Source organism: Anastrepha ludens, chromosome X (assembly GCF_028408465.1).
Source record: "Anastrepha ludens isolate Willacy chromosome X, idAnaLude1.1, whole genome shotgun sequence".
NCBI lineage: Eukaryota > Metazoa > Arthropoda > Insecta > Diptera > Tephritidae > Anastrepha > Anastrepha ludens.
In genome coordinates this window covers 47,715,600-47,859,778 of record NC_071503.1, presented here as the reverse complement: position 1 = coordinate 47,859,778, position 144,179 = coordinate 47,715,600, and the positions used below count along the sequence as shown (strand labels likewise).

General features: G+C 41.6%; 1 protein-coding gene across 4 annotated transcripts; it reads right to left on the bottom strand.

The window, feature by feature from the left end:
* Positions 1–28,162: 28,162 nt before the first annotated feature.
* Positions 28,163–103,100, bottom strand: LOC128869663 (uncharacterized). 4 transcript variants are annotated; one of them, XM_054112243.1, is made up of 5 exons: positions 102,943–103,100; positions 68,651–68,824; positions 56,582–56,865; positions 55,802–56,515; positions 28,163–30,614 (listed from the first exon to the last, which is right to left on the bottom strand). In XM_054112243.1, the coding sequence occupies exons 4-5, from the start codon at positions 56,469–56,471 to the stop codon at positions 28,858–28,860; spliced, it is 2,427 nt and encodes an 808-aa protein (XP_053968218.1). In that variant the 5' UTR covers positions 56,472–56,515; positions 56,582–56,865; positions 68,651–68,824; positions 102,943–103,100; the 3' UTR covers positions 28,163–28,857. The 4 variants fall into 4 exon arrangements, with proteins under 4 accessions (XP_053968218.1, XP_053968220.1, XP_053968219.1 ...); XM_054112245.1 differs by having other exon boundaries at positions 56,582–56,798; XM_054112244.1 differs by lacking the exon at positions 102,943–103,100 and adding an exon at positions 102,836–102,854.
* Positions 103,101–144,179: the final 41,079 nt, after the last annotated feature.

The window sequence follows — 144,179 nt, the reverse complement described above, 5'->3', positions numbered from 1 at the left end:
TGTGCGAAGTAGGTCATCTACGAAATGCTACATTGTGTTATTTTTTTTGCAAAACGATTCACTTGCTTTCGTAGGCAACCTGTGATTATCTGGACAGATAATGTCACCAAATTTGTTGGCACGAGAAACGAGCTGAAAGAAGATCGTGCGCTGTTCCTCAGTGAACAACATATTAACGAAGTTCACAAACAATATCTTGGCGATGGAATTGACTAACATTTCATACTACCGCGATCCCGGAAATTGGGGGGCTGTTGGAAGCCGCGATTAAGACCGCAAAATATCACCTTCGTACAGCGATTGGATCTATTGTTCTCTGCATTGAAGAGCTTCGGACACTAGTGTGTGCCATTATAAATTCGAGCCCTTTCTGTCCCATTTCAGAAAGCCCAGATGACTTGGAAGTTTTGACTCCTGCTCATTTTCTTTCTGGTGGAGCACTCACAGAAAGGACAGAGGCGAATTTGTCAAATATCGAATGCAGTCGTTTAAGTCAGTGACAGAAGACTTGCCGTATACAACAATCCGTTTGCACTGCTTACTATTGCAAGAACGCGAAAGTGGCGTACGAAAACACTGAACATTCAACCTAATGCATTGATCCTAATTCGGGATGATAATCTTCCACCCATGAAGTGGCAAATGGTTCGAAACATCGAAACAGTCAAGGGAAAGGAAGATGTGGTTCGTGTTTCAATTATCAAAAATAGTACAGGTGTCACTCGACCAGCAATCACAAAGCTATGCATGCCGCCAGTAGAAGAAGTTGTAAGTGCTGAAGGCTCTCAACGGCGGGAGCATGTCCAAGGGTTAACATAGAAATGATGCTGCGTCCACCTAAAGGTTGCAGGTTCCCGCTAGGTCTGCGCTTTGTAATTTGCCGTTGCATTCCATTGGGGATGAAAACGGAAACATGATAACGGACGTACAGACCATGCTGATGATATGGGAGAGTCACTTCTCAACACTACTAAATGGTGATGACGTGAACACCCCCACCAATGGAGAAGTCGATCCGAGTAGTGCAGCTTCAGATGACGGTGTCGACGTTCCACCGTCCGACTATAACAAGGTCTTGAGAGCTATTGCCCGGCTTAAGAACAACAATGCTACGGGTGCGGATGTCCTGCAAATTCTCAAAGGCAAAATATGGTCGGATGAAAGCATGCCCTGCGACTGGCATCTCAGCGTTCTCTGTCCAAACCACAAGAAATGGGACCCCACGAACTGCACCAACTACCGTGGGATAAGCCTCCTCAGTATCGCATACAATGTTGTATCAAGCGTGTTTTGTGAAAGCCTGAAACCCCTCGTCAACAAACTGATTGGGCCTTATCCGTGTGGTTTCAAGGCCTGGCAAATCCAGCATCAACCAGACCCACGAGAAGCAGTTCGACACCCACCACCTTTTCGTTGATTACAAAGCTGCATTTAACACCTGTATGTCGCCATGTCCGAATTTGGCATTCCCGCAAAGCTCATCCGGCTTGTTGTGATAGCCAATTATGAGGTCGGCGTTGTCAAAGACTTTGTATACCTAGTATCCAGCATTAACAGCAACAACAACGTTAGCCAAGAGACCCAGCGAGGAATAACTCTTGCCAACAAGCAAGAATACGATGGAACCACGAGCTGCACATTAAGCGCATTAAAATTCAGCGGCTGCGCTGACTAGGTCACGTTGAGCGAATGGACAATAACGCTCCAGCAAATAAGGTGCTCTTTTCGAAATGCACTGGTGGAACTCGTATATAGGACATCCTCATCTACGTTGTAAATACCAAGTCGACGACGTCCTGATTGCCCTTGGTGTTTCTAACTGGCGTCAACGAACGCAATGCAAATGCGATTGGCGCTACATTTCGGTAGCGGCCAAGACCGACCATCGGTTGCAGTTGCCAGCAAATAAGTAAATAAGTTGCGTTCCATTCGTTCCAGCTTACTCATTTCACTTAGTCTTTATCGTTCTCTATTCGCTCACCTATATATTATAATTAGCTTTCCCTATTTAATAAGTGAACCGATATGCGGCAAAATATGCTGAAATAACAATTAATGAACATTCAGTAATGCCTAAATAAAAACGTCACTTCGAAAACTGTAGACGAATAGTCGCGTCCTTTTTAATTTTGCGCATAACAGGTGGCAAAGACGATTGCCATCTTCAAACACTACTGTATACCCTGTAGCGGAAGTCAATGTTTATTTTATTGATTTGTTTGGATTTTTTCACATGAGTCCAACCAACCATATGATTACATTATAGAAAATTCATTTGCACATGCCCCACAAAGTCTGCGTTCACCCTACAATAACTTTTTAGTGAATGAAACACACAACCTGATTTTATAATTTTTATAAATTTGTATATATTTATATGTTTATTATATGTTTAAGTTTCAAAAACAGAATTAAATTTCAAGATTCCTCACATAAGTTTTTAGATAACGGTGAATAATGGCTGTAACAAGTAAATAAAGCGACCATAAAGTCTGCGTTCAGTCTTAAAGTCTAATACAAAAACATGATATGCTATATGCAAAAATTAAATCTAATATTTAGTTGGATATCCACGTTGCTTCAGGACTTCACTCAGCCTATTTGGCATTGAACTTACTAGTTTCTTTGTTTCCCCTGCTGTTATCTTCCTCTATTCTGCCTGCATGACACTCCGCAAAACCTCTTTACTAGTAATCATTTGCTGACGAATTCTTTTTTCCAATAGATCCCACAGATGCTCGATGGGGTTAAGATCTGGGGACTGTGGCGGTGTTTTAGGCTGTTTTGGGTCGTTGTACAAGAACCAAAGCTTAACGATCTCGGCTGTGTGCTTCGGGTCGTTATCTTATTGAAACCAAAATGTTCTTGATAAGCCGAGATTTTCTGCAGTTTGCTTTAAATTCCGTTTTAGTATGATCAAGTATCCCCATTTATACATCGTCGAATCAATAAAATCTAAGGGCATGTTCAACAATGCATTATAATGCGCAACATACCATTTCAAAGTGAGCAGTGCGTTCAAAAATGCAAATATGGCAGTACTGCAAATGCAACGCGCTCTTAAACGTCATTTTTGTAACAAAAGTCGTGCATTATTTGCAGCAAAAATTTTCACACTCCCAATAAATACGCTAGTACAATGTCTGATGAAAAGTGGGTATTTCATTATTTATTTTAGCTTTTAATACAAAAATTGATGAAAAATACGATATTTAAACTTTATTTTATTATACTTTTCTTGGTTTTAGTGATTACGTTAGTACACGGGAAACGATTTTATTGTTTCAAAAAAAGACTTATTTTTGGGTATTTTCTGTTTTTATACTAAACTTTTGACAAGATATGTCCTTCTTTTAAGCTTTACACGGTTGTTTTTTTCTTAAATTTAATAAAAGACTATCGGTTTTTTTCTCACATACATCGTCCATGACCAAACTTAGTAACAATTCCATTTTACTGCACAGCGCGTTCATAAATGCAACAAATCTATTTGCAATTTTTCAACAAATCTATCAGTTGCATGAATTGTCACATTGACAGTGCTGCCAGCGCTGCAAGTACTGCGCTTTATAATGCGTTTCTGAACATAGCCTAACTGACCCACCCCATTTGCCGCCATGCAGCCCCAAACCATAACCCCGCCACCTCCGTGCTTAACCGTGCCAACAAGATTTTGCTTTTCAAGAGCAGTTCCAGGTTTTCGCCAAACAATTTGACGCCCTTTTATTCCGAATATACAAAATTTACTTTCGTCTGAAAATATTACTTTTTTCCAGAACTCGGGAGGCTTATTTATATACTCATTAGCAAACTGAATGCGTTTACGTCTGTTCACAAGAGAAATGAAAGGCTTTCTTCGGACGACTCTACCATGGTATCCAGCTTGACGTAGAACTTTTCTGGCAGTTTCAGCGCAAATACTTTTTTTAAATGTTTGATTTATGTTTTCAACTAATTTCGAGGATGTAATCCGGGGGTTAACCTTTGCCAAGTTGATTATAGAACGCTCTTCCCGGGTCGATAATTTTTTCGGACGCCCTGACCTGGGCTTAGTTGTAAAAATTCCAGTTTGCCGAAAATTTGTTACAACTCGCTGAATAGAGGAATATGTTCTCCCAATAGATTTTCTAATATTTCGGAAACTTTTTCCGTCTTTCCACATTTTTATAATTATTTTCCTCTAAGAAACGCTTATTTCTTTTCCCTTTCCTTCCATGTTCTTTAATTATCTCCAGTTATAAATAAAATGCTATAAGCTTTGTTGACATTCAGTTGAAGTAATGCGCAATCAAAAATTAATATGAACAAGGAAAAATATATTAAAATTAGCGGTATCATTAAAATAAAAAGTGGGGAATCTTGTTTTTTTTTTGCCCTTGAAAGTAAAGATTTCAATTTAATCATAATATTCTATTTTGTTTTTAATAAATTTAAGAAGGCTATTCGGGTGAACGCAGACTTTGTGGGGCATGTGTACGTTTAGCAGGCAGAGACTTTTCATTACAAAAAATCGTCTCGATTCTGCAATTTGATTTGCTAAATGATTAAATAAATGCTAAATGATTTTTCAAACTCTGTTTTTATTCCAAACTCAATTATTTTGTTATATTATATAAATCTATATAGGTATATAAAAATGAATGCCATTTTTCGTTGTGACTTTATAACTCAAGAACGGGCTCACCTATCCAAACCAAATTCTTAGGCTTTGTTTGGCTATTCAGTAGATGGTTTGTGTTTTGAAATTTTAAGAATCGGATACCAGGGTCTCGAGAAATAGGCCAAAACGGGGGCCCGGGTAACCCTAGGATGTGTTTGTACAATATGGGTAGCAAATGGAAGCTGTTGATGATTTCTATAGTATAGAGTATTTTTCATACCGTTACGTGACTAGGGTCTCGAGATATAGGCCAAAACGTGGACCCGGGTAACCCTAGGATGTGTTTGTACAATATGGGTAGCAAATGGAAGCTGCTGATGGTTGCTATAGTATATAGTATTTTTGACTAGGGTCTCGAGATATCGGCCAAAATGTGGACCCCGATAACTTAAGGATGTGCTTGTACACTATGGGTAGCAAATGGGAGCTGTTGATGACTGCTATAGTTGATGACTGCTCCGTGACTAGGGTCTCGAGATATCGGCCAAAATGTGCACCCCGATAACTTCAGGATGTGTTTGTACAATATGGGTAGCAAATGGGAACTGTTGATGACTGCTATAGTATAGAGTATTTTTAATGCCCCTCCGTAACTAGGGTCTCGAGATATAGGATAAAACGTGGACCTGGATAACCCTTGGATGTGTTTGAACCACATGAGTATCCATTGTAAGTTGTTGATAAATGCTAATGAAAAGGGGACTTTTCTTTTCGCTGGGTAACTAAGGACTCCAGATATACACCAATTGGGAGCTCGCCGTCAGGTTAAGAGATTGCATTCTTATGTACTACAACCAGTTAAAATGGTATATTCAATCACATAACAATATAATCTTTTTACCTGAAGGCGAGTTCCCAATTGCAAAATCAGAAACAGAGAATCAGTCGTTGGAATGTATCAAACAACTTTTTTATTGTACTTACCTTTCTACTACCACTCATTTCGATGTAAGAATAAGCACAAAGTATTTTTATTTTAGAATGGCACATTTTGTTCGTGCTTACATTTTGTGTGAAGAGATATTTGCACGTAGACAAGAATATTAATCAGCATGTGAAAAACAAATCAAAACAAACACCTCATTACTTATTTCCTTCATGGTAAACCTTTCAAAAATTTCACCACACATATGTTACATATTTTTTTATTTAACTCGTACCTACTTGAAAAGCTGAAAAGCGCTCGATGTATGGTGAAATTATTTAAAAAAACACACCAAAAACCCATTTGTTTGGTCAGATTCACCCCACTTAGCCAGCGGATTATACGTTTTCATATTAACATACATACATCAATAATAGTTTAATCATTTACTAAACGATTTGTTACCTACTTAGCTACGCTCTTTCGCTCTCAAAATTTATGAACTTTCGTCTTAACTAGCATACTTATTATTCCCACCTACAAACTTACTTGCATTATATTTATATCAACATGTAGGTATGTATGTAGCAGGCAGATCGACAAACAAAGTAGGCTTTGAAAAGACATCGAACTATATTACGGTGCATTTATTTTGTATAGAGAAATACATTAATGTTTTGTATAGATAGGTATATAGAGCTTTGACTCTTAGCATTAAGAAAATTCAAATTAGGAGAATATATGACATTGGAGTGTAAACATCGCTGGAGCGTTTTCTTTGGTACGTTCAGTAGTGTCCGAAATTACCGCGGTGCAAAATTATTAGTTATTATAGTGTTTTTTTTTAATAATTATTGAAGTTTGTGTGAATTTGTGAAAAGAAGAAATATAGGGCAAAGCGAATTTCCGAGCAAAAAACGGTAAGTTTTGAACTGTTGAAGTGAATTACACGAATGCATGTGTTTCATTATTTGAAAAAACATATGGTGTACCACTATTAACGTAGGCATTTTTTTAAATTTAATTTATTCTTTTTTAATTGAAAGAAAAATGCCACGACCCACACGAGGAAATATAGGTCGACGAACGCGTCATGCAAATGCTACGGCATTACTAAGGCGATCACAGACTCCAGATGAACGAGCACAAGCTAATGCATCGCAGCGTGAACGTAATGCACGAAATAGATCTGTTGTACCTGAAATTATGCGTGCTGCTTTTAACTACAACAGTCAGATTAATTACAGTATGTACGGATATACTGGAATAATGGACGCAATATGTCCACATTGGGATGCGGCTAAATTTCCAGGTGAAACGCGCGGCATGTGTTGTGCTAATGGCAAAGTGAGATTGAGATTAGAAACTCCACCCGAACCATTGTCTTCATTAATTTTTGAGACTTCTGAAAATTCGAAGCACTTTTTGAGTCATATTCAACAATACAATTCGGCATTTCAAATGACTTCTTTTGGTGCTACTAACATTATTAGAGATAATTTTATGCCGACGTTTAAGGTAAATACTTAAACAGGATTGTCCCAATCAATCTGAATCATAAAATTATTCTATAGTTTTAAAAATTATTATGCAACATATACCTAAAATTGCATACATGTTGCAGATTCAGGGCCAAATTTATCATCAAGCTGGTTCGTTATTGCCATACCCCGACGCTGATCAATTTTTGCAAATTTATTTTATTGGTGATGAAAATCGTGAATTGGATCAACGTTGTGCAATTGCTTTAAATACAAGACGAGAGCTACAAAGGTTTTTCCATCAGCATAACACATTAGTTCAATTGTTCAAATTTGCTCTCGATCGTATGCCATCTGATAATCACAAAATCGTAATAAGGGCTGATAGAACACCTTTTGGAGAGCATGAAAGGCGATTCAATGCACCGACAATTGATGAGGTTGCAATTGTAATTCGTGGTGATTAGTTTCAATCGCGTGATATTATACTTCATCGTAGAAATGAGCAATTGCAACGTGTTTTGGAACTTCATCGTAGTTACGACGCATTACAATACCCAATATAGCATTGGAAAGGTGACGATGGCAACCATATCAATATACCAATGATTGATCCACGAACAGGTAAATAATATTTTCAGTGTGTTGACATTTCATCATTTGTAGAAATTTCTTAGGTCACATTTTCCACTTATTTTCAGGTCTACATGTACAGAAAAAAGTTAGTGCCATGAATTTTTATTCTTATCGATTGATAGTTCGTCCACAAGAACAAAATTATATCTTGAGATGTCGTAAACTATATCATCAGTACATCGTTGATATGTATGCCAAAATAGAAACAGAACGTCTTAATTTTATTTGTTTCAACCAAGCAAAATTAAGATCTGAACAATATATTCATTTGCAAGATGCGATAGCGAATGATGCTAATATTAATGACATCGGACGTTTAACTATATTGCCATCTTCGTATATTGGTAGCCCACGGAATATGAACGAATATGCACAAGACGCAATGTGTTATGTACGAAAATACTGTCGACCGGATCTGTTCATTACATTTACATGTAATCCGCAGAGGGATGACATCAAAAACAATTTATTTGCAGGACAGTCGACAACCGATCGTCATGACATTACTGCCCGTGTTTTCGGCAAAAATGTAAAGCACTTATGGATTTAATTGTGAAATTATATGTATTTGGGGAGGTGCGTTGCCATATGTACTCCATCGAATGGCAGAAAAGGGGATTGCCGCACTCACATATACTAATTTGGCTGGTACATAAAATAACTCCGGATCAAATCGATAACCTTATATCAGCTGAAATTCCTAATCACATTGCTGATCCTAAGTTGTCGTTAAAAACATGATACAAGGACCGTGCGGTGAACTAAATTTGAATTCACCATGTATGAAAAGTGTTCGAAACGATACCCAAGGCAATTTACTTCAGACACAATAACGGGCAATGACGGATATCCGTTGTATCGACGTAGATCACCTAATGATAATGGCAAAACGGCAACCATTAGAATGCATAACCAGGAAGTTGAAGTTGATAATCATTGGGTGGTTCCGTATTGTCCATTATTATCGAAAATATTCAACGCTCATATAAATGTGGAGTGGAATATTGTAATTCTGTCAAATCCATTAAATATATTTGCAAGTATGTAAGCTATTTTCGGTGTTGCTGGTGATAATAGAAATGATGAAATTACTCAGTATCAAATGGGTCGCTATATTAGTAGCAATAAAGCTGTCTGGAAGATTATGTCGTTTCCAATGCATGAAAGACATCCTGCGGTTGTTCACTTGGCTGTACATCTTGAGAATGGCCAACGTGTTTATTTTAATGTAGCAAATTTATTGAAAAGAGCAGCGCAACCACCAGCAACTACGTTAACAGCTTTTTTCAAATTATGCGAAACTGATACATTTGCGATAACTTTGTTATATTCTGAAGTGCCTCAGTATTAAACATGGAATGTGTCTTCGAAAAAATTTCAAAGACGTAAACAAGGAACAGCAGTTCATGGGCATCCTGACATTTTCCAAACAGATGCAATTGGCAGAATATATACAGTACATCCAAACAATGTTGTGTGTTTTTATTTGAGATTGTTATTAGTTAACGTGAATGGCCTAAAATCATTTCAAGAATTGAGAACAGTCAACGGTCATTTGTGAGAAACATACCGTGAAGCATGCCAACTTTTGCATTTGTTGGAGGATGATGCACATCGGGATTCAACACTTCATGATCCATCTTTTTCTGCTCATCCTCAACGAGTACGAAAGCTGTTTGCCGTTATATTATCAACATGTATGCCATCAAATCCACTTGAATTATGGAACAAATATAAACATAATATTGCAGAAGATATTTTAATTCGTATCCGTCATCATGCAAGAAATCCTGATTTGTTGATAACTTTGGAAATGTACAACGAAGCTTTGATAATAATTGAAGATATGTGTCTACGGATTGCAAATAAAACATTAGTACAATTGGGTATGACCGCACCAAATCGTGACATGCATGATCTGTTTGATCGTGAATTGCAACGTGAGCAGGAATTTAATTCTAATGATTTGCGTTTATTTGTACAATGGAATATAACCAAAATGAATATTCAGCAAAAACATGTATATGACACAATCATGAAAAGCCATTTCCAATAATGCAGGTGGGTTATATTTCTTGGATGCACCTGGTGGTACAGGCAAAACGTTCGTTATATCACTGATTTTAGCCACTATTCGATCGGGACAGAAAATTGCATTGGCACTTGCATCTTCGGATATTGCTGCTACATTATTAGAAGGTGGTCGGACAGCACACTCTGCATTAAAATTGCCATTGAATGTACAGGTGGTTGAAACTCCAACTTGCAATATTTCAAGAAATTCTGCTATGGCAAAAGTTCTGCGATTAACGTCAATTATTTTATGGGATGAGTGTACAATGGCGAATAAAAAATTACTAGAAGCATTTAATCGAACAATGCAAGATTTACGTGGTAACCAACAGCTTTTTGGTGGTGCTTTGATATTACTGTCAGGGGATTTTCGACAAACATTGCCTGTCATTCCTCGGTCAACTCCTGCTGATGAAATAAATGCCTGTTTGAAGTCATCAGTTCTTTGGAGATATGTACAAAAATTGACACTGAACATTAACATGCGTATTCACCTATAAAATGATCCAGCTGCCCATGAGTTTTCAAAACAATTGTTACAAATTGGTGATAGCAAAATACAAATCGACAGAACCAACGGATTGATCACTGTACCGAGCAATTTTTGTACAATTACGAAATCGATAAATGAATTGATTGAATGTGTTTTTCCAAATATTCTTCAGAATTACAGAAATCATGATTGGTTGAGAGAACGCGCTATTTTAGCACCGAAGAACATTCATATCAATGTCATTAATTTTCAAATTCAAGCAAAACTCCCAGGTGTAGTCACGACATAAAAATCAATTGACAGTGCTATGAATCAAGATGAGGCAATGAATTATCCAACTGAATTTTTAATTTCATTAGAACCGGCTGGTATGCCCCCGCATTGCTTGAATCTGAAAGTGGGTTCTTTGATTATATTATTGCGAAATATTAATCCACCGAAACTGTGTAATGGCACCAGATTGGCAGTGAAAAATTTATTGCCAAATTTGATTGAAGCTACGATCTTAACTGGTAAATCAAAAGGAGAAGTTTGTTTAATACCGCGTATCCCTATGATTCCAACTGATATGCCAGTTGAATTCAAACGATTACAATATCCTGTGCGTTTATCATTTGCGATGTCCATCAACACAGCTCAAGGGCAAACACTTAACGTTTGTGGTGTGAATTTGCAGGAATCATGTTTTTCACATGGCCATCTTTATGTTGCCTGTTCCAGAGTCGGTACCCCCCGCCGGATGTTTATTCATGCTCAAAATGGAAAACCAAAAAATATTGTTTATCCAAATGTTTTGGATTAAGTTTTAAAATAGCTAGCAAATAATTAAATATATTTTTTTTTTTATAAATGAGTTTGATTTAATATTTCACTTTATACGTAGCGAAGCACGTACCGGGCCGCTAGTCCTTAATATACATATTTTAATATTATTACATATATAATTTGCTACAAAGGTCCAAAATACAGGACGTGACTTTATTTCACTTTTTATAATTATCTATATATATAAATGTGAAAATCTGTCCCTATATTCGCTTAAAACTCGAGAACGGCTGAACGGATTTATCTTATCTTGGTCTTGAATTATTCGTGGAGGTCTAGGGAAGGTTTAAAAGGTGAGAAAAATTCGAATAATTGCCGGGAAAATGGTCAAAACGTGGACCCGGGTAACCTTTGGTTGTGTATGTACAATATGGGTATCAAATGAAAGCTGTTGATAAGTGCTTTGATACGGGGTAATTTTCATACCTATTGATGACTAGGGTCTCGAAATATATGCCAAAACGTGGACCCGTCGTGTCTTTAAACCGAATTAAACCAAACTTACACACATTGTTAAGGAGGTATTGAAGATGGTTTCCGTATAGTTTGGATACCTATTGGTAGATACGGTCTCGAGATATAGGTCAAAACGTGGACCCGGGTAACCTGGGGATGTGTATGTACAATATGGGTATCAAATGGAAGCTGTTGGTGAATGCTTTAGTTCAGAGTATTTCCATCCGCTCCGTGACTAGGGTCTCGAGATATAGCTCAAAACGTGGACCCGGGTAACCTTTGGTTGTGTATGTACAATATGGGTATCAAATGAAAGCTGTTGATAAGTACTTTAATACGGGGTCCTTTTCATACCTATTGATCACTATGGTCTCTAAATATATGCCAAAACGTGGACCCGCCGTGTCTTATCACCGAATTAAACCAAACTTACACACATTGTTAAATAAGTATTGAAAATGGGTTTCGTAAAGTTTGGTTGTAATTCGGAACACCGGCAACGCGTACAGCGTTCTTTGAACCAGCCATAATGTCGTTTACTTTTTTAACGCTTGGGACGGAACTGAACTGTCAAATTGACAGTGTGAGTTACAATGTGACAATATTTCTTTCAGATTTGGACGCCATAAGGAGAAGACGTAAGTGCAAAGTGTAAACATTTTTTGTGAATTTTTTTGGAGTGGATTTTGGAACAGTGAGTAATTTCTTACGAAATTTGAGAGTTTAATGTGAAATCCGAATGTTCAAATGAAATTATGTTTTGTGGATTTATTTTTTCGGTTCATTTGCGATAAGCTACGATACACCATGAGTGAAAAAAAGGTAAAAAAAAAATGAAAAAACAAAAGAAATTGTTAAAGGATGCAAGAGAAGAGCACGAAAAAAGCGTAACTTTGATGAAAAAATCAATAGTCTTATCATGCAAATTGTCACCAATTTTCAGAAGCAAAGAGATGATTTAAGAAAATCACAACAAAATAAAATAATCCTGACCATGTGGACTTGGGCTTTTAAACACATATGCATCGAAAATATAATCCACAAAATTGAAAAAAAACATGTTTTAAAATCTCAGAATACCATAATTACAATCATGTTTATTACAGTACAAATGCCAAGACAATCACGTAATCATATTGGTCGTTCGACAAATAATAATAGGCGCATGAGAAATGCCCGGAATAACGCGACATCAGAAGAACGTCAAGAACAAAATGAAGTAGTCAAACGATTGATGAATAATGCTATCCAAGCAACTATTTTAATTGGCAAATTTAAGAATGAAGACGTTCTAATACCCAGAATTCCTATGATTCCACCTGAATTGCCATTTGAATTCAAGCGTTTGCAACTGCCCATTCGTTTAGCATTTGCAATAACTATCAATAAATCACAAGGGTGAACTTTAGAAATATGCGGGATGAATTTACAAGAACCAGTATTCACTCATGGTCAACTATACGTTGGCTGTTCACGTGTTGGGAAGCCAACAACATTATATATTTACTCAAAAGCAAATAGAAAAACAAAAAATATTGTTTATGCCAAAGCGCTTGAATAAAGAATAAAGAAATAAATAATATGAAAACCATATCTTTTCTGTTCTAAACCATATCTATTCTATTTTAGTGTGCCCAGCGAAGCGGGCCAGGTTTGCTAGTGTGTTATATTTTTAGTACTCTAAATGTTAAAGTGTTTGGTTTGAAATTCCTTCTTTTTGTGTTTGCTATGGTATGAAATGCATTTTGCAATTCTGTACTGAAAAATTTATATATCTGTTTCATTAATAATTTAATATGTGAGTTTTCATTTATATTTCTAATGGTCTCTGTTAATCGAGTAATCTTCTTCTTCTTAGTTGGCGCGATAACCGCTTACGCGATTTTGGCCGAGTTTAACAAAGCGCGCCAGTCGTTTCTGTCTCGTGCTAACCGGCGCCAATTGGACACACCAAGTGAAGCCAAGTCCTTCTCCACCTGATCTTTCCAACGCAGAGGAGGCCGCCCTCTTCCTCTGCTACCACCAGCTGGTACCGCATCAAATACTTTCAAAGCCAGAGCGTTTGTATCCATTCGGACGACATGACCCAGCCAACGTAGCCGCTGGATCTTTATTCGCTGCGCTATGTCTATGTAGTCGTAAAGCTCGTACAGCTCATCGTTCCATCGTCTGCGATATTCGCCGTTGCCAACGTGCAAAGGTCCAAAAATCTTCCGCAGAATCTTTCCCTCAAACACTCTAAGGGTCGCTTCATCGGATGTTGTCATCGTCCAAGCTTCTGCGCCATACGTTAGGATGGGCATGGTGAGAGTCTTGTAGAGTGTTCGTTTTGTTTGTCGAGAGAGGACTTTACTGCTCAGTTGCCTACTTAGTCCAAAGTAGCACTTGTTGGCAAGAGAGATTCTACGTTGGATTTCAAGGCTGACAATGTTATCGGTGTTAATGCTGGTTCCTAAATAAACGAAGTTTTTTACAACCTCGAAATTATAACTGTCAACAGTGACGTGGGTGCCGATAAGCGAGTGCGCCGACTGTTTGTTTAAAGACAGAAGGTACTTCGTTTTGTCCTCGTTCACCACCAGACCCATTCGCTTTGCCTCCTTATCCAGTTTGGAGAAGGCAGTACTAAGAGCGCGCTTGTATGTCAATATCATCGGCATACGCCAACAATTGTGCGCTCTTATAAAATATTGTGCCAGAGCGATTAAGTTCTGCGGCTCGCACGATGCTCTCCAACACCTGATTAAAGAAGTCACACGACAGTGAGTCACCCTGTCTGAAACCTCGTTTGGTATCAAACGGCTCGGCGCTGCTGGTGTTGAGCAACGTCATCTTACATAGCCGTATTAGTTTTGCGGGGATACCAAATTCAGACATAGCGGCATACAGGTAACTCCTTTCCGTACTGTCGAATGCAGCTTTGAAGTCGACGAAAAGATGGTTTGTGTCAATTCTCCTTTCATGGGTCTTTTCCAAGATTTGGCGTATTGTGAATATTTGGTCGATGGTAGACTTTCCAGGTCTGAAGCCACACTGATAAGGCCCAATCAGTTGGTTGACGGTGGGTTTCAGCCTTTCACACAATACGCTCGCTAGAACCTTATAGGCGATATTTAGAAGACTAATCCCGCGGTAAATGGCACAGATTGCAGGATCGCCCTTCTTATGGATTGGGCAGAGCACACTTAAATTCCAACGGCAGTCATGCTTTCACCTGACCATATTTTGCATAGGAGCTGATGCATGCACTTTACCAGCTCCTCACCGCCATGTTTGAATAGCTCAACCGGCAGTCCGTCGGCGCCCGCGGCTTTGTTATTCTTTAGCCGTGATATTGCTATTCTCACCTAGTCATGGTCGGATAGCGGAACGACAATTCCGTCGTCAACGATTGGGGTATCGGGATCTTCACATTCTCTATGACATGCGCAGCTATCACTGTTTAACAGAATCGAGAAGTCTTCACTCCATAATTTAAGATTGCTCTGGATGTCAGTCACCAGTTCGCCGTCTCTGTTCTTATAGGAAAACGCCCCGGTCTTAAAATCTTCTGTAAGCCGCCGAACTTTCTGGTAGAATTTTCGGGCGTTGTTCCTGTTGGCCAGCATCTCAAGCTCTTCACACTCACGTATTTCGGCCTCTCGTTTCTTCTTTCGAATAATACGTCTCTCTTCCTTTTTTAGCTCTCTGTAGCGATCCCACGTGGCTCGCGTTGCGCCCGATCGCAGCGTGGCTCTATAGGCGGAATCCTTTCTTTCTGCGACAGCATGACATTCCTCGTCGTACCAATTGTTTTTTCGGACTCGCCGGAATCCCATTTCTTCTTCGGCGGCGGTACGTAGGGAACGAGAAATGTTGCTTCATTGTTCATGCATGCCGGTTTGTTGGGCAGTACTCTCTGAGAGCAGGAGTGAGGGTCGAGTTGCGAATCTTCTGGCTGTCTGTTGTGACTGCAGCTTTTCGATGTTGAACATTCTTTGCGTAGGTAGATGTACGTTTTTTGCTGCACCGAGGCGTGTGGGCAGTTTGGCTGCAACAAGGTGGTGATCCCTCCTTGCCCACCCTGGCGTTGAAGACGCCAAGCACGATTTTTATGTCGTGGTGGTGGCAGCGCTCATAGGAACGTTCCAAGCGCTCATAGAAGGAATCTTTGGTCGCATCGTCCTTCTCTTCCGCCGGGGCGTGGGCGCAAATTAGCGAGATGTTAAAAAATCGCGCTTTGATGCGTGTTATGGCGAGACGCTCGACACCGGAGTGAACCACAGTACTTGGCGACGAAGTCTCTCTCCCACAACAAATTCGACACCGAATTTGCGCTCCTTTACATGGCAGCTGTAGTAGACGTCGCAAGGTCCTATGGTTTTCTTGCCTTGCCTCGTCCATCGCATCTCTCATTAAAGCGGAGGCTCCGCAGAAGCACAGCGTGTCGTTCCTTCTTCAAATCTCAGAAGAGAGCATTGAACCGCTGCAAAAAGGTGTAAAATAAACTTCGGTTCGGCATACGGAAGGCCCAGCTGAAGATATTCCGTTCTGCGAGTCCGGAAGAGGAGCAGGATGAGGTCGACAGTACCAGCGAGCTGCTGACTCGCATGCAATTACATGACACCGAACCTGGAAAAACAAACCAATAAAAAATGGTCTTAAAGGTTGTCCAAATTAACTTGCAGTATTTATAGACTGCAATGGAAAACCTAACCATTCTCCTAGGGAAGGAGAACGTTGACATAGCCTTAATCCAGGAACCCTGGGTGCGGAGCAACGAGGTGAAGGGATTCTCGGGAAGAAACTACAATCTGTACTATGAGCGATCTCAAGGTAATCTCAGATCATGCATTGTAGCCCAAAAACATTTAAACATATTTTTAATCTCATCACACAGTTCCCCGCATGAGACGGCTGCTGAGGTAGAAGCCGCTGACGGCGTCAGCATCTATCTATATGGCACATAATCGGCCAGCATAATGCATGGGTAATATCAACCTAACCAAGAAGGTCCACAGGCGGGAGTATTATCTCCACTTCTTTGGCTATGTGTGATCACACAAGATGTGGCCTAAGTTTAAACCCGCGTAAAACAGCACTTATGCTTTTTACCACCAGATACAAGGTACCAACTTTTACCCTACCAAATATCAACCAACAGTCTTTCACTTTCACCCAGTGGAAAGTACTTAGGGGTAATTCCGGACTCAAAACTTAGCAGGCAATTAAATGTCGGAAATTAAGAACGGGTAAGGAAAGCAGAAATTGCTTTATATCCCTATAAACGTGTGCTTGGATGAAGATGGGGTCTACAACCTGATCATACATTATGGTTGCATAAGGCGGTTGTACGAACAATTTTATTGTATGGTTCGGTAGTTTGGTGGAAAACTCAAGGAAGAGATTACAATACCAAATTACTCAGCAGAATACAAAGATCAGCCTGTGCAATAATGGTCGGTGCAATCAGAGCATGTCCTAGGGAGGCTCTCAATGTAATGACACACGTTATTCCAATAGACGTACATATAATTGAATTGGAATCTGTGCGTCTCCCTAATACCAGCAAGTACTGGCAATTGGGGAAGCTTGTAGGCTACTAATCATATATTTCTCTTTTGAGGGCAATGTCGCTATTCTCTCGGATAGCCAAGCTGCAATCCAGGCACTGGATTCGGCTACAACAACATCTAAAGGGGTGGAACAAAGTAGTAATAGCCTTACCACCTTGAGTGGCAGCTGTGACGCATCGGCGCCCCGCGCGGGGTTACGCTCAAGAAGACGACCTGTGTACTGGTGGACGTCAGAGATCGCAGAGCTCAGAAGAACCTGCCTCAGTAATAGAAGAAGGTACACCAGAGCCAGAGGAAACAGAGAAGCTGAGGCGGAAGCTGCTGATTTCAGACAATCCCGAAAAGTGCTGACTCAAGCAATCATCGCCAGTAAGAAGGCAAAATAGGAGGAACTTCGAAGGGATCTAAATAGCAACCCTTGGGGTCTGGGCTATAAAATTGTAATGGGGAAGCTAAACGTCAACCCCACAGCCGTACATCTAGACAGTGACGCTATCAGCAAAATAGTGGCAGACTGTTCCCAACGCACCCTATGCTGTGCGGGGACCGATACCCCCAAGGCGACGAGATGCTCGTACCCTTCTACCCAGCTGAAGCACTTGTGGTTGAAAGCCGACCAAATGTGATGCTCGACGTTTACAATGCATGCATTACTCAAAGCATCTTCCCTAAGCTGTGGAAAATACAGAAACTGATGCTGATCAGTAAGGGTAGGGGTGACCCAGCGTAACCGTCAGCTTGGCGTCCGCTTTGCATGCTGGACAGCGCCGGGAAATTGTTTGAGAAACTCATAGAGCGTAGACTTGCAGAGTCTGGTGAGAGAGCAGGAGGATTGTCAGCAAGGCAATACGGTTTCCGGCGCGGAAAATCTACCCTTCGCGCAATAGAAGAGGTAGTAAGCAGCGCTCAATGCAGACGCCACTACCCGAACCGCATCACCGTCCTGGCAACGCTTCATGTACGAAACGCCTTTAACAGCCTACGATGGGCATACATTATAAAGGCACTACGAGAAAGGTTTCGAATACCTGCATACCTGCTAAGGATTCTCGGGAGCTACCTGAGCGAGCGCGAACTGCTGTACGACATACCAGATGGTCAGAAAACCAAATCGGACCGTCTGGCGCAGCTCAAGGATCTATTCTCGGCCCCGATCACTGAAATCTGGGCTACGATAAGATATTGAGCATAGAAATGCCAGAAGATACATATTTAGTGTGATACGCGGACGATATAGTGGAGGCCATACCAGCTCGAGACACTGAGGTCGCTAGAAGGAAAACAAAGTCATGATAAGGGCACACGTATGCTAAGTAGATTAATGGCAAACATCGGTGGGCCAACACGGAGCAAAAGAAAGCTAATTATGGCGGCCACAAACTGAATTCCTTTGTACGGCAGTATGGAAAATTGTGCTAATTTGCAAAGCCAAGGCTGTGCAACGAACAGCGGCACTCAGAGTTGACTCAGCCTACCGCACTGTCTCAGGCGCTACGATTTTCGTGATCAGCGGTCAGATACCCATTGACCTCATGGTCCGGGAACGAATGGATGCGTGGGACTCCAAGAAGAAACACATCATCACTAGCTTCCCAGAACGGAGACGCCAAATCATGGCAGATGCACGGCGAAACTTATTCCAACAATTGACAAACGGGTCCAAAGGAACTTCGGAGAATTGAACTACTTCTTAACTCAGTCCCGCTCGGGCTGCGGATACTTCCGGAGTTACCTATACCGTATGGGCAACGTAACCGATTCCAAGTGCATATATTGTGAAGCACCAAGCGATGACGCTGAACACACTCGCGGAAAGAAATGCTCTGAGGGAGCAGATTGGCGACATCGCACCGAGCAACATAATCAGCAAAATGCTCGAACGTGGGGACAGCTGAAACGCGGTAAAGAAATACATCGAGAACGTACTACGAAAAAAAATATTGACCTCGACACAGTGTAACAAAGTGAAGCCGCACAGATAGAGACACAAAAAGACGAGCCTGTAGCATGAAAGCTGGCTACAAATATGGTGGACCCAGACGTGGGTGAATAGAATTGGTCCTTTATGGATGCCGTTCTGGGCCCTCCCAAAGTAATATAGAAAGCAGTTCAGGAAAGGGTGTCTCCCCAGAAGGAGATTAGGGAGGGATCGTTTTAGTGGTCACACCACACAACGCAGTAGACGACGGTCGCTGTAAGTGCAAAGGCATTTTGAACCCTACCTCACCCAGCAAAAACAAAAAACCAACTTTGACTGATAATCATAAAGTAACCTTAATACGTGTGCTGGGACACCGGAACATTGAAGGTAACGAAAAAGCAGATGAACTGGCAAGAGAGAGATCTGTCATGAATAACGTTCTTGCAGTACCGGCATTCACACCATTAGGTGCAGTTAAGAATGCAAATTCCCTAAAATACCTTCGAATCGCGGATTATAGATGGAGAGACCAGACGAACTTACAACGTCAAGCAATCGTCGACATTGATAAACATGAAATGACGGGACGCCTGTAGAATAACGGCAGTCATAGCTGGCTTTTGGTCTATCGGAGACCAAGCCGCCAAACCGTCATAGAAGGACAGAATGTTAACCCTGGGCAAACACTGTTCGAGAGTCTCGAACAGCTGTCTGGCTTAGACGTCAACAGCCTAATAAGGTTCCTAAACCGCACAGACTGGATATAGTCTTGCTGTAAATAACTGTTAAGCAAGTTGGTAACGATGATGTGGCAACAAAATGATGCGGAAGCGCGTAATTGGATTCTGGATGAATCACCACTCTAACCAACCAACAACCAATATAACTGCACAGTGAATGGAGCACAGAGAACACTATTGAAAACAAGACCGTTTGCCACGAATCTTCGTCTATGACGGAGCATATATTTTATTTAAGCTCTAACCCTGTTAACTTGTTATGAACAATTATTTTAATTTATTAATTACAAAATAGAGAAATGCAAAGAATAAACGTTCTTAAATGATCTAATTTAACCAGTTTTCTGAATAGAATGATGTCGAATTGATGGCAGATTCAATTCTTCGATATGTCATTAGACAAAAAGATTTGGATCCAGTCATAAATAAAAACAACATGTAGCGGTTTATTATGATACTAATTTGTATACCAACATTTTTATTACTATATATTTTTTGTCTATTATAAATATGTATGCGTATCATTTTTACGATTACTTTTCTCATGTTTATCTCACTCATTGTATCTTACTGGTATTCGGTACAAATAAAAATGAAACTGAATATAATAGAACCTTTATATAATACCAGCTAAAAATATTAGAATTCATAAATTCGATTGCAAAAACTATTCAACCCAGTTTGATAATGTGTTTAACTGAAAGTAATAACTGGTGATCATAAAATAATAGTATTTCACACATGGAATATTCTTTGAGAGCTGGATATGGTTTTGTATAAGCCTGGGATGAATATTAAAAACTAAAATAGTAATTGAATTAGCCCGGTGTTTGTCTTTTAATTCTGTATATAAATTATTTCGAACACTCAGAATTATTACAAATACTCTTATTATATAATATAATATAGACTGTCTTATGAATTTGATAATTGATTTCTAACGCTTCGTATATACAATTCACTTTTTCCTTTTCTGGGAGTAATGAGTTATAATTACTTATATTCGAATTGTAGTTTAATAAATGCTTTACTTTCAAGAGATATATTTCGATGTTTTTCCTTTATTAATTGGGTTTAATGGTATTCTATGTTTAAATTTGTTAAGGACTTATAAACCATTGCTACCTTCAAATATCTTTTTCTGATATAAATAAAAGTGCTCTTTTTGCCATTCTTAAACCAAATGAACAAAAAACGATCGATTCTAATGTTCATAAAACCTACAAATAAATTTTGATAACAGAGAAATAATATCTTCATACGTATGCGTGTATAAGTATATTATACTTTGGAATTTATATAAAAATATAAAAGGGGATATCTCTGACGATTTTCGAATTCTAAAAAATTCTATATATAGGTAAATGGTCACAAAAAATTTAACTAAATACGAATGTTGTTTTCAGCACCGAATTGTGTCCGTCATCTTACAAATTTAGTAAAATTTCGTTATTTTGGAATGTAAAGATTTTAAAGATTTCAGAATTAAACAACATTATTTTTTGAGAACGTTTATTTGTAGACGTATACATATGTACATACATTCCCGAGTTATTGGTCAGGTGTTTTGTTCGCTCTACTATATGGGGCAATAAAATCGGCATGCCAGAATATATGATTAGAATGATCGGTTCAATCGCTTTGGATTATTTTCAAAACTGTCTGAATTTAATATAGTTAATTTTGAAATAAATATCATAATCATATTATATTCATATATTCTTCTGATGTAGAGGAAGTGTTTTTACATGGCCAATTTCACAAATTTAGAAAACTAATAAAGAACTCGATGCTTTTATGTATGCAAATACTCATGTGTGATGAACAGTTTATCTTTTATTTACATTTTTGGTGCCTTTTGTTTTTCATGAACTGTTAACCTCTTGAAATCGGCAAAGTGATGTATGAATTTCTTGTGCAATACGGTAATAAAATTGGGTCATTTAAGTCTTTAGGGTGTATTACGTAAGTATTAATATTATATGTATAAAGATATAAAGATATTTATTAATTTAGATGTATGTATATATTTCATTCAATATTCAATATATTTTATAATAATAAAAAAATTCTTAGTTCAAACATGCTTTACATTTATATATATTATTTTCTTTTTTCTATTAGATCAGTCATCAATTGTTTACTCATGTTTTTAGTAATTTGTATTTTCTTTGATTTAATATTATCGTCCGTACCCCGAACAAAAAAGAAGCATGTTGATTTGGTAGTCCATAAAAAATCTACTTATCTCACTAAGTTCGGGTTTGCGTTTTAATTTTATTATTAGGTATTGAAACCTACTTTTCTGTTTACAGTGACAAAATTTGGTTTATATGCTTTGCACTAAAATTAAGTAATTTATTATTTATATAAAATAATTCTTTATACAGCTTAGACTTATAATTAAGGAGAAATACAGGTTTTCAAATACAGAATTTTTTTAAAGTTTACGTGATAGAAACAACAATGTATACTTAAGAACACATATTATAACCACTTATAACCGGTGACCGCCGCAACCAAATGGTTTGGTGCGCGACTAATATTTGGTAGAGCACAAATTCGAAACCTTGGTCATGAAACCCCAAAGGATAGAAAAATTATAGGCCCCCCTCCATTTATGGTAAAACATCAAGTCTTAACCCATTAACGACCATGGTAGTCAAATGACGACTTTTCGGTTTATATTTTTTATTTATTTCAATAATTTTTAGTAATGAAATTACCTAGTACAACCATTGCATTGGCATGTGCTGCGTACACAAAAAATGTTTTTATAAGAGTCGAGCTTGTATGCAAGGTACCAAGACCCTTAATGCATGTCATGATTTTTAAATTTTTTATTATTGGTTCAGTTTGGATATCGTTCCTGTACAGTGAACATAATTTTATTCTAAATTTTTGTCTATAACGTGTTGTAATACTCTTTCTGTTACCTAATGCACAATATTTGATGCACTATTTGCATTAGTGTTAGATTTATAAAGAAAAACATAGTGATAGTCAATTGACGACCTGGGGAGGATTAACTATATTTGGTAAGTTCAAATATTTTATAAATTAAAGTTATTTTTCATAACTATACGTTTGTAATTAATATTTTTGGATACCCAAAATGGCCCCTAATAGGTTTTTGAGCTTGAAAGAAATAGAGGATGAAGAATTTTGGTCCGACTTGGAAGAGGGGCAGATAGATATAGTCGAACTGCCACCGGATAATGTCGATAGGATTTCTAATTGTGAAGACATTGACGAAAATATTTTAGAAGACACAACGACGAAAGCTGTTCCCGGCCAGTTTGAAATTCCTTTACCCAAATCTGAACGAAAAAGGGCTAAAAATCTGCAGTCGGATTGGAAGAAAGTCGATGCAGATTTTGAACAAGAGTCTTTTCAATCAAATCATGATCATCTACATCTTTAAAAATATGTAAGAAAATTTAAAAGATAAATCGGCTGTTCAAGTTTTAGAAGAGCTTGTAAGTATAGATATTTTTAATTTATTGTAACTCAAAGTAAGTTATATGCCTCGCAAGAAAATCTTCATGAACTCAATTTGACTCAAAACTGTGTAAAGAAATTTATTGGCACATTATTGCTATCGGGATATCATCCGATGCCACAAGAAAAATTATATTGGTGTGAAGATGAAGATATCAATGTTCAATGTGTAAGAAATTGTATTGCGAGAAACAGGTTTATGGCGATAAAACGAAGTTTACATTTTAACGATAATTCTCTGTTATCATCCATGGAGAAAGGAGACAAAATTTTTAAAATTCGTCCTCTACCGGATAAAATGAATTATAACTTTAAGAAATTTGGGATTTTCTCCAGGGAACTTGATGTAGACGAACAAATGGTGCGTTACTATGAGCACCATTTTCTCAAGCAGTTCATAAAAGGAAAACCCATCAGGTTTGGATTCAAGCAGTGGGCATTGTGCTCTTCACTCACTAGATTTTTTTTTTTCATATGAATTTGTATGAAGCCAAAAATGACGAAATTTCGTTTTATCTTTGGCGTCTCACTTAAAACATCCTAAAGAACATTCATTATATTTTGATAATTTTTTCACAAGTTTCAATTTGATGTGCAAATTAAATGAAACTGGTATAAAAGGCACCGGAACTGTAAGAATAAATAGAATAAATAACTGCCCTATAAAAAACGGCACTATAATGAAAAAAGAAAAGCGAGGACCGTATGATTACCGATTTGACAAGAGAAACAAAATTCTGGCGATAACATGGAACGACAATAAGTGTGTGAAAATGTTAACCAACAATTTAGGAATAATGCCACTTGAAAATGTGAGAAGATGGTCCAAATCGGAAATGAAGGAAGTTTATGTGGATCGTCCATATATTTTATCGCAGTATAACAAATTTATGAGAGGTGTAGACAAATTGGACTAGAACGTTCAAAAATATCAAATAAGGTTTCGAGGGAAAAAATGGTATTTCCCGTTATTTATAAACGCAATTGATGTTGCGCTTTACAATGCGTTTGTACTGTATATTTCTGCTAATAATCCAATGATTATTAGACTTTCGAAGATGGATTGCTAGGGCATTTTTACAACAGGATTCGACTTCCAATCCAAAGATGTCAGGAAGACCTCCTGTTATAAGGTATTCAAGAGTTATATCGGAGGTCCGATTTGACCCAATAGGACACGGTTTAGAAAGAGCCAATGAAACAAAACAAAGAAAACGTTCGTATTGTAAGCGTACAGTGCGTAAGCAATATAAGAAGTGCCACGTTGGTTTGCATTTAGAATGTTTCCCTAAATGGCATTGTAAATGATTTTATAGATTTTTTCTATTTTGTCATAAAAAGATTATTTGTAAAATATAGTAAAACAAATTAACTTTCTTTTCACAATGACAATAATATTAATTGGTTTTAGTTACTTTTAATAGCCACGGTCGTCACTTGACTACCACTGACATTATTAATGGGTTAATAGACAATAACAAAACCTCCTAGAGAAAAAATGATCTGGTATCCTTTGTCGAACCTTATTACGTACTTACCAATTGCCCAATGCACGCTTGCTTTGTTTCGACAACTGTCAAAAATGATTAGAAATAATCTGTAATGTATGAAAGTTGGTCAACTCGCTCAATCGCTTTCAAGTTTCGAGTAGCCCAATGTTCCATTTCACAGCCGGCAAAGTGGCCTTATCCTTTGAATTTCATGAGTCGCTTGTGCTTTGTTTTGTTTTATTATTCTGATAGCGTTTAAAGCTACAATTTGCCTATAGAAGCTATCAAAGCTTCTAAAGCAAAGCCAAGCAATGCAAGCTTGTATTGCGCCAGGGTAAGTTCGTAAACGCAGTGCTTCACTGCAAGATCGCCAGAAGTATCCAGTTAATTCTTTTTTTTTTTTAAACATCTTATTTTGGAAGGAATGGAAGAGATAAAATATGTATTTGTTTAGAAAGAAAAATACTCGTATATACTATTTTGCATTTTCTTGTCTCTCTAAAAAAAAGTGTACAAGAGAAAAAGGATTAACGATAAAATAAAAAGTTTTAATCCATTACTTTAAAGGGCGATAATTGACTGATTTTAACAAATCTAAGTCTGGTTTTTAATTCTTACAAGTGCCATATTTTTCATTCAATCTTTTTTTATGTCTGTGAGCAAATCCTAAGAGTATTTACCGAAGTAATACATTTCTATGAGCCACTTTTTTTAGAAGCGTAGTGCATATATTATATTTTCTTCAATGTATAAGTGATATACATAGGCAGGTGCATACATTCTAGAAAGGATTCTCCTTGAAATTGTGATGAGCGTTTTAGGGTTTTTCTATAAACGGAGTGACCCAGGAATGTATGCTGCCAGATGACTCTTATGGCAGAAACCCGTTGTGACGATTGCAACAGCCAAGGAAAAACTGCAGCGAGAAAACAAATTTTGGAGATTTAATGTCCCCATTGCGATTTATACCCTGTGTTTTACGCACAAACATATAAGTTTGAACCTAAGTTATTTTATCTATATTATAAAATCTAAATTATATTTCAAATCAAATTGGTACGAAATAAAAAGAATTTTTCCAAATGAAAATATGTGCGCAGGATATAAAAAAAGGTAGCCAACATTTTTTTAAAACCTGCAACGGGATGCAACACTTGGAGACAGGGCATGGCAAACATGTTTCCGGATGGCTTGAAGTTGGGCGGAAGGGTTGGCAAATTTAGGCTTCCGGACTATTTTAGTGTTTTCCAAGCTCAAGTAGCCGCAATTAAGGAAGCGGTGGATTGGTTGCTTACTTCTGTAATTACTGTAAAGGACGTAAGTACCTATTCTGCCAGTCAAGCGGCAATTAAGGCCTTGGGCTCGTTATTTATACGTTTGAAATTAGTCGAGGAATGCCTGACTTCTCTCTCGACTGCATCCAAATACTTCGATATTAGGCTCATATGGTTCCCGGCCACAGCGGCACAGAATGAAACTGCTGGGCTGATAAGCTGGCTAGATATGGGATCCTGGAACGATTTCATCGCGAAAGGAGAAGATTCCCTTTAGTACCTGTAGTTTACTTCTGAAAAGATGGGCCTCGCGTGAACTCAGCGGGAGCTGGACTAGCGCGCAAACGTGTAAAGTCGCGAGATCCTTTTGGCCACGGGTAGATCGGGGGCACTCGAGCTTACAAAGCCGCAGCTCTCGAATTTGGTGGGTATCCTTACCGGACATTGTCCGTTAGATGTTCATGCGGTGACACTTGGGAGTGCTTCAAGTCCTTTCTGCAGAAGCTGTCTGGAGGATGAGGTTGAATCATCTCAGCACCTTCTTCTTAGCTGCGCTGCGCTCGTCGGGCAAAGATTTAGTCATCTGGTCTCTTTTTTTCCTACCCTTCGAATGATGCAGGTTTAAATATCATATCAATCATATCATATCAATACCTGCTGAATTTCATCAGTAGCTTGAAGCGGTTAATACAAATGTAATTAGCCACTGTTTGTCGTTATCCTCAAAATCCAAAGCCCCTTCTTTCCTTTCGTTTGGTTCTTTACCCTCTGTATGGTATCACAATGGACGAACTGTGATTCTTTGTCCAAGTGGGTCGCTCGCGTGGGCAGCCATACATATATCCTAACCTAGTAGCATTGAATGTTAGCAATTTTTAAGCATATTGTGTATTGTTGTATTTACGAAAAAATGATGCTTTTCCACGGTACTCGAATTGTTCATTGTTGCCCTCAACCCAGTAAAAGGCATGTTTTTTGCTTACTCAGAAAAGAGCCCAAAACACTGCGATGGGTATATATCTACTTTTGTCTGGCACGTGGATTTCTTATGTAGTCAGCAACCAACTCCCCTGACAAAGCGTTTGAAGAGAGAAAATTTGCTTCTTTATCTTCGTTGTGTGTGACATCTTTAGAATCGAAAAAATTGTACCACCGAATCGCACTTAATTTAGAATCGAACACGAAAAAGTAGATAGCAATGAAAGGGAACATTTTTTGGGCGAAATGAAATCGTCATAAGACCATTGTAAGAAGTAGCTTTGACAATTATATGGTGCAGTTTTTAGTATGCAACTGCAATGGTACCCACCAACAACAATGCAAAGTACCCACCAATAACGCATAATAGAAGAGTCTTAGAAATGCCCAATTTCTAAGCGACATCCATACTTCTATGAATGATTTATAATTGTAGCTAAAAAACCTCATAACCACGAATAAATACAAAATAGTAACATAAAAAGAACACTTAATAGTGAACAAAAGAGAGGAAATTTTAAGACATTTCAGTAAGATTTTGAATGCTTAATAAAATACTATTTTAAAAGAACTTAATTTTTATTCATTTTTGGAGCAAGCTCTCATGGCACGGTTTATGTTGATATATGAATACATTTTTAATACAAAAAACTTTAAAATTTTCGTGCTGCATTACCACCTTTAATTTTAAGTTTTGTGCAATTTTCGAACCACATGTCTTAATCACCCGGCTTATACACATTTCAATCTGCATTTATATATATATATATATACAATACATATATAGTTTATACATGTACGTATACTTGTAAATGATCTATTTATTTATCAATTCCAAATAAATAAACAACCGTTTGATATTCAAACGAATTTTCAAAAGATAGCTTTCTAAAAGTAAAATTCAAAATCATAGGTAATTGCGATATTTTTTTAACAAAACCGAAATAAATACATTTTTCCTGCTAATTCCTTGTAAAAGATATTATGGAATCTATTAACTTATTTTTAATAAATAAAAGCAATAAAAAATAACAATAAATATTTAATTTCCCCTACCATCTAATATATTTTGGAGATCGTTATTTCAGCAAGTTCCCTTTGATATATGCATGCAACTATCTCTATAACATAAATATCAGTTTCAAGTTGTATGATTCTTCGTTTCTAACTTCATCGAAATGCCGAATAAGTTTTAACATAAGTACGCGAATAAATTCAGAAAAAAGAGTTTATATATTTATCTTGTTTTAGTTACATTTTGTATAGATAATGAACTTATGCAATGGATAAATTCAAAAATATTTATTGGCTTGCTTTTCACCTTTATATTTATAGACTTAAAAAACATTATGTAGGCAATCATTCTTGTATGAAAAGTAGTTTCGTTATTGAAAATTTATTGCCGGAATTGCTTGCATTTATGTATATTAGCCCTAGTAGGATATATGTATATATTTATTTTTTCCTATATTACGTTTCAATGACTTTTAATCATAGTTGAACAGTTTTATTTTCTTTTTGAATAAACTTTATATATAAAAATATAATTTAAAAATAAATATATATCTTTACCACGCGTGTTAAGATTCATTATGAAAATTTTCGATAACTCGCAAACGAAAATTTAAATTTCATATTTTATAATTTACACATTAATGTAGAACCTTTTACGTTTTAATTACTTTTTATTGTGTTGCAAATAGTTTTGGATAATGATAGGTATGTACGTGTGCAACTTTATATATGTCAAAGGTAAAAATCTATGCATGTAAATGTTTATTTGTATATATTTCGCTTGAACTTTCGCGATTCGTAAAAAGAATCACACTTAACTATTTCGTTTTGCAATAATTTATGTAAAATTTTAATAAATACGGGAGTTACTTACTGTTTTAATGCGTGCAAATTCTTATGCCAATATACGCATAGCATGATACACGCTTAAATTGCAAACGGGACAAACTGCATCACCTAATTCGCAAATACGATTAGCACAATCCATACAGAACATATTATGACCACATGGAACTAAAACAGCTGTTATTTCTTTATTATTACAAACCAAACAATCACGTCGTTGAATCATAGAACTATTAACAAGTGATTGTACCGCATCCACATTTTTTAAATGATTTTGCTGCAGTACATTTTTCTGACTATTCGATTCAGGATTTATTAAGCTATTCAAACCAACTTTGGTGTTGTGAGCATGTGCAGAAATTTCACCCAAAAGTGAATCAGTCGGACTAATAGAAGTTGATGGCGAGCAATGAGATCCTGTTAATGTCGTCAATGGCGTAGGCAAAGTCCAAATGTTTGGCGAATCCCCTATCCCCTCATCAGCATCAAGAGAGTCGCCCAAATTTTTCCAGATGTTCATGAGTTCTGGCCGACTGCTACTACCACTACCACTGTTATTAGCGCTTTTTGATGACGCAGTGGAGGAAGCCGATGAACAGGAACGTGCCATACCATTACTGATATTGCCGCTATGAGTAATATTCCTTATATGTGGAAAACCACCTGTAGCTGGGTTGCTTGAACCTGTAGTACTTTGAGTCTTGTTAGCAAAACTTAATGCTTGCGTATAAGAACCAACAAATGGTTCATGATCTTGTAAAGGGTTAAGTGATGATATTGACGATGATTGCAATTGAGTATTCAAACTGACTGGTGACTGTGATGGAAGATATAGGTGCTGCTGAAGTTGATGAGTAGGGTCTAAATCAGTAAGGAAGTCGGAGTCATGATTACTATTCGCTTTTTTCAGATTAAAAATGTTGCTTAAATCACGCACATAGTCATTACTTTGATGTGATGCATTTATATTTTGCAACTGAGAGTTGTCGGAATGTAGAAGGGCCATATAAGGTTTCATCTGAACAGAATTATTTCCCAAATAGCCAATATTTAAATTTATTTTATTAGTGTTATTAGGTGATTCGAAACTTGGCATATTAGCATATTTAGTGCCAACTTCACAAGTTTCATCAGCGTAATCAAAAGCAGATCTCATGCTATCGGCTCTGTAAAATGATACAAGTAAATCGGAATCTATTGAGGGGTCATTTAGGATTTGACTTAAAACATTTAAGCTATGAAGCGCTAATGGATCATTCGGTGAGCCTGATGGAATTACCACACTTTCATTATTGGCTCCGATAGGAGGTAAATTACCAGTACGTAGAGCAATATGAGCCTCAATTTGCTTACGCGCAGACTGAACGTTGTCTGGTAAACCTGTTACTTCAAATATGGGTTCTCTTTCACGTGACGGTGTAACAATATACGTCTGCGTTTGATGCTGAATATGTTTAATGGTTGCCCCTTTAGGGCCTACTACCAAACCAACTACTCGATATGGCACCCGTACTTGTATAGTCACCTGTCCCGGTACGGATGGTGGTCCAGGCGGTGATTTAATGGAATTATTGGAACAATTGTTTCCATCAAGACTACTACTAACCGCTGCACTCAAATTACTGTCAATTGATGGTTTCCTTGTTGCACGTATCAAACTAAAATGCTCTGCTGCAGAGAGAATCTCGCGTTTCGCTTTGGCTACGTCCTCTTTGCGACCAGTCACTACAAAAACAGGCTCTTCTCCACGCACGGGTGTCTTGATATATGTATTTGTTTTTGCACGAAGAGCTTTAATTTTACATCCTGAAAAAAAAAATTAAAAATAGGAGCTATTAAACAGGCACCATGAGTCGGGCAAATATAGTTCATTCTTTCAATAGTGTCATAACTCAAAAAAACCAAAATCTCGAAAAACGGGTGCAAAGTTTTGAATTTACTATGCCCCCGTGAGTCATAGTAAGTACTTTTTTTTCATCTAATGAGGTAATGTTAATCGATATCCCCATGCTTTCTTCACACAGCATAAAAAAGTGGTTGTGGTCATTTCTACATACTTATCTAAAAACCATTTGCTTTTTTGGATTATTACCCTAATGAAGTCAATGAGCGATATGTTTGGAGAAATGTTTTATCAAAAAAAAAAAGTTTATAAGATACGCAGTCATACACTTCTGCCAATTTTATTTCATATAGTTTTGCATAAATCTAGCTTTAGTGTTAATTTTTCCATCGAAACCTGGTGTCATTTGACGACCTTACTAAGCGCCACTTATGTCGTTTTTGTATTGAGTATTGATAATTGCCGCCGTAGCCGAATGCATTGGTAAGTGACTACCATTAGAAAGTGTGTAGATTCGAGTCTCCGTGCATGAAACCTTTGAGATCAAATTATAAGTGTCGCCAAGCAGATGCAGTAACATAGTGCTCGTATTTGATGCGGTGGCGATAAAATCCAAAGCGTTTAAGCTGGTACGGTACAGTACACTACAGTATAACCCAAAGAGTGATGGGTTGCTAAACAAGATATCTCACGCTTTGTTGGTTGGCAACATTTTTGATAATAATTAATCCTTTTTTAAATGTAATATAGTTAAAACTGTTTAATTTCGTTATAGATTTAAATTACCGTATGAAGCAATATTTATTTTTACAGGGTAATATCTTTCTAATAGCGGTCGCCCCTCGGCAGGCAATGGCAAACCTCCGAGTGTATTTCTGCCATGATAAAGCTCCTCATAAAAATATCTGTCGTTCGGAGTCGGCATGAAACTGTAGGTCCCTCCATTTGTGGAACAACATCAAGACGCACACCACAAATAAGAGGAGGAGCTCGGTCAAACACCCAAAAAAAGGGTGTACGCGCCAATTATATATATAGGGTGGGCCATGTGAAATTTGCTTTTTGAATCGGCTATAAAAAAAAAACTAATCAATATTTTTTCAAATTTTTTTTTTATTTTGAAGATTGAACATTGTCATTTATGAATGAAAAATAATATCGTTTAAATGACTGGCAAGACTGGCTTTACAGTAGGCCATTCGATCAACTCAATTTTTAAGCACATTTTCGATTGTTTGGGCTCCAATTTCATGAATGGAAACTTCGATTTCGTATTTTAAAGCATCAATCGTCTCTGGATGGTTCGCATAGCATTTGTCCTTAAAGGCTCCCCACAATAAACGGGCTTAAATCACAGCTCCCAGGCGGCCAATTGATATCGGAATTCAAAAACGGTAGCCAAAAGTTCGAATGTAACTTTGGCAGTGTGACAAGTTGCACCGTCCTGTTGAAACCATATGTCGTCCATGTCATACTCTTCAATTTTTGGAAACAAAAACTCGTTGAGCATGTCACGGTAACGCTCGCCATTTACTGTAACCGCGGAAGAAGAAGACTCACCACTTTGGAAATAGGTTTTCAATATTTCCCAATTTTGTTCAAGCGTATAGCGTCCCATTTCGTAAATGTCAAACCTTTAAGTAAATTAGGAACACATTTGACATGTCATTTGTGTTACCATTCTCAAAAAAATAGGTGGTTCAAAAAGCAAACGCTATTTGGCCCACCCTGTATATGTATACATATATAATATCTTTCATGTTGAATTAAAAATGACATATCTCTGAATTTGTATTTTGACAGTCGTGGTCGTCACTAATCGACATACAATGAAAAACTAACTCTTACTGTGCAGTTAATTGTACTTGTTTAGTTAGTTAGTTTTTTACCGCAACTTACCCCATTGGTAGTACTGTATATAGTTGAGCGCTTCCATATACCGCTACCGATAGTAGCGCATCTGTTTGAGGATATCTTAGCTTACGGAATTAAGCCACTTCATCACTTGAAATGCCGATACTTCTCCAATTGGGCGCTGCCAAAGTTCTCTCCCATAGAAAACCCCTAATCTATACTTGATCTATACTAAGTTCTGGTACAACTTCAATTTAAAGTAACAATTTAAACGACGAGACTTTAACTTTCGCCAACTATCCAACATTTCAATTTCATTTCGCTGTTTCCACCTTCGGCTTGGACTTGGGATCGTTGTCTTTCTATAAAATCCAAGATTCGCTAGTTCTTCCAAATATATTCACAGCTGACGGTAATAATGCAAAAAGGCATCCATATTGGCGGTACACACAAATAAACGGATGTTTAACAATTCGTTGAAGTTGTCGGTTATCAGCAGTACACCAGGATCGCCTATACAACTATTCCCGCAAAGGGAAGATTCATCCGCGAATATTACATTAGTCCAATTCCGTTCTCAATTTTCCTTAGCCCAGGAAAATACTTTTTCAATGTGTGACAATGAGAGCTTTCAATGTGCTTCGGAATTTGAGGCCTTCTGCATATAAACGTCCTCGAATCGTGTCTTTGGATACATTAACACTACTTTTCCTTAAAACCATTTCAGTTTCACGCAACGATAAGTTCGGCTTTGTCACAAACAAATCAATGATCTTCTGATTTTGCTTTGCATACGAGTTTTCTTTTTTGGCCTCGTCACGGGAAATTTAAAATGTTTTTAACTTCGGTATATCGTTGCACTCATTTTTTTATGAACATTACGCATGTAACATTTTTGCACGTATAGGATGTGTACATAGGAGCACTGCCTTAAATCATTTTCATATGTGAAACTTTTCCTGCTTCCTTCCAGGCGAACTGTTAGCTTAGTGCAGTTCTTCTTCTTCATTAGTGCGTTAATCACTTAAGCTATTTAGACCGAGTGTAACAAAGCGAGCCAGTCGTTTATTTCTTGTGCTTACCAGCGCCAGCTGGAAACACCAAGTGAAGCTAAGTCCTTCTCCACCTGATTTTTTCAACGCAGAGGAGCCCTTACCACCAGCTGGTACCGCATCGAATACAGTGAATGGATCTGAATCTTTATTCGTTGCACTATGTCTATGTCGTCGTAAAGTTCACACAGCTTATTGTTTCATAGCCTACGATACTCGCCGTCGCCAACGTGCAAAAGTAAGATTTGTGAATCCCCAGAATTTTTCTCTCAAACACTCCAAGGGACGCTTCAACGGATGTTGTCATCGTCCAAGCTTCTTCGTTGATGGGGTATGATGAGAGCCTTGCAGCCATTGGTATCGGTGTTAAGTCTGGTTCCTAGATAAACGTAGTCTCTTACAACTTCAAAATCACAACTGTCAGCAGTGACATGCTGATACGGGAGTGCGCCTATTTGTTTGATGACAGGAGGTACTTCGTTTTTTCCTTGTTCACCACCACACCAATTCGCTTTGCTTCTTTATCCAGCGCGGTTGTTAAGGCCGATGATGTCAATATCAGTGCAGTTAGAAGCTTTTATAGGCAAAGCTAACGACTATTGCAATTTTATTCCGATTTTGTCTCAATTCGCAACACTTCTTAACCAGATACGTAGAAAACATGCATTATTCACTGAACAAAAAGTCATTTACAGCTCTTATGTCAAACATTACCAACGCTACGCAATTACTCGTAGCACATTTCGATGAAGAGCTACCACTAACTCTCACAGCTGATGCATCATCTTTCGAAACCGGTGTAGTTTTGCCTCATTACAAGCATGGTAGGAGCGAGCGTCCCATTGCTTTACATCTAAAACGTTAGACAAATATCAATTTAAATATAGTCAGATTGAGAAAGAAGCTGTCGGAATCGTGGTTGGAGTTCAAAAGTTTCACCAGTACTTATATGGAAGAAAATCATACACCCGACACCGACCACATGTCGCTCGTACTTACTTTTAATCCAGGTAAGTATCTATCATAAACGACGTCTCGAATTCAACGTAATAATACTTATGACATACCAATTCGATACAAAGTATCGTAGCACGCATTGCACACGGGATTGCTGACGCACTTTCCTGTATGACCAATTGATTTAGATATAAAATTTTCAGCAGTCAACGATGAGACTATTCGCAAGCATACAGAAAAATAAGTTCTTAACTTTTAATGAAAAAGTTTTGCCTGAAAATATCACCTTTTTTTTGGTCTGGCGGAGGTTCAATTCATAAAACAAATACCCATATGAATCAACACCTTTATCAATCCATCATAACAAATGTAATGATACCATATGGACTTACGATGGCGTTTCATGCATAAAAATTTTCCAAAACCCAATTCACGCCAAGTGAAGGGTTGCTTGGAAGAATATAGTATTGATGCTTTAAAGGAACTTCTCAATCACCGGATTCTAATCCCATTGAGAACCTCTGGTGTGATATTGAGCAGCACATCAGAAGGGACACAAACAGAAAATACCGGGTATACAATGCCTGAGGACAGACGAGTTGCTCTTGAGAAGAGTTTGTCGCGGTGAAGTGATACTGCCATGGACAATAAGGGGTTCCCACTAAACATTGAGTTTTTTCCTCTGTAAATTGCTTCGATCAGTTAAACATATGATACTTTTGAAAGTGTCATATTCGTGTTTAACTATGGGTACGTTCGCGAAAATGTATAACTGCAGCAATACAGCAACCCTGTTGCTTATTTTGCACTACACTGCTGATACTCAGCATTAAATACATAACAATTACGCTTACCTTTCTTTTTCCATTGCATTTGTGTTAAGCTTGCAGACAAAAATTTTGTGTTGCCGGTTATTGAGGTTATTTGCGCGCGTGATGAGTAAATAGAACGTTTGACTTTTGCAAGTGTTGCTACAGATTCAAGAAGAACGTGATACTTTGCAAAATTTGCAACACTGCTGTTCTAATTGCCATCGCGAACGTACCCTATATTTGATACTACTTGCATGGGGATCGGCGATGCAAACGCAATATACAAATACTTTCTTAACGTTGGTTCGAATCTCGGTGAAGCCAAAATTAATAAAAACATTTTTTTAGTAGCGGTCGCCCCTCGGCAGGTAATGGCAAACCTCCGAGTGTATTTCTGACATGCAGGAGCATTTACACACAAGCATTTGCGTGAACGTGCAAACGTACAAAATGGTACAGTATTGAAATTAAATAAAGAAAGCAAGTTTTATTTTGCAATCCAGTAATCGAAATCAGATCCATCAGCATGCCTTCTTTCATGCTGAAAAGTTTCGAACGCCTGGTACAATTGCGCATACGTCAGAAGTCGCCTCTGTCTCCATTTCTGCATTCCTGGAGTCTGGAGGACCTTATCAAGACTACAACGCACTTTGGCCATCTGTTGCGTCGGAGCTTTTCCGACTACTACAGGCTCGGCATACTCTGATTAGCCTACCACCACTCGCTGCTTTCATCCAAGGAGAGGCCTTGAAGGCCATCTGCAGACTGAAACGCAATGGGTATTGGGTCGGCCCCTGTACGGCATCGGACAACAGAGTAGGCATACAGCTCGATCCAACTATCCCTGCCATGCCCATTAGAGTCGTGCCATCAAGAGTCGTGCTCGACAAGAGATATAGTGTGGTGCTACCAGAGGCTCAACTGTGGTCAAACCCAGAAAAAGAGTCCGGCAAACACTGTGTTCGGCCATCTGCAGACTGAAACGCAATGGGTATTGGGTCGGCCCCTGTACGGCATCGGACAACAGAGTAGGCATACAGCTCGATCCAACTATCCCTGCCATGCCCATTAGAGTCGTGCCATCAAGAGTCGTGCTCGACAAGAGATATAGTGTGGTGCTACCAGAGGCTCAACTGTGGTCAAACCCAGAAAAAGAGTCCGGCAAACACTGTGTTCGCACTTTAACGGATGACTTCAGGACCGAGCACGTTTTCAGCTCTGGGGTCTATGTGGAATCCAGCGGGACAAAACTGTACCTTACTTTTGGAATGCATGCAACTGTGGTTCAAGCGGAGGTGTATGCCGTTCAATAAGTGATGAATTTTGTTGTGGAAAACCGATGGAGGGGCAGATCTATATGTGTGTACAGCGACAACCAAGCTGCGCTCGTGGCCTTAGGCAACCCCCCAACTACTTCATGGGTAGTCGAGTCCTGCAAATCCAGGCTGAACTATATCGGTAGACATAATAGCCCATAGGTCCCGGGACACGTGGGTATCGTCGTGGGTAACGAGATCTCTGACTCTTTAGCCACAATGGGCTCTGAGGCCAACTTTCTTGGCCCGGAGATCGTTCTGCCACTCCATTCTGCAGCCATCAAAGCCACAGTTAGCAAATGGGCTACTATAAGCCATAAGCGAGCGTGGTAGGCTGAGGGAGGCTGCAGATGGACAATATTGATATTACCTGTCATTCCCGACCGACTGTCGCACTTCCTTCTGTCACTAAGCAGAAGGGACTGTAAATCGCTGGTTGGACTGATGACGGGCCACTTTCTATCGGCGAAGTACATGGCAAAGGTTGGCATCTCAGACAGTGAACTGTGCCCAGCATTTGGAGAGGAGGATGAGACGGCGGACCACATTCTGTGCGTCTGCCCCGCCTTCGCTCGAATCAGGCTTGAGGGCTTTGGTACTGATGTGTTAAGAAGCGACCACCTTGGCTCCTTGGCACCACAAGATCTGCTCAGATTTCTTCGGAGGCCGAGTAAATTTAAAGAAAAGTAAAAAGGGAATCAATGGATTTAATTGTTCCTGAGTGCTGTAACTCCTAGTCTGTCGAGCTCAGATGAATTATATAACCGGTTTATTTGAGCAAAACGTATTAGTACATTGGTAACATTGGTACCAATATAAAGAAAAACAACTCTAGTTTAACAAAATATCTAAATTCCTTGTGAAAATATGCAGTTTGTCTTATAATTCTTTTCGCAATTTAATATTGTATAGCATCATTACTTTCCAAGTAAGTTCGATTACGGCATATTACTTTGAATCCCTTTTCTTGTAGCAGAACACTTTGCAGGCGCCTTCTCTTTGTTCCTGTAAACAAAATTTGCTATTTGAACGTTTAACGAAAACCAAAATATGTAATATTTTGCGTTGTCTCAAAATTGTTTTCACAACTCGATGAAACATAAACAAACACCAGAAAAATAACGGTATACATACTATGTATCTTTCTTTTTTGCATATCTTGCCTGCTGCTGCACGTGAGGTTGATGAGTCAGGTAGCACAAGTGATTCGTGCTGTTGATTACATAGCATCAATAAAACAAAAACGTATTTGCAATAATTCCGGGTTATCGTGCGAGTGAATATAAATCGTAATATTAAGAATATAAATCGTAATAATCGTAAAACTTAAGAACGTATTTCGATCGTTCTCCGCACTCTGGTTATTACGAAGCCAAGCGCTTGCAATGATTTTTTATATGCCATCGTACTTACAGTGGCCGACAGAAGACTACATACATCCCTCTCTTTCATTGATTACAAAGTATGATACAAACAGTTTGCTTAAAAATGGGTTTATGCAATTTCATTTGAAATCTTTTTCTAATCGACTTAACTAAAACAAATCCATTCTCACATAAAACAACACAGTAATGCTAAAAAAACGCAAAAACAGCGTTGACAAAAGTGTACATACAGAACCGGTTTCCTAGCTTGTACTCTGATATCCTATGTTTTGATAACGATAAAATACCGTTTGTCTATTTCTTTCCTTTTCTTGTTTGTTGCTTTCCTAATATTGATTTTAGTTGCAATTTGAATACTTAAGCATCTACAATGGCTCCTCGAAAAGAAATATCAGTTGACGTTAGAAATTTAGTTATTCAGCACAGGAAAGAAAAAAATCATATGGCGAAATTTCAAAAATCTTTAACTTAAGTCGTGCAACAGTCCAGACCATTGAAAAAAACTTTAAAATTAGTGGTTTCAACGAAAATAAGTCTGACAGAGACGTTAGCTTAATTCTAAAAGTGGACAAAAATCCAAAAGTTTATGCTCCGAAATTAGCCGAGAATATAGCAAGCTCAACCAACAAATGTGTTCATCCAAGAACAATTCAAAGAGCTCTGAACAGAAACGGCTTTCATAGTAGAACACCACGAAAAAAGCCTAATTTCTGAAAAAAAAAACACCGTAAACTTCGCCTGGAGGGAAAAGGCGATGGATTTTTGGCATAAAGTTTTGTTTACAGATGAGTCGAAGTTTTATATATTTGGTAGCGGTGGAAGAGCAAAAGTGTGGAGGAAAAAAATACTGCACTGAGTCCGAAGAATTTGGTATCAACAGTGAAGCATGGTGGCGGCAATGTAATGGTTTGGGGTGCTGTTGCTGCATCTGGAGTTGGAAGATTAATATTTATTGAAGGTAATATGGATCGTTATATAGGATGGGACATGTAAAATTTGCTTTTTGAATCGGCTATAAAAAAAAACTAATCAATATATTTTCAAACTTTTTTTATTTTGAAGATTGAACATCGTCATTTATAAATAAAAAATAATATCGTTCAAATGACTGGCACGACTGCCTTTACAGTAGGCCATTCGATCAACTCAATTTTTAGGCACATTTTTGATTGTTTGGGCTCCAATTTCATGAATGGAAACTTCGATTTCGTGTTTTAAAGTATCAATCGTCTCTGGATGGTTCGCATAGCATTTGTCCTTAAAGGCTCCCCACAAAAAATAGTCCAACGGGTTTAATCACAGCTCCGAGGCGGCCAATTGATATCGGAATTCAAAAACGGTAGCCAAAACATCGAGTGTAACTTTGGCAGTGTGACAAGTTGCACCGTCCTGTTGTAACCATATGTCGTCCATGTCATCCTCTTCAATTTTTGGAAACAAAAACTCGTTGAGCATGTCACGGTAACGCTCGTCATTTACTGTAACCGCGGAAGAAGAAGACTCACCACTTTGGAAATAGGTTTTCAATATTTCCCAATTTTGTTCAAGCGTATAGCGTCCCATTTAGTAAATGTCACACCTTTAAGTAAATTATGAACACATTTGACATTTCATTTGTGTTACCATTCTCAAAAAAATAGGTGGTTCAAAAAGCAAACGCTATATAGCCCACCCTGTAAATACAAATCTCTATTGGAAGTCAATCTGAAATCGTCGGTGGATGATTTGGAGTACTCAAAGAACGACTAATAGAAGCTTGGAACAATATAATTTCTGCAGAGTTAATAAATTTAGTCACCTCGATGCCACGACGCCTTCAAGCTGTAATTGATGCTAATGGTGGACCAACTAAATACTAAGAAGCAATATTACTTAGAGCTAAGTGAAGTTTTTCACACTGGAGTAAGATATTTGTATACTGTATGCAGACATTTGTCAACGTTGGTTTTAGGTTTTTTTGCAATAGCTTTGCTATTTTATGTTAATGTATGGAAGTTTTTAAGTTTATAATGATTGGAAAAAGGTTTCAAATAAAACTGTGTAAACACATTTTTCAGTAAAGTTTTTAAACTTTCACTCCAGTGGAAATGGGAGGTGTATGTAGACTTTTGTCGGTCACTGTATGTATACATCCCAAATAATGATTTTGCCATTTTGCAGTGTTTTTCCCATTCCAATGCTTTTGTCCACACAACATGTGCTCAGTTGTACAGTGGTCACATAATTTATTCGTACACCCTACGTAGTACGTAAAAAGTTTTAGCTTTTCGCAAAATATTTGCTGTGACAATACGAGGGGTGCTTTTATATTTCGGGATTAGAGAACAAAAACAAATTTTAATCATCGAAAATCACTTAATTGTTTTTCAAAATATTCTCCATGAAGATCTATACATTTTTGATTAATTCGATGTTTTGGGTGCTCAAAAATGCAGTTGTTTGAGCCGATGTGTGAGAGCTCGCATTGTCCTGGTGAAGAGTGATCCGTCTTTGGCGATTGGTTTTCCTAATTTCTTGGAAGACAACTGGCAAACAAATGGTTGTGTACCACTCAGAATTTACTGTTCTGCGTTGTTCTAGTGGTACGGTTGCGACATGTCCAGTTTTTCCGAAAAAACAGGCGACCATTTGCTTGGAAGTGCTTCGTGCGCGAATAACTTTTGTTGGATTTGGCTCATCTTGAAACACCCATACAGACAGCCAGAAGATTCGCCACTCGACTCTCACTCGTGCTCTCAGAGACTACTGCCTAACAAACCGGCATGCATGAACAACAGAGCAACATTTCTCGTTCCCTACGTACCGCCGCCGAAGAAGAAATCGGATTCCGGTGAGCCCGAAAAAACAATTGGTACGACGAGGAATGTCATGCTGCCGCAGAAAGAAAAGATGCTGCCTATAGAGCCACGCTGCGATCGGGCGCAACACGAGCCATGTGGGATCGCTACCGAGAGCTAAGAAAGGAAGAGAGACGTATTATCCGACAGAAGCAACGAGAGGCCGAAACACGTGAGTGTGAGGAGCTTGAGATGTTGGCCAATAGGAACAACGCCCGAAAATTCTACCAGAAAGTTCAGAGGCTTACAGAAGGTTTCAAGACCGGGGCGTTTTCCAGTCTCGCGGGATTAGTCTTCTAAATATCGCATATAAGGCTCTAGCGAGCGCATTGTGTGAAAGGCTGAAGCCTACCATCAACCAACTGGACCTTATCAGTGTGGCTTTAGACCTGGAAAGTCTACCACTGGCCAAATACTTGCAATACGCCAAATCTTGGAAAAGACCCATGAAAGGGTCTTTTCGTCGACTTCAAAGCTGCATTCGACATTACGAAAAGGAGTTCCCTGCATGCCGTGATGTTGGAATTTGGTATCCCCGCAAAACTAAACAAACGACTGTGCAAGATGACGTTGATGAATACCAGCAGTCCCGTCAGAATTGGGAAGAACCTCTCCGAGCCGTTTGATACCAATCGAGGTTTCAGACACAATATTTTATAAGAACGTACAATTATATATTATATATATATCATATATATTATATATATATCATATATACAATTATATATTATATATATATCATATATATTATATATAATTGTTGGCGTATGCCGATGATATTGACTTAACAGCCGCGCTGTTAGTTCTGCCTTCTCCAAACTGGATAAAGAGGCAAAGCGAATTTGTCTAGAAAGTCCACCATTGGCCAGATATTCACAATGCGCCAAGTCTTGGAAAAGACCCATGAAAGGATAATCGACACACACTATTTTTTTATCGACTTCAAAGCTGCATTCGACAGTACGAAAAGTATATGCCGCGATGTTTGAATTTTGTAGCCCCGCAAAGCTAAACAAACGCCTGTGCAAGATGACGTTGCTGAATACCAGCAGCCCCGTCAGAATTGGGAAGGACCTCTACGAGCCGTTTGATACCAAACGAGGTTTCAGACAGGGTGACTCTCTGTCATGTGACTTCTTTAACTTGATGTTAGAAAGGATCGTACGAGCGGCAGAACTTAATAGCTCAGGCATAATTTTTTATAAGAACGTACAATTGTTGACGTATGCCGATGATATTGATACCATCGGCCTTAACAACGCTGTTAGTTCTGCCTTTTCTAAACTGTAAAAAAAAGCAAAGAGAATGGATTTCGTGGTGAACGAGGACAAAACGGCCCCCAAAACTTGAATGTCCGTAAAAAAGTACAAGCCTATAGCCCGAACTTCTAATCTAATTGCGCTACAGTAGGAGTGGTTCAAGGCAACCCACTGATTCTAATTGAGTAGACTATTGAACTCTCGCAAGCCTCTTCACCGACATCGTTTTATTTATTTATTCACCAGCAAGATCCACCAGAGAGGAACACCGTACAACAGAATTGGATTTATAGTATACATAGTATACTTCGCCAAGTGTTAGCAAGCGACGAATATGTGAAGCAACTGTTGTAAATAAAGATATCTTGGCAGCGCTGGAATAAAGCTGCCTAAAATTACAATACATTTGTTTGTTTGTTACAATACATTTGTTTTAAAATAGTGAGTTATATCAGTTTTATGAGGTATAACCATACTCGCTAGTTTCGAATCTTGCTTGATAACTTTCTTGTTGCTTTCACATTGCAAATTTTTCGTTAAGGGAGCCGAACAGAGAGATAGCGAGCAAAGAAGTGGCGAATAGAAGAAGCCTAAAATTATCAAGCCAAAATACAACTAGCTGAGGGGGCCCATCTTTAACCAATATCACACTTCGATCCATACAAGGCGCCCATAACCTTCCTTATTATCTCCTCGATGTTGGGTTTGCACGTTAACTTTCCGTCAAGGATTTGACCTAGATATTTACTTCGTTCTATTGAACGAGCAAGTCCATGAAAGGACTTAGAAGTCCGTGGTCCAACTAACCACTGGATTTAGATAACCCTGCATCAAATCGTAGGTATCCGCAATATTTCCCCTAATAATAAGCGTCATGTCATCCACGTAAACAATCACAGATCACCAATCACAAAGCAGCCCGTTCTCATCAACTCCCCAGCTAGTCTTTGACGACAGCTCACAGAAATGGTAAGGGAACACCGCCCTACGAATTCTTCAATAAAATGTATTTTGTCGCCTTCAAATTAGGCTCCATTCGAAGCAATACACATACGCCCACGATTAGTTCCGTCATCAAAGCACCTTTTAAACGCGTTTGAAGAGATCTTCTTCAGCTCCTTCAGCGAATTCTCCTTAATGTCCTCTATCGGTGATTTTTGCTCAAAAAAGTGTTCACAATATGAGCCTTGTGATGAGACGGTGGCACAAATTCGGCCGTTTCCTATGCACATTCTCTCTCAAACGTCGCATAACTTCAAAATATGATAATATTCTTTATTTACCGTAGAGCCATTTGGAATGAATTCCGAGTGCACAACATAATGATAATCAAAGAAAATGAGAAGTATGACTTTCACTTTTGACCAACTTTGATGTGGTTTTTTGGGTTTCGGTTCATGTGGATAGCGCCATTCAGCCGCCTGTTGACTGGTTTGCATGTCAAACTCATAAACCCACGTCTCATCACTTGTTATGAAGCGCTGGATAAACGTTGGGTCCGAATTTACTTGCTCAAGCATGCCTTTGAAGACGTTGAGGGGAGACCAGATGGGGGCAAATCTTCCACGACTTCTCGGCCCTCTGCAAAAGCATTATACCACTCGTGGACCCGTGTTTTTGATAAAGCACACTCGCCATAGGCTCTTTACAACATTTTCAATGATTCGGCAGACAAAACCCCGTTCAAACAAGCAAAATGTAAGACAAATTCTTTGTCTATATCACCCCACCCCTTACGTCACAGGAGCAAACTCTCGCAGCAAACCTGCTCCAAATGCTTCTCCTCAGGGGTGGAGTCGAATCCAACCCTGGGCCAGAAGTATTCTACTGCTGCGTCTGCCATCAACGGCTCCACCCGAACTCCACCTCGGTTAGGTGCAACAAGTGCAACGGGTGGAGCCACCTTAAGACCTGCTCGGGTCTTAAGTCACATAGGGAGTGGTCCACACGGTATGTGGCCACGTGTTGCTCCCGCCAGCAGGCGTCTGATGCCTCCACGGCTAACACACCCCCTGATAGGCCGGCACTACCAACCGCCACCACTACCCACACCTCCACGGTGAGGAGCCTATCGGAGCAACACAACTCCCCTTCAACCCCTCCCATCCCTTCCTGCTCCAACCCCTCCCATCCCTTCCTGCTCCAACCCCAGTGCGGGGACAAACCAGTAGCTCCTGGTCCCCCGTACAGTCTGTTCCGTGTGTCAGACCGTAATACCTCGGAATCTGGTATCAGTCCAATGCAATTCCTGCAGTGGCTGGTGCCATTTTCGGAGATGTTCTGGCCTGCGCACCACCCGTGAGTGGACAACTGCCTACGTTGCCCCCTGTTGCCCCCACTACCGCCCCCGGAGGCGCGGCCGCCCACCACCATCAGGGCGCAACAACCACAGTGGATTGCGCAGCAGGTCCAACGTAGATAACCCCACGCGTCCCTCACCCCCCGGATTACACTGACATCACCGAGAAGCTTCAAGCTTCTCCAGTTTAACTGCAACGGACTTACGAGTAAGGTCGACGAGATAGTCGACTTTATGAGCCGGCACAGTATCAAAATAGCTGCGGCCCAAGAAACAAAGTTGCACGCTAGGTCATCTCTGATCACCAGGGATGGCTATAACGTGCACAGACACGATCGCGAGCGAGACAATGGTGGTGGCCTAGCGTTTATAGTCCACCACACAGTGCAGTATCGTCTCATCGATGAAGGAATCGACCGCAGGGACAGCACCTTAGAATGTCAAGGCATAGCTGTCCGGTCAGGCGATTCCGAGCTCGAAATCTTTAATGTATACATACCCCCTGTCACCTGCTGCCCGGCAGGATATCACCCTGATATAGGTGCGCTCATTAGAGGTGAAAACCGATTGGTTGTAGGTGACTTTAATGCGCATCACGATCTTTGGCATTCAAGCCTGCCAAATGATCGTAGGGGACAGCAATTGGCAGAGCAGATAGACGACTCGACATTCAGCACTGTGAACGACGACGCCCCCACCAGGGTAGTGGGCAATTGCAGCAGCTCGCCTGACCTAACAATTGCTTGCGCGGGTCTGATAAATAGCATAACGTGGCGACCTATGCTATCGCTTGCATCAGACCACTTGCCCATTATCGTCTCGATTGAGAGACCTGCCGACTTCGTTTCCGCGAATCACCGGTCCTATTTTAACTTTAAAAAAGCTAATTGGGCCGGCTTCACGGAATTCACCGAGGACACCTTCGCCGCTCTTCCCATCCCCACTGATGTGCGCGTAGGCGAACGCGCATTCCGCAAGGTGCTCACAGCTGCTGCGGCTCGCTTCATACCAGCTGGATGCTATAAGGACATCCGTCCTCATTTCCCAGCAGAAGCAGCCAGTTTAGCAAACGAGCGTGACCACCTACGCCAGGCCGATCCCGGGGACCCCGCATAAGGGATCTCAATTTGGAGATCCGGCAACTGGTAAATCAACACAAGCGGACTAAATGGGTTGAGCACCTGAAGACTTGTAACCTCACCTCCGGAGTGAGTAAGCTCTGGTCCACCGTTAGGTTCCTGTCGAACCCGACGAAACACAACGATAAGGTGGCTATCACCTTCAACGGTTGTACTTCGTCGGACCCGAAGAGATGCGCGAGCTATTTTACCCGGCAGTTTACACTGCATCCTCCGGGCGACAGAACCAAACGTCGTGCTACCAGAAGGCTGCACAAACTGACGAACGACAGTGCGCCACTTACTTTCTCCGGTGATGAGGTTCAGGGGGCCATCAACAAATCGAAATCATCGAAAGCCATTGGCCCTGACGGACTAAACGCGCTGATGCTGAAGCATCTGGGACTCCTGGGAGTAGGATACCTCACAAGGGTTTTCAATTTGTCTCTGGCCACTCTCATCATCCCTGACAAGTGGAAAGCAGGGAGAGTGGTCCCACTACTGAAACCTGGGAAACCCGCCAACCAAGGGGAGTCTTATCGGCCGATAACTCTCCTTTCCCCAGTAGTGAAGACACTTGAAGCCCTCCTACTCCCACTCTACACGACACACCTGGCCCCAGCCCCACATCAGCACGGTTTCCGACGAGTGCACAGCACCACCACTGCACTCACCGCCATAAACGCCCAGATAAATCGCGGGCTTAACCAAAACCGCCCCTGCGAGAGGACTGTCCTAGTAGCGTTGGACTTGAAAAAGGCTTTCGATACAGTCAGCCATTCCACGCTACTAGATGACATTTATCAGTCGACACTCCCGCCAGGGCTGAAGAGGTGGTCCGCGAACTATCTGAGCGGTCGGCACTCGTCAGTGATATTTCGAGATCAAACTTCAAAGCAGAGAAAGATTAAGCAAGGCGTACCGAAGGGTGGTGTCCTTTCTCCCTTGCTGTTCAATTTCTACATCTCGAAGCTCCCCCAACCACCAGCGGGAGTTTCCCTGATCTCATACGCTGACGACTGCACGATCATGGCGTCGGGCAATGACATCGATGGCCTGTGTTCCAAAGTGCACAACTACCTCACCGACCTTTCTCGCTTTTTCACTGCGAGGAATCTCCAACTTTCCCCCACCAAGTCCACGGCGACCCTCTTTACCACCTGGACAAAGGAGGTCAAGCTGTCCCTTAAGGTAAAAGTCGACGACACACCAATTCCGACTGTGAATAACCCCAAAAATTTTGGGTGTAACCTTTGACAGCTTGCTCTCCTTCTCTGCGCATACAACCGCAATTGCCACAAAAGTCCAAAATAGCAACAAGGTCCTCAAATCGCTGGCCGGTAGCACTCGGGGCAAAGACAAAGAACTGTTGCTTTCGACATTTAAGGCAATTGGCCGTCCGGTTCTAAACTATGCTGCGCCTGTCTGGTCGCCTGGTACTAGTGATTCGCAGTGGACAAAGCTTCAGACATGTCAAAATACCGCCATTCGGACAGCGACCGGGTGCCTCCTGATGTCACCCATACAACACCTACACAACGAGGCACAAATGCTCCCAGTTGCGGAGCACAACAAATTGCTCAGCAAGCAGTTCCTGCTGGGGTGTTACCGCAGGTTTCACCCCTGCAGACACCTGCTTGAGCCTGAGCCGCCTCCCAGGCACGTCAGGAGACACCTCCTCAACTACGCTGACGAACTCCAGGACAAAACTGACCGAAACCTACTGGACCGGACAGTATTTAGACAGTCAATAAACGACATTCACCGGGAGACCGTTACCACCTTCATGAACTCCCGTCCTGTGAATGCCGTAATCGGAGTCCAACCACCACCTATTGCAGATGAAGAGCTCCAGCTTCCCCGTGAGACTCGTGTAACTTTGGCACAATTACGTTCTGGATATATTAGCAGGTTAAACTCCTACTTATCCAGAATCGACCCCGACATACCAAACACATGTCCGGCATGTGAAGGTACCCCGCACGACACTAACCACCTCTTCACATGCCCCCTCAATCAGACTCATCTAACCCCCCTCTCCCTCTGGACCCAACCTGTCGAAACAGTATGTTTCCTGGGCCTACCCCTAGATGAGCTAGACGAAGACGACCGATGATATACTTACACTGACAGGGCAAACTATGCTGTTAAAACAACAACAACAAATTCTTTGTCCGGTATTTTTTATCCATAGTGAAAATCGCAGAGCACACCTGCGGTTGACTGATATAATTAAATGCCAAAAACAAGCTAATTGACAGATCAGGCTCAAACTCTGCGACACTATAGAGGACAGTTCTATCAACATTCCAGCAAAAAGTAATTTAGACATACATATGTGTAACACGCGCTTTTTAAATGAACAATTTCCGATATTTTTTGACAGAATGTAGATATAAGTTAATGGTGTGTAAAAAAAGTTCGGGAAGTTTGATGAAATTTTGTTCAACATAGAAGGTGACTGGTCAGGACTCTAGAGAAAAGATACCAAGGCCATAGCGATCGTCACATGATGACGACTACTGCTGGACCGTATAAACGGACTGTCCATACGGAGACTACAATAGAAAATCCTGCACAAAACGGTACTAGAAGATGGCACTTTGGACACAGATAAAGAAACGTTGCTGGCGACATTTAAGGAAATAGGCAATGAGACTCGCCGTTTCTCGACACAATTACGTTCTTAATTAAAACTAATTATCTCCAGAATTAAAACTAACTATCTCTTCCCATGCGCACTGGGGTGTAGGGCAGATCGCCTCCGCGTGGTGCACCCTGGGTAGCGCTAAATGATCTGCGGCCTCAACGGCCTCCTGAACGATGACGAGAGCTCGCATGTCTCCCCTAAGGACTTCAGGCCAATTAGTCTCTAATCTTTCTTACTGAAAACCCTTGAGAGACTGATTGACCTGCACATAAGAAGCGAAATTCCTCGGGGTCGGCTGTCGCATACTCAACATGCTTATTGCAAGGGCAGATCGGTGGAATCTGCCCTACATACAATCGTGGAACAGATTGCAGATTCTCTTTTTCAGAAGGAGCTTGCGGTAGGCGGCTTCCTCGACATTAAGGGGGCTTTCAACAACGTCCTCCCGGAGGCACTTACCAGGTCTCTAGGTAAACTAGGGGTCGGAACCGACCTTATATGATTTATCCACAAAATGCTTAGCGACAGAACTGTCACGGCAGAGTGGGGCGGTATCTCCATCCACCGGCAGGTGAGTAGAGGCACTCCGCAAGGTGGGGTTCTCTCACCATTCCTCTGGGTTGTTGTTTCAAATGAGCTGTTGGAGGAGGGGGGCTGCAGGGTAATTGCCTACGCGGATGACGTGGCACTAATTGTTAGAGGAAAATTTTCGGACACTCTGTACAACTTGATGCAGGGATATCTGAATGCAGTTGTTAGATGGGCAACGGATTGCGCCCTGTCGGTGAATCCTCTTATGACGGAGCTCGTCCTATTTACGAGGAAACATAAAATACCCAGAGCTCAAATTCCCTCACTAGGGGGCGCTCCTCTGATGCTTTCTGACAAGGTGAAGTACCTAGGTATTATTGTTGTTGTTGTTGTTGTTGTTAACAGCATAGGTAGCCCTGTCAGTGTAGGCATATCATCGTTCGTCTTCGTCTAGCTCATCTAGGGGTAGGCCCAGGAAACATGCTGTTTCGACAGGTTGGGTCCAGAGGGAGAGGGGGGTTAGATGAGTCGGTTTAAGGGGGCATGTGAAGAGGTGGTTAGTGTCGTGCGGGGTACCTTCACAAGCCGGACATGTGTTTGGTATGTCGGGGTCGATTCTGGATATGTAGGAGTTTAACCTGCTACAGTATCCAGAACGTAGTTGTGCCAGTGTTACACGGGTCTCACGGGGAAGCTGGAGCTCTTCGTCTGCGATAGGTGGTGGTTGGACTCCGATTACGGCATTCACTGGACGGGGGTTTAAGAAGGTGGTAACGGTCTCCCGGTGAATGTTGTTTATAGACTGTCTAAATACTGTCCGGTCCAGTAGGTTACGGTCAGTCTTGTCCTGGATTTCGCCAGCGTAGTCTAGGAGGTGTCTCCTGACGTGCCTGGGAGGCGGCTCGGGCTCAAGCAGGTGTCTGCAGGGATGAGACCTATGGTAACATCCGAGCAGGAACTGCTTGCTGAGCAATTTGTTGTGCTCCACAACTGGGAGCATTTGTGCCTCGTTATGAAGGTGTGGGATGGGTGACATCAGGAGGCACCCGGTCGCTGTCCGAATGGCGGTATTTTGACAAGTCGGTAGCTTTGTCCACTGCGAATCACTAGTTCCTGGCGACCAGACAGGCGCAGCATAGTTAAGAACCGGACGGCCAATTGCCTTAAATGTCGAAAGCAACAGTTCTTTGTCTTTGCCCCGAGTGCTACCGGCCAGCGATTTGAGGACCTTGTTGCGATTTTGGACTTTTGTGGCAATTGCGGTTGTATGCGCAGAGAAGGAGAGCAAGCTGTCAAAGGTTACACCCAAAATTTTTGGGGTTATTCACAGTCGGAATTGGTGTGTCGTCGACTTTTACCTTAAGGGACAGCTTGACCTCCTTTGTCCAGGTGGTAAAGAGGGTCGCCGTGGACTTGGTGGGGGAAAGTTGGAGATTCCTCGCAGTAAAAAAGCGAGAAAGGTCGGTGAGGTAGTTGTGCACTTTGGAACACAGGCCATCGATGTCATTGCCCGACGCCATGATCGTGCAGTCGTCAGCGTATGAGATCAGGGAAACTCCCGCTGGTGGTTGGGGGAGCTTCGAGATGTAGAAATTGAACAGCAAGGGAGAAAGGACACCACCCTTCGGTACGCCTTGCTTAATCTTTCTCTGCTTTGAAGTTTGATCTCGAAATATCACTGACGAGTGCCGACCGCTCAGATAGTTCGCGGACCACCTCTTCAGCCCTGGCGGGAGTGTCGACTGATAAATGTCATCTAGTAGCGTGGAATGGCTGACTCCAAATTGAGATCCCTTATGCGGCGATCCCCGGGATCGGCCTGGCGTAGGTGGTCACGCTCGTTTGCTAAACTGGCTGCTTCGGCTGGGAAATGAGGACGAATGTCCTTATAACTTCCAGCTGGAATGAAGCGAGCCGCAGCAGCTGTGAGCACCTTGCGGAATGCGCGTTCGCCTACGCGCACATCAGTGGGGATGGGAAGAGCGGCGAAGGTGTCCTCAGTGAATTCCGTGAAGCCAGCCCAATTAGCTTTTTTAAAGTTAAAATAGGACCGGTGATTCGCGGAAACGAAGTCGGCAGGTCTCTCAATCGAGACGATAATGGGCAAGAGGTCTGATGCAAGCGATAGCATAGGTCGCCACGTTATGCTATTTATCAGACCCGCGCTAGCAATTGTTAGGTCAGGCGAGCTGCTGCAATTGCCCACTACCCTGGTGGGGGCGTCGTCGTTCACTGTGCTGAATGTCGAGTAGTCTATCTGCTCTGCCAGTTGCTGTCCCCTACGATCATTTGGCAGGCTTGAATGCCAAAGATCGTGATGAGCATTAAAGTCACCTACAACCAATCGGTTTTCACCTCTGATGAGCGCACCTATATCAGGGTGATATCCTGCCGGGCAGCAGGCGACAGGGGGTATATATATGTTAAATATTTCGAGCTCGAAATCGCCTGACCGGACAGCTATGCCTTGACATTCTAAGGTGCTGTCCCTGCGGTCGATTCCTTCATCGATAAGACGATACTGCACAGTGTGGTGGACTATAAACGCTAGGCCACCACCATTGTCTCACTCGCGATCGTGTCTGTGCACGTTATAGCCATCCCTGGTGATCAGAGATAACCTAGCGTGCAACTTTGTTTCTTGGGCCGCAGCTATTTTGATACTGTGCCGGCTCATAAAGTCAACTATCTCGTCGACCTTACTCGTAAGTCCGTTGCAGTTGATTTGGAGAAGCTTGAAGCTTCTCGGTGAGGTCAGTGTAATTCGGGGGGGTGAGGGACGCGTGGTGTTGTCTACGTTGGACCTGCTGCGCAATCCACTGTGGCTGTTGCGCCCTGATGGTGGTGGGCGGCCGCGCCTCCGGGGGCGGTAGTGGGTGCAGAGCTCTGCAGCAGGGAGCAACGTAGGCAGTTGTCCACTCACGGGTGGTGCGCAGGCCGGAACATCTCCGAAAATGGCACCAGCCATTGCAAGAATTGTATATGACTGATACCAGATTCCGAGGTATTACGGCCTGACACACGGAACAGACTGTGCGGGGGACCAGGAGCTGCTGGTTTGTCCCCGCACTGGGGTTGGAGCAGGAAGGAAGGGGAGGGGTTGAAGGGGAGTTGTGTTGCTCCGATAGGCTCCTCACCGTGGAGGTGTGGGTAGTGGTGGCGGTTGGTAGTGCCGGCCTATCAGGGGGTGTGTTAGCCGTGGAGGCATCAGACGCCTGCTGGCGGGAGCAACACGTGGCCACATACCGTGTGGACCACTCCCTATGTGACTTAAGACCCGAGCAGGTCTTAAGGTGGCTCCACCCGTTGCACTTGTTGCACCTAACCGAGGTGGAGTTCGGGTGAAGCCGTTTGTGGCAGACGCAGCAGTAGAATACTTCTGGCCCAGGGTTGGATTCGTTTCCAGCTCTGAGGAGAAGTATTTGGAGCAGGATTGCTGCGAGAGTTTGCTCCTGTGACGTAAGGGGTGGGATGATATGGGTTTCACTAGACAGGGCTAGTATACTGGGGCGGCAGCCCTTGGTCGGGAAAAACCCGAGTCATTCCGGTACGTAGAACCGGCTGCCATGGGAATACCTAGGTATTATTCTTGACAGCAAGCTTACATGGAAGCCCAATATTGAGGAAAGAGTGAGGAAGACAACAATCGCCTTGTATGGGTGCAAGGGCGCAATTGGCAAAAGGTGGGGCCTTGCGCCTAGAGTTGTTTTCTGGTTATAAAATACTATTGTAAAGCATATCTTGTTATATGGAGTCATAGTCTGGTAGAACTCACTAGAGAAGACGACATTGGTGAAGAAGCTGGAGAGAGGAATCAGTGAGGCGCTTCGAACGACTCCTACTCTGGCGCTCAACGCAATGTTAAATGTGGTACCCGCAGACATCTCAGGCAGATGGGGCTTATGGGCACTCAAGCAGCTTAGAAACTTCGAGTTCATCCTTCTGTCAACAAACCAGTGTATACCCTCGTTTAGTCCAATCGGAACATTCTCCACTCACATCCCGTCAAGGGAAGAGTGGACGGAGGGCAACACTTGGGGGCAGGGCCTGGTGAACGGATGGATCGAAGTTGGAAGGAAAGGTTGGCGGAGGAGTCTTTAGCGAGGGGCTCCCCATCAGACTCAAATTCAGGTTACCGGACCACTGCAGTGTGTTCCAGGCAAAATGCGTACTATCAGTCAAGAAAGTAAATATTTACTCAGACAGCCAAGCGGCAATTTGGGCCCTCGGGTCTATGACGGTGCATTCGGAATTGGTCAGGGAACGCTTGACCTCACTTTGGACTGCGTCCGAATTCTTTGACATCATCTGGGTTCCCGGTCACAGCGACATTGTGGGAAACTGTGAGGCGGATGAGCTGGCCAGACAAGGGACATGTGAGGTGATTTCCCCGCGAAGAAAGAAAATTGGGATCCCCCTGACTACCTGCGGTCTGCTCCTGGAAAGATGGTCATCGCGCCAACTCAGCGAGCGCTGGGCAAATACACAAACGTGTAAGGTCGCGAAATCCTTCTGGCCACGTGTGGACCGGAGGCGCTCGGGCGCGCTTCTGAGGCTGACAAAATATCAACTCTCCAATCTAGTGGGTTCTCTCACAGGACACAATGCGCGAGGAATGCATGCTGTGAGACTTGGAATCACCTCGAGTCCTTTTTGCGCTGGATGTATGGAGGATGAGGTGGAATCATCTCAGCACCTTCTCCTTAGATGCCGTGCTCTGGCGGGGTTAGGATCCAGGCAGCTTGGCTCTTACTTCCTTGCCACGCCTGCTGATATAGCTGGCGCTGACATTAAAAATCTGATGAATTTCATCAGCAGCACAAAGCGGTTGACGCAAACATAGTCATCGTTCGTAATCCGCACGCTCCTAACCATCCCATCACCACCTTTCCTCGCCCTCTCCCTGCATCCCATCGGTCTTTCCCTTTCACCTCACCTCCTTCACAATGGTATCACAAAGGACGAATCTTTCTTCGTCCAAGTGTGCTCACTCCCTGGGCAATCAATACAACCTAACCTAACCTAACCTCCCATGCACACTCAAAGTGGTACAAGCAGTAGACAACCACATTTATCCCTCACATTCGGAAACGCGACCATCCTCTCGAAGGAGACAGACTTCAGAATCACATCGAGGAGATAACCGTGGCTCAGTGCTCCCTCGTTTATTAAGTAGATCGGAGGAGAATCGAGTAAATTGAAGGTTTATGCACAACCACAATTGTCTATGATCCGTAAAAACATTTGGCATATATGTTCAACAAATACCAAATTAATATTTATTGAAGTAAATTACAAACTGCAAAATGCAAGCGGTAAGCAAAGTTTTTAATTAATAGAAAAATATGTATTGATGTATTGTATATCTTCATTGTTTTCAGACTTCTGAAAGTGTGTTGCTCGATATCAGCGTACGCCTCTTCTGTTGACATTTCGTGTAACATTTCTGGTCGATGAAGAAGATTTTAAAAAGGCGATAAAAACTACATAAGAAAACTTGGACGCACCGATTTCATCCACAACTACAGGGTGGCTGATGAATTTTGCTACATTAAGAAACTCAAATAACTTTTTTTTTAGTGTATGGAATTCATTTATTTTTTTTTCAAGTTTAAGGTCATTAAATTTTATTAAATGTAGCTTAACTAGTTTTAAAAATAATTGAATTTAAATGCCCCCCATGCTCGTTGACACAAGTGCGGCATCTTAGTAAAAAGTTGTTCATTGCTGCTTTGAGAGTTGCGACAGCAATAGCCGCAATTGTTGCCCGAATGGATTGTTTTAGTTCATCCAAATTTGTTGGCTTTGTTTTATAAACTTCTTGTTTACATAAACCCCACAAGAAAAAGGCAGGTGCAGTAAGGTCAGGCGACCTGGGGGGCCAACGAAATTCGGAGTTTCTTGAAATCAGTTTATTGGGAAATTTTCGTCGCAACTCTGTCATAAGAGTCTGGGCTATGTGAGACGTTGCCCCATCTTGTTGAAACCACACAGAGTTGAAAGAAATTCTCTTTCGGCGTAGTTCTGGATAGAAAAATTCTTTCAGCATTTTCAAATAACGGTCTCCAGTAACCGTAACGGTGTGACCATTTTCTTCAAAAAAATAAGGCCCGACAATACAGCGTGAAGAAACCGCACACCACACTGTCACGCGAAGAGGATGCAATTCCGTCTCGTGGAGTATCTGTGGGTTAGAAGTACTCCATATTCGACAATTTTGTTTGTTCACATTGCCGTTTAAATCGAAATGGGCCTCATCAGACATGAAAAGGCAGTTTAACATGTTTTGGTCTTCTTCCACCATTTGCAGGATCTTCTGGCAAAATTCCAAGCGAATCGGCAAGTCTGCTGCATTCAGTTTGTTAACCATTTGAATTTTGTAGGGAAATAAGTCTAAATCTTTGTGCATTATTGTTTGCAAAGACTGTCGGCTGACACCAAGCTGAGCAGATAAGCTTCTTGTTGAAACCCTTGGATTGCTTTGTATAGCTGCAGCTACAGCAGCGATCGTTTCCTCCGTCCGAACTGGTGGGTTTCGATGATAAGGCCTTCTTGCGACTGTTCCTTGCTCAGCAAAATTATTCACCAGTCTCATTATGGTCCATCTGCTCGGGGGATCGCCGCCAAACATCCGCCTGTACTCTCTCTGTACCAAAAGTACGGACTCCAGTGCGTGATAGCGGCGGACTATCCAAATTCTTGTTTGCGTGTCCCAGTTATCCATTTTAATAAATTTTAAAGATCAATCTGCAAATTAAAACAAAAATGGAACAGATAACTTAAAAAGAAAAAAAGTTATTCAATTTTTTTTGGTAGCGGCTTTCATCAGCCACATTGTATTTCATAAGTGCGTGTAAAACTGTGAATTTATTGCTTCATACAAATTTTGAGCGCAGACGCATATGCGCATAAAAAAAACACTGCTAATATAAACAACATATCAAACCCGAAAATGTTTTTCTTTTATACTCATTTATGAACTTAATTTATCTAACTAAATTATCATTCCTAAAAGTAGTTTACTTAAGTATTATTTATGTATATTTAATTGAGAAAATGTATCCACGCATTTTTACCTACCTTGGCGTCCTACTATTTCGGCGACATGCTCCGAACTTGGTACTGGTACACATTCTGTCATATTTTGGGATTTCTTGGAACGATCATCTAGTGCAGTAGGCAGTAGTGGATTTAAGACCGAAAACTGATTGATACCATTATTAGTGCAATTGTTTACTGCAAGATTAACATTACTCTCATTATGATCATTGTTAACAATTGAAACAGCAGAAACGGCGCCATTCATAGTAAGTGTATTGAAATCAAATTTTTGATCTAAATATTCCTGTTGCGTGCCGGCTATTGCACTCTGATGCGTTAGCTGTTCTTGATAATTCGACGTATGTATATTAGCAATGTTATTTATATTACGGTTGTTATTGGAAGGTGTATGGACTGATGAGCAAACTGTACTTGCAGCCGCATCATTCAAACCTGCTATTGATAATTCTAGAGCGAGTTGCAATGTACGCTGGTCTTCAACTAGAAGTCTATGTGAATTTTGCTGTTGCGATCTATCAAATGAAACTAGACTATTAAAAAGCGGATGTGTTGATCCCCCAGAATCCGTGGGCAAGGTTTTGATATTTGTAGATATAGGTGAGGGCATTATCGTCGTGGATATAGAAGCGGGCATAGCTTCCACAGGGATAATTTTTAAGGAACAAGCATCTGCAACTGGCGACGTCATTGGAAGTTGTGATTGGACTGTGATGGATGGTGTTACTGCTATATCTGCGAATGATGCGTTTTTAAAGTTATTCGTGCTACTCGGTTTTATGGTTGTAAATATTTGTGAACCTGTAGATGATTCCGCATATAATCTATTATATGTTGAAGTTCCAGAGAAATACGCAATACAGAAACTTTTAATATTTTTCAGTGAAGTTTCTGAAATATCAACCAAGCCATCGCGCTCAGACGGTCAAGATGACAATGCAGTAATCAATACTTCTGTTGGTGTAGATGAGCAAGTTGTAGATGGTGTATTGTCGTCATTGCTTAACGACGCGTCGGGCTGTAAAAATGCAGTTATGAGTGAAGTCGTTGCCGTAGATGTGTAACCAGCGGTACTTATTCCAGTTCTACGGGGTAAGATTACATACATTATTTGCTGACTTTTTCTTTTTTACTGCGTTCACCAATTCAAAATCAAAAAGATCTTAATATTAAAAGCTATCACATGAATAGTATAGGGTGGGCCATGTAAAATTTGCTTTTTGAATCGGCTATAAAAAAAAAAACTAATCAATATTTTTTCAAACTTTTTTTTTAAGGGGGCCTTCTGGTCTCGAGGCCCTGAAATGAAGGGTTTTTTTGGGGATTGATTGTGACAAATCCTGTGAATATTAAAAAAAAATTTTTTTTTTATTTTAAAGCTACATGTCTTGGCTTTTAAAAAATGGTTTTGACTTTGAAAAAAATTAACACCCGCGACCTTGAAATGGCGCTGAAGACGTCCACCTCCAAACGAAACAGGTCTCCATTTTGGTCACGGTTTTTCCACCTGGGTAATCAGAAAGCAAAAATTAGATATGCGTTGTCTTCAGAGTTGCCCTGGTTAAGTTTTCCCGTGACAGATTTTTTTTTTTTAATTTTTTTCAAAAGTTATGCAACAATTTGCAAAAAAATTTTTTTTTTGCTCATTTTTTGAACTTTAAAAGGTTATAAAAATGGAATGAAAAAAAATTTCAAAAATCGTACACGGGGAAACTTAGCGGTAAGTTTTCCGAACCTTTTAAGACCAAAACCATTGAAATCGGAGTATAACTACTATGAAAAGTGTGACCAAAATGCTTAAAAAACACGATTTTCGGGGAAACGCGTTTAAAGATAAAGTTTATGATGAAAACGGCCGGAGGAGGGTACACTTCGGTGCCCAGAAAAATGTGAAAAAATGCGATTTTCAAAAAATCCTTTCTGTGGCGTATTCTCGCATACACATACAACAAAATTATGCAAAAAAAAAAATCGATTTTTTTTTCGCTGGAGACCAGAAGACCCCCTTAAGATTGAACATTGTCATTTATGAATGAAAAATAATATCGTTTAAAGGACTGCCACGACAGGCTTTACAGTAGGCCATTCGATCAACCCAATTTTTAAGCACATTTTCGATTGTTTGGGCTCCAATTTCATGAATGGAAACTTCGATTTCGTGTTTTAAAGCATCAATCGTCTCTGGATGGTTCGTTTAGCATTTGTCCTTAAAGGCTCCCCACAAAAAATAGTCCAACGGGCTTAAATCACAGCTCCGAGGCGGCCAATTGATATCGGAATTTCGGCTGATTATTCGGTTTTCAAAAACGGTAGCCAAAAGTTCGAGTGTAACTTTGGCAGTGTGACAAGTTGCACCGTCCTGTTGAAACCAAATGTCGTATATGTCATCCTCTTCAATTTTTAGAAACAACTCGATGAGCATGTCACGGTAACGCTAGCCATTTACTGTAACCGCGTCTCCTCGCTCATTTTCGAAAATAAAATGGCCCGATGATGCCGCCAGACCAAAAACCGCACCAAAAAGTGACTCGTTGTGGATGCATTTGCTTCTCTACAGTAATGTGTGGATTTTCTGAGCCCCAAATTCGACAATTTTGCTTATTGACGTAGCCACCGATGTGAAAATCAGAAAAGAAGAAGAAGACACCACTTTGGAAATAGGTTTTCAATATTTCCCAATTTTGTTCAAGCGTATAGCGTCCCATTTCGTAAATATCAAACCTTTAAGTAAATTATGAACACATTTGACATGTCATTTGTGCTACCATTCTCAAAAAAAAACAGGTGGTTCAAAAAGCAAACGCTATATGGCCCACCCTGTAATTCCTATAGCATTTTATTTAGAAGAATATTCTAACAAATTTCTTATAAGAACATGTACAGTTGTACAGAAAATAGGAGTGTATGTTAAATGTAATATACGCTGTAACAAGAGGGTTGGTTCTTATATTTTGCGTCTTTGCTATACTACGTGTGATGAGCTGTAATTCGATATTTTTCAACGATATTTTGGTAATTTTTAGAATAAACTGGCATACAAGGTGTGTTCAGAAAGTATCGCGAATTTTGAATTTTCGTAGGTTACATAAATTCGAATTTCGATTTTTTCGTGGCGATTTATTGGTACTCATATCTCTCACTCAATCCGACAAGCTCGGCAATTTTGAATGTTCAGTTAATTGTTGACAGCTGCTTTGCTTGCACGCCTTTCGGCTCGTCTTCGATTTGATTCTGCCCGGCTGGTTGATGCCCTCGTGAGAGTAAAGGCTGGCATCACTGCCATTCAAGAGATGCGATGGACGGGGCAAGACAAGAAAAACATAGGACCTTGCGACGTCTAATAGAGCTGCCATGTAAAGGAGCGCAATTTCAGTGTCGGATTTCTTGTGTGAGAGAGACTTCGTCGCCAAGTACTGTCGTTCACTCCGGTGGACAAGCGTCTCGCAATAATCCGCGTAAAAGCGCGATTTTTTAACATCTCGCTAATTTGCGCCCACGCCACGACGGAAGAGAAGGACGATGCGACCAAAGATTCCTTTTATGAGCGCCTGGAACGTTCCTACGAGCGCTGCCCCCGTTACGACATAAAAATCGTGCTTGGCGAATTCAACGCCAGGGTGGGCAAGGAGGGAATTTTTGGTCCCACAGTCGGAAAATTCAGCCTGCACAACGAAACATCCGGCTACGGACAGAGGCTGATCGACTACGGCCGAGCAGTTAATATCATTCATTCTCTTATTTTTGTATGTTGCCATTATTCTCACATTCACATTCTTTCTAACTTGCACTTTATTTCTGTTATGTTATGAGCATCTCTCATTGTTTGCAACCGAGCATCTCTCGGTTTGCACATACAGTAAACATAATTACAGTAACATACATTCTATTGCTATTTAGTACATATTTACTAAATCTAGATGTAATATCAGGCAACTCTGACTAGCTATAAATATGTGTCACTTGGTGTAAATCGGAGTAGGGGCTTAAGCAATTCACAACGGGCAGCATCGCCACCTCTGCAAATGACATCCCGTACAGTCAACCAAAGATATTCTCGTCGGTGCAGCAAGTAGGTATACGAAATGGCCAAGGTATGCAGAGCAGATGCTATTCAATTCCGAAATATATCGAAACCTTCAGCTCGAAAAGTTGGAAGAGGAGATGAAATTGCAACAACAATATTTGGACAGCAAATATAAGATTCTAAGCAGCTCCCAACCTTTAATGGCGACCCTGAAGAATGGCCGCTGTTTATTAGCAGTTTCGATAACAGCACCACGGTCGCGGGGTACACCGATGTGGAGAGTTTAATTAGATTACAAGCGAACCTTAAAGGCATTGCACGGTAGATGGTAAAAAGTAAATTGTTTTTGCGGCCCATGGTCTCTGAGATCATAAAAACTCTTAGAAAGTGCTTTGGTAGACCTGAACCAATCCTTGAGCGCGCGATGAATAAAGCTCGTGCTATGCCTGCACTCAAGGATAAATTGGAGGACCTTATTGAATGTTCATTCTGCGTCAGGAATATTTGTGCCACGATGGAGGGATGCCAAATGTACATGCACCTACATAACCCACTGCTTGTCCAGAAGTTGGTTGACAAGCTCCCCAACAACCAAAAGATGAAAAGACACCGGTGAAACAATTCAGCGACTGGTTGTACAATCTAGCCGAAGCAGCCAGTACTGTCGTCTCTTTAGCACCTGCTAAAAGTAAGGCTACGGTTAACACGCATACTATCGACGAGAACACCCAGCATCCATCACCAGCTCGCAACATACCAAGGAGCAAGCAGTGTATGATTTGCAAGAGCAACGATCATAAGGTAACGCAATGCGACACTTTTAAAAAATGTACACTTCAGCGAAAATGGGAGGAAGTTAAGGCGAACAACCTCTGTCGCCAATGTTTGAATCCGCATAGACGCAAACGTTTTATGAATAAAGTATGTGGTGTAGATGGTTGCACTATAAAACATAATCCGTTACTACATAAAACAATCACGGTAATGAGCCAAGAAAAGCCCATCACCGTAAGTACAAATACAAACAAATTTTCAGATGTGCAGATAAATGCGCACAGTAGCAGCCACGAAGAAATGCAGCCACTCTTCAGAATTGTTCCGATTCGCATTTATTCAAAAAATAAAGTACTGCATATATTTGCATTTTTAGATGAAGGTTCTTCTGTGACGCTAATGGAAAAAAGCATATTTGATAAATAAGGCCTGGAAGGTGAACGAGAACCTCTGTGTTTGCGGTGGACAAGTAACACGACGCGTGTTGAAGAAAATTCTGAGGACGGCCATCGAAATTTCGAGTGTGACAAATTGGCAGACACTCTCAATCTTCCGGCACAGTCAATCAATGCATCTGCGATGGAGCGGCTATATCCATATCTAGCGGGATTGCCAATTGCATCATATAAGAACGTAAAACCATCATTTCTTATCGGTGCGGACAACTGGAGGTTGGCAATTTCACTCAAAATTATAAAGGGAACCTGGTTCCACCCCATAGCGTCAAAACCCCGTTTAGGATGGGCGTTGCAGGGGTGCAATTCAAGACAGACTGCCGAATATCGATAAAATGCACATACAGGCGATTGTCAAAAAAGATACGACGAGCTGCACGAGACTGCAAAAGAATTCTTCACGTTAAAGTCATCCAAACCTACTCAACTACTGTCGGAAGAAGATGCCAAAGCTGTGAGTATTGCAAATAACACTTGTAAAAAGGGTGATAACCATTACGAAATTGGGCTACCGTTGCGTACCTCAAGTGTATTGCTACCTAATAACTATATATATGCCTTACAACGGCTGATGTGTTTGCAGAGGAAGTTTGTTAAGGATCCTATACTAACATCTAATATTCAAATTCAAATCAATAATCTACTTTCCAAGGGGTACGCGAAAAAACTCTCGCCGATTGAGACTGCTATTTCTAACGATAAAACACGTTATTTGCCTATTTTCATTGTAAGCAATCCAAATAAGCCTGGAAAACTTCGGATGGTGTGGGATGCTGCTGCAAAGGTAAACGGGGTGTCACTCAACGACTTCCTACCGAGTGGCCCAGACTTGCTTAACCCACTCGTTAGTATTTTATTAGCTTTTAGAGTAGGCAGAGTGGCTATATGCGGTGATATAGCGGAGATGTTTCACCGTATCAATATACGGGACAGCGACATGCATGCTTAGCGATTTTTGTGGTGCGATAACGGTGATGATCCTCAACAACCAAGTATTTATATCACGCGAGCGTTGACCTTCGGATTGAATTGTGCTCCGTTTTTTGCCACTACATACGTGACAAAAACGCCGACCATTTTAAAAATGAACTTCCTCGTGCCGTAGAAGCTGTAAAGAAGGACCATTACGTGGATGACTTTATTGACTGTGGAGATGATGAATATTCTGCGTTCGAATTGGCTCAGCAAGTGAAAAAAATTCATGGCGCCGCTGGCTTCAATATACGTGGCTGGTCTTCAAGATCCTAGGTCAAAGAAGATCCTATGTCAGTTCAATCCGTCAAAAAATAGGGTTCAACCACAAAAGTCCTCGGTATGTTTTGGGACCCTTTAAGCGATAATTTTAAATATATTTCTAGATTTGGGAGACTTCGTCGCGATGTTATTAACGAATCGATCATACCAACGAAAAGAGAAGCACTCCAAGTTTTAATGTCGATCTTCGTTTGTTGCTACACCGTAGGGTTAAAGATCTTGCTGCAAGATGTATGGCGATCTGGTATCGCCTGGGACGACCGCTCCAAGACAATCTTTTCGACAAATGGAGCCAGTAGAAGTCCATTATGCCATTAATAACAGCTACCGAAATACTTCGATGTTATTCACTATTGCTGAAAGATGCTGAAGATGTTCAACTTCACACCTTTGTTGATACCGGGGAAAGCGCGTATGCAGCCGTTTGCTACTTGCGTGTATCAAAGGGAAACGACGTCACGGTTAGTCTAGTGGCTGGAAAATCCAAAGTTGCACCGCTAAAGCCATTATCGATACCCAGACTAGAGTTGCAGACGGCGGTAATAGGTGTGAGGCTGGCGAACACGGTAAGCAAGACGCAACGTATTAACATAATGTCGATATATTGGTGGACAGACTCAAAGACGGTGCTAAGATGGTTGCGAATGAACCCTAAAAACTTAAACCAATTCGTGATGCATAGAATAGACGAAATTCTAGAGACATCAAACGTAAGCCAGTAGCGGTGGGTTCCTTCGAGCAATAATTCCGCTGATTTAGCTATCATACAAAAACAACTACACGTCAGTGCTACCATTTGTGGTTTACCGGCCCAAATTTTTTAAAGTCGAGCGCAGAAGTTTGGCCGTAGTGCGAAGAGTTAAGCTTAGAGGAGTGCGACGATTCGGAAATTAAACATTTTGGTCTACATACAACGTGGATCACTTTTCCAGCTGGGAACGTATGTATCGAGCTGTGGCTACATTTTTATTATCCGTCGACCGATTACGCTCAGTTGTGCTAGCAAGGCAACGGAAAACATCCATCGACTTTGACATGATTCAGAAAGCTCAATGTCTTCTTATAAGGTATGCTCAGTCCATTGAATATTGTGAAGAGATCAGGTGGTAAGAATATTGAAAACTCTAGCAAACTCTTTAGTTTAAACGTTTACTTAGACACAGATGGCATAATAAGATGCAAAAGTCGAGTTGAACAATTAAACAATCATAAAGATGTTATAAAAAAATAAAAAAAAATAAATAATTGGCGCGTACACTTCTGTTAGGTGTTTGGCCGAGCTCCTCCTCCTATTTGTGGTGTGCGTCTTGATGTTGTTCCACAAATGGAGGGACCTACAGTTTCAAGCCGACTCCGAACGGCAGATATTTTTTTGAGGAGCTTTTTCATGGCAGAAATACTCTCGAAGGTTTGCCATTGCCTGCCGAGTGGCGACCGCTATTAGAAAAATGTTTTTATTAATTTTGCTTTCACCGAGATTCGAACCAACGACCTCTCTGTGAATTCCGAATGGTAATCACGCACCAACCCATTCGGCTACGGCGGCCGTGAAGATGTTATAGCGATGCCTAATTCTCATCATGTCACCTTTTTAATAGTGCGTTGGAATCACGAAAATTTCCATCACCAGATGCATGAGTCTGTAATCAATCAAATTCGTAGTACATACTTTATAAATCGACTGAGGGTGTTATATAAAAGAGTGCGCGGAGAGTGTCAAAAATGTAAAAAACGAGAGCTCCATTCCTAAGCCGCCACAAATGGCAGCACTGCCAGCTGCAAGGATTGCCGCTTTCGAGAGACCCTTCACGTATGTAGGTCTCGACTATTTTGGCTCATTGCTTGTCATCGTGGGAAGAAGGCGACAAAAGAGATGGGGCGTTTTATGTCTAACGCTTCGCGCTATACACATCGAAGTTGCCCACAGCTTAAATACCAGTTCCTGTATCATGGCGATACGCATATTTATATCACGACGCGGCTATCTCAGGGATATATTCTCGAACAGCGGCACCAATTTCAAGGCATCTGAAAAAATAATTTGCGGGAGTCTGAAATATATCAACTTGAGTGGTATCGTCTCATCTTTCAACCTTTAATCCACCAAGCGCCCCTCCCATATGGGTGGTGCATGGGAAAGGCTTGTGAGACCAGTGAAGACTGTGCTTTATGAGATACTACCTTCAACAAGTTTCAGCGATGAAAGCTTGCGAAGTGCATTGAATGAAGTAGAATTTATCCTGAACGCCCGCCCCCTGACATTTGTTTCTTTGGAAAATTGTGACGACGAGGCTCTTACTCCCAACCACTTGCTGTTTGGGTCATCGGATGGCTACAAGCCAATATGTAGCGACACCGTTAATCTGCGGCAACATTGGCAATTTACCCAACAATTCGCTGACCGCTTTTGGTATCGATGGGTGAAGGAATACATACCGGTCATCTCAAGACGTACCAAGTGGTTCACAAAACAACGCCCCTACGTATTGGCGATGTCGTGGTAATTGCAGACCACGTTCTGCCGAGGAACTGTTGGCCAAAGGGCAGAATTGTAGATGTGGTAAAAGCGAAGGGCGCAAAGTTCGGAGCGCGATGGTAGAAACCAAATCAGGCATTCTTCATCGACCGATTGCAAAAGTAGCGGTGTTAGATGTCGGTACTGAGTAAAGTAAACATGTGTTGTCAGACTTATTTACGGGCGAGGGAGTGTTACCGACGAAAAGTACCGAGCAGTTAATATCATTCATTCTATTATTTTTGCATGTTGCCATTATTCTCACATTCACATTCTTTCTCACTTGCACTTTATTTCTGTTATGTTATGAGCATCTCTCATTGTTTGCATATATACATACAGTAAGCATAATTACAGTAACATACATTCTATTGCTATTTATTATATATTTACTAGGTCTAACTGTAATATCAGGCCACTCTGACTAGCTATAAATATGGGTCACTTGGTGTAGTCGGGAAAAAAAAGGAACAGAAATACAAAAAGTTTTTGTTTTAATTTGAAATAATACGACTGCCTCGCTTGAAAAATACGCGCAACAATCTTGTTGCAGCCAAACTACCCCCACGCCTCTGTGCAGCAAAAAGCGTACATCTAACTACGCGAAGAATGTTCAACATCGACAAGCTGCAATCACAACAGATAGCCAGAAGATTCGCCACTCGACTCTCACTCCTGCTCTCAGAGAGTACTGCCCAACAAACCGGCATGCACGAGCAATGGAGCAACATATCCCGAAAAAACAGTTGGTACGACGCGGAATGTCATGCTGCCGCAGAAAGAAAAGATGCTGCCTATAGAGCCACGCTGCGATCGGGTGCAACACGAGCCATGTGGGATCGCTACAGAGAGCTAAGAAAGGAAGAGAGACGTATTATCCGACAGAAGAAACGACAGGTCGAAATACGTGAGTGTGAGGAGCTTGAGATGTTGGCCAATAGGAACAACGCCCGAAAATTCTACCAGAAAGTTCAGAGGCTTACAGAAGGTTTCAAGACCGGGGCGTTTTCCAGTAAGAACAACGACGTCGATCTGGTGACTGACATCCAGGGCATACTTAAGTTATGGAGGGAACACTTCTCGAGCCTGTTAAATAGTGATAGTTGCGCACGTCAGAGAGAATGTGAAGATCCTGATACCCCAATCGTTGACGAAGGAATTATCGTTCCGCTACCCGACCATGACGAGGTGAGAATAGCGATAACGCGGCTAAAGAACAACAAAGCCGCGGGCGCCGACGGACTGCCGGCTGAGCTATTCAAACATGGCGGCGAGGAGCTGGTAAGGCGCATGCATCAGCTTCTATACAAAATATGGTCGGATGAAAGCATGCCTGTCGATTGGAATTTAAGTGTGCTCTGCCCAACAAATAAGAAGGGTGATCCTGCAATTTGTGGCAATTACCGCGGGATCAGTCTTCTAAATATCCATAGCCTATAAGGTCCTAGCGAGCGTATTGTGTGAAAGGCTGAAGCCCACCGTTAACCAACTGATTGGACGAAAAGGAGGTCCCTGTATGCCGCGATGTCGAAATTTAGTATCCTCGCAAAACTAATACGGCTATGCAAGATGACGTTGCTCAACACAAGCAGCGCCGTCAGAATTGGGAAGGACCTCTCCGAGTCGTTTGATACCAAACGATTGGAAAGATCAGGAGAAGGAGTTGGCTTCACTTGTTTTGCCCAATTGGCGTCGGTTAGCACGAGAAAGAAACGGCTGGCGTGCTTTGTTAAACTCAGCCAAAATCGCGTAAGCGGTTATCGCGCCAATTAAGAAGAAGAATTTAATCAAATAATTTGCAACGAAGTGATTTGGTTGTCAGAGAAAAGTTTGAAACTAAAATTCAGAAGACACAGCCAATTTTATGTTAACAATTTATAAAAATTCTATAGATTAATAGCCGCCGTAGCCGAATGGGTTGGTACGTGACTACCATTCCAAATTCAGAGGGAGCGCAGGTTCGAATCTCGGTGAAACACCAAAATTAAAAAAAAGATTGTTCTAACAGCGGCCGCCCCTCGGCAGGCAATGGCAAACCTCCGAATGTATTTCTGCCATGAAAAAGCTCCTCATAAAAAATATCTGCCGTTCGGAGTCGGCTTGAAACTGTAGGCCCCTTCATTTGTGGAATAACATCAAGATGCACGCCCGAGAAAGGTGTGCGCGCCAATTATATATATTTATATTCATAATGTTTGTACTAAATTTTTTTTTCGCTGGTATGTGAATCCTTAAAATCTTTACATCGAAACCAGTATATGAATCTCATGCATTGTGACGTCTTTGCCTTGAACTATCCTCTTTCAGCACCTCAGACAAATGCATAAATGCTGATTTTTTATAAATCTGTAATTTAAAATTTCTAGAATTATATATTTTGGGAACCAAAAATTTTTCTTATAAAGTGTCATCCATCTCCAAACGATCAAAAATATCTCTCAATGATTCCGCAGCATGTGAGATACTCTTAAAATTAGCTGTCTTTTTTATCCAGAAATATTATTTTCGCACTTCCAATATAACTCAATTTATTGCAAGAGGAAAATAACTGAGAAAAAGATGAAGAAATACTTGTTAAGCTAAGATTTGTTTGTTTACTTAATGACAGCTAATATTGAAACATTGAAAATTGGGTTTGGTAGCACTTTTTTCGAACTCAGTGGATTCTGTGATAACAAATTTTTCGTAGTCGTAATAAAGGGATCACTTTGTAACTTTTCTACGACGGACTCAGTATACGGTTGAATTAAAAGTGTACGATAAAATATAACCGCGAAGCTAGAAATCTACTTTAAAACAGGAGCGCGTAGTTTTGTCGCTTCTTAGTGTTTGTTTAGCATCCACCTAAAATAGGAAATCGTCAACCATAGCATAGGAAGAAGCTTTCCATATAACGTAGTCTGGGAAAATCACTTAATTGAAGAAGTCATGGACCAGAAGGTATAAGTGCAGATGTTAGCTATGTTTAGTGAAATATTCCATTAAAAAAATTGGTTTAGAGCCAATGGATTTGAGGCCATTTCGCGGCCTGTTCAGTCTCCTGATACCTGAACCTTATAGCAAACTTGAGGGTTGAGTAAAAATATGTTTGCCAGAGCAAAGAACTTCCAATTTTATTATTCTAAAGCGCTGACAAGATCTTATCAACTCTATGAATCGCAGTTTTTCAGTGGAGCGGTTCTGAAAAACTGATATTATTCGACTACCACTCAATAATATTATTTTCATGAGCAACGTGTTTGCAACTAATTTTAAGATATTTACTATTTACGATCTCATTTACACATATCTTTTAGAATTGGAAAACAGTTAGTTTTAGCATAGGTTAGTTAAACGAAAGCCCTTTATTACGCGAAACAATTGTTTTTAATATAATTGTTATGCTCGCAATATTTCGGAAGTCGATTGATTTCGAACTTACAGAGAACATAATGTGTTTGAGGTTTGAATATACATGGACAGTGGTAATTTTTTCACAAAAACCTAAAGTGTCAGCCATGTCAGTTATGTTTAAAATTTTAAAAATGTTCAAAAAAATCTAAAGAACGTTTAAAATATTTTAATTTGTTTAAATACAATTTAAAGTGTGAAGTTATTAGCAGGGTGCTACTTAGCGTGTCGAGACTACAATATCTGTGGTTTTTGTGAAAAAAATATTGAAAGGTTTGTTTGAAAATTGTTTGTTTTTGTGTAAGACCACTCCTATTATTTTGTGTACAACTGTAGATGCATAACTTTATATAAACACAATCTGCGACCCATAGCCAATACAGTTACATAGCGTACTCTAAATGAATAGCCTTAGTCGCTTTCAATGCCGATTGTCACAAGTACATTTACATACGTACTATATTTATTCTTCTGCTGCAATTTGATTGAAGATTTTAGTAGTGTCAAAATTTAGTGCAATAATATCGTATTCATATTTAACTATGGCGAAGACAGTGAAATTGTTTTTGCTTCTTCATCCCTGTTGTACTCGTTTTCCACTATCGTCATTCAAGTTGCTCCAGATAGCGGCCCTAAAATACATGGAAAATAAACTTTTCTTAGATTATCATGGTAATCTTTATGAATGTTGTAATAGACAACTTATACAAGAATTAATTTAAAAAAATTACAGATACACATTTATATTTATAAAATGAAAAATTGCTATCGTATTTGTTGAATACCTTTTAAATATGTAATCATTGTTTATTGTATTCGACTACCTTTTTTAATTAAAAAAATTTTTTGTTTCATAGTTAGTTAATATATTTTATATGTACAGGGTGGGCCATATAGCGTTTGCTTTTTGAGCCACCTAGTTTTTAAGAATGGTAACACAAATGACATGTCAAATGTGTTCATAATTTACTTAAAGGTTTAACATTTACGAAATGGGACGCTATACGCTTGAACAAAATTGGGAAATATTGAAAACCTATTTCCAAAGTGGTGAGTCTTCTTCTTCTTCCGCGGTTACAGTAAATGGCGAGCGTTACCGTGACATGCTCAACGAGTTTTTGTTTCCAAAAATTGAAGAGTATGACATGGACGACATTTGGTTTCAACAGGACGGTGCAACTTGTCACACCGCCAAAGTTACACTCGAATTTTTGGCTACCGTTTTTGAAAACCGAATAATCAGCCGAAATTCCGATATCAATTGGCCGCTTCGGAGCTGTGATTTAAGCCCGTTGGACTATTTTTTGTGGGGAGCCGTTAAGGACAAATGCTAAACGAACCATCCAGAGACGATTGATGCTTTAAAACACGAAATCGAAGTTGCCATTCATAAAATTGGAGCCCAAACAATCGAAAATGTGCTTAAAAATTAGGTTGATCGAATGGCCTATTGTAAAGCCAGTCGTGGCAGTCATTTGAACGATATTTATTTTTTATTCATAAATGACAATGTTCAATCTTCAAAAGAAAAAAAAGAAAAATGAAAAAATATTGATTAGTTTTTTTTTATAGTTGATTTACATGGCCCACCCTATACCTATATCCGAAATTTAACCCTCTTATGCATATGGCCGTCAAATTATTAAACGCACATAAAATATAAATTTGACATACATCCGTAGAAGTTATTATAAGGGCACCATATATTAAGAAGTTTTGTTTACTTATGTATTTTTTAAATTCAATTATTTTTTTAATAACAACAATGACCACAACAATCCAAATTTCAAACTTTGTACAAAAATCAAAATTTTCATGATTTCAAAATTTTTAATAGGAATTTCTTGAAAAAATTTGAGTACACAATTTTATAATCCATGAAATTTTAGTATAACAATGACAAATTTGAAGTTGCTAAAAATTTTCGTTTCTTCTCCGTATAAAAGAATTTGGTGCATTCGTTAAGGGAGATGCACAACACCTTCAGGGTAAACATTATCAAAAATCAAGGAGAGTTACAATACGTGTTAATTTAAAATATATTTTCGAGGGGCGTATTAGCACCAATTTAAGAATAAGTCTATTATACTGCCAAATTTTTTATATAGGTGGTAATGTGTTAACTGCGTTCAGTGTGAAACAATTACTTTGCGAAGAAGACGGTAGTATCAGATTTATTATTAATTAATTTCTATCCATAGTATGCACCAAACTCAACGTATTGGTTAACATTAGGGCTCTTCTTTTCACCAAGCGTTAGCATGTGGCGAATAGATGACGCAATTGGTAGAAATGAACATATATTTGTAACGTGGGAATAGATCTGCCTTAAATTACATGTTTGTATGACAGTGAGTTATACCAGTCGAATGAGACATTACCATACCAGCTAGCGGCGAACCTTTTCGCATATAACCTTTTCATTAAGATGATCGAGCGGTGAAATGGCGAATAAAAGAGGCCTATTATTATTGTAAATTCTTTCTTTTCCTTTCCTATTGCCTATATGGATAGTGGAAGGCCATAAACGAGTGTAGTCATGGATCACATTATTCAGATGTGTCTCCTGACGTGCCTAGGAGGTGGACCAGCTCCCACCAAGTACTTGCAGGGGTGGTTCCTACGGTAGCACCCCAACAGGAATTCTTTGCTTAGCATAGTATTAAGCTAACTAACTGAGATCGTAGACACCTCACTTCATTCTCATGGCAACCGGTTCTGTCACCGGAATGACTCGGGTTTTTCCTGACCAGTGCATCAGCCCACCAGCAATCTTGCTCCAGGGCTGGTAGTGAATCCAACCCTGGGCCAGAGGTATCCTATTGCTGGGTGTGCCATGAACGGCTTCACCCGAACTCCACCTCGGTTAGGTGCAACAAGTGCAACGGGTGGAGCCCCCTTAAGACCTGTTCAGGTCTTAAGACACATAGGGAGTGGTCCACACGGTATGTGGACACGTGTTGCTCCCGCCAGCAGGCGTCTGATGCCTGAACCACAGCCCCTACCTCCATGGAAGGAGCCTATTGGAACAACACTTCCCCCACTTTAACCCATCCCCTTCCCTCCTGCTCCAACCCCAGTGCGGCGACAAACCAGCAGCTCTTGGTCCCCGCACAGTCTGTTCCGTGTGTCAGACCAGAATACCTCGGAACCTGGCATCAGTTAAATGCAATTCTTGCAATGGCTGGTGCCACTTTCGGAGATGTTCCGGCCTGCGCACCACCCGTGAGTGGACGACTGACTACGTTGCCCCCTGCTGCAGAGCTCTGCACCCACAACCGCCCCCCGTGGCGGGGCCGCCTTCCACCATCATGCAGCAACAACTACAGCGGAATGTACAGCAGACCCAACGTAGGCAACCCCACGCGTCCCTCACCCCCCGTGTTACTACTACCTTACCAAGAAGCTTTAAGCTTCTTCAATATAACTGCAACGGACTCACGAGTAAGGTCGACAAGATAGTTGACTTCATGAGCCGACACAGTATCCCAATAGCTGCGGTCCAGGAAACCGAACTGCATGCTAGGTCCTCCGTGATCACCAGGAATGGCTATAACGTGCACAGACACGATCGCCAGCGAGACAATGGTGGTGGCTTAGCATTTGTAGTCCACCACACAGTGCAGTATCGTCTGATCGCTGAAGGCATCGACCGCAAGGACAGCACCTTAGAATGTCAAGGTACCGCTGTCCGGACAGGCGATGCCGAGCTCGAAATTTATAATGCTTACATACCCCCTGTCACTTGCTGCCCGGCAGGATATCACCCTGATATAGGTGCGCTCATCACAGGTGAAAACCGATTGGTTGTAGGTGACTTCAATATGCGCCACGATCTTTGCCATTCAAGCCTGCCAAACGATCGTAGGGGACAACTATTGGCAGAGCAGATAGACGATTCGACATTCACCACTGTGAACGACGACGCCCCCACCAGGGTAGTGGGCAATTGCAGCAGCTCGCCTGACATAACAATAGCTAGCGCGGGTCTGATAAATAGCATAACGTGGCGACCTAGGCTTTCCGCGAATCACCGATCCTATTTTAACTTTAAAAATGCTAATGTGGCCGGCTTCACGGAATTCACTGAAGACATCTTCGCCGCTCGCCCCATTCCCACCGATGTGCACGCAGGCGAACGCGCATTCCGCAAGGTACTCACAGCTGCTGCGACTCGCTTCATCTCAGCTGGAAGGTCCAAGGACATTCGTCCTAATTTCCCAGCCTACGCCAGGTCGATCCCGGGGATCCCCGCATAAGGGATCTCAATTTGAAGATCCGGCAACTGGTAGATCAACATAAGCGGACCAAATGGTTGAGCATCTGAAGACCTGCAGTCTCACCGCTGGTGTGAGTAAGCTCTGGTCCACCGGTAGATCCCTGTCGAACCTGACGAAGCACAATGACAAGGTGGCTATCACCTTCAACGGTTGCACTTCGTCGGACCCGAAGTGATGCGCGAGCTATTTTAGCCGACTTTTTACACTTTCCTCAATAGTGAAGACACTTGAAGCCCTCCTACTCCGACTCTTCACGAAACACCTGGCCCCAGCCCCACATCAGCACGGTTTCCGACGAGTGCATAGCACCAACACTGCACTCACCCCCATAAACGCCCACATAAACCGCGGGCTTAACCAAAACCGCCCCTGCGAGACGACTGACCTAGTAGCGTTGGACCTCAAGAAGGCTTTCGACCCAGTCAGCCATTCCACGCTACTAGATGATATATATCAGTCGACTCAAGTCATTCACATGCCCTTTAAAACCTACTCCCCTCTTCCTCTGGACAAAACCCGTCGAAACAGCATGTTTCCTGGGCATACCTTTAGATGAGCCAGACGAAGATGACCGGTGATATACCCTAACCTGACGGGGCTTCTATTACTGCTAAAACAACAACTAAACAGCAAGTTAAAACAACCTAACTGTGTAGGTGTTGAATGGGAGGCATCAGATTGCAATATCTTGGTAGGTCTGGAGAGTGATCCACCGCATATTACTAGTTCCAGACGAACAGATGGGTCCTGCATAGAGCACCGGCCGGTCTTTGTTTAAATCTCGCCGGCAACGTTTCTCCAACCACAAGTGGCAATTTGATCTCCTGGTTTCTCCTAAGCGAGATATCAAAAAATTTTACTCTTTCATTTCGTTTTCTTTTGTCGAGTTCTATAAGAATCCGCCATTAAATTGCGGCGCCACGGAAACAGCAGTATTGCCGATCTCCTTCATTCAGGTCGTAACTAGGTCGACGTGGATTTAGTAGGAGAAAGTTGGAGGTTCTTTGCAGTAAGGAGTATAAGATCAAAGGAACTAGCTCCCTCGAATGTTTGAGGAAGCTTCGAAATATAAGGGAGAAAGGACTCCAACCTGCGGCACCCCTAACCTTATTCTACTCTGCTTAGAGATTTGATCCCGAAAAGCTATTGACGAGTGTCAAAGGAACCCCCAGTAAGCGCCACCTGCATTTTATACGTGGGCATGTTACCAAACAAATTACTCTGCAGTTGAGAATGATATATTCAGAAAAACAGAATAATTTAAATATACAAATATACATTATACAATTAGTATTAAAAATTATGAGAATAGTATGGACTAACAAAGTCTTAAATGACATAGTTATAAATAGGATACTCGCCTCAAGGAACACGCCAACGGACATAAAAAGAAGAAAAGTCACCTATTTCGGGTTTAGTGAACTACTGCAACAACATTATAACTATTCTGGTAACAGACGGATATCGTACATCAACCGTATTATTGGATCATTATTGTCAGCTCTCACCTCAATATATACAGAGTTCGTCACGAATTACGCACTCTACACCAGAACAAAATTCTCACTATAGATTAACTTCTTAAAAAACTAAATTATTGTTAAAATTTTTCTTGAAAAGCTGCTTACTAAGTAGCGCTATAATTGGTGTCTGATATATTCCTCCTTTAATCAACAAACTCATTTATGTATATGCAAGAAGTACCAGTTAGAGCTTGTCACGAATTTAGCAATTTTGAGAGTATCATATGTATGTTTAAACGATAATAGGAGCAAATTACGGAAGAAAAGCTGAATATTTAGTTAGAAATCCTTTGCTTTCCATGACAGCATCACATCGCCATAACAAACTTTTCTCAAGAGTCGCGTATTTTTCGTGTACTATTGCGTTCCAGGCATTTTCTATGTGTGCTCAAAAGTCATTCAAATTGCTGTTGTTGTGGCAGTTCATCAAGCCCAGCCAGCACGGTGTAATCAGCGGTCGTCGTCGCCAAGGATAGGTGGGAATTTAACCTATTACAATATTAATACCAACCAGGAATTGCTTGTTCAAGAGGCATTCCCTCGCTGCCCTGATAGCAATATTCTCACAAGTTTGAAGCTTCCTCCACTGCGAAACACTAGTGGTGCCGGGCGACCGAATGGGAATTAGTGAAAGTCACATCCAATAGTTTGGGGTTATTTAGAGTCGGTTTTGGTGTGTCGTCGACTTTCACCTTTAGCTGTGACTCAATAGTTTGGGGTTGCTTACAATCGGTATTTGCGTGTCGTTGGCTTTAACCTTTAGCTGTAATTTAACCTCCTTCGATAAGCTGATAAGTACGGTAGCGAGGGTATAGAGAGGGAGAGTTGGGGATCCTTAGCAGGGAAGAAGAGAGAAAGGCTGGAAAGATAGTCGTTCACTTTCGAATACAAGCCATTCTAGTAACACGAATCTTGGATCTGATAAATGAAAGATGTGGATTGTCGGCGAAAATATCTCACGCACCCCTTCGGGAATTGTGCCTCGGCGAGTTTGACAGGGACCTTACAGTCGACTAGAGACCTTACTAACCTCAGAGGTGAAGTTACACGCACTCAAATTCTCGGCCCATTAAGTCAGATGGTACTGATTTACCAGCTGCAGAATCTTCAAATTTATATCCTTTAGCCGAGGATCCCCGGGAGCTTACTCATCTAACGGTAGACCTAGAAAGCGTGCTCTTTCAACAGGTTGGGTCCAAAAGAAGAGGTTAGGTGAGTAGGTTTTATAAGGCATGTAAATAGATGGTTAGTATCGTGCGGTGTGCTTTCACATGCTGAACATATATTGGGCATGTCGGGGTCGATTCTGGATAGGTAGAAGTTTAACATACTACAATATACAGAACGCAATTGGACCAAAGTTACGCGGGTCTCGCGAAGTAGCTGAACCTCTTCAATAGCAATTAGGTGGTGATTGGACTCCCATAATGGCATTCACGGGTCGGGAGTTCTGGAAGTGGTAAAGATCTCCCGATGAATGTTGTTTAGTGTTTGTCTGCATACTGTACAGTTTAGTAGTTGTAATTGTATTTTGTCTTGGATCTCGTCTGTGTAGTTAAAGAGATGTCCCCTGACGTGCCTGGGCGGTGGCTCAGGCTCAAGCAAATGTCTCCAGGGGTGATGCCTATTTTTTTAGCCGAGGATCCCCGGGATCAGCCTGGCATCGGTGGTCGCGCTCGTACAGTTTCTTGCAGACCTTGTTGTTGTACTCCTTAAAAGAAAGAATTAATGCCTATTCTTTTAGCCGAGAATCCCTGGGATCGGCCTGGCATCGGTGGTCACGCTCGTTTGATAAAATGGCTGCCTACGCTGCTAAATGAGGACGAATGTGCTTAAGTCTACCAACAGAAATTAAGCGAGCAGCAGCGACCACATTTTGTAATACACGTTCACCGACTCACACATCGGTGGAATGGGAAAAGGGGCTAACGTGTGCTCAGAGAATTCTGCGAAGTGTACTTCATCGACTTTACTGAAGTAAATATAGAAGCGCTTATATGCAAACAGTTAAGCTATTGATCAGACCAGCGCTAGCAATTAGTGGGGACGTCGTCGGCTACTGCTATGAATATCGAATCATCTATCAGCTTTACCAGAAGTTGCCACCTTCAATCATTTGACAGTTTTTGGATGCTTTGACACCCTAGACCTCGCCACTTTCAAGTTTTGTCCCTGCGACAGATGTCTACATCAATAAGACGACATTGGAATTCGGATGCAGTTCTTTAATGTTTCCCGAACAAAAATCACGTTAGAGAACTATGTTAGAATTCGATAAGATTAGGGGGCGCTGGCGCGGCGGACCCATGGAGATCCACATAAAAAATCAAGACTGCCGAGCTTGCCTTGTCAAGCAAGCGGTCGTACGAACAAAATGAACAGTAAAAACTCCCCGTGAGGATGATTAACCAATCACCAGCCGTAAGGTGTACCATGGACCAGCCCTAGAAGCTGAGAGAACGAGTGGGCCAGTCACCACAGACCCAACAAATCAGTTAAGCGAGGAGACCCTCGACGTAGGTTCTCACCAACCAACACCGTCGCCGTTGCTGCCAGCTCAAGGCCATATACCTGTTGGAATAGTAACCGACCGGAGGTGTCACAGCAGCGAGATCGGGAGCCATCTATAGCAAGCAGGAGCCACAAACCTCTCCGACACTCAGAATTCGGGCAATCGTCTGACTCAAGAAGGTAAAAGACTCAGCCTGGAGAAGAGCAAATCCCTAGAATCCCCTCGCCAACTTGTGTGGGCAACGGCCCAATAACGTGCCAGACCAGCACCGATGGCCAAGCGGGACCAATACCGCTACAGGGCAGGCAGGAATAGAACTGTACCCGCCCCAGAGCAGGGAAGCGGGAAACTATAGATGAGTCCGCACACGCTGCAAAGCTAAGAAGCGGACAGATCACCCCGCCGGCACCCTGTGCTAAGAGGCAGCCAATGCATCCAAGCGGCACGATATTTCTCCCCCGGCAACCCCGCTGGATAATAATGGCCAGCAAACAAGCTCGGACGCTCTCAAAGGAATTCGTGTTTGGCAGTGCTGCCCAAGAACTATCTTGCGGAGACGTTAGGGCAGGACGACCTAACTGTGCTAAAGGAGGCTATAATGGATGAAGTCTTTAAAGGATGGACTCACTCGCTGGCCTTTTGTGTCAGGCCGAGTCTACTGCTTGTGTAAGGATGAGAAGATCGCGGAGTGATTAACAGGCGTGGCACCCAAGCTCGCGGCGTGGAAAGGTCAGCTGTTTAACACGAAAAAGGGGGATTATATACCAACTATGCACAATGTCACGGTGTACCTGCCGAGGGGCGCAGACATATCTGCAGAATATGGACTAGACTGCTGAAAGCCCAGAACGGCGGCTTAAGAACCGAAGCATGACGCATTCTAAGCAGCGGCGTCGAGAAGGCAAGGCTCGGGCTTAATCTAAGCCTTGACGAGGACTCGTACGGAACCGTAAAAAGGATGGGCTTCAGACTGAATTACCGGTTCAGCTCTATCATCATCAGACCATGGAGGCAGAAGTCTAGCGGACACAAGGAAGCCCAGCCGGAATAAATGGTTACGGACGAGGATAGCGATCCGTCAGCCAAAACGGTCCTTGCGTATACCATACCAACTATGGTGGAAGTCCCGCCTAATGGGGAACCCAGGCAAGTCACTGAGCCGACACAGTCTAGGCAAGTCTCTGGACCAGCCCAACCCAGGCAAGTTACTGGGACGGCCTACATCCCCACCATACTAGAACTCCTGGAAGGACTAGACCCAGATAAGCTCGAGCTGGGCAAAAGGGGCAAGAGCGAGTTGAGGCTCTCAGACGAGCGACGTCAGCTGTCATGGCACGATGGTCTGCTTCGAGAGATCTGAGCATAATACTGGCTCAAGAGCCGTGGGCCTACAGAGGCCACGTAAGGGGCCTCAATAACAAAAAACAATAAGGTAATTTGGGATCTTTCAGGAGAGCGACCTAGAGCATGCGTAGTGTTAAATTGAAACATTAAATATTCTTGAACCGGGATCAGGTTGCGATACAGACACAGCTGCTTGTGGACGGGACCCGCAAAGACATCTATAATGGCTTCGGTATATTTGTCGGGTGATAACAGCACCGTACTCCCACATGAGGAAGAGTCTGGTAAAGTCGGCAAAGCGTACTCTGATGAATATTACAAGTGAAGGCTTCGGGAGAGAAAGAGTGATGTCATATAAAACATGGAAGCGCTAAGGCTACAGCTCTCACTTACCAGCTACCCAGAGATTATAAAACTAAGGTGATCAAATTCGAAAAGAAGTTCAGAATTAAACTGCATTTAAAAAGAAATTCCAGGAGTGTATCCCGTACTGGTACACAGATGGCTCGAAGACCCCAGAAGATATAGGGGCTGGAACCTACGGCCCCAAAACCAAGCGCTCTGTGCCAATGGGTAGTTATCCAAGCATCTTCCAAGCGGAGATGTATGCCATTTTTATGTCATGTAAGATCAAATCATCACTAGTCCTTGAGTGTATCAAGAAACTAAATCTACTAGGAATGCACAATTGCTTCCTCACGGGCATTCTCACTCGCTGCAGACTGCGAAGTCATCTGCTCATGATCGGGATTTGGTCTACGGACTCTTGTCGTTTCTTCGACCAACCTCAGGAGAATCCAATGCACCTTCTTCTTAAATGTAGCGCTATAGTGTGGAGAAGGTTGAGAGATTCCGGCCAACTGTAACCCAGCTCTATCCAGAGTTTAATAAGAGAACAGAATGTGGATGAGGTACTATGATGAGTAGAGGGCACAAAAGACCATGAGGTCGAAGTGCAAATCTCATAAAGAATCTAAGGGTGCGTGCATGTCAGAGATGCGATAAGCGATAAGAGCATCGATAAGAGCAGCGACAAAAGCATAGCGTCGAGCTTTAGTTTTGTGTGGTGTATAAAACAGAGCTGCGATAAGAGCGTTAGTTGCATTTGCATTTTAAGTTTTGAAAAGTGAAGAGCTATAATATTTATAATAATGAGTGATTCAGAGGAAGAAAATATGTTGTTGTTGACGCATACTGCTGCATATTATCATCTACATAATACTGTAAGGGAAAAACGTCAGTTTTCCGCGCATCCTATAAACCAAGCAAGACTAGAACTCGGAGAATTTCACCATCTCTATAATAGTTTGAGACAGGATCCAAAAAAGTTTTTCGAATATATGAGAATGACAAGCGATACATTCGATTATATTCTGTCTCAAATTTCGGATCGACTGCAGCATAATTGGTAAAACTGCCACAACAGACCAATCTTGCAAGAGGAGCGATTGATGCTTACAATAAGGTACATACGTACGAATAATTTTATTGAAGAAAAATTAACATATTCATTGGTAAATAACAAAAAAAAATTAAATATTTTAAACATTTAGAATATTGTGAATCTAAATCGGATATTCATTGTTTTGTGCATTGTCATCACATCTAGCCGTGGTGTTTTCAGTGTTACATTCAATATAAATAGGTATTGATTTATTAACCAGTTCATGTATCAGCTGCAATACTTTGCCACAATTTATCCAAAATGAACCTGTTGTGGTGATTTGGATCTTTTTGATCCCAAATTGCAGGTTTTAAAAATACTGCACTTATAAAATCTTGTGTGTCCATCATCGATAATAGCGAAGAAATTACTAGCCTACAATTTCTACGCTCTTATCGATGATAGCGAGCGAAGAGTGAGTTAGCGCGCTGCTCCGACATGCACACTTCTATTAAAATACATGCATTAATTTTCTACGCTTCGCTCTTATCGACGCTCTTATCGCTTATCGCATCTCTGACATGCACACACCCTAAGACGCACAGGGAGTGGTCCACACGGTATGTGGCCACGTGTTGCTCCTGCCGTCTGGCGTCCCCAGCCCTTACGACTACAACATCGTCTACCGTGCTGACAGTACTATCCGCCACCTCAAACCAAACCTAACGCTTACCAGGAGCTCACCAGAGCAACACAGCTCCCCCACCATACACATACACCAGCCCTCCTGCTCCAACCCAATTGAGGGGTCAAACCAGCTGCTCTTGGATCCCCGCACAGTCTGTTCCGTGAGTCACACCACAGTACCTCGGAATCTGACATCAACCAAATGTCATTCCTGCAATGGCTGGAGCCATTTTCGGAGGTGGTCTGGCCTACGCACCACCCGAGATTGGACACGTTAGTCACGTTCCCTGTTCTAGAGCTCTGCACTCTAGACCGGTAACTACATTGGACTGACAGGGTGTATTAAGCTGCTGAAAAATTGAAAGGTTTCTTAGAGAAATTATTTTTCGGATCACAAACTGAACCTCTTCGAAATTAATTTCGCACGGGGAACCATTTCTCCCCACAGGGACCCTAAAAGAACAGACTGGTCTCTGTTCAATGGGCTTTTCAACAAGATATTGAACAAGTGTAAATTTTTCATTTTATCTGCCGATCAACGACAAGCACGTGGAATTAATAGAGTGGTCCTGTCAGACTGCTTTTAAAAAGGCTTATTCGGTATCTTTTAGCAAGAAAGACTTTCCTCCCTGATGGAAAAGACGCTGATCGTCTTTAAAGAGGAGGTTAGAAGGTTTTTTAATGAATGCTGCCAAATTAAAAACTTTCAATTTTGAATAACCACAAAAAGCTATTACATACGCGAAACGTAATTCTTGGAAGGAGTACTGCGAATCCATTGAAACCGTGAAGGATTCTGCCAGAATAAGCAAGAACGTTTCGAAGGACCACTCCGGCAGAACCCTTGTAAAAAGGGAAGATGGAAAGTGGGATGAATCTGCATCAGAATCCTTGACTATCCTGGTAAATACTAATTTTCCGGAAAATTCTATTGCTACATGCGACATTGTCCACACGAATAGACAGGTAGGGTTACTCGATGTTTTCCTGAAATCTATCCTGTCTGTTGACAAAATCTCCTGGGCAATCAACAATATATTTAAATCTCCTGTGACGATATCTTGCCTGTGATGCTTCAGAAAAAAAATCCTTTGGTGTGTATCACTCTTAATCAAGACCCCGCCAACTAGAATAAAAGGAGGGTTGTTTTCATACCCAAGGCAGGTAGAGCTCACGATTCGACCAAGACTTCAGGCCTATAAGTCGTACCTCATTTATCCTAAAGATGTTAGAAAGATTGATTGATTATCATCTCCGATAACACATCGAATAAGCGCAGCAAGCTACCCTGAAGGGGAAACAGCCTTACACGATGTTGTAGGGATTGTGGAAAAATATCTGGAGGGCAAATAATTTACTTTGCCATTCATAGATATAGAGGGTGCGTTAGGGCGAAGTTGTTGTTGTAGTAGTATTTTCGCCCTGTCAGTGTAGTGTAATTACCGGTCGTCTTCGTCTAGCTCATCTAACGGTAGGCCCAGGAAACTGGCTGTTTCGACGGGTTGGGTCCAGAGGGAGAGGGGTGTTAGATGAGTGGGTTTGTTCTGGCATGTGAAAAGGTGGTTAGTGTCGTGCGGGGTGCCTTCACATGCTGGACATATGTTTAGTATGTCGGGGTCGATTCTGGATAGGTGGGAGTTTAACCTGCTACAGTATCCAGAACGTAATTGTGCCAAGGTTACGCGGGACTCTCGGGGAAGCTGGAGCTCTTCGTCTCCGATGGGTGGTGGTTGGACTCCGATAACGGCATTCGGGGGTCGGGAGCTTAAGAAGGCGGTAAGGGTCTCCCGATGGATGTCGTTAATGGCCTGTCTGTATACTGTCCGATCCTGGAGTGGTCTGTCTGTTTTGTCCAGGATCTCGTCCACGTAGTTGAGGAAGTGTCTCCTGATGTGCCCGGGAGGCGGCTCAGGCTCGAGCAGGTGTCTGCATGGGTGAGACCTACGGTGACACCCTAGCAGAAACTGCTTGCCGAGCATTTTGTTGCGCTCCTTAACAGGGAGCATGTTAGCCTCGTCGTGTAAATGTTGAAGTGGGGACATCAGGAGACATCCTGTCGCGGTCCTAATGGCAGTATTCTGGCAGGTCTGGAGCTTCGTCCACTGCGTATCACATGTTCCAGGCGACCAGACAGGCGCGGCATAGTTGAGAACCGGTCGGCCTATTGCTTTGAAAGTCGACAGCAACAGTCGTTTACTTTAGAGCATAGGCCATCAATGTCATTGCCCGACGCCATTATCGTGCAGTCGTCGGCGTATGAGACCAGTGAGACTCCCTCTGACTGTATCGATATCGAAAGCCTTTTTTAGATCTAACGCTACTAGGACAGTCGTCTCGCAGGGGCGGTTTTGGTTTAGTCCGCGGTTTAACTGGGTATTTATGACGCTGAGTGCCGTGGTGATGCTATGCACTCTACGGAAATCATGCTGGTGTGGGGCTGGAGTCAGGTGTTCTGTGAGGAGTGGGAGTAGAAGGGCTTCAAGTGTCTTCACTACTGGGGAAAGGAGAGTTATCGGACGATAAGACTCCCCTTGGTTGGCGGGTTTCCCAGGCTTCAGTAGTGGGACCACTCTCCCTAATTTCCACTTATCAGGAATGATGAGAGTGGCCATAGACAGATTGAAGACCTTAGTGAGATATTCTACTCCCAATGGGCCCAGTTTTTTCAACATCAGCATGTTTAGTCCGTCGGAGCCGATGGTTTCATATGTTTGATGGCCCCCTGAACCTCGTCGCTGGTGAAAGTAAGCGGTGCACTGTTGTATGGCAGTTTGTGCAACCGTCTGGTGGCACAACGTTCGGATCTGTCGACCGGAGGATGCAGTATATTATAAATTGCCGGCTAAAATAGCTCGCGCATCTCTTCGGGTCCGACGAAGTACGACCGTTGAAGTTGATATCCACCTTGTCGTTGTGCTTCGTCGGGTTCGACAGGGACCTTACGGTGGACCAGAGCTTGCTCACACCAGAGGTGAAGTTACAGGACTTCAGATGCTCTACCCATTTGGTCCGCTGACCGTGGTGACCAGTTGCCGGATCTCCGAATTGAGATCCTTTATTCGAGGATCCCCGGGATCGGCCTGGCGTAGACGGTCACGCTCGTTTGCCATAACGGCTGCTTCGACTGGGAAATTGGGACGTAATTCCCGGATCCGTCCAGCGGGTATGAAGCGAGCCGCGGCGGCTGTGATCGCCTTGCGGAATGCGCGTTCGCCTGCGCGCACATCGGTGGGAGTGGGTAGGGCTGCGAAGATGTTCTCAGTAAATTCCGCGAATCTGGTCCAATCAGCTTTGTTGAAGTTGATGTATGACCGGTGATCCGGGGAAACAAAATCGGCGGGTCTCTCGATCGAGATGATAATGGGCAAGTGGTCTGATGCAAGCGATGGCATAGGTCGCCAGGTTATGCTATTAATCAGACCAGCGCTAGCAATTGTTACGTCGTCGTTTACAGTGCTGAACGTCGAATCGTCTATCTGCTCTGCCAATAGCTGTCCCCTACGATCATTTGGCAGGCTTGAATCGTGATACGCGTTAAAGACACCTACTACCAATCGGTTTTCTCTCCTGATGAGCGCACCAATATCGGGGAGATATCCTGCCGGGCAGCAGGTGACAGGGGGTATGTAAATATTGCCGAGCTCGGCATCACCTGACCGGATAGCTATACCTTGACGTTCTAAGGTGCTGTCCCTGCGGTCGATGCCTTCATCAATAAGACGATACTGCACTGAATGGTGTACTATGAACGCTAGGCCATCACCGTTGTCTCGCTCGCGGTCCTTACGGTGCACATTGTAGCCGTCCCTGGTAATCAGAAGGAGCTAGCGTGCAGTTTTGTCTCCTTGACCGCAGCTATCTTGATTCCGAACCGACTCATGAAGTCGACTATCTCGTCAAGGGTTAGTGCGAAGTCAATTGCCACTGCGTTATATAGACAAGAGGTGGAAAGACCTACCCATCTCTGGTTCTCGCCCCTGCTTGGATGCAGGGCAGTTAATGCGGTCTCAAGAATGTTAATGCGGGCTAAAGTCACTAGATTCGTTCATAGGGGGACGCCGCAGGGTGGTGTTCTTTCGCCCCTACTTTGGCTAGTTGCTACTGACGAAGTTTTGACAATGCTAAATAAGGGTGGGGTTAAGGTAGTAGCATACGCCGATGACGGGGTCCTAAGGGTATCGGGACCGTTTCCCTCAGTCTTGCGATCGTTTACCATCCCCTACACGAAATTTTTGAAAAACGTATTTAATTTTATAGTTATCCTGGTAATATTCATTTTTCGTACTTATACTTTTGACTTGAATTTTAAGTACATTTTATTCGAAATCCCGCATTTCCTTTCATCACGGCAAAGACGATATTTTAAGAAAAAAGGCGTATAAAGAAAATATATCAGCGAACTGAGTATTTTGCTGAAATAAGAAAATAGTTCCCACTTATCATTTATGTTTTACAATTTTTTCTTTACAATTTGATTATGCTTTGAAAAAGTTTTATTTATGATTTGAATAGGCACTAAATGTTTTTTTAGTTAAAACATCGATATTACATATGTTCTTCTAAGCAACACTTGAACGAGTGCTTCGGATCGTTTTCCGACACTACTCGTCATTGTAAGCCGAATATTCTTCTGTATACAAGTACGTCTATTATGATGGATTTATAAAGGTGTTGGTGTTTTGTGTTGGGTGTTTGTTTTATAAATTGGGCCTACGCCAAACTCATTCGACCGCTACGCTTTATAGACTTTTGTGTTAAAACTAAATCTTTCTACTTTTATCCACCGAAGGTTACGAAACACCCCTTTTCCCCATCAAAATGTTTTTCCAACAACTGATCGGTTTTGATATATCCTTTTTGTACAACTGAATTTTTGATTTCTGATTCTTTGCTTGCGCTATATACCCACTAAAATTTTCTTCATTCAGTTGTCTCTTCTAGAAATGGTTAACTTTTCGGTCCCTACCAGGTCTTTACGAATTATATATCCGGTCCATTTGAAATGGCACAGAACAAATTATGCCTGCAATCCTCCTATTGCTCGCTCTCTTCCTGAACTCACATGAGATCTCGAATACTATTGAACTTGAATTTAATTTATTTAAACTATGCTTTTCTGCTGAATTAAACCGTTAATGGGATATATATAAATAACATACGCTACACAGATGATACAACCCTAGTAACAAACAATTATAAACAAAGTGGAAAAACACAGTAAAGACTTCGGGGTAAACATAAATATAAAATAAATAAAACCTAATTTTTTATTGTTAATAAAAGCAGCAGAGACTATTCCTAAGTGAGACTACCAATAGGGGGTATAACAATCTAGCGAGTAAAGAACTTCAAATATCTAGGAGTATGGCTGAACGACCAATGGGACCGTGGTCATGAAATAAGAGGCCGAATAGAAATGGCTAGAGCGGCCGTCATGGAGATAAAAAATATACTGACACGCCGGAACATACCAATTAAATGAAAGACAATATTTTTTAAAATGTTATGTATTGTCAACACTCTTATATGGATGCGAAGTCTAAGCGTTAATAATCATAAGCATACACCGACTAGAAGCCTTCGATATGTGGTGCTATAGAAAAATTATGAGAATAAGCTGGACTGACAAAATATCAAATGACAAAATGCTAAATAGAATGCAAACCTCTAGGAAAAGTCGCTTATTTCGGACATACAACAATATTTTAAAACTGTTGATACAAGGAAAAATTGAAGGACAAAGAGAAATCTGTAGGAAGAAAATGACGTGGCTCAACTACATCAAGGAGTGGACAGGTCTCAAAATAATCGGAGAACTAACAGTGGCAGCGAGAAACCGACACAAATTTAATGACATCGTTAATAATATGACCTTGACAACCGTACGGCTAAGATCAAAACGTTTGCATGTAATCGCGAACATTCAGCATGGATATACCGATTAAGAAGAAGATAAGTAGTCAGTAGGAACAATTGCTTATTCATTCCCTTGGCAGCCGGTTCTACGTTACCGGAACGAGTCGGGTTTTTCCTGACAAGGGTTGGCGCCAAAGTAAACTAGCCCTGTCTAGTGTATCGTATCCCAACCCCAATCTCTCGTTACAGGAGCAATCCCTTGCAGCACGTTTGCTCCGAATACTTCTCTTCAGGGCTGGCGTCGAACCCAACCCTGGACCAGAGGTATTTTACTGCTGCATCTGCCACAAACGGCCCCACCCGAACTCCACCTCGGTTAGGTGCAATAAGTGCAACGGGTGGTGCCATCTTACGACCTGTTCAGGCCTTAAGACTCATAGGGAGTGGTCCACAAGGTATGTGGCCACGAGTTGCTCCCGTCATCAGGCGGCCCTGCCTCAACGGCGCTACAGTCCTCAGTCCCGGCACTTCAAACTGCCGCAACCAACAATACTCCAACGGCGCAACACAACTCAATGCGACTTCGTTTCACCCTGCTACACAGCTCTGCACCCGCAACCGCCCCCTGGGCGCGGCCGCCCGTCAACATCAGGCCACAACAACTTTTGCCGTACGCACAGCAGGGCCAATGCAGACAACACCACGCGTCCCTCAGTTACGATCACACTCCCGAGAAGTTTTAAACTCTTACAACTGAACTGAAACGGACTTACGAGTAAGATTGACGAGATAGTCGACTTCATGAGCCGACACGATATCACGATAGCAGCGGTCCAAGAACCAAACCTGCACGCTAGCTCCCCCCTGATCACCAGGAACGGCTACAACGTGCACAAAAAGGATCGCGAACGAGACCACGGTGGAGGCTTAGCGTTTATAGTCCACCATTCAGTGCAGTATCGTCTCATCGATGAAGGCATCGACCGCAGGGACAGCACCTTAGAATGTCAAGGGGTAGCTGTCCGGTCTGGCGATGCCGAGCTCGAAATCTATAATATTTACATACCCCCTGCCCGGCAGGATATCTCCCCGATATTGGTGCGCTCATCAGGGGAGAAAACCGATTGGTAGTAGGTGACTTCAATATGCGCCACGATCTTTGCCATTCAAGCCTGCCAAACGATCGTAGGGGACAACTATATATTGGCAGAGCAGATAGACGAATGGGTTGGTGCGCGACTACCATTCGGAATTCACAGAGAGAACGTTGGTTCGAATATCGGTGAAAAACCCAAAATTAAGAAAAACATTTTTCTAATAGCGGTCGCCCCTCGGCAGGCAATGGCAAATCTCCAACTGTATTTTTGCCATGAAAAAGCTCCTCATAAAAATATCTGCCGTTCGGAGTCGGCTTGAAACTGTAGGTCCCTCCATTTGTGGAACAACATCAAGACGCACACCACAAATCGGAGGAGGGTGTACGCGCCAGATATATATATATCGATTCGACATTCAGCACTGTGAACGACGACGCCCCCACCAGGGTAGTGGGCAATTGCAGCAGCTCGCCTGACGTAACAATAGCTAGCGCGGGTCTGATAAATAGCATAACGTGGCGACCTATGCTTTCCGCGAATCACCGATCCTATTTTAACTTTAAAAATGCTAATGGGGCCGGCTTCACGGAATTCACTGAAGACATCTTCCCCGCTCGCCCCATTCCCACCGATGTGCACGCAGGCGAACGCGCATTCCGCAAGGTACTCACAGCTGCTGCGACTCGCTTCATCTCAGCTGGAAGGTCCAAGGACATTCGTCCTAATTTCCCAGCCTACGCCAGGTCGATCCCGGGGATCCTCGCATAAGGGATCTCAATTTGAAGATCCGGCAACTGGTAGATCAACATAAGCGGACCAAATGGTTGAGCATCTGAAGACCTGCAGTCTCACCGCTGGTGTGAGTAAGCTCTGGTCCACCGGTAGATCCCTGTCGAACCCGACGAAGCACAATGACAAGGTGGCTATCACCTTCAACGGTTGCACTTCGTCGGACCCGAAGTGATGCGCGAGCTATTTTAGCCGACTTTTTAACGACAGTGATAAACGACAGTGCGCCACTTACTTTCCAGTGATGAGGTTCAGGGGGCCATCAACAAATCAAAATCATCAAAAGCCATTGGCCCTGACGGACTGAACGCGCTGATGTTGAAGCACCTGGGACAAGTGGGAGTCCAATGGCAGCCGGTTCTACGTTACCGGAATGACTCGGGTTTTTATTCCCGACCAAGGGCTGCCGCCCCAGTATACTAGCCCTGTCTATTGTACCGTATTTTACCCTAAATCTTTCGTCACAGGAGCAACTCATTGCAGCCAGTTTGCTCCAAATACTTCTCTTCCGGGCTGGCGTCGAACCCAACCCTGGACCTGAAGTATTCTGCTGCTGCATTTGCCACAAACGGCTCCACCCGAACTCCACCTCGGTTAGGTGTAACCAGTGCAACGGGTGGTGCCATCTTAAGACTTGCTCAGGCCTTAAGACTCACAGGGAGTGGTCCACAAGGTATGTGGCCACGTGTTGCTCCCGCTCACAGGCGGTCACCGCCTCTACGGCTACACTGCCCTCAGTGCCGGCACATCACACTGCCGCCACTAACAACACCTCAACGGTCAGGAGCCCCCAAGAGCAACACAACTCCCTCTCCAACCCACAACCCTCCTGCTCCTACCCCAGTGCGGGGACAAACCAGCAGCTCTTGGTCCCCCGCACAGTCTGCTCCGTGTGCCAGACCGTAGTTCCTCGGAACCTGACAACTGTCCAATGCAATTCTTGCAGTAGCTGGTGTCACTTTCGGAGGTGCTCCGGCCTGCACACCACCCGTGAGTGGACACGCGACTACGTTGCCCCCTGCTGCAGAGCTCTGCACCCGCAACCGCCCCCGTGGCGCGGCCATCTGACAACATCAGGCCACTCCCCATCTTGCGGAACGCACAGCAGGACCAACGCAGACAACATCACGCATCCCTCACCCCCCGAATTACGACGACACTCCCGCGAAGCTTTAAGCTTCTGCAACTGAACTGCAACGGACTCACGAGCAAGATTGACGAGATAGTCGACTTCATGTGTCGGTTCGGAATCAAGATAGCTGCGGTCCAGGAGACAAAACTGCACGCTAGCTCCCCCCTGATTACCAGGGACGGCTACAATGTGCACCGAAAGGACCGCGAGCGAAACAACGGTGGTGGCCTAGCGTTCATAGTACACCATTCAGTGCAGTATCGTCTTATTGATGAAGGCATCGACCGCAGGGACAGCACCTTAGAACGTCAAGGTATAGCTGTCCGGTCAGGCGATGCCGAGCTCGAAATTTACAACATTTACATACCAACTGTCACCTGCTGCCCGGCAGGATATCTCCCCGATATTGGTGCGCTCATCAGGAGAGAAAACCGATTGGTAGTAGGTGACTTTAACGCGCATCACGATCTTTGGCATTCAAGCCTGCCAAATGATCGTAGGGGACAGCTATTGGCAGAGCAGATAGACGATTCGACGTTCAGCACTGTAAACGACGACGCCTCCACTAGGGTAGTGGGCAATTGTAGCAGCTCGCCTGATATAACAATTGCTAGCGCTGGACTGATAAATAGCATAACCTGGCGACCTATGCCATCGCTTGCATCAGACCACTTGCCCATTATCATCTCGATCGAGAGACCCGCCGATTTTGTTTCCCCGGATCACCGGTCATACATCAACTTCAACAAAGCTGATTGGACCAGATTCGCGGAATTTACTGAGAACATCTTCGCAGCCCTACCCACTCCCACCGATGTGCGCGCAGGCGAACGCGCATTCCGCAAGGCGATTACAGCCGCCGCGGCTCGCTTCATACCCGCTGGACGGATCCGGGAATTACGTCCCAATTTCCCAGTCGAAGCAGCCGTTATGGCAAACGAGCGTGACCGTCTACGCCAGGCCGATCCCGGGGATCCTCGAATAAAGGATCTCAATTCGGAGATCCGGCAACTGGTCACCACGGTCAGCGGACCAAATGGGTAGAGCATCTGAAGTCCTGTAACTTCACCTCTGGTGTGAGCAAGCTCTGGTCCACCGTAAGGTCCCTGTCGAACCCGACGAAGCACAACGACAAGGTGGATATCAACTTCAACGGTCGTACTTCGTCGGACCCGAAGAGATGCGCGAGCTATTTTAGCCGGCAATTTATATTGCATCCTCCGGTCGACAGATCTAAACGTTGTGCCACCAGACGGCTGCACAAACTGCCCTACAACAGTGCACCGCTTACTTTCACCAGTGACGAGGTTCAGGGGGCCATCAAACACATGAAACCATCAAAAGCCATTGGCCCCGACGGACTAAACATGCTGATGCTGAAAAAGCTGGGTCCATTGGGAGTAGAATATCTCACAAAGGTCTTCAACCTGTCCATGGCCACTCTCATCATTCCTGATAAGTGGAAATTAGGGAGAGTGGTCCCACTACTGAAGCCTGGGAAACCCGCCAACCCAGGGGAGTCTTATCGTCCGATAACTCTCCTTTCCCCAGTAGTGAAGACACTTGAAGCCCTTCTACTCCCACTCCTCACTGAACACCTGACTCCAGCCCCACACCAGCATGGTTTCCGTAGAGTGCACAGTACCACCACGGCACTCACCGTCATAAACACGCAGGTAAACCGCGGACTAAACCAAAACCGCCCCTGCGAGAGGACTGTCCTAGTAGCGTTGGACCTACAAAAGGCTTTCGACACAGTCAGCCACGCCACGCTACTAGATGACATTTTACAGTCGACACACCCGCCAGGGCTGAAGAGGTGGACCGCGAACTACCTGAGTGGTCGTCACTCGTCGGTAGTATTTCGAGACCAAACCTCAAAACAGAGAAAAATAAAGCAAGGTGTACCGCAGGGTGGTGTCCTTTCACCCTTGCTTTTTAATTTCTATATTTCGAAACTCCCCCAGCCACCAGAGGAAGTCTCACTGGTCTCATATGCCGACGACTGCACGATAATGGCGTCGGGCAATGACATTGATGGCCTAGGTTCAAAAGTAAACGACTACCTCACCCGCCTTTCTCGCTTCTTCACTGCGAGAAACTTAAAACTTTCTCCCACTAAATCCACGGCGACCCTTTTTCCCACCTGGACAAAGGAGGTCAAGCTGCCACTTCAGGTGCACGTCGATGATACCCTAATACCGACGGTTAACAACCCAGAATTTTGGGAGTCACCTTTGACAGCTTGCTCTCCTTCTCGGCGCACACAACCGTTATTGCAACGCGAGTACAGAATCGCAACAAGGTCCTCAAGTCGCTTGCCGGCAGCACTTGGGGCAAAGACAAAGAAATGTTGCTGTCGACTTTCAAAGCAATAGGCCGACCGGTTCTGAACTATGCCGCGCCTGTCTGGTCGCCTGGAACCAGTGATACGCAGTGGACGAAGCTTCAGACCTGCCAGAATACTGCCATCAGGACCGCGACAGAATGTCTCCTGATGTCCCCTATCCAACATTTGCATGACGAGGCGCACATGCTCCCGGTTAAGGAGCACAACAAAATGCTCGGCAAGCAGTTTCTGCTTGGGTGTCACCGTAGGCCTCACCCATGCAGACACCTGCTCGAGCCTGAGCCACCTCCCAGGCACATCAGGAGACACTTCCTCAACTACGTGGACGAGATCCAGGACAAAACGGACAGACCACTCCAGGATCAGACAGTATACAGACAGGCCATTAACGACATCCATCGGGAGACCCTTACCGCCTTCTTAAGCTCCCGACCCCCGAATGCCGTTATCGGAGTCCAACCACCACCTATCGCAGACGAAGAGCTCCAGCTTCCTCGAGAGTCCCGCGTAATCTTGGCACAACTACGTTCTGGATATTGTAGCAGGTTAAACTCCTACCTATCCAGAATCGACCCCGACATACTAAACATATGCCCAGCATGTGAAGGTACCCCGCACGACACTAACCACCTCTTCACATGCCCCATCAAACCCACTCATCTAACACCTCTCTCCCTCTGGACCCAACCCGTCGAAACTGCCAGTTTCCTGGGCCTACCGTTAGATGAGCTAGACGAAGACGACCGGTAATTACACTACACTGACAGGGCGAAGATACTGCTACAACAACAACAACAACAGTGGGAGTAGGATTTCTCACAAGGGTATTCAATCTGTCCATGGCCACTCTCATCATCCCTGACAAGTAGAAAGCAGGGAGAGTGGTCTCACTACTGAAGCCTGGGAAACCCGCCAACCAAGGGGAGTCTTATTGTCGGATAACTCTCCTTTTTCCAATAGTGAAGACTCTTGAGGCCCTTCTACCCCCACTCTTTACGAAACACCTGACCCCACCTTACACCCGCGGCCTCAACCAAAACCGCCCCTGCGAGAGGACTGTCCTAGTAGCGTTAGATCTAAAAAAGGCTTTCGATATCGATACAGTCAGCCACGCCACACTACTAGATGACATTTTACAGTCGACACTCACGCCAGGTCTGAAGAGGTGGACCGCGAACTACCTGAGTGGTCGTCATTCGTCGGTGATATTTCGAGACCAAACATCTAAACAGAGGAAAATAAAGCAAGGTGTACCGCAGTGTGGAGGAGGTCAACCTACAACTCAAGGTGAAAGTCGATAATATACCAATTCTGACGGTTAAAAACCCCAAAATGTTGGGAGTTACCTTTGACACCTTGCTCTCCTTCTCAGCGCATACAGCCGCTATTGCAACTAAAGTACAGAATCGCAACAAGGTTCTCAAGTCACTCGCCGGGAGCACTTGGGGCAAAGACAAGGAAATGTTGCTGTCGACTTTTAAGGCAATAGGCCGACCGGTTCTAAACTATGCTGCGCCTCTTAGTCCAGTCAAAAGAGACAAAAAAATAGCCAACTAAGTAGGGGGGTAGGGTCACAAAATCGAAATTTTTTTTCTTCACGCATCTTATAGTAAATCATTTCAAGAATGTTGTGTCAAAATTTTAAGTGGATCGGAGCAGAACTCTCAAAGTTATAGCCTTTGTAGGCACTCTACCTCGAATGCGGAGCATAGATAATTTTTCAGAGTTATTTTTTCAAACGCGTTTTTCCCGAAACGACTTCTTAAAAGTCGGTGCCAATCACAACTCCGAAACTATTCAACCGATTCTTTTCAAATTTGGCACACGTTTTCTAAATCAAGCATTTCGTCATACTTTAACTGAAAAATTCGACTTTTTTGGTTTCAGATGATTCTACGACGAATGCCGATTGTGCCGACATATCTCCAAAAAAACTCTGTCATGGGCTTATTTGTCAATATTTTATTATTAATATTTTTTAAAAACTTATTGAAAAGATGTACAATAACATGCAACTGATTTTATTAAAGTATCTTAAGCCATATTTCTGTAAAAAATTCAAAAAAAAAGTGTTTTTTTTTAGCGCTAAACCCTACCACCCCCTTAAAATTTTGTCTCACACCATAAGTGTGCTAACTCACCAAACCCCTACACTATCTAACCCACGGGTACCGAGTCAGACACAGCCCTAACCCCTAGAAACAACCCCTACCATACCGCAAGCAAGTGTAGGGGTGTGGTGAGTCAGCACACTTATGGTGTGAGACAAAATTTTAAGAAAAATAAGACTCAATTCAAGAAAATTAGTAATCAACTATATCATGTCTATGTTATCTCAATCGATTTTCAGGTGTAGGAAAATTTAGAAACATGAAAATTTCAAAATGCGATATCTCAGCGAAAAAAAAATGATATTTGAGCAAGCTCAACGCCATTTGAAAAAAGAAAGCTTGTATTTAAAGATGCCATCCTTTAATTTTGGTGAAAGAAAACATCTGCAAGGCTACATAACCTCAAATATGGGCAAAAACGGTATTTTTTTACACTTCTTAGGCCAGATTTGGATTCAGCGCATCATAAACCTTCGGAAATATATAGTCTGGTTTTTGGGGCCGAATGTTGGTTAAATTTTGTCGGCCTGTGTAATCATGTACGCGCTTCGCTAATGTAATGGTTGCTCCGCTTAGCAGCTCAAAATCATAAGATTAAATGAAGATAGCGAAAAAAACTTATAGACAAAAATGTTCACAAAAGAATGCTCTATAAAAAAGCTCTGATGTATATTTTCCATAAAATCAATAAAAAAAAAAGTTATTACGCTTGAAAAAAATTCATCCCTTAATTTTTCGCGTAATTTTGTTTATAACTTCTTTATGATTAATTTTACAATAAAAGTATTTAACAAAATTTTCGTAACTTTCGAAATTCACGAGATAATCGCAAAAAACCAGTTGCACCCTTATTTCCAAGATGGCGGCCGCGGGACACAACCCCCGACCCCGAAAACTCAAACTTAAGTTCACAGTGATGGGCTTTACATAATAAAACCATAAACTCGCATACTCCTAAAATTACTAAGGTAAATCTTCTTTTGACTGGACTATCTCTGGTCGCCTGGAACCAGTGATTCGCAGTGGACGAAGATTCGGACCTGCCAAAACACTGAATTAAGGACCGCGACAGGATGTCTTTTGATGCCACCAATACAACAACTACATGATGAGGTCCTTATGCTGCCTGTTAAGGTGCATCAAAAATTGCTCAGGTCTCACCCATGCAGACACCTGCTCGAGCCTGAGCCACCGCCCAGGCACATCAGGATGCATTTCCTCAACTACGCGGCCGAGATCTTAGACAAAACAAACAGACATCTACTGGATCGGACAGTGTACAGACAGGCCATAAACGACATCCATCGGGAGATTCTCACCACCTTCTTAAGCTCCTGACCCCCGAATGCCGTTATCGGAGTCCAACCACCACCAATCGCAGACGAAGAGCTCCAATTTCCCCGAGAGTCCCGCGTAACCTTGGCACAATTACGTTCTGGATATTGTAGCAGGTTAAACTCCTACTTGTCCAGAATTGACCCCGACATACTAAACATATGTCCAGCATGTGAAGGCACCCCGCACGACACTAACCATCTTTTCACATGTCCCATTAAACCCACTCATCTAACACCCCTCTACCTCTGGACCGTTGAAACAGCTAGTTTCCTGGGCCTACCGTTAGATGGGCTAGACGAAGACGACCGGTGATTACGCAACACTGACAGGGCAAAGGTACTGCTACAACAACAAAACATTCTTATTGATTTCAGAAATAAATTAATTGCTTTGGAACATATATGTTGATGACACTTTAGTATGGATAGCGCTGACGTTTTTAAATAAGTCTGGCAATGAGTCCGTGCATATCAACGCATCTTCTCTAGGACTGAATTGTATCTTAATGTAAAATTGAGTAGCGTGAAAATAAACGATATTATCTGCGTTCAATACGAGTTCAGGTCTTACTGACACTACTCACATGTAAATTAATTTTATGAGGAAATGAGGAATAGTTTTATCAAACACCGATAACAGCGGTACTTGTTCGCTGCATAAAAGATAGCTTTCCAAGAAAAATGTAGTATACTAAGAAAAACTGAGAAGAATGTTGCCTTAGCATAGAATCATAAATTGGAGCCCACCACTGCATTTGTATTTGAGTATATGTATGTAAGTATTCTAACTAATTATAGCAAGGAGATTAGGAAAGCAACGAAGGGTAGTTTTAGGCAATTCTGCGGCGTGTCTCCACAAATCTATGGCTAAGGAGAGAGTTGATATTAAAATAGGTATCAAAACACAGATGGCAGATATGCATGCAATGAGTTAGTCAAGTGCAATTCTTGCAATGGCTGCTGGCACTTTCGGAGATGCTCTGGCCTGCGCACCACCCGTGAGGGGGCAATTGACCACGTTGCCCCCTGCTGTAGAGCCCTGCACCCACAACCGCTCCCCGAGGCGCGGCCGCACACCATCATCAGGCCGCAACAACAAGACACGTGTCCCTCACACCCCGTGTTACGACAGTAATACGATCGTAGGGGACTGCTTTTGGCACTCCAAATAGACGACTCGACATTCTAAACAGTGAGCGCCGCCGCCCACTCCAAGATAGTGGGCAATTCTAACAGCTCGCCAATTGCAGAACCTGGCGACCTATGCTTTCGCTTGCTTCAGACCTCTTGCCCATTATCGTATCGATTGAGAGACCTGCCGACTCCGCTTCCGCGAATCACCGATCATACAGTAATTTCAACAAAGCTAATTGGGCCTGCTTCGCGGAATTTACCGAGGACAACTTCGCCGCTCTCCCCATCCCCACCGATGTGTGCGTAGGTGAACGCGCATTCCGTATTCATAAACATTCCCCATAGTTACATAAGGGGAATGCTGCTGGAGTGACAGTCCTATCTTTGGCTATAAGATAGAGTGGAATGAGTCCAGTGACCATTTGCGCTTCCTATAAGCATAAATTAATTGTTACTGACTGTTACTTAAAAAAGAAGAAACAAATATATTTTTCTCACATTTTTTCCTTGCTTTCTCTACGAATATCCACAACACAATGAGTTGCCGATGCCAAATATAACAATATCATTGAACCGCACTCTACATTATTGACATATTACGATAATGCCGAACCCCGTTGAATGTGAGTATAACTCCTGTCGCATCCAGACGGCAGCTACCATAAAAGGGTTAAGTCCCATTACCGGTTACGAATTTCGAAAATCATAGATTTACGATGAATGAAACTTTTACCTGAAATGTTGAGGTATCGTTCGAGATTTAGAAGTTAAAAAATGTCTAATGCTTTATTTATTTATTAACGGCCTTTTAAGGATAGAAAAAGACATTTAATAGATTATTATTTTCAATTTCTATATACTAAAGGGTTTTCCAATAAGAGGTATTATTTTGATATTCAAAGAAAAATGCTATTTTTTAACATACATGATCGGATGTTTATTTCATTATAAAGAGGAAGGTATGCCGTTAATACGTCAGGCCAACGACTACCACGAGCACGCTTACAGGACAATATCCTTTTCTTGAAATTCTCATAACCGAATTGCAAAGTGGCTGCTCTATGTCCTCGAAAGACTCACGAATTCCATCTTTGAGATCTTGAATCGAGCCTGGGCTGTTGGCGTAGACCTTTCACGTGGCCCCAAAGAAAAAAGTCACAAGGTATATTAATAAATCGCAAGATCTTGGTGGACAATTGTGATCACCTCTTGGAGAGATAACACGGTCCGGAAACTTTTCCCGTAAAAGATCAATGGTTTCGTTGCTTGTGTGGCACGTAGCGTCGTCTTGTTGAAAATAAACGTTGTACAGATAAATACTATCCAATTCCGGCAATAAAAAATCGTTAATCATCTCTCGATAGCGCAATCCCTTTATATTGAGCAATATTAAACTGACACAAAATATTTTTAAAATTATTTTATTATACATTTTTAATCCTAAATAACATGGATATTGCATAACATTTTCCAATCGCACATTTTCCTCTTACATTACATTTTACTGGTGCGAAATCAGTTTTCGAGAGTCTCTAGTAGCGAAATGACTAGAATCTTTCCTACCAAGCGCTGATATTCAGCGTTCTACTCTGTTTAGATTGCAGAAACTGCCCTTTTGTGATATTTCCTGTAAGACACCGAAAATTTTTGTAGAACCTTACGGCGGTTTTCTTGTAGGATACCGTCATTATCGACTTCATGTTCGGTTATACTAAATTTGTCTCTTGACCACCTTGGACTTCCAAGCAAAAAAAAGTATAGTAAATGTCAATACCAGATATGTTTTTATCGCGCGTTTTGTTAACTTTTTTGTTATTGAAATTGTGAAATGCTTAATATTGTAATTAGTAATACAGAGTACCACATTATCACATCGATGGCCTGTGCTCCAAAGTGAACAACTACCTCACCGACCTTTCTCGCTTTTTCACTGCGAGGAATCTACAACTTTCCCCCACTAAGTCCACGGCGGCCCTCTTTACTACCTGGACAGAGGAGGTCAAATTGCCCCTCATATTCTCTATTTTCGCTACTTAAACTTTCTCCTAACTCCTGTTTTAACCATACTTTCTGTCGTATTCGGTTTTTAAATGATAGGTAAGGAAAATTTCACCCGGGCAGAGATACCACTTTGTATCGTTTCCACGACAGTCGGTTCTACGTTACCGAAACGACCCGGATTAATATCCGGCCAAGGACTGTCACTCCAGCAGCATTCCCCGTATGTAGGTAGGGGGGATGTTTATGCTGCTACAACAACAACAACAACCACTTTGTATATGATTCGCGTACTAAGTAGGCTAAAATCTGGACTAAAAATATGTCATCTCAACGCTCAGAGTTTTCCATCTAAAATTGATGAATTCCGATATATTTTTGAGTCTTCTGATGTAGATGTTGTGTGTGTATCTGAAACATGGTTCTCTACGTGCCATAGTGACGATTCGTTTTGTGTTAATGGCTATAAAACTTTCCGTTTAGATAGAGCCAAGCGTGGTGGCGGCGTTGCAATGTTTGTCAAAAATAGTCAGTCTTGCTCCCTCAAGTGTATTTCGGAAACTACGAACCTAATAGAATATATTTTCCTTTAATTAAAACTATGTATGACAAAATACCTATTGGCTGCGTATATAGACCTAACAAATACATCGACTACGCATCATTTGTTTGATTTCATCGAAAATTTGTCTCTTAATTATAATAATATCGTTGTAGCAGATTTTATCAGCGACCTGCTATGTGAAAATGAGTTCGTGTTACCCATGCGGAGCTTGGGTTTGTTCCCGCTAACGGTTCTATGCCTACAAATTTCACCCAAACTAGTAGCTCTTTGCTAGATATATTTTTTATTAACGATACCGCTAAAATTTTCCTATTTCACCAGCTTTCTGTGCCAGGTTTTTCTGAGCACGGTTTTATTTTCATGACATTTGACTTCCAATTGACCTATGACACTAAACACTATTCGTACCGTGATTTTCTACGCATAGATTATAAGCTTATTGAAGGGGCTGTGGAGGAAATTGACTGGGGATGTATCCGTAACTTAATATAATATCTTGTATTGAGCAAATTAACTTCATTGAAGAAAACAGTAATTCGCTCTTTGATCGCTTCGTACCACTTGTACACAAACCAGTAAATGATAAAAACCGACCATGGTTCAACAACCATATTAAACCCCTGATTTACAAACGCAACAAAGCGTATCGCAAATGGAAGAGTTTCAGAACTTCGGAAACCTATAACACCTTTAAGGCTTGCAGACGAAATGTTAACAAATTATTAGATTAAGTTAACTAAAATACTATGAACAACAGCTTAGCACTGCAGTGGGTTCGAAGCAGACGTGGAACAGAATTCGTGAGATCGGGATTGGGAACAAAAATCAGTCCATATTCGATGTATGTGATGTTAATGTAAATGTACTAAATGAGAAATTTGTGTGCTTGCCCGGCTCTGTTAATAATATATGTTATGATAATTACAATTATAATCTTAACGTTGTGATGTCCAGTTTTTGTTTTGAATGCGTTGATGATTGTGAGGAGTCCATACTTAGTGTCAAGTCGAATGCGGCCGGCCTGGATGGTATTCCTCCAAAATTTCTAAAATGCCTGTTACCAAAGATCTTAAAATATCTTACCAAGGCTCTGAATACCATCTTAACTACGTCAATCTTTCCCAACTCTTGGAACAGAGCCAAAATCATACCAATTAAGAAACCGAATGGAGACCACCGCCCGATTGTAAAGGCACCCCGCACGACACTAACCACCTTTTCACATGCCCCCTAAAACCGACTCATCTAACACTCCTCTCCCTCTGGACCCATCCCGTCGAAACAGCATGTTTCCTGGGCCTGCCTCTAGATGAGCTAGACGAAGACGACCGGTGATATGCCCGACACTGGCGAGGTTCTATTACTTTTAACAAACAAACAAACCGCCCGATTGCAATACTGCAGTTCTTATCAAAAGTTCTTGAGCGTATTATGCATCGCCAGATAAACACGTTTCTAAATAATAACGCCTTGGTGAACACATTGCAGTCGGGGTTTAGATGCAGTAGGAGCTGCATCACAGCACTCCTAAAAGTGTCTGATGACATAAGGCTCAACATTGACAAAAAGCATGTGACTTTTCTAATCCTACTTAACCATTCCAAGGCACATGACTCTGTAGACCATAACCTTTTAATCTTGAAGCTTAAAAACTTATTTAGCTTTTCAACGTCGGCTTTAACTCTTATGGAAACATATCTTAGCGACCGATTACAAGCAGTATGTGGTGATTATATATTAGCATACCCAACTCTCTACCTATAACCAGAGGTGTACCTCAAGGCTCTATCCTTGGCCCTCTTTTAATTGACTTTTACATTAATTATTTGTGACCGATTACAAGCAGTATGTGGTGATAATAGCATACCCAACTTTCTACCTATAACCAGAGGTGTACCTCAAGGCTCTATCCTTGGCCCTCTTTTAATTGACTTTTACATTAATTATTTGTTCTGTGTGATTAAATATAGTGATGCCCATGTACATATATGCCAATGACGTTCAATTATATGTTAGTTGTCCCGTTAGCTGTATTGATATTTGCATAAGTAATTTGAATTCTGACTTGAGCCTCACAAGCAAGTGGGCTTCTGACAACGGATTAATTCTTAATCCTGATAAGTCCCAATATATCGTTATATGCAAAAAATATATCAAGCTCGATGGCTATACAGAAGTCAAACTAAATGACGCTGTGATTAAATATGTGGACTTTGTTAAACATTTAGGGGTTACATTTAATAGAATTTTGACATGAAACGCCCAAAAATAAATTGTTTCGCTACCTTGCCGAAAATTGCTGCATGAACTCAAATGGTTTCACATTATTTAAATCTCTTCCAATTAATCGCTACTCCTACTACTACTATTTTTACCTTACTTTCCTTTTTTATTTAATACCTTCTCCAACATCAACTTCTTTACCACTAGCTGCAATTCTAATTATAATTTTGATTTTACTGTTAATCCTTTTATGTAAACTATTCTTAAGGTCAATCATTGTAAAAAATAACCTATTGTTGTATGTTTGACTTTAATAAAAAATAAATAAATAAATAAGATAAACGTCGGACACACCAATTTCTACTGTAAAGAATCCCAAGCTTTTAGGTGTAACCTTCGACAGTTTGCTCTCCTTCTCTGCGCACACAACCGGAATTGCCCCTATAGTCTAGTATAGTAAATCGGAAAGAAGGGAAAATCACTTGCCGGCAGCACTTGTGGCAGAGACAAAGAATCGTTTCCACGACAGTCGGTTCTACGTTACCGAAACGACCCGGATTAATATCCGGCCAAGGACTGTCACTCCAGCAGCATTCCCCGTATGTAAGTATGGGGCAATTGGCCGGCCGGTTCTAAACTATGTTGCGCCTGTCTGGTCGTCTGGAACCAGTGACACGCAGTGGATAAAGCTTCAGACATGCCAAAACACTGCCATTCGGACAGCAAAGGGTGTCCTCCTGTTGTCCCCAATACAACATCTTCATGACGAGGCCCGTATTCTACCTTAGAAGGAGCATAACAAACTGCTCAGCAAGCAGTTCCTGTTTCACCCTTGTAGACACGTGCTTCAGCCCGAGCCACCTCCCAGGCACGTCAGGAGTGACCTACTAAACTACGCCGAGGGGATCCAGGACAAAACTAACAGACATCAACTAGACCACACAGTGTTTAGACAGTCATTATCGAGATTCACCGTGAGACTGTTACCACCTTCTTAAGCTCCCGTCCACCGAATGCTGCAATCAGAGTCCAACCACCACCTAGAGCAGATGAAGAGCTCCAGCTTCCCCGTGAGACCCGCGTAACACTGGCACAATTACGTTCTGGATATTGTAGCAGGTTAAACTGTTACTTATCCAGAATTGACCCCCGACATACCAAACATATGTTCGGCATGTGATGGCACCCCGCACGACACTAACCACCTTTTCACATACCCTTTAAAAGTTACTCTCCCTCTGGACCCAACCTGTCGAAACTGCATGTTCCCTGGACCTACCTTTAGATGAGCCAGACGAAGACGAGCGGTGATATACCCTTCACTGACGGGGCTTGTATTACTGCTACAACAACCACATTACCACACATAATTATTATCATATATTAAAATTGTGACCAAGACACATCATTTGGTACACATTCCGATTAATTTTGACATGCGGGTCATATATTATATCATCACCGAATCATGGGTGCGCTCCCAAGCTTAAAATATTTTAATATTTTATGGTAAATTAGCGAAAGGCCGTTGGCTACCATCACCAGTGCAGTGTATTAGATCTGTTGTTTTCGACTCGGACAAGAGTTGTTTTTACAATGTAAAACTTTCATGACATTTCAAATATTTAGGGGGTTGATCTTCGATATGCACGTTAAGGTATATAGAATCAACTCGTATTTCAGTGAGTAGTATACCTAAATTTCGATCAGCAAGAGGATAAGTGTTTCTATCCATCTCGAAATTTTCATATCGCACAAAACATTACCCAATAAGTTTAGGGGACGCTGCTGAACTGAATTTTTTGGCCGGATATAAATCCGACAATTTCAGGTAACATAGACCCGGTTGTCATGCCATTACGTCTTGGGTTTTAACACACGGAAACGGTATGGCATAAAAATAAACAAGTCACTGAAGTTACTGACAATAAAACTAATTTATGTCCAAGAATTTTAAAATTCATATTTCCTTTTAAAAAAACTCAAATTTCAGTTATTGACCTATATCTTTCCAAGTCTATAAATCTTTACATCTCCACGCCTGCAACGTGACAAGACAGTAAGTGTAAATATCTTTAATGTTACCCGTGCTATTTAAGTTTTATATGATAGAAAATAGAGTTCGAATTGTCCCATGTATACACACCATCCAAGCCGATTTATATGTACATATCTAAGAACGCGCCCATTCATTATGTATGTTCTGAAATATCGCACTGAAATCCAGTTTTCTGTTTTTATAAATAAACTAAGCAATAAATAAATAAAACATTTTCAAGAAAATGTTGCACAATAAAACAAACCAATTTTCGTATCCATACCCTTTCACCGGTATACATGTACATACAAATACTTGAGTTCTAGTATTTTCAATTATATTATCGTAGACATCTATAAATTTTTAAATAGTTAATATAGTTTCACTTACTCTATTTGATATATCAATTTTCTTACTGCAAATTTATTTATATTTTACAATTATCAGGCATATCATATACATAACATGTACACTCTAAGCCCTATTAACTTTTACACCACGATGTTAGAACCAAACTAATTGGGCTTAAAAACAAACTACCGACAGGGTACCAAAAATCAGCTAAACAATGTATCGATATTCAACCAAAATGTGTATATTATATTTTCAAAGAACTAGCAACCCTAAAAACGGTATTAACGACTCTAATGCTGCAAACAGTCAACGGCATATCGTAGTCCCTTACCGCAGCCCCTAGAGAGCACAAAATTGAGCAAAACTCATCCCGTAGAGAACAACTGCGTTCTTTTAGTTACATATTTACACAATACATCGGTTTGTGTGCATATGTGTTTGGTTGTATCAACACAATTTTGCCATTGATATTTTTGCTAACACACTTTTCCACACATTTGCGTTATCAGTTACAACTTTTCATTGTTTAATAAACCAAAGAAAAACACCAAGAAATGAAAATAGTTACTTTATCTAAAATTAACATAATTCAACATTGCTTTTAAGTTATTTTAACAAAAATTAAAATTTTTCCGAGTTTATTTTGCAAATGATTTCGAAATGTACTGTTTGGCAACACTGTGTGGTGAGAGAGCAATCAGCTAACACGGTTTTACGGGAATTTTCAAAAATCCTGCGATAAAATCTACGATACTACAACACGGAGATGAAGTAATTATTCATTTACATGGGGTTCTCATTAGTTGGATCGTAACAGCTATCGGGGACTGCGTTTACGTTGGTGACTGTTTGCGGCATAAGACAGAGAACGTATTAGAGTTTGTAGTTCGTTGTACTGTATATTAAACGTTTGAGCAATTTGCTAAAACTTCCGTATTTATGTATGGATACATATATACCTACATATATTAATCGGTTGAGAGACCTTGCATATCACGGTACCTTAAAATAACAAAGTAATCTAACTTCTTATTCTTGTTTACAAATTATGACACTTTTTTAGCTTTCTGAGAAACCTGACTTAGAATTACACTATGGCAAAGTTATGAATAAATATTTAATAATACGTTCACATATAACAGTAACTCCCAATCCATGATTAAAAATCGAGATTTCACGTACAAAATTTGTGTCCCAAAATCTGAGATTATAAAATAACCCTAGATAATAACCATAATTTTTGACATACAACCCTGTGTTTTCACTATTTTTACGCGTGTAAAGAAAAACGCAAAAGTAAAAACTAAATAAAATGGATGCCGGAAAAGAAAACTTGTTTGTATACATAATTCTAATAAAATGTTTGTTTGGTATTGTCAACTATGCATTCATATAACAGATGAAAAGCGTGTGTCCATAAACGTGTGTTCTCCTGTTTCTTATAATAAAATGTAAAATCGAATTTCGAATACGTATTGCTGCCATCATTTTTTGAAACCTCAGTAAACGTCGTTTACGAATTTACTCCAACTGTTTATTATTAGCAGATAATCGCGCAATTAAATTAGCTATTGCTCCTCCTTCTAAATTAGCTATCGTTAATAATAATTAAACAAACCAAAAACCCCGAAATATTCCATCAAAGTAATTTCTATGAAGAAAAACCTTTCACAACAGTATTGACTGCCGAGTGTCTATTTGCTGATAATCTGCCACATGTGAACGGGTAGATTAATTCTGTGGTTTTATTGGTAATTAATGCATATGTGAACGTACTTTTACCCTACCATTCTCACATATTCGCCATGGTTTGAACAGAAAGGTTATGGCGAATTTCCTGAATAAAAAAAAAAACAAGGAACAGCTGATTGCTGAATTCATACGCCAAATATATAATGTTTTAGCACCGTAGGTCTAAGTAGCTAGTGTGCTCCATCAATTAGTGTTATATTTCATATTGCTCTAATAAATAATAATAATATAATGTTTTAATAGTGTATTACTATTGGGACGAACAACTGAGGATGATAAATTTACGTGCCCTTTTAAAAATAATTTTCTAACTGAATATTCTGCAAAAATTCTATTATCGCTTTGGCTTCCATGAGCTCGGTATGTCTACAGTTGTGTATGTATAATTTGAATCGCATGCTTCGATTAACGGTCTTTATATAAATAGTAATCAAATTAGAGGTATTGGATTTTAAATTGTACTTGTCCCTTAATTCGGCCATCCGTAAAGACCAGTTTTGAATGACTTACTTGAGGACTTCGGCCGGTATCTTCGGTCGGTATCTCTAGTAGCATTCAGACTTACATAACTTATCGCAACAAATAAAAATCCAAAGCTGTGATATCATATGATCTTGGAGGCCAATCTACTGGTCCGATGCGAGAAATAAATTACTGACAGGAGCGACGCCGCAGTAAATCCAATATTACAAGGGCTCTATGGCAAGTAACGCCTACTCGTTGGAGCCAAATGTTGTGGAGATCACGGGTTTCAATTTTCGATATCAAAAAGTAGTTTATAATGGTGCGATAGCGTTCGCCATCCACTGTTACATTGGCACCAGCCTCCTCTTTGATGAAATATGGGCCGATGATTCCTCCAGCCCATAGACCGCACCAAACGTTTGATGTAATGGCCACTCAACTTCGTGTTGCTCTTCATTCAAAATACGGAAATTTTGCTTTTGATATAGCCATTATGCAAGAAAAAGGGCCTTATCGCTGAACAACATAAGTTGGCCTGCGCGCGATGAACGTTTTTCACAGAGCGTCAATTTCCGTAATTCAATTGCACTATTTGTAAACGTTCTTGAGGTATAATACCATGATGAAATGTCAATGAATATTGAAAAAAGTACTTATGCATTGTTATGAATTTTCTTACGTTAAAATTCAAAGAAATCTTTCTTTTGAGTTCGATCCCTAGACTGTAAAATAAAAGTCACAGATTAATAGAAACACAGTTGCTTAACTTTATTTGCCACAATTTACTTTAAAGGTACACGCCCCCCTCCCCCCTTAAGACTGAATAACTCTATTACTTTTTATTTATACGCTTAAAACTTCCTCCGCTTATAACTACATATAATTCAGATCACGGAAATGATTTCTATCTTCATTTTCCCAAACGCGTTCCAGAACTTCGCTTAATATTTTAAAACTTGTACACTGTACCCAATACGCCTTACCCACAGATCTTTCTTTCGTTATTTCATTGTAGTGTCTTTCGCTTCCATGATCTTTCCCAAGTCAGCACCGTTCAATTGACTTCTTCTTATTGCACTTGGCTCCCACTCATCACCAGTTCACCTAGATAGTGCATCAGGATTTTCATGTTTACTTCCTTTTCATTGCTCGATATCGAAGTTGTAGTTTTGCAACCTTTCGATCCACCGTGCAATTTGTCCTTCCGGATGCTTGAACTGAAGTAACCATCTCAATGCTTCTTACTGGAGTCGATAATCGTACAAGTATTTGTGGAAATGTTTTACGCACTCAATCACAGATATCAGTTCGTGCCTGTTCACGCAGTTATTCATTTCCAATTTTCCGAGGACTCTGCTATAGTATACGATCACTTTTTCTTGCTTATTAATGATCTGTGACAGTATTCCGCATATTCCGTATGCGCTATCATCTGTATCCACAAGAAACTTTTCTCCCGCGACCGGATACGCTAACATAAAATAAATAAATAATTGGCGCGTACACTTCTGTTAGGTGTTTTGCCGAGCTCCTCCTCCTATTTGTGGTGTGCGTCTTGATGTTGTTCCACAAATGGAGGGACCTATAGTTTCAAGCCGACTCCGAACGGCGGAGGAGCCTTTTATGAGGAGCTTTTTCATGGCAGAAATACACTCGGAGGTTTGCCATTGCCTGCCGAGGGGCGACCGCTATTAGAAAAATGTTTTTATTAATTTTGCTTTCACCGAGATTCGAACGAACGACTTCTCTGTGAATTCCGAATGGTAATTACGCACCAACCCATTCGACTACGGCGGCCGCCTACCGCGGATACGCTAACATAGGCGTAGTATAAGAAGCTCTTTCAATTGCTGGAACGCTCCTTCTATTACTTGTGCCACACAAACGCGCAAATCTTCTTAGTGAGATTGTGGTGACCCGGGGCAATATTTGTGAATCCTTGAACAAAACGACGGTAATATGTGCACATTTCTTGGTCGTGGCTAATCTTTTACTGCTTCTATTTTCTCCTCGTCCGTCTTGATGCTCTCTGTTGTATTATTATGTCCACGATACGTCGCTTCTGTTTTAAACAAGGCACAAGCGCTCAAGAACTTATTCCAAAATTTACCCATGATGATGATGTCATCCAGATAGACCAAACACGTTTTCCATCAGGCGCTCAAAGGTTGTTGGTGCGTTACATAAGCCGAAACGCACTGCGGTTATGATGACACCAATTGTTATGAATTTTCTTACATTTAAATTAAAAAAAAAAAACACTTTTACAATAACTCCTCTGAGTTCGATCACTAGACTGTCACTAAAAGTAATAAATTATTCGCAACGAACTTGTTTTACTTAATTTCCAACACTTTACTTCTAAATGTACATGTTCACCTTAAGACTGAATTACTCCATTTCTTTTCGTTTATTCGCTTACAGGTTTAACTTACTACTGAATACCCCATACGTATAGGGCTGAGCTTAGGCGGAGCGTTGAAAAGGCTATTCTGCTCGGTGAAATCTCTGTGACGGAGCGAGTCGATACCGCCCAGAAATAAGGGCCGCCCAGACATAAGGGTCGCCCAGAAACAAAACTCTAAAGCGTCTGACTCAAATTGAGCAGCTAAATTGATATGGGTAGGATCTTCTTCTTAATTGGCGCTATAACCGCTTACGCGATTTTGGCCGAGTTTAACAAAGCGCGCCAGTCGTTTCTTTCTCGTGCTAACCGGCGCCAGTTGGACACACCAAGTGAAGCCAAGTCCTTCTCCACCTGATCTTTCCAACGCAGAGGAGGCCGCCCTCTTCCTCTGCTACCACCAGCTGGTACCGCATCGAATACTTTCAAAGCCGGAGCGTTTGTATCCATTCGGACGACATGACCCAGCCAACGTAGCCGCTGGATCTTTATTCGCTGCGCTATGTCTATGTCGTCGTAAAGCTCATACAGCTCATCGTTCCATCGTCTGCGATATTCGCTGTTGCCAACGTGCAAAGGTCCAAAAATCTTACGCAGAATCTTTCTCTCGAACACTCCAAGCGTCGCTTCATCGGATGTTGTCATCGTCCAAGCTTCTGCGCCATACGTTAGGACGGGCATGATGAGAGTCTTGTAGAGTGTTAGTTTTGTTCGTCGAGAGAGGACTTTACTACTCAATTGCCTACTTAGTCCAAAGTAGCACTTGTTGGCAAGAGAGATTCTACGTTGGATTTCAAGGCTGACATTGTTATCGGTGTTAATGCTGGTTCCTAAATAGACGAAGTCTTTTACAACCTCAAAATTATAACTGTCAACAGTGACGTGGGTGCCGATACGCGAGTGCGCCGACTGTTTGTTTGAAGACAGGAGGTACTTCGTTTTGTCCTCGTTCACCACCAGACCCATTCGCTTTGCCTCTTTATCCAGTTTGGAGAAGGCAGAACTAACAGCGCGGTTGTTAAGGCCGATGATGTCAATATCATCGGCATACGCCAGCAATTGTACGCTCTTATAAAAAATTGTGCCTGAGCGATTAAGTTCTGCGGCTCGCACGATGCTCTCCAACATCAGGTTAAAGAAGTCACACGACAGGGAGTCACCCTGTCTGAAACCTCGTTTGGTATCAAACGGCTCGGAGAGGTCCTTTCCAATTCTGACGGCGCTGTTGGTGTTGAGCAACGTCATCTTACATAGCCGTATTATTTTTGCGGGGATACCAAATTCAGACATCGCGGCATACAGGTAACTCCTTTCCGTACTGTCGAATGCAGCTTTGAAGTCGACGAAAAGATGGTGTGTGTCGATTCTCCTTTCATGGGTCTTTTCCAAGATTTGGCGTATTGAGAATATTTGGTCGATGGTAGACTTTCCAGGTCTGAAGCCACACTGATAAGGTCCAATCAGTTGGTTGACGGTGGGCTTCAGCCTTTCACACAATACGCTCGCTAGAACCTTATAGGCGATATTTAGAAGACTAATCCCGCGGTAATTGGCACAAATTGCAGGATCGCCCTTCTTATGGATTGGGCAGAGCACACTTAAATTCCAATCGGCAGGCATGCTTTCATCCGACCATATTTTGCATAGGAGCTGATGCATGCACCTTACCAGCTCCTCGCCGCCATGTTTGAATAGCTCAGCCGGCAGTCCGTCGGCGCCCGCGGCTTTGTTGTTCTTTAGCCGCGTTATCGCTTTCTCACCTCGTCATGATCGGGTAGCGGAACGACAATTCCGTCGTCAACGATTGGGGTATCGGGATCTTCACTTTCTCGGTGACATGCGCAGCTGTCACTGTTTAATAGGTTCGAGAAGTGTTCCCTCCATAATTTAAGATTGCTCTGTACGTCGGTCACCAGTTCGCCGTCTTTGTTCTTACAGGAAAACGCCCCGGTCTTAAAACCTTCTGTAAGTCGCCGAACTTTCTGGTAGAATTTTCGGGCGTTGCTCCTGTTGGCCAGCATCTCAAGCTCTTCGCACTCACGTATTTCGGCCTCTCGTTTCTTCTTTCGGATAATACGTCTCTCTTCCTTTTTCAGCTCTCTGTAGCGATCCCACATGGCTCGCGTTGCGCCCGATCGCAGCGTGGCTCTATAGGCGGCATCCTTTCTTTCTGCGGCAGCATGACATTCCTCGTCGTACCAATTGTTTTTTCGGGCTCGCCGGAATCCGATTTCTTCTTCGGCGGCGGTACGTAGAGAACGAGAAATGTTGCTCCATTGTTCGTGGATGCCGGTTTGTTGGGCAGTACTCTCTGAGAGCAGGAGTGAGAGTCGAGTGGCGAATCTTCTGGCTGTCTGTTGTGATTGCAGCTTTTCGAGGTCGAACATTCTTTGCGTAGGTAGATGCACGTTTTTTGCTGCACAGAGGCGCGTGCGCAGTTTGGCTGCAACAAGGTAGTGATCCGAGTCAATGTTGGGTCCTCGGATCGTACGTACATCTAATACACTAGAAGCGTGTCTTCCATCTATCACAACATGATCGATCTGGTTTCGCGTTTTTCGATCAGGGGACAGCCAGGTAGCTTGGTGTATCTTTTTATGCTGGAATCTGGTGCTGCAGACTACCATGTTTCGGGCCCCGGCGAAGTCGATCAGCCTCTGTCCGTTACCGGATGTTTCGTTGTGTAGGCTGAATTTTCCGACTGTGGGACCAAAAATTCCCTCCTTGCCCACCCTGGCGTTGAAGTCGCCAAGCACGATTTTTATGTCGTGGCGGGGGCAGCGCTCATAGGAACGTTCCAGGCGCTCATAGAAAGAATCTTTGGTCGCATCGTCCTTCTCTTCCGTCGGGGCGTGGGCGCAAATTAGCGATATGTTAAAAAAACGGGCTTTGATGCGGATTGTTGCGAGACGCTCGTCCACCGGAGTGAACGACAGTACTTGGCGACGAAGTCTCTCTCCCACAACAAATCCGACACCGAATTTGCGCTCCTTTACATGGCAGCTGTAGTAGACGTCGCAAGGTCCTATGGTTTTCTTTCCTTGCCCCGTCCATCGCATCTCTTGGATGGCAGTGATGTCAGCCTTTACTCTCACGAGGACATCAACCAGCCGGGCAGAGGCACCCTCCCCATTAAGGGACCGGACATTCCAGGTGCATGCCCTCAAATCATAGTCCTTAGTTCGTTTGCAGGGGTCGTCATCAGTATAGGGAGGTCTCATCCGAGGCTTTTTTAAAGTTTTCATTGGGGGCGATTTTTAAGTGGCGGGTCCCAAACCCAACGCACAACCAGCTATCCTGGAATGTTTTGCCTTCTTACTTTAGCTCACTCCCGAACGGGTGTTCGGAAGCTACCCAGAGGATACGTGGGCTAATCCCGGCCGTTGTGAGCTGCTTGAACCATATGTAGAAGAATCGTCCTGGCCACTCCCAAGTGAATGGCGATCAGTAACTTTCCCCACTTGCGTGGACTTCTACACATGGAACCATCCTCCAGGATCGCTGAACAATAAAACATGGATGCGAATAGAAAAGGTTTACAAGTTACGGTGCAGAGTGTAAAAAGCCCAGTGCCGGCGGGGCAAGCAGGCTCTCGGAAATCGATTGCAATGATACGATGGTGGTGCACTTGGCTAACGTATCAAATAACACTACATGCGAAATATATAGCCCAGCTATTAATCCCTTCCAACGGGCATCAAAGCTGACTATAACTCCAGAAAAGACATCACCTATAGCGCGTGATCAAAGCCATCTCCGCCCATCTTAAACGAATGTACACCTCCGGTGAAATCAGTTCAAGCCGAACAGGACTACTTATCTAAATTAGGGGAGAGCATTAATAAGCTCACTAAATTGATGCTATAAATACATAAAAGCATGCGGGTCTTTCTAAGCACCATTTCAAAGCTGCACGCATGTGCTAAAGAGGGAAAAGCAGAACTAAAGAAGAATGCTAACCAAAATCTGGTAACAATTAAATGGTTGCCGAAGCAACACCAAAGAGGCCACACGAGGACAATTCTATACGGCGAAAGACGTCCCCAAAAAGAAGCACGATATCCCAAGAATTGGCCAGAAAATCTGACGTCATTCCGCTCTGCGATAAGGATAACAGTCCATCTAAAACTGGGAGAGTTGAATCGTCAAGAGCTTGGTGAAAACGTGTCACGAATAAGACAGACAACCAAAGAAGAGATAATGCTGCAACTTACAAGAGCACATAGAGGACGTGCCCGAGAATGTAAAGAAGGAATTGCTCACAAGTTAAGGAACTAAGTAAATTTTGCGAAAGCTCAATCAAGAATTTTAGACCGGCACATGCAGGTACAAACAGCCGCTATAAGCCTTCCAGCACTAGAAGCAGGGTACTTATTGGGCGCAGAAAAGGTTAAGATTGGTTTTGTTGTCTGCAGAATTCCTGAAAAGTTGAATCTCATTAAGTGTTATAGATGCATAGAATAGGGACATATTGCAACTAAATGTACAATTCCTGAAGACAGAAGTGAGTGCTGCATGAAATGTGGTGGGAGAGGTCATTTCGAGAAAAACCCTTGAAAGGGAACCTTTTTGTATTGTACGCAATACGGAAGGAAGGTTTAATAAAAAGCATCAAATAGGTAGTAAAAAATGCCTAATTTATCAGGCAGCATGCAACACAAAAAGGAGAGTGATTCTAATAAATTTAAATCACTGCAGATAAGCGGTAGATCTTCTAACACAAACGATGTACTAAGAATATGCAGACGTGGCGGTAATATGTGAGCAACACAAACAGCCAGACGCTGGAACATGGGTTTCAGATGCAACAAGGAAGGCAGCTATATGGATCCTATTAGATAAAACTGTCTAAGATGAGCCACTTGCAGACAAAACCAGCTACACTATAATACAAATTTCTGGTGTGAATATACATATATAGCTGTTATATGCCTCCGAGTCAACTTCAAGCAGCATTTGAGCTGGTTAGAGAAGCCTTGACAACAACGCCAAATCTATTAGCCGGAGACATCATTGCATGGAACTTAGAATGGGGAAGTAAGTGTACAAATCAGCTAAGGAAAGCACTGTTCAAAGCCTTCTTCGTTCTTGACGTTGTGCTTTTAAACACTGGAAGAAAGAACACGTTCGAGAAGAATGGTCGTGGATCCATTATTGATATAGCTTTTATAAGCAGATCTCTAGCTGCAAGGACGAAATGACAGATTTGCGACATTTATACCCACAGCGACCATAATGATCGAAATGAAAATCCGAAGCAAAGTAAAGGAAAGAATAAGCTTGTTAAAAAAGCCCAGACAAAAGGGTGGAAGATCGACATCATGGACGAAGAGATTTTTCAGCTTATGCTAAACGCTCACCCAACTAGCGCACACGACGCGAATGAGGAAGCACAATTACTGGTAACACGCATGACCAAACTGGTGGAACAGCGATATAGCTGAACGCAGAGGCTCCAGCCACAAAACTCGACGACAATACCAAAGAAGCAGTGGAACAATTGTAATGAAGGGTTACGGGAAATTTTCAAAAAGAAACGCAAAAGTCTCAAAAATGCGATTAAGAAAGAAAGTCTTCCTGCTTCAAAGAACTGTGGGTCAAAGCTGATGAAAATCCGTGGGGAGGAGCGTATAAGTTGGTGATGTCTAAGATTAGTGGATGCAAAGGAAAAATGCTGATCTTAAAAAGGGTTGTGGAAGCCCTTTTCCCAAGACAAAACGATCAGCAAGAATACCGACTGCCAGCAGACGCATCATTTATTACAGATATACTTACAGTCACGGAAACAGAGGTAAACACAGACGTGAGCCGTTTTGGAACCGCTAAAGCTCTAAGACTAGATGGAATACATAAAGGAGCTCTTAAACTTGCGCTGAAAGCAGACGCAAAACCCTTCACGGAGACGTATCAAAAGTGTTTTCGAGATGGTGTTTTCCCAAAAATTTGGAAACAGCAACGACTTGTCATTTGCCGAAACCTAATAAGACGTCGGATCAACCAAGCTCATATCAACCACTCTGTATGATTGATACGATGGGTAAAATTTTAGAACTGTTAATTGCTGATCCCTTGGAAAAACATCTTAATGAAAAAGAAGACTTTCTGACAACCAATATATTTTCCGCAGGGGACGCTCCATTATTGATGCAATTAATAGGCTTACATCAATAGCGGAACATGCCATTGAAAGAACAAGATTGATACAAGGTACCAAGGAGTACTGCGCCGTTATAACATTTGACGTTAAAAATGCATTTAACTCTGTATGCTGGTCCCACATAATGCAAGCGTTAGGGAACCTTAAAACGCCGCCTACCTTTTGCGGTTAATAAAAAGCTATTTATATGATAGAATACTACTATATGACACAGACGAAAGCGTTAAGCAGTATATAGTAACTGGGGTTGTACCACAAGGCTGGAATGTGCTCTACGACGGAATCCTCCGCATTCCAATATCAAAAGTAGCCCAATTAATTGGTTACACGAATGTTGCGTTGGCAATAGTGGCAAAAGAGCTTCACCAAATTGGGGCTATATGTAGTGCAACAGTTTACAAACTAAAAAACTGGCTTACATCGCGAAACCTTCAGCTTGTGGGCCAAAAAACTGAAGCAAGTTTGATCACAAATAGGAAAAAAGTTGAGAACATTATGCTAAGCATAGACGGTTCTAACATCAATACCCAACCGTATTTGAAATACTTGGGAGTTATGATTGATGCATGCTTAAACTTCAAAGCGCACATTGAAAAAGATTTTGAGAAATCAGCACGGGTAAATACGGCGCTATCTGGCTTATTATGGCTAACGTCGGTGGGCCAAGTCGGAACAGAGGACTACTACTGGCAAAAGTTACCCAGTCCATTCCGATGTATGCGGCACCTGTGTGGGGGCAAGCATTAAAATACGAAGCATACGCCAAAATTACAAAATCTCTGTTTCGCCTGAGCGCTATTAGAGTCGCAAGCGCATTTTGCACTGTATCACATGAAGCTATCGGAAAGTAAGAGGATATATGACAGAAGCCGAAGACTTAGCAGGTCGTTAAAAGCTGAGGAGGGCAATGAAATGAGATACGAAGGTCCATATAAATGGCAAAGAATTTCGGATCTAATAAACAAAGGGAGATGGTCACATAGACCCATTATAAATGTGCAGACATGGGTCGATAGAAAACATGGTAATGTTGAATTTTATATGACGCAATTCCTGACGGGACATGGTTGTTTTAGAGAATATCTCCACAAGTATGGCCATGATGATGGAGTTATATAATATGTTCATTTTGTGCCGAGGCAAATGAAAATACGTAGCATATTTTCTTTTACTGTGAAAAATATATATTAGTAAAGAACGAGAGTTTTGGAAAACAAAATAGCAGAACCAATAACATCAGACAAGTTGTTCACCATATGATACAAACTAAAGAAGTATGGGATATATGAATACTCCATGCACCTCTTCTTCTTTTCATGTACTTAATAACGATCGTAATTTCTAGATATCGCAGCTCGTATCTTCTGGCGAGTTCTATAGTGCTTTCTCAACATTATCTTTCTTTACGTTGTCTCCTTTAGTTTATTTTTTTTCAGTTAACTCGGTGTCTTCTTCCAACTTTTCTCTATCGATTTCATCAGAGTCCTCTTCGTTTGCTGTTTTATTTCTTTACTACTACTACAGTACTGCTTAGTGCTCCATTTCTCCTCTTCGTTTCCAGTTGTTATGTCATATGTGTATTCTCTGCTTCTACAATATATTCCTCAAATATCATATATCAATAACTAGCAACCCGCCCGGCTTCGCACGGTTATAAAATATAGGTATACCATATGTCACTCCCTGAAAAAATGATTAAAATTGATCCAGTAGTTTTGGCTTCTTCATTACTGCCCGTGGCCCGCACGCGTTAAATTTGGAGTAAAACAGTTCCCCTTTCTTTATAGCATGAAGATTTCCTGCTATCTTTGGAATATCTAAGCTCATACCCTACACTTTTACATATTTACTTTTTGCATTTTTACATATGTATTTATTTTATTTTTACAACAATTAATATATTACAGAATATCTTTATATACAACGTTCATAGCTTTCTTGTCATTAGACAATACAAACATGTTTTCTCTAGAGGTTACTCTTGAAAGAGCGACATACAGTTGGCCATGTGAAAAACAGTCAACGCTCAAATCTAAGCCTGCAACGTTGAAGGTTTGACCCTGAGATTTATTAGTGGTCATTGCAAAAGATGTCTTTACCGGAAATTGTAAGCGTTTAAATTGGAATGGTAGATCCGATGGTATCAGAGGGATTCGGGGAAACAATACATCTTCTCCGGTACCACATCCTGGGAGTATTGTGCACTCTATTATGAAAGTTTTCAGTGATTTTACCAGCAAACGCGTGCCATTGCAAAGTTTAGGTGGATTTAGGTTTCTTAATAAAATAACAGCACAACCTATTTTCAGCTCCATTTTGTGAGGAGGATGTCCAGACGGGTTCAAAGAATTTAGAAATTCTGTAGGAAAATGAACAGCTTCTTCCAAATCGAGAACAGTATCGACTGAGTAGTATATTTTCGTCGGCCCATCAATCTTTGAAATAATCAAGTTATTTACTTTATCTACTTGTTCGTTAGTTGGTGACAGAATAGCTCTTTCTTTAAACCAAGATATTGTCTTATAACTTATGTTATCAATGTCAGGATAGACATTGTTGACTAACTCTTGGATGTTGTCTATCAAAACACAAAGGTTTTCTAGGGTAATCAGTCCCTCACTTTGTGTTAATTCTCCATTGCCAACTTTTAGCAGCATCTCTGGAAATAGCCTGTTCTCACGTGAAGATGACGAAACCCTCATATTAGTTTTAAGCTTTAATTATTGACATGCGACCAAAGGTGGGATCTTTTTAGCGAAGCATTTATTTCGTCAGCACGTGTTCCTCGAGTCACAACTGGTAGGATTTGACGGAAATGAGAACAGAATTGTACATCCACCCATAGGTGAATTTTTGTTGCGCAAATCGCGCATTGTCCTATCCAGTGCTTCCACAGACGTCTTGTTTGACATGGTAGCTTCGTCCCAGGCTATTAATGAGCAGTCACGCATCAATTTTCCTGTATTGTTCTGTTTAGAAACACTACAGACGCTGTTATCGTCATCGGTGGCGATTTTCAGCGGGAGCTTGATTGTAGAGTGTGCGGTTCGGCCTCCTTTCAAAAGAGTAGCGGCAATGCCGGATGACGCAACAGCTAACGCAATTTTTCCGGTAGATCTCAATTACTAATTACTGATGTAATATCTTGAAAAATATTATTTTCAATTATATGCTGTAAAGAGCCATATACATTAGACCGGAGTGAAATTCGTAAAGTTTTTCAAATCATATCGTAATAGCAGGGAAAAGTTGCTACATATCAATAAAAATTCAGGAAAAAAAAGAAATTTCAAATCGGTTAATATCTTCCGCTCGCGCATTGCATTTAAAAATTACAAATTTTATCCCAAATCCAGCTGATTTACGAAAACTTGTAGAATTTGTAAATGATTAAAGATCGAGCTCACTTTTTATACATAGCAGGAAGGCTATGCCAAATGAGGCTTGCGTGAAAGCGGCTTACGGCTACTATAACACGTCTGTGCTTTAGATCGTCTTCCACTTGATTACTTGTATTTCATCGTCTTTCTTTTCATTTTGCTTTTGATTCTGGCATACCGATAAACGAAGTGCACAGAAGAGCTAGTACTCTCTGGTCATTACCAATTCTGCTTTCACTCTTGTCGAACAGCGCTGTTTGGTAAAAAAAAATTCTATTCGATGTTCTTTTGAATTACATAGTTTACACAATTACTTAACATTAAATCGCTTCAAAGATTTTAATCATGTCTCTTACTCGTAAGGACATACACTGCCCATTTTTTGGTGCACCTAAACCACTGCTGTCATCGGTCCTTCCCACTAATACCGACATTATACAATGTTGGCAAGAAGTGAGGTACAAAATGACAGTAGAATCTTCTGCTGCCAGTTCTGGTCAGAAGTTAAGCTTCACAGTTGTAGCAGATACTGTAGCTAACCAGACTGAGTCCCTTTATTCCAAGGCTTCGATTCCAATAGTTTCCCACACAAGAGTTGTACAAAAGATCAAACATCTACATGATCGATACTACACTCCTCGTAAATCTTATTCAAGGGACAAAGACACACCTGAGAAACAAAAGAAGTACAATGATTTTATTGAACAATCTTCAAGTACATTATTTGACATTTCGTCCTGCAAGTGCGAGATGACACCCAATTGCTTTTGTCAAAAAAGCTTTGACAAGTGTATTTGTCCCAGGCCGATAAAAATTAACTGCACATGCCCTAAAGATAGAAAGATACCGCCATTAGAAATCAAATTTCTATATGCTCAAAGATATCTCGGACAAGGTAAGATTGGGACAGTAGATACCAAAGAAACTCAAAAGCTTACATTAAAGTTGCAGAGAAAAGCTAGTCACTTAAGTCAGACCAACATACCTGGACCTTCTTGTAGTAGCATTGATTCTGAAACAGAGATAACTCCTGAAATTGACAGTGATAAGAATGATCCCGATTTTCAGACCCCACGCTCTATTTCCTCTCAGTCAGCAAGTTCAAAAATGCACAGGTGCGCTTATCACTTCCAGCAACGGTTTTAACAAGTGATCGTTTTGGAGTATCTGATAGAGCAGCAGCAGCTATTGTGTCTAGTGCATTTAAAGACGTTGGTCTTATAACGGACAAAGATACTTCTTTTGTTGTTGATCGAAGCAAAATTAGAAGAGAAAAAGAAAAATGTAGACTAAAACTTATCGAGTCGGGGAATGCAATAGAGCAATTAAACGACCCGATGTGTGTGTATTTTGATGGCAGGATGGATGACACTTAAGTTTTAGTTGAAAAAGGAAACAAACGTTATCAATCTATAAAAAATGAAGAGCACAAACATTCTTCTCTCGATGGTGATAGATGACAGAGAGCATGCCCGCGATCTTGGATTGAGGCGAGTTCTGAAAATAAAGGAAATCCCTTCAAAAGACAAAAATATTAGAAACTTTTTGGTTCCTAAACTAAACTTTGAAGCAAATAAATATTTTGAATTAATTAATTGGTCTGAAATGATACTTACCTGCCCACCAATTTTAGATAGCCTTTCTTCTGAAGATATCTTGCAATTAATTTCTGATAAAGAAAAACCAAAATTAACCATAGATTTAACAAATATTCCATGCCATACGCAAGTTGTGGAGCGTTGCGTAAAACTAGTAACTCAAGCGTCCTCAAAAGTGTATGGGAACGAGAGACGTGATGGGTTTATAAGAGCAACACTCACTTCTCGTACAGTTATGCCTCAATTGGACACTAAAGCAGACTTTGCCACTCCCGAATAAATAATTTTTCATTTTTGGTTGGTTGGTTGGGAAGGGAGTGGATGGAACTCGTAGTACAGTCACCTTCACGCGGTGAGTTCTGAGTCGTCCAAAAAGGGCGGGCCAAGAGCTGTACAAAACTTATTTAAGATAGTGTGGCTAGTGGGCGCGCTAAGAGGGGAATAATTTATTCTACTTATATACTCAAGAACACTTATACAAAAATTAAAATAGAGAAACTAACCACCCGCAATTACGTAAATTTATACAAAAAATGACATTTTCCACTTCTTTTCAGGGGCTGTAGGGGCTTTGATAGAGCGGTAGACGTTTTTCTTTTCAAACTATGCCTGATGTTGTAATAGTCTACAAAAATGAACTTTATCTAACATCATTTCCACCTCTTACAATTTTTCGAATATTTGTTCAATTTATTATAAAATTTGTAAATTTGAAATGCAATGCGCGAACGGAAAATATTAACCGATTTGAAATTTCTTTTTTTTCCTGAATTTGTATTGATATGTAGCAACTTTTCCCTGCTATTACGATATGTTTTGAAAAAATTTACGTATTTCCCTCCGGTCTAATATACATAGATCTATATTAAAACAACAATGTATTTAAGGTATTTAATTGGATAAGGATTAATGCTGTACCTAGTTGTTGAAATCGCTTCGAAAATAAGCTATTAGTTGTCGTAAAAAGTAAAGTGACAAAAAATGTTATTGTATGGAATCGATAGCAAACTTAACGCGCTCCGAAAACTAGTCAAAAACTGTATTTTAATTATGTGCGATTTACTAATATAGAACGTGAAAATAGCGGTTTATTTCGCTGTAAAATTGTATGTACATATAATTACATGGAATTCAGTATATACATACATACATATGTACATACGTCCGAATTGAAATAATGCGAGCGATTCGTAAATACATACATACTTACATACGTCACCATACGATGTAATTAAACATTAATGAGGTGTGGTGAGATTATCGCTTAACGCCTGTTGCTTCATTCGGTTGACAGCGAACAAACACACAAACAGCTTTTTTTGGAAAAAGAGCTGCTTTTGTTTAAACAATTTTGGTTAAATAACAAATAAATCAATTATTTTTTTGATGCAGAACGAAAGTAAATATTTCAAAGTTAACCTTCAAGAAAGTTTCATTTTAATTGGTTGATTCGTTTATGATTTATGGCCGTGAAAACAAAAAATTTATGTTTTTTTGCCACATTTTGACCGATTGCCACGTCCCCTTTATATATTTCTTCACATTATATTGATATAAACCTTCCTCTTCAATCAATCTATCTTTAAAAAAAAACCGCATCAAAATCCGTTGCGTAGTTTTAAAGACTTAAGCATTCAAGGGGACATAGGGACAGAAAAAGCGACTTTGTTTTATAATATGTAGTGATAACGCCTTGGACGGCTTCTTCTAACATTTCCTTTAAAACGTCCGATTGATCTTCAGCAGTGTCCGCAGTTTCTTTTTCATCTGTTTGATGGATTTCGTCCTCGTCAGTACCCCTTTTACAATACTTTAGATAGTTTCCCAACAGTCGCGCATCTATCTTTGACGACAATTATGGGAACATTTGTGATATCTGTGGACGTTTGACTAACGACTGAATACCCTATGTGCATGCAGCTCTGCTTTTACACATGTGCTTAATAATGATCGTAATTTTTAGATATTGCAGCTCGTATCTACTGATTAGTTTTGTCCCGCCATCTACTGTCGCCATTAAGGCAAATTCATGTGTTTGTCTTGGCGTGTCGTTCGTTAGGTTGGGTTAGGTTAAATGGCTGCCCTAGCTTAGGGCACACTTGGACAAATATTGAAAATTCGTCCGTTGTGATGCCATACAGGGGAGAGGAGAAAGAAGAATGGAAGGAAGAAGGAGCCTTGGGATTAGAGACGATGATGACCATGAATTTTACGACGACGCCGACGGTGGCTGATTCGCGTGGCTCCGCTTGGAAGACACTATAGTTGTCCGGGAGCCTTAATTTAAGTTTGATGGGAGGCTCCTTACAGAATACTCCCCCACCAACCCTTCCGTCCAACTTCGAGCCATCCGTGAACATGTTTGCCATGCCTTGCCGCCAAATGTTGCATCCCGCCCACTCATCCCTTGAGGGAATGTGAGTAGAAAAAGGTCCGCTCGGACCTAGCGTGGGCGTACAGAGATCCAGCACCATGGGGATGAACTCAAAGTTTTTAAGAATGCTAGAGTGTCCGTAACTTAAGTCTAGCCTTTAGCCCGAACACCCAAGTCTGATTGCGGCGCGTGCAACGGTAGTTTTTCCTACAATGTCCACGGGTGCCACATTCAGCATAGCGTTAAGCGCTAGAGTAAGAGTGGTACGGAGCGCCCCACTGATTCCAATGAGGGCAGACCTTTGTACCCTCTCCAGCTTCTTAACTGATAGCATCCTTTCTAGCGAGTTCCACCAGACAAGGACTCCGTATAGCAAGATTGGTTTTATAATCGTGTTATAAAGCCAAAAAGGGACTTTAGGCGAGAGGCATGGGGCTTTTGCCGATAGCACCCCTGAAGCCATACAAGGCGACTGTTACCTTCCTAATTCTCTCCTCAATGTTTGGCTTCCACGTAAGACCTCTGCCAAGGATAAGTCCCAGGTACTTCACCTTGTCAGAGAGCACCAATGGAGCGCCCGCTATTGAGGGGAGAAACGCTCTAGGTATTTTGTATTTCCTCGTAAATAAGATGAGCTCCGTCTTCAGAGGATTTATCGAAAGGCCGCAATTTGCGGTCCAATTCATAACTAGATTCAGATAACCCTGCATCAGTTCCATCAGAATATCTGGAAACTTGCCTCTGACAATAAGTGCCACGTCATCCGCGTAGGCAATCACCTCGCAGCCCCTCCTCTCCTGCTCCTCCAGCACACCGTTAAGTACGGCAATCCAGAGTAGTGGTGAGAGAACACCGCCTTGCGGAGTGCCTCTGTTCACTTGCTGGCGGAGAGAGATGTCGCCCAATTGTGCTACGATCGTTCTATTGCTAAGCATCATGTGGATAAGCCTTATATGTTCGGTTCCGACTCCTAGTTTATCCAGAGACCTGGTAGTTGCCTCCAGGAGGACATTATTAAAAGCCCTCTCAATGTCGAGGAAGGCGCCTACAGTCCTTCTGATGGAGGGACACCTCGATGTCCTTAACAATTGTATGCAAAGCATACAATCTGCCTTTAAAGTAAGCATGTTGAGCGTACGATAAACGCCCCCGAGCAATTTCACTCCTTATGTGCAGATCAATCAGCCTCTCCAGGGTTTTCAGCAGGAACGAAGAGAGACTGATTGGTCTGAAATCCTTAGGGGATACATGTGAGATCTTACCTGCCTCGGGCTTATACGCACACTGCGTAGATAGGGAAAAGCCAATCATATGATGCCTCAGCAGATTTCTGCAGTTGTCATCGGGTCCAGGTGACTTGAAGGGCTTGAAAGAGTCAATCGCCCAAGCCAGGCGTCGCTTATTCAGCCAGAGTTGGTGTGTGTGTGGGGTGCTATGCATCCTACCCCAGCCGACGTTAAACGAGCCCGCACTTGTCGGAAAATGGGCGTCAAGAAATAACCTGAGTGACTCCTCGCTGCTCATCGTTCAGCACCCCGAGCCCTCTTTCAGGTACCCCATAGGTATGGAATTTCTCGGGAGAATACTTCTGAATCTCGCGGACTCATGGCAGCCTTCCACGATTTCGCAGAATCTCCTCCATGAGTCTCGCTTCGCTTTTCTAATTTCGGACTTGTAAATTCCTATTCCTACTTTGTACAGTTCCCATCCCGAGGGACACTTAATTCTTCTGGCTCTATTAAAGAACCGCTTACAAGAAGCCCTGATTTCCGTGAGCTCGGTTGTTCACCAAGGCGGCTTTTCCTTTTTGAAGGGCGGTCTTATGGACAAGCGTTCTCGAGAGCTCTGTTACACGCAGCGGTGAATGTCTCCACCACTACATCTATCGATTCTTCCGAGAGATCAGCATTTCCTTGCGGTGCTTCCGGAAGGAAAACCTGCAGATTTCTTCTGTAGGAGGATCTATTCGGTTTGGTTTCATTCAGAGAAAACTGGGTGTATCTGTGATCAGAAAAAGAATGAGCGCTGAGCACCCTGCAATCAAATAGTGGATACATTAGTGTAGAAGAAGCCAATATGAGGTCAAGCTTAAAATAAAATCAAAAAGTGACTCACCTCTTGAATTAATATCTGAAATTCCCCAACATTTGTGATGGGAATTTGCATCGGTTCAGATAACGACGTCAATCTTTCTCCTCAGCTAGGGCCTCCCTTAGCAACATCGGAGGTGGCTCCACCTCGTCATCGTGCGCCATATAGGCTGAGATCAGCTAGAATCTCCCGGTAGTGTTCTCTAGGCTTATAGTGACAATATCCTCATTGCTGAAATTAGGCAAAATGAATGCGTTTAGTTCTTTTCCGATGAGTATAAAGGATCTTGGTTTACCTGCACCACTGAACCATCAATAAATAATTTTTCGTCCTAATTCCAGAGATACCGGTAGTGCTCAGCCAGGGCTCCGGGATCACGACTACGTCAACTACACCTTGCTCAAGGTGGATTAATAAATTAGCAAATGTTGCCTTAGAGTGCTGGAGATTTATCTGAAGAATCTTCTTCTTCGATAATCTTCTCAAACATCTTCTCCTCACTGTCCAAGGCCAGAAGTCCCTTCTCCTCCTTCCTATCGAACAGTTGCCCGATACCGAAGACTGACCCCGCTAGAGAGCGGGCGTCGTCAGCACTGCTCCCATCCGTGGGCCTATCCCCTCCCAGCAAACCCGGAGTTGCAGAGACATCCCCCCTGGCATCGGTCTGGTAAACCGAGGGACTCTGCATTTAGCAGAATCAGCGCTTGCCGAAAATGACCTTCGGACTTCTCCACCTTGACTACCTTCCAGTTGTGCGTGGGAATTTTGGGGTTGCCATAACGGAGGATTTCCTCCATATCTTCTTGAGCAGAGGGCTCAGAGGGGAGCCAGACCCGGGCGCGCGGACGAAGAGGAAGGTCCTTTTTGTCCACAGCTTCCAGCTTGGCTCCCTTCCAGACCTTCTCCACCAGAGCTACTGCCGCCCTGTTCATTGTGGCCGACCGCTCATCGGCGTACATAACACGCTTAAAGGTATCGTGGTGCCACCCGGAACCCTCACAGCACGGTGGAGGCCCAGGGTTTTCCCTTACCACCTTCACCGCCGAGATGGCGGATGCCACTATTTTCCACTCATCCCTAGAAATGCCATCATCTTCCCTGCGTTGTCGACCACCCCCAGACTGATGGATCCCCACTTAGTGACTTCGCTAAAAGATTTCGGCATACCACCACCAGTCTTTCTTCGGCCGGAGAATTTCCTCCTCTTGAGAGCGTTACCGCTTCACTACCGATTCTACTGGCGGTGCTACCGCATCCTCCCTTTCCGCCCGGGCTTTCGCTGCCCCACTGAGTACCACCCTGGCCCACTCAAGCATCCGTAAATACATCTCAGGTACCTATGAAGCATTTTGTCCACCGTAGAGTTCCAGGATTTTAGTGGCTATGCGTTGGTCAGAGAAGGCTTTCCTGCTCTGTCTTGGCTGCCCTTTAGGCCTAACAAAGGACCCCTGAAGAGAAGTCCCCGGACCCCCCGGGAAGCTTGGAGAAAACATCCTGTTGGTACCGGCCATCCCCTACAGTTCTACCTCACTACGAGTCGCGTTTGAGAAGGCGATTCCGCCTAAAAGTTAGAAGACTCTGGGTTCGGTTCCGAATCCCCATTGCCGCCTAAAGGGTTTTTGTTTTGGTTTTTGTTGTTGCACCTACCCCACCAACCCAATGGCGACGAGTTTGGATCGTGCTCCGAGGCCTGCCAAGGTTTTTAACGGGACGGGGGCAGGCACCGCATTGGCCCACCAGCTATTTCGGTTGAGTTTCACCCCAACGTACTCAGGTGGCAGAATCCCGCAACCACCAGCTCAGAAATCAAAGTTCAGGTCCAGGTCCATAATGTAAGCGTAGCCAAAGAGAATGCAGGGTCGTCACCGTTCAGGTTTAAGGCCGTTAAGGCCGCAGATCATTTGGCGCTACACAGGGTGTACCCCGCGGCGACGATCTGCCCTACACCCCTGGAGTCTTGTTTGCTCGCATTTGTGACAAATGTTCTCTATAAAACTGATGGCACGTTGTCAGAAGACAAATGAGACCTTACAGGAATACGCGACGCTTAGACCATTTGGCATATACGAAGGAAACACCAGACTTTTGATGACGAGGAAGCATAAAACGTAAGGAAAACCATGGGGAGAGTATGTTACGGATTTAGAATGTTAAAACTGCATTAGAACTGGGCATATTGCATGCATTAAGAGTATGGTAATAGTAATAGTTGTACGGGTTAAGCTAAGGCCTTTATGCGACCCTACGTGATTAATTTGAATTATTTTTTGTAGTATTGAGAGGAATTGAACCAGGAGGAAGCATTTGTAAGTCTTCATCCTCTAGTAGGTAGGAGTCGAGGACTCTATGTCTCCTGTGACCTAATGCTTCACAATAGGTGATTAAGTATTCCATGGACTTTTCTTCATCACAGTAGAACCTGTATAAACTATTGATAGATAATCATATTGCATTGAAATGTTGAAATGTTTATTGCGCGCAAAGTGGTCTGTAAAAGCTCCACAAAGTAATCTGAGCCCCTTCTGATCTAGGGTTAGAGCAGATTTTGCTCTGTTGGCATGTTCCGGAACTTTTTGGAGTGATTAGGGCAATTGTGCCGTTCCAGTACACCTCGGTTTTATTTGGATCGATTTATTGGTTTCCTGTTTTAGGTTGTTTTTGTTAAAGCCGAGAAATGAGGTTGGTCCGGTTTATGGCTCTTTCGCTCCCTCTTTGGACATAAAAGTCTCCCTTCACGTTTCCTTCGTGTTCCTCATATCCCGGTACCAAAATCAGTGAAACCTGATTAAGAGTCGCCAGTTTTTTAAGTGTATTGTGACACTCTACAATGGCTTTGGAATTGAACGTAAGGCTTTGAGGACTGATTGACTGTCCAAAATTATTTTAATTTTTACTTTTTCGAACCTTCTTTCAATTATGGCTGCGTATGGAAAATTAATATATATTACCTGTACTCAGGGTTAAAGATTTGTGTGCTCTAGGCTTCACTATTCCATCCCCTACCCCCTGAAGGGGGTTCCATCTGTATACCATTTTTCCGAATCATCATGTAGCTATGTTGGGCTAGTGCTCCACTCTTCATTAGACGGGAAGCTAACCTTGTATCTCTTAGTAAATTGAGTACGAGTTCAGTGTGGTCATTCGGCTGGGTCATGCATGATTGGGGTAGTTCTTATAGCCCCTGTTAGGCTAGCTGGCTTCATTTGTAGTCTACACAGTTTTGATATAGCTGTAATTTGATTAACTTTTGTCCACCATAGCAATGTCCCATAGGTATAATAGGATAGGCCTTACCCAAAAGTTGTTTTGTTGTTCAAAGGTTTTTCGTTGATTTCTTTATTACTGAGTTGAAGTGCCGTTTTTTCTCCAGGACAATTCCTAGATATTTAACCTCTCCATTTAGAGGCACCTCCATTCCATTTCTTTCCAGAGTGGGTATATTTAAACCCTTTTCCTGGTAAAGCGGCTATTATGGTTTTGGAAGGGTTTATTGATGTCCCCTATTTTTCAAGTTGTATTTAAGGCGTCTTACATCAAACCTTTTATGGTCCTTTCGGTATTGCCTTCAATTATTACGGAAATTTCGTCTGCATATTCTCTTGTTTTGTTCACTTTATTGTTAAGGGTTTGTACTACGTTTTCCAGCCAGGATGGACCAAAGCTGTGGCGATAATAATTAGATGTAGGTTTTATCCGAGGATGCAACATCGACTCGGATCCCTATCTTGTTGCAGTCAAAATACACACACGCCACGCCACTGCATTTAGCCATAATAGTTCATACGTGGCAACTCTCCTGTGAATTTATATTATCGTTAATTAAAGTTACTTTCGATACATTTTTGTATTCATGAGTGCTACATTATTAGGCTCGTTAAGGGAAAGTTACGATACTCTCACAACCGCGCTTGAAGCTCGCAACAAAGAATTGACATCGAGTGTGGTATACTCAAAGGTAATTTCTGAGTATAAACGCCGAATAGAAAGAGACAGAAATAGTAAGCCGGAAATTGCTTTAAAAACAGTGAGCAACAAGTAACGAATACGAGAGTGTTATTTTTGTAAAGAATACGGACATTTTAAAAACACATATAACGAGTATAAAAAATGGTTAGCAAAAAAGGAACATAAAGAAAAGGCAAATTTGGCTGAAAACGTCAATACCGAGCAATATTTATTCACCACATCAGCTAAAATCGTCTGGATTGTGGATTCAAGAGCGACTGGCCAAATTGTAGGGAATAAAGAAAATTTTATAAATTTTCAGCCAAACCTCCATGAAATTGTGGTTGTTGCAAGCGGCCATCGAGTACTAGCCACAGGCAAAGGAACGATAGCTATCAATTTAATAAATAAATTCGGTAATAAAGTTGTAGTGAATATTACGGATATATTGTATGTTCCTGTAATAAATGGTAACTTAATTTCTGTAAAATAACTCACAGCAAAAGGGTTTCAAGAAAAGGTTGTGAAATAATTAAAGATAGAAATCATTTTGCTGTTGCTTATATTGATGGAAACCTCTACAAATTGCGAACACTTAACAAGATTAACAGTGCTGAGAACCGTGATTTAACTTATAGTCAAGGGTGTGTTCACGAATGGCACATAAGGCTCGGTCATAGAGATATTAAGGTAGTCAGAACTTAATCAACTAGAAACCTTGTAGAAGTTGTAAAATTTCAGAAATGCAGCAGCGGTTGCAAAATATATTATTTTAAATTTTGAGTTATGCATAGAAGGAAAAATGAGCAGAATGATATTTACTCAAAAATCGTCTACAATTACAAAATAAGCACTTCATTTAGTACATTTAGACGTTTGCGGTCATATGCAAACTGACGGTATGGGCAAAACATATGTATGTACTCACATTTATCGATACCACCGTTTATCTTATTAAAGAAAAATCAGAAAAATTTGAAAAATTTAAAGATTTCGGATTGATAGAGGTTGTGAGTATATGAGTAGAGCATTTCTGAAATATTTAGAAACTCATTGCATACAGTATCAGCGTACTGCTCCGTACAGTCCGCAACAAAACGGGGTAGCAGAACGAAAAAATCATACTCTAATAGAAATGGCTCGCTGTATGATCATAGAGGCCAAAGTCGAATATATTCATAATCGTCTTCCTGCTATAGGCATACAAAAGATACCATTTGAAAGTTGGTTCGGTACAAGACCAAGCATAGAGCACATACGGCGGTTCGGATCAAAATGCTATGTTTTCGTACCGAGTGAGAAGAGACAAAAACTTGATTCAAAAGGTATCGAATCTATTGTAGTTGGCTATGACTATACATCCAAAGCATTCAGGTGTTACGTTCCAAAAACTGGTAAGGTTATCATCAGTCGTGATGTGAAGTTCTTATATAGTCATACTACAAAATAAGCAGAATGATCAGAATGCCACGAATGAAGAATTTCCCAACCATATAGACACACTACAAAACAAAGAAGAACCAGAAAGTGATTCCGATTCAAAGAGCGATACAGATCTTCGTCGGTCAGCAAGGGCAAATAAGGGCAGAAGTGCTACGAGGTGGGCTGATGAAATGGTAAATTATTAAGAAGCGAATTTACTGAGTTATTTAGAAACAGAACTAAAAAGTTTAAAGGAAATTTTGGCGAGCAAGCATAAAGTAAAATGGCTAGCAGCCATGTAAGAGGAAGTGCAATAACCTCAAAATAATAGAACATGGGAACTGTCTGAGTTACCACTCAACAGAAAAGCCATTGGTTGCAAACGATTGTCAAGGTTCAATTACTAGCTACAGGGCTCGTTTAGTTGCACACGGTTTTTCGCAAAAATTTGGAACAGATTACAATCTGATATTTGCACCCGTAGCAAAACAATCAACATTTCGAATTTACTTACTATTGCAGCGGAAGAAAACTTTATAGTGCAGCATTTAAATGCAAAAACAGCATTCTTAAAAGGGGAACTTAAGTAGACAATATACATGAAGCAACCTCTTTGGATTGAAGTAGAAGAGATGGAGCATTACGTTTGCCGATTGAGGAGAAGTAATTACGGACTTAAGCAATCAGAAAGAGTTTGGAACCAAGCGGTACATAAAGTTTTATTAGATGCTGGTTATTTTCAAAGCAAAAATGATATATGTTTGTACACGTACGCAGCTAAAGGTGAGCTTTGCTATGTACCTATTTATGTTGATGACTTGATCGTGGCAGGCAAATCAGTGGACTAAATCAGAATGTGTGAAAATGCCTTGAAAGCAAAATTCGAAATTCGGAAACTTGGAGACATAAAAAATTACCTCGGAATGACAAGAACAAAAACAAATGGATTTTATATATTCAACCAAAGGTCATATATTGAAAAGATATCTCGCGAATTTTGCATGACGGACGCAAAACCTTCGGAAATACCCATGACTGTGTCTTACGGTAAAGGTTAAAAATTAGATCCGCTAATTAATGACGAAAAGTATAGACAGTGTTAGTGTAAATACTCTACACGACATTTCGGGGACTATATCTATTTTGGCTCAGACGGTATCTAGTCCAAATCAAGAGGACTGGAATGAGCTCAAGCGTATACTTCAGTACTTGCACGGCACAGCAAACTTATCCTTAGCTCTTGGAAGAAGCGAGGCCGAATGCAACCTCGTCGGATATTTCGACGATAACTGGGCAGAAAATCGCGTTGATAGAAAATCAAACAGCAAATATGTTTTTATGTATATGGATGGTTTAGTCAGCTGGAGCTGCAGAGAGCAAACCTGTGCTGCACTATCTTCAGCTGAAACATAATTCATTGCTCTATCATAGGCATGTAAAGAGGCTCGGTGGATCCGTAAAATTCTCGAAAACATGAACCATCAGGACTGCACTAACGACATAAGACAATCTGAGCTGCTTAAAACTCATCGAAGAAGAAAACGTGTCGGGTAGATCCAAGCACATAGACACCCGGTATCACTTCGTTAAAGACTACGTACAAAACAAAATTATCAAATGTTCTTACTGTCCAAGGGAAACTATGGTTGCAGATCTTTTAACTAAGCCATTGACAGCTGTGCGAATTAAAATACTAAAGGAAAAATGTGGCCTAACATCATTTGAATGAGGAGGAGTGTTGGAGTTATCTATGCATTCAAATCTTAAGCCATAATAGTTCATACGTGGAAACTCTCCTGTGAACTTATATTATCGTTATTTAAAGTTACTTTCAATACATTTTTGTATTTACTACCTTTTTATCTTTCAGCATATAATTTTCTTTCTATTAACACGCGGTATATACATCTCACTGTAATTTATCATAATCAGTTGGAATTAAATAAAGTTATATTGGTACTTTGCATTTATATTAGTGCTTTCCATTATTGGTACAAGTATTCGGATGCTAGTTAGTTCTACAGGTTTATGCAACAAGAACAACATTTTTCGTTCTCTACGTACCGCCACTGAAAAAGAAATCGGATTTTGGCGAGTCTAAAAAAACAATTGGTACGACGACGAACGTCATAATGTCCCAGAAAGAAAGAATACTGCTTATTGGAGCACGCATCGATCGGGTGCAACGCGAGCCGCTACCGAGATCTCAGAAAGGAAGAGAGTCGTATTATCGCCATACATTTAGCCATAATAGTTCATACGTGGCAACTCTCCTGTGAATTTATATTATCGTTAATTAAAGTTACTTTCGATACATTTTTGTATTCATGAGTGCTACATTATTAGGCTCGTTAAGGGAAAGTTACGATACTCTCACAACCGCGCTTGAAGCTCGCAACAAAGAATTGACATCGAGTGTGGTATACTCAAAGGTAATTTCTGAGTATAAACGCCGAATAGAAAGAGACAGAAATAGTAAGCCGGAAATTGCTTTAAAAACAGTGAGCAACAAGTAACGAATACGAGAGTGTTATTTTTGTAAAGAATACGGACATTTTAAAAACACATATAACGAGTATAAAAAATGGTTAGCAAAAAAGGAACATAAAGAAAAGGCAAATTTGGCTGAAAACGTCAATACCGAGCAATATTTATTCACCACATCAGCTAAAATCGTCTGGATTGTGGATTCAAGAGCGACTGGCCAAATTGTAGGGAATAAAGAAAATTTTATAAATTTTCAGCCAAACCTCCATGAAATTGTGGTTGTTGCAAGCGGCCATCGAGTACTAGCCACAGGCAAAGGAACGATAGCTATCAATTTAATAAATAAATTCGGTAATAAAGTTGTAGTGAATATTACGGATATATTGTATGTTCCTGTAATAAATGGTAACTTAATTTCTGTAAAATAACTCACAGCAAAAGGGTTTCAAGAAAAGGTTGTGAAATAATTAAAGATAGAAATCATTTTGCTGTTGCTTATATTGATGGAAACCTCTACAAATTGCGAACACTTAACAAGATTAACAGTGCTGAGAACCGTGATTTAACTTATAGTCAAGGGTGTGTTCACGAATGGCACATAAGGCTCGGTCATAGAGATATTAAGGTAGTCAGAACTTAATCAACTAGAAACCTTGTAGAAGTTGTAAAATTTCAGAAATGCAGCAGCGGTTGCAAAATATATTATTTTAAATTTTGAGTTATGCATAGAAGGAAAAATGAGCAGAATGATATTTACTCAAAAATCGTCTACAATTACAAAATAAGCACTTCATTTAGTACATTTAGACGTTTGCGGTCATATGCAAACTGACGGTATGGGCAAAACATATGTATGTACTCACATTTATCGATACCACCGTTTATCTTATTAAAGAAAAATCAGAAAAATTTGAAAAATTTAAAGATTTCGGATTGATAGAGGTTGTGAGTATATGAGTAGAGCATTTCTGAAATATTTAGAAACTCATTGCATACAGTATCAGCGTACTGCTCCGTACAGTCCGCAACAAAACGGGGTAGCAGAACGAAAAAATCATACTCTAATAGAAATGGCTCGCTGTATGATCATAGAGGCCAAAGTCGAATATATTCATAATCGTCTTCCTGCTATAGGCATACAAAAGATACCATTTGAAAGTTGGTTCGGTACAAGACCAAGCATAGAGCACATACGGCGGTTCGGATCAAAATGCTATGTTTTCGTACCGAGTGAGAAGAGACAAAAACTTGATTCAAAAGGTATCGAATCTATTGTAGTTGGCTATGACTATACATCCAAAGCATTCAGGTGTTACGTTCCAAAAACTGGTAAGGTTATCATCAGTCGTGATGTGAAGTTCTTATATAGTCATACTACAAAATAAGCAGAATGATCAGAATGCCACGAATGAAGAATTTCCCAACCATATAGACACACTACAAAACAAAGAAGAACCAGAAAGTGATTCCGATTCAAAGAGCGATACAGATCTTCGTCGGTCAGCAAGGGCAAATAAGGGCAGAAGTGCTACGAGGTGGGCTGATGAAATGGTAAATTATTAAGAAGCGAATTTACTGAGTTATTTAGAAACAGAACTAAAAAGTTTAAAGGAAATTTTGGCGAGCAAGCATAAAGTAAAATGGCTAGCAGCCATGTAAGAGGAAGTGCAATAACCTCAAAATAATAGAACATGGGAACTGTCTGAGTTACCACTCAACAGAAAAGCCATTGGTTGCAAACGATTGTCAAGGTTCAATTACTAGCTACAGGGCTCGTTTAGTTGCACACGGTTTTTCGCAAAAATTTGGAACAGATTACAATCTGATATTTGCACCCGTAGCAAAACAATCAACATTTCGAATTTACTTACTATTGCAGCGGAAGAAAACTTTATAGTGCAGCATTTAAATGCAAAAACAGCATTCTTAAAAGGGGAACTTAAGTAGACAATATACATGAAGCAACCTCTTTGGATTGAAGTAGAAGAGATGGAGCATTACGTTTGCCGATTGAGGAGAAGTAATTACGGACTTAAGCAATCAGAAAGAGTTTGGAACCAAGCGGTACATAAAGTTTTATTAGATGCTGGTTATTTTCAAAGCAAAAATGATATATGTTTGTACACGTACGCAGCTAAAGGTGAGCTTTGCTATGTACCTATTTATGTTGATGACTTGATCGTGGCAGGCAAATCAGTGGACTAAATCAGAATGTGTGAAAATGCCTTGAAAGCAAAATTCGAAATTCGGAAACTTGGAGACATAAAAAATTACCTCGGAATGACAAGAACAAAAACAAATGGATTTTATATATTCAACCAAAGGTCATATATTGAAAAGATATCTCGCGAATTTTGCATGACGGACGCAAAACCTTCGGAAATACCCATGACTGTGTCTTACGGTAAAGGTTAAAAATTAGATCCGCTAATTAATGACGAAAAGTATAGACAGTGTTAGTGTAAATACTCTACACGACATTTCGGGGACTATATCTATTTTGGCTCAGACGGTATCTAGTCCAAATCAAGAGGACTGGAATGAGCTCAAGCGTATACTTCAGTACTTGCACGGCACAGCAAACTTATCCTTAGCTCTTGGAAGAAGCGAGGCCGAATGCAACCTCGTCGGATATTTCGACGATAACTGGGCAGAAAATCGCGTTGATAGAAAATCAAACAGCAAATATGTTTTTATGTATATGGATGGTTTAGTCAGCTGGAGCTGCAGAGAGCAAACCTGTGCTGCACTATCTTCAGCTGAAACATAATTCATTGCTCTATCATAGGCATGTAAAGAGGCTCGGTGGATCCGTAAAATTCTCGAAAACATGAACCATCAGGACTGCACTAACGACATAAGACAATCTGAGCTGCTTAAAACTCATCGAAGAAGAAAACGTGTCGGGTAGATCCAAGCACATAGACACCCGGTATCACTTCGTTAAAGACTACGTACAAAACAAAATTATCAAATGTTCTTACTGTCCAAGGGAAACTATGGTTGCAGATCTTTTAACTAAGCCATTGACAGCTGTGCGAATTAAAATACTAAAGGAAAAATGTGGCCTAACATCATTTGAATGAGGAGGAGTGTTGGAGTTATCTATGCATTCAAATCTTAAGCCATAATAGTTCATACGTGGAAACTCTCCTGTGAACTTATATTATCGTTATTTAAAGTTACTTTCAATACATTTTTGTATTTACTACCTTTTTATCTTTCAGCATATAATTTTCTTTCTATTAACACGCGGTATATACATCTCACTGTAATTTATCATAATCAGTTGGAATTAAATAAAGTTATATTGGTACTTTGCATTTATATTAGTGCTTTCCATTATTGGTACAAGTATTCGGATGCTAGTTAGTTCTACAGGTTTATGCAACAAGAACAACATTTTTCGTTCTCTACGTACCGCCACTGAAAAAGAAATCGGATTTTGGCGAGTCTAAAAAAACAATTGGTACGACGACGAACGTCATAATGTCCCAGAAAGAAAGAATACTGCTTATTGGAGCACGCATCGATCGGGTGCAACGCGAGCCGCTACCGAGATCTCAGAAAGGAAGAGAGTCGTATTATCGGAAAGAAGAAACGAGAGGCCTCTGATTGCGAAGAGCTGGCCAATAGAAAAAACGCCAGAAGATTTGACCAGAAAGCTCGGCGGCCTACAGAAGGTTTTAAGATCGGACATTTTCCTGTAAGAACAAAGATGGCGATCTGCTGACTGACATCAAGAGCCTATTTCAATTATGGAGGAAACACTGTTCAAACCAGCTAAATAGTGTCAACTGCGCATGTCACAGAGAACGTGAAAATCCCGATACCCCAATCGTTGACGACGGAATTGTCATGCCGCTATCTGACCATAATAAAATGAAAGTAGGGATAACGCGGCTTAAAAACAAAAAATCAACTCTAACCGACGGACTGCCGGCTAAGCTATTCAAACTTGTCTGCCAGGAGCTGGTAAGGTGCATGCCTTACCTCTTATGTGAAATATGGTCGGATGAATACATGCCTGCCAATTGGAATTTAATGTGCTCTTTCCAATCCACAAGATAGTGTGAAAGGCGGAAGCCTGCCAGCAACCAACTGACTCGACCTTATCAGTGTGACTTTAGTCCTGGAAAGCCCACTAGCCCACCAAATTTTCACAATATGCCAAGACCCATGAAAGGAGGATCGATGCACACCATATTTTTGTCGATTTCAAAGCTGCATTCGACATTACGAAAAGGAGTTTCCTACATATATGTCATTGCTCAATACCAGCAGCGTCGTCAGAATATGGAAGGACCTCTCCGCACCGTTTGATAGCAAACGAGGTTTTAGACGGGGTGGCTCACTGTTGTGTGACTTCTTTAACCTGATGCTGGAAAAGATCGTACGAGCCGCAGGTCCAAATTTTTATAAGAGCGTACATATTTGTTTCATATTTTGACTATGTCATCAGCATAGCTTTGGTTTGATAAACTGCTGCAGTCTAATTCCGTTAAGAGCTCATCTACTACTAAGTTCCATATTCGTGCAGGCCCCACCGAATGTATTTAGCATTATGGATATTACCCAAGCTGAAGATATCTATTGTGCAGCCATGTAGCCTACTCAAACAGTTTTAGGCAGTTAATAAATCATAAAACTTCCGTATGCTGAATTTCTACCAGGAGGTTTGGATCTATAGCATCATTTCCCAGGTAATTTAGTCCAGGTCGTGCCCCTGCTGGGTAGTCACATAGAACGTGTTCTGCTGTTTCTTGTGCCTTTTTGCAAGGTCTACAAGAATATTTTTTATCACACCTATCTCTTTCATGTGATAATTGAGTTTACAGTGTCCTGTTAGTAGTTCAATGTAAAGTTTAATGTCCTTTCTGTTTAGGTTATCCATTCTGGATCTATGAGTCTTTTCTTTTTCCGCTTGCCCGGCTCTCCAGTAATCGATTAGACCTCGTTGTTCCTGCTCTCGTAGAAAGGCACTTTTGAAGCTGTTATTTTTTCCGCAGAAGGATTCAGGACTTATGAAGGGAGTGCTGCATTCGACATTACGAAAAGGTTTCTTGATGCAAGGGTGTTGAGGATTTTACAATATTCCCAGACCCACATTGATTAGAATGAGAAACTATCCAGCGATTTTAGAGCTGCTTGATTGTCAGAGAGAATGTTAATATAGGCACCGCTTATGGCTCTCCGGAGACATTCTGTGGCACACAGCTCTAAGGCGTGGACCTCTGCCTGGAAAATGGAAGTGTTTTTTCCCATTGCAGCTGCTTTCTTGAAATGTAGTCGCATAATTCCAGCCCCGGCACTACTGTCTTCCATTTTGAACCCAATAGTAAACCACACCTGTGCACCCTGTTTTAAGGATATTTCATTGTTTCTCCGCGTTGAGCGGTCACTAATGACCACTTTGAAGCTCTAGGAGAACTCTAGTTTCCTTTCCACCTTGTACTAGACCGTCAGGCACGGAGACTTCAGGATTGAACCCAGAATTCTTACATGTCCTATAACATTACCTTCTTTGAGATGGAATAGATTAGGAAGCCTTAGGGCTGCACTGACTGTCAACACTTTGGCTACAAGATAAAGTGGAATGAGTCCAGTGAACATTCCTCAAGCCGCTGTGGGGTAGGTTCGCATTGCTTCGGTTACACTCAGACATGCTATTCTAATTTTTTTGGTCTACTTTTGGTCACCATATCAAAGATACATAGGTGATCATTGGCACTATTATTGTCTTATAAAACCATGCAATCATCTTTGGCCCAGACCCTATTTTTTACCGCAAAGCCTTTGGAATATGTATATTACTCTCAAGGCTTTTTTTGTGATGTACAATAAGTGATTTTTCCAGGTCAAGGCTTTATCAAAGATTACTCCCAATTATTTCATGCCCCCAGATAGAGTTAAGTCGGTGTTCCCTAGTTTAAGTGTCCCTAGACTTAAATACCTTTGTTGTTCCTAATGTCGAGAGCCAGTTTCAAAGATTGTTGTTCTATTTCTCAGCATATTGAGAACCCACGCTATGATTAGTCTATCTGTTTCCTTTATGGATTTATTAGTTGAAATAAAATCCACGGTTTACGTTATGGTGTAAAATATTTTAATATGATTCGGCTTTTGAATATACTGTTCTTACAATTGCGAATGATGTTGTCTCGTCGCCGGTTGAGAAGAGAAGAAGGTATTTAGAGAGTGCGTGCTAACGACTATTGTCAAATGACGAACTGACATAAATTAATTGAGCAGCGGTGCTGCCACATACTCTCCCACCAGTGATTGTATATGATCACGTTAAGAAAGTCACAAAACGATCGGTTTTTTTTGATACTCGACCTGAGCGTGTTACAACTTCCGTGGGTGCACTGTTCGAATTATTGTGTTCTTTGGAATTACAATTTACGTTTGATGTCTTAATACTATTTTGTACAATTTTCTGTTTATTATCTTCTTTGTTGACATTAATTGCATAATCGTCTATTATTGCGGCTTTAAGTCGGTCCAGAGATACTGTCGATACTTTGCCATTTACCAGAACGTCGAAATGTTTTTCTTTATGTTTCACTACTTTAAATGGGCCATCAAAGGGCTGCTTAAATGGTAGTCGCACAGAATCATCGCGAATGAATACATGCGAACAATTCAAAAGTTCGTTTTGCACGTGAAAATTGTTATTTGACTGATTAGAAGTGACAATGGGTTTTAATTGATTCATAGTGTTTTTAAGATTGTTGACAAAATCTGATGTGTAAACTAGGGGTTTGTCATCAAAGAAATCGGCTGGCAATTTTAGCGTCGTAGCGTAAATTAACTCTGCCGGTGAAGTTTCAAGGTCAGCTTTGAACGTTGATCGAAGACTAAGAAGTATCAGAGGTAATGAATCATACCAACGCTTGTATTTGTGACACATGATCGCAGTTTTAAGGGTGCGATGGAAACGTTTAATCATGCCATTAGCTTGTGGATGAAAAGCGGTAGTGCCTAAATGATTGCATCCAAGAAGTCGATTTAACTCCTTGAACAAATTAGATTCGAACTGTCTACCTTGATCAGTGGTAATAAAACTGGGTGTCCCAAAATATTGGACCCAACCATGAATAAGAGCTTGGGCTACAGTTTCAGCCGTCATATTTTCGATGGGAATGGCTATGGGCCAGCGAGAAAACGATCAATACACGTCAAACAATAAAGAAAACTGTTGTTGGTAGGGAGTGGTCCCATCAAATCGATGTTGATGTGTCTAAAACGACCATCGGGAACATTGAAATTAACCAGTGCAGCTGTGTTGTGTTTATGAATTTTACTCTTTTGACAAGGTATACACTGCGCTGCCCACTTGGCGACATCAGATTTGACATTTGGCCATATGTAACGTTCAGTTACAAGTTTGATGGTAGCTATTTTACCGGGATGTGACAACCCGTGCACAAGGTTGAAAACTTTTCTACGGAGGTTCTCGACAACAAAAGGTCTAATAAGTTTTGTTGAAGTGTCACAATATAAGTGTAGTTGTGAATTGGGTAGAGAGATTTTGCTCAGAGCGAGAGAATGTTTGGATTTTCCATCAAGAATTAGTTGCAGTTCGTGATCATTAATTTGTGACTCTGCAAGAAGGTCGAAAGAAAATTTATCTCAACTGACTTCCTCAATTCTAGATAAGACATCTGCTACTATGTTGTCTTCGTCTGAAATGTGGCGTATGTCCGTGGTCATTTGACCAATAAAGTCCAATTGTTGTAATTGGCGTGGCGAAGCTTGTTCGGGTTTTTGAGAAAATGCGAAAATGAGTGGTTTGTGATCAGTGTACACAATGCGTTCGCGTCCTTCGATCATAAATCGATGATGTTTAATTGCTTGAAAAATTGCAAGAAGTTCACGATCATATGTACTGTAACGTGTCTGTCATTCGTTTAGAATAAAAACTAAGGGGTTGCAACTGATCGTTTGAAATTTGATGAAGAGCTGCTCCAATGGAAAAATTACTGGCATCGACTAGAAGTATAAATTTCGCGTTTGGAATAGGGTGCGCTAAAAATGCGACATTCGCGATATCAGATTTACACTGTTTGAAAGCGTCAGAGGTTTCATCGTTCAAAAACTAAGCGTATATGATTTTTGTGCTCCTCGGTGTCTCTAGAGGCGATGCAAATATCGTCGATGAAGGCAAATCATGGAATAAATTATTCATGAAACGTTGAAAAGTTTGAGATGCGTTTCTCAAACCAAATGTCATTACATTGAATTCGAAGAGACCAAAAGGGGTAATAATTGCTGTTTTTTCTTTGTCTTCTTCGGCAATTGGAATTTGATTGTAAGCACTTACGAGATCAATCTTTGAGAAAATTTCCTTATTAGCACAAATGTTTGTCAAGTCTTGAATGTGAGGTAAAGGGTATCGATCAGGCGTGGTGATAGCATTCAGCATACGATAATCGCCACAAAGGCGCAACTGTCCTGTCTTTTTTTGAACCATATGCAAGGGGCTTGCCCAAGGACTTTTGCTTGGTTGACAAATACCAGCTTTGATCATCAGTTCGAATTCCTTTTTTGCTATTGCTAGCTTTTCTGGATTAAGACGCCGAACACGGGAGAAGACTGGTTGTCCACGTGTAATAATCTGATGTTTGACTGAACTTTGTTTCAGATTATTACCTTTATTGAAAGTAGGGAGAAGTGTAAGATCTTTGAATTGTTGCAATAAATCGCTATTTGGACTATTGTTTCTGCTCGCTCTAAATTCGCGAAAAGATTTGGTTAATTCATCGATACGAGCGTTCAATTGAAGAAGTGCTTTATCCGATTTGATCTCCGAAATTAGTTTTGGGGCAGTCAATTCGACAACTTTATCTGCTAAGGTAGCACAGGTGTTGAGATCGTCGTTTGAAATTGCCACGACGGCACGAACGTTTTCCGGTAAACGTTCAATCCAAAGGGACTTGATTGCTTCATCGGTGAGAGCATTTTTGGCTAAATCACGCATTTTGCGTAACAAATGTGACGGTTTGTCATCACTACGTTCGATTTCAGTGAGTAAAACTCTCAGTTTCCTTTGATCAGATTGAGTGTATTCACTAATTAGACGGCTTTTAAGTGACTCATATTTGTTTTCCGCGGGTGGACTACGAATGAAGTCAGAAACCATTGATAAATACTTAGGTTCAAGAACAGATATTACATGATTATACTTCGAATTGTCGCGAGTAATGCTACCGTTAATGAATTGTGCTTCCATTTGAATAAAAAATAAATCCGGTTCTTTCTTAACGAATGTCGGTGCTTTTATTGTAATTCGACTGATTTTTGGTAAAGGCACAGAATTAACAGTACTCACGTTTGATGTGTTGCTTGACTGTGAAGTCCCGCTCTATTCGCTATCTCCAGGCATGTTGAATGCACGAAGTAGATTTTCCAAAACTTTGTCACAATTCGACTTCCAGACGAAAGATCCCTCAAACAATTTATGCTAATATAACTATCGCTCATGCAAGTCCAATTGAAAAAAAATACGACGAAAAAAACCCTCGCAATATCGGCGCGTTGAAACCACGTGGCAGCAATGAGGTCTTCTTTTTCTTAATTGCGTTTATGGATAGCGTGTTAAATTACGTCCAAACAAATTGCGAGTAAATTACGAGTATATTCCGTTGATTATTTAAAAAAATTATTTTCAAACGTCGGGGTCACCAATATGGATTTATTAGTTGAAATAAAATCCACGGTTTACGTTATGGTGTAAAATATTTTAATATGATTCGGATTTTGAATATACTGTTCTTACAATTGCGAATGATGTTGTCTCGTCGCCGGTTGAGAAGAGAAGAAGGTATTTAGAGAGTGCGTGCTAACGACTATTGTCAAATGACGAACTGTCATAAATTAATTGAACAGCGGTGCTGCCACACCTTCCTAACCATGCCTTCTACAATTGGGCTGAAATAAGCATTGTGATCTTTGCTGAGTGACTTTTGAAGTCTGGTATTCGATCTCCTCACAGCGCTTCCTCCATGAGTCTCTCTGTGATTTTCTCAGCACCTTATTGTACGCCGTTAAGGTACTTTTATAAGAGTTAAAGTCTCCAAATGCCTTGGTACTGTTGAAGAGCTGACGGGTTTGCCTCTGAAGAACTTTCAACTCCTTACTCCTCCAAAGAGCATTCTTGACACGCTTCTTCATAACAATTCGCAACTATTTTCGAAGGCTGCCGTTATTAGGCTCTCCAGCTTGTTATCTTCAAGATTAAATTCTTGAAAGTTGATGGTTGATCATCCAGCACCTTTGCCGCGACATCAATTTTTGATCTGGTGCCCTTCAGCCTAGGTCTGAGCAGGGCATTGGCAAAGCCGTAGAAGAACTTGTTGTCGGCTATCGGTCTTACTGATAGCCGCACTACCCTGAAGGGCTGACCAATTTGCTGGTGTCTCCAGCTAGCCTAACGACTGACCAGGAATTTAATTTTTTAACGACCTTGTCTTGTCGACTTGTTGGTCCACGAGAGGTATTTCATTTCCCTCTACCCACCTAGCTATACCAGAGAGGGATCCCCTATCCGCCACCTTGGGACGCGTCCTGTAGGGGTTACAAGTTCCCCACAAGGAACTGGGGGTATAGTCCTGATATAATGTCTACTACTTTAACTTTAATTATTAATGTGAATGATGAAGGAAAAATTGACCTAAAGGATTTAGGATGCAGTGGATCCTTCTTTCCTGCCATCGGAATAAATACCTCTTTTGTCCTTCTCCATATTTTTTATGTGCACGCAAGTGTGATACTTGTTCGAGAAATCCATGTAAGTGATTTTAGAAGCAAGTCTATGCTTTTTTGGAATAATGTCGGGAAGAAGTTTTCAGACCCAGGCGGTTTTTTTGTCTCGAAGCTGTTTTTAGACCACGTAGACAATTATCCTTTCATTCTTGTTAATTTCTTCCGGGGTTTCAGTATGTTCTGTCCCTGCCGCCACCATTGTAGATGGACCTGGAAAGTGTATATCAGACACATTTCTAATTTATTACCAAGGATAAGTTCAAGAAGGTACCAACCCCACTCAATGGTATCCGTGCTTCCTCTATGGCTAGTTGTGCGTTAGCTAGTTTCTACCTGTTTTGCGAACTACGTAACATCCCCTGATGCTAATCGGTACTGAAACCACTATTAGGTCTCTAGATAAAAACTCTGAACTCAGTGACAGGAGGAGGAGGGGGTTTCAGCGATAGGACTAGTCCGAAGAGGCAGTGGTGAGGAGGACTGGGCAAACCGGCCTGCAATGGTTTTACGGAGGGAGTTGTGGGGTCAACTCCGCCTAGGGCAAACCGAGCCCATTCAACTCCAACAGTGGTCAGCGGGTGGGGGATGACCCCTACTTAGACACACGGTCTTTCGAAGCAGGCCTGTTATGAAAATAAGGTGGCCATCAGGATATATTCTAGGTTAAGAAATCTGCTTGCGGATCAGCTAACAGAGGAATAGGCCAGGCCTATTGAATGGGCAAAGGTGGTGGTATCCAGCTTGGGAAAACCGGCGGAAACGGCTCCAAAAAGGCAAATATTGATTGAGCATACAGGGGAAGAGGTAGCCAAAAATGCAAAAACAGGTGACCATAAACACCCATTGTTTACCGAAGTAGTAAAAAGTGGAGACTAGTTACTGGCCATCGTTGAAAGAGCGGAGGAAAAAGGCGCAGAGCATCGTTAGCGTAAAATTGCAGTTCTTAAACAGTTTTGGCGCTGACTAATTAAAGAATGTCATCTGCGAAAGCCTGAATTTTACACCCTTCAGGCAGCGGCATAGAAAGAAGCTCATCTATGATAATGTTCCAAAAAATTGGACCACATACAGACCCTTGGATACAGCCTCTATTTGTTGCTTTTGTTGCAGTGGCGTCGGCGTATTTTAGTGAAGCGCAGCGATCTGTAAGATAATTTGTAATAAGCCTGTAAATATTAGACGGAGTTTGTATTCGTTCTAGTTGATTTAAGAGCGCCGGCCACCAAGTGTCATCAAATTCACCTTTAATGTCTAGAGACACACAAATGACCTGCCGCTTTTTCCGCTTCTCCTTCTCAATAGTTTCAACTGCGTTGTGCAAAGTATCCAAAATTGAGGTCTGCTCTTTGAAACCATATTGTTTTGGAGACCATAATTGATTCAATTCAGCATGATATATAAGACGTTTGGTAAAGAGTTTCTCTAACAGCTTTCCGAACACGGGAAGGAGTTCTATGGGGCGGTAAGATCCTAGCACATTAGTTTCAAATTTGTTTGGCTTTGGTAAAATGTTATTGCAAGCCTTTTTCCAAATTTTTGAAAAGTAACCCACACGGAGGCACGCATTATAGAGAGCTGTGAGAAATTTTGGGTATTTCTTTGTAAAAGCCAAGCATATGTCTAAGGTGAGGTTAACCTGGGGCTCTATTTGGATAGTTACTAACGCTTCGAGTACTTCTTCTTCAGTGAATGGTTCATCCTTGGGTGTGTTAAGGTAATGTTTGTTTCTATTGCGACGGCGGAGGTGTTAACGCATAGAGTCAACGGTGACATCAGGAAAGAAATGTTGCAGGAGAGCTTCAGCTGTGCCGGCGCTAGTGTCAGAGTATAGTCCGCTGTATTGAAGCGTTATTGGAGGTCGATGTTATGGTGCATCCTTGATTAATCGGTTTGTCAGTGACCAGACATTTTCTTTGCCTTGTTGTGTGCAGAATTCTCGAAAGTGCTCAGTTGACGCCTTCTTTAGTGCAGCGGCATATATGCGCTTAGCATTGGAATGTTGCATAGCAACTGCTGTCGAATGTTGACTATTTTTTGGGTTGTTTAGCTTATGATGAAGTTGGATGCACTCTTTCTTAAGATCCTTCATTATTCCACCATGGATTTGCTGCTTTGCCACGTCTGCGAATTTTCATATATATTGAGCACGCATTCTTGATAATTCCAGTAAGAGATTCTACAGTATTGTCCAGATCATATGCGGTACAATTGGCAAGGTCTACATATAAAATATAGTATCTTTTATGTTGAGCTGCTCATCTAAAACTTCTTTGAACTTCTTCCAGTTGGTTGTCTTGTTGTTGTACAGATAGGTTGATGTACTTTTTGCAGCAATAACGCTGGAGCAGTTTTCAATTTTAAAAGTTATTGCGCAGTGATCTGAATTTTGAATGACCACAACATTCACTGACCAGTTTGTAATGTTTCTTGA

Coding starts and splice junctions, on each gene's coding strand:
- LOC128869663 (XM_054112243.1), bottom strand. CDS start 56,471: ATGACGTCGCCAGTTGCAGATGCTTGTTCCTTAAAAATTATCCCTGTG. Junction 30,615..55,801: donor CGAAATAGTAGGACGCCAAG/GTAGGTAAAAAT, acceptor TTTTTTTTTCAG/GATGTAAAATTAAAGCTCTT.